This window comes from Bacillus rossius, chromosome 11 (assembly GCF_032445375.1).
Source record: "Bacillus rossius redtenbacheri isolate Brsri chromosome 11, Brsri_v3, whole genome shotgun sequence".
NCBI lineage: Eukaryota > Metazoa > Arthropoda > Insecta > Phasmatodea > Bacillidae > Bacillus > Bacillus rossius.
The window spans coordinates 27975010-28119188 of record NC_086338.1 but is presented as its reverse complement, the minus strand read 5'-3'; the positions used below and the strand labels follow the sequence as shown (position 1 = coordinate 28119188).

Sequence of the window (144179 nt, the reverse complement as noted above, 5' to 3'; positions counted from 1 at the left end):
CAGTGGCGTACCCACAAGGAGGGGCATGTATAATGAGCGGCGCAAGAGTGATCTGCCTGTAGACTGCCGTAGCGAAGTACGGGTACATCTGTTGTACGTTGCGTGCACCATCGGTGCTATTAATTTTCTCTCCGGTATATTATACAGCATTGTAATAAGTTTTCACAAATTTTTTTATTATTTACCATTACTGTAAATGGGAGATGTGGCTTAAATTTTTTCCATTAGTATAGCCGTGCAAAGCCGGGTCGGGCAGCTAGTAACATATAAACTGAATGCTTCAAGAATGCATTGCATTGAGAAACCCCCTCATGTCCAAGACATGTGGGGTTTCTCAAATAACCGATTCATTTATGGAAAATATTTACACTATCCCAAAGAAAACCAACACACAGTAGGTACGAACAAGTCTATTGCTAAAAACACATAAATTCCAAACAAGAGAACAACTGAAGTATTTTATTTAGGTTTCGTTTAAAAATACAAGATGCTTAAAAATTCGCGGTACATATCGTTGCTTAGCTTACAATAGGTACCGCCTAATTATCATTTCTGTGACATTACAGGAGAGTAAAAAAAAAAAAACTTTTTATTTTCGAGTACACATAGTGTGTATTTGATGTAATACTATTTTTATTTTTAAAAAAAATGCGAATGTATAATTTTTTTTAAAGCAAGGGCAACCAAATATAATCCTCCTATCACCTGAGCATGAAGCCTAATGCAGTTAATAAGTCTGCTTCAGTGTATTTATGCGGTTCCGTTTTTGTTATACGGTGGTGCTAACTCTGTGATTTTTGCTGTAAAAATTACATTGATGGATGTGGAACGTCAGCTAGAATGTGTTGGCACCAAAAAGTCAATTTCGTTAAAAAAAAAAAAAAAAAAGTTGTATGTAAAGTCGGTTTATGGACGATAGTTTAACGTGACAACGTCATAACAAAACATTGATGAAATGATTGCATACTTTTATGAATAAAATTGAATCATTTTTATTGAATTATCACTATTTTGTATGGGTATAAAGAAGGAGTGAAATGAAATCTACAATTTAATTAATAAATTTAAATTCATTTGCACTCATTAATTCAAATATGTTTATTACTTTTACGAACAGATTATTTTAACTATAACTTTTATACATGTCTGCTATTTAACTTCTTCCAATCTGTGTTATTCTGTTAAGGATAGGACGATGATAGGAAAAGTAGGAAACGAATGGGAGTGTTTCCAGTTATAATGTGCCTCGAAAAAAGTCAAATCGATGGTTGTTCCAATCGAGTGGAAGAGAGATAGATGCGGCGCAAGCGTACAATGAGCGTAACGGTACAATGTGCGTAACGGGACACTTTTTCGTGCATGCAGCCGGCGGTCATCGATTTATTAGACGTTGTCGCGTCAAAAAAAAAAAATTGCGGCGACATGTCGAGGGGTGAGGGGAACTAGACAAGCACACGTCACCGCGCAACGCACGCTCGGTGCTCGACCGGCAGACTGACACGACCGCGCAGTTCGCAGCGACCGGCGCCCATCCGCGCCGCGGGTCTCCAGCGAGGCGGCTGCGTGCACGGACCAAGAGACGGCCGACGTGCGTCACGTGAAGCCGGCTTGCGGAGGGCAGTGCGAGGGAAGCCCCGAAACCTTCACCGAGAAAGATTTCGCCCGGGAAGGGTTGGGGGGGGGGGGGTGTTTAGGGGAACAATAGCGTGTGAAGCATTTGTCATTTTTGTCGGCCGCAATTTCGAGCCTTTTTTTTTGTAGTTCAAGTTTTTGAATTTTAAAAAAAAAATAATAATTAATCGGTGTCCTGTCGTTCCGTTTATATTTCTGTGTCCATAACACAACACGCACCGTCCTCTAGTTGAGTTGAGAGCACACGTACAATCACTGTATGGTTAGTTGCGCTTGTTCAGTTGTGTTCCAACAACCCCCCTCTCCCTCCCCCCCTTAAGTATGTACCCCGAGCTTCGAAAGCACCGGTGAAGAAGGTTAGAGTGTACGCCAGAGCGGAAGCCGGTGGAAGCCGGTGGAAGCCGGTGGAAGCCGGTGGAAGCCGGTGGAAGCCGCCGGAAGCCACTCACCTCCCACAGGTCGAGGGTGGGCCGCCGGTCCTCGCATGGCGGCCTGTGCTCCATGGCGCCCTCATTCCCCGGCGCGCGACCAGCGACTGGCCGGGTCCCGCCGGCGCGCGGATCAATAACAACCCCCTCCCTCCTCCCTCCCCCTGCCGCTCCTGACCTGCGCCATTCAGGTTGCTGCTCGACCCCGCCGGTTCCTGGGCGGCCGCGGGCACAGCGGGGGTCAGTACCTGAGTACTCATCGGCACTGGCGTGTGGGTTCCCACACGTCGTCTTTGCTGCAGGTGCTGTGACAACTCACCTTCCATCACTCACCCCAAGTAATGTGCCGCCTTCCCAGGACGGATTCACGTTTAACATTCCCGTTTCAAAGGTGCAATTTTCCAAGAGCAAGTGGCCCCCCCTCAGCGGTTTTTTTTTAATTTCAGGGAAGGGGGAGGGGGGCTGAGACTTCTTAGTTGGGGGGGGACGTTGGAGGGAAAGAATATAATCCTCGAAACCCCCCTTGCGGCTGCCACTGATTTTTTTTTTTTGGGTGGTAGGGTTTATGACCAGAGGATTACTAGTGGTATGGGACTCATTCCAGTTAAAGAAGAAAAAATTGTACCAACTTCATATGTTAAGGGCGGCCAGGAGTGTGCTATTTTTGTTATTATTCTCGTGTTTTATGAGGGTTTATGAGGTGCGATCCTGTCAGCTTCAGGAGGCCATGGCGGTCTAGAAGGGCTTCGAGCGACCAACACTTCCCCCCCCCCTCCCCTCACAAAACCACCACCATCAATGACCGCACTGACCAGTGATCACGTCTTACCCATAGTAAGTGGCCAGTTTCTGGGAAAGACCGAGAAAAGCTTGATTAGGGTATTAAACCAACAACCCTTCACACCCTTGCCCTCCCCCCTCCCCCAAAATAAAATTCTCCCTCGCACCTTCAAAGACTTGGTGGTAAAACTTCCGTAAGGACATAGAACCTTCCAGCAAGATCGTGGCAATTTTTTGCCACCTTCTTACTACACTTCCTCTCTCTTCCTCTGAATCAATCACCCCTTCATGGGCTTAATACAAGAGAACTAACCTTTAAAATGACCTTCCAGTTCATCTTGCAAAACTCATCGTGCTTGATATTGTTGTTTAAGTTTAAAAAAAAAATATGTTGCTTGTACATCATCCTTCATCATATTGTTACTCTTCTTCTGATGCAATTTTAATTTTCAAAATCGGTGCTGGCTTCATAAGCCATAATATTGAAGGTCCTAAACATTCAGATTCCATGTAGTTTCACTACAGTTTAAAATTTAATTAGCAGCTTAAGCCGCAATTTAATGCGGCCAAGGAACGAACGACTTGCAGAGGGCCATGTCGTGATAAACCAGAGCATTGCCCTGACAGTTACAAAATCCAGGGCAGCGCACTTGGAGACTGCAAGTCACTGCGAGTGGTCATAGGCGTGCCTACAGGGGGGGCCAGGTGGGCCATGCCCCCCCCCCCTAATGTAATCACTCAGATCGGCATTTTCTCTAATGCGTTCGTTAATATTCGTATATTCCTGCCACTGTGACACTCAAACTGTGTTTCAGTGTTGCAGCATGCTAATTAACAATATTTTTAAACATTTTATCGTTCTGGAAATACAGCCGCCTTAGTTTATTTAAAACATGAGGTCCCTTAAAATGGCCAAGCAAAAAAAAAATATTTTAAGAGGTTTGTTAAAGTTCTGTTGTCTGAATTGCTGTGTTTGCATTCACTAAAACAAAGTTCATTTCAAGGTAGATCTGGACCAAGCTATTGGAAATTCGAGGGGGGGAGATATGTAAGTACACTTTAAACATTGTCTATGGAAAAAAACAACATATTTTTAAGATTGTTAAAATTATACGGATATAGATATTAACTAGTAAACAAATCTCGTTGATACTGCACGAAAATATAAACAAGTCAATGAGTGAATATATTTAGGCTATTTAACATTCTAAATTCGGCTTCTGATTTAAAAATTTAGCAGCCCCCCCCCCCCCCCAATGGAAATGTCTGGGCACACCTATGCGAGTGGTGCGCCCCGCTCGGAGTTCGAAACAAGTGTGACGAGATTCAGTCTCCCGTTTCTGGTCGTTGTGTCTCGCCTCTCGCCACTGCCGCGAGCTGCGGCTTTGTGCCTCGTGAAGGCCCTGGCGCCCCAGAGCGTCGGGTCGCTGTGTGCGTTCATCGCGTCCAAGGTGTCGCTCAAGCTGAACCTACCTGGACGGACACACACCTTCCACAGATGTGGTGTCTCATTTCAATTTTCCCTTACAGAAAGCTATTCTCCTTCCGATCTTAAAACCACTGTGCATACAGCAAAAAAAAAATTGGTTGTCTGTAAAGTCGGTTTACGGACGATAGTTTAACGTGACAAATGATGACGTGATGAAATGACTGCATACTTTTATGAATAAAATTGAATCGTTTTTATTGAATTATAACTATTTTGTATGGATACAAGGAAGGAGTTGAAATGAAATCTATAATTTAATTGATAAATTTACTTTTATTTGCACTTATTAGTTCAAATATGTTTATTACTTTAACGAAGAGATTATTTTAACTATAACTTTTTTATACATGTTTGCTATTTAACTTCTTCCAATCTGTGTTATTCTGTTAAGGATAGGACGATGATAGGAAAAGTAGGAAACGAATGGGAGTGTTTCAAGTTTAATGTGCCTCGAAAAAGTCCAATCGATGGTTGTTCCAATCGAGTGGAAGAGAGATAGATGCGGCGCAAGCTTACAATGAGCGTAACGGGACACAGCGTAACGGGACAATGTGCGTAACGGAACAATGAGTCATCCTTTTTCGTGCGTGCAGCCGGTGTTCATAGATTTATTAGACGTTGTCACGTCAAAATATTTCTCAAATAATTCAAACATTCATTATCATGATCTATACGTCTAACAACCTAGATGATACACTTAACAAACTATGAACAAAAGACATTGTCTGAATCTGCGCGTTTAAGGCTCCTGCATCATCGGAGTTCAATACATGGGTTACATTATCAGTATTTCTAGTCTTTATTTCTGCCCACGAAAATTGTGTCTTCGTTTTATGCTGAACATCTACTACCCTGTTGTTCTGAGGAATTTGTTTCTGAGAATTTTGGGAGTACTGTAATCGTCATATTTCTTAAGTTGGTTGATTTATCTCCAAGATTGTTCCTTTTGCTCCCTTGAAAATAAATGGAATACTAATACAATTTCGTTATAAATGCCTCCTTACAAATACTACAGGTATTTATCAGAACAGTTAGACAAACTAATTTCTATTTTATCACCAGTTTTCGTCTTAGGTAGATGATCATCCACCATTAAATTCACAAGCCAACACTTTCTGAGATTAAAACAAGGTGCAAAACTTCTCTTATTACATATCTCAAGCGAGAATTACATTCAGATTTACACTGTATTCAAGGTCATCAATGGAAAAGGTTCCATGAGTTCTACTCAAATTTCCAACAGGTCACTTTCCAGTCACTTTTGAGGAAAAATTGAGTATATACTGCACACAGGCTAGATATTACAGTACTATATTAAAATAATCTAACTTGGGCAAAAATTTACGATTACCTGTACAAGTAGTGCGATTTAATATTGAACACCAATGTCTCGACCATTCCTGCACAGTGTTATGGCAGTCTTCCTGTGTCTATGCAGGTTTTACCTGGGACCAACTTAACTAGTATTAGTCTAGAGTTTAAGATAGGGGAGTATGTTATGGCGCCAATCGCTGCTATGGCCGGCCAATCCCTTAACAAAACACACGATGCATGCTACCCTTTTGCATAGCTTAAACCCAGCATGATTAAGCGTAAAGGCTTCGGCCTGGGACTCACCTATAGTCTTCCCTAACCCAGACTCCTCCCTAACAACTACACTTTGTTTAAGTTATGCTAGGAAAAATATCTGATACTCTTATGCAGTAGCTTTACGTCTGTAGAATTACCTCATTATTTCTCTCTCCCAGGAATGCTCTGGTGAAGACTTGTAGGACATTTTACATTGTGTTGTAGGAATTTTATCGCATGCTACTGATGAGATCGTATCCTACTGATGAGATCGTATCACACCAAGTTGAATTTTCGTCAAAATATACCTACTTCATTTTAGTCAAATGTGTGTCCTGTGTGTGTGTTCATTGTGTGTACTGTGTGTACATTGCGTGTCCATTGCATGTCCTGTGTGTACTGTGCATTCATTGTGTGTCCTGTGTGTGTACTGTGCATTCATTGTGTGTCCTGTGTGTGTACTGTGCATTCATTGTGTGTCCTGTGTGTATACTGTGCATTCATTGTGTGTCCTGTGTGTCCATTGCGTGTACTGCGTGTCCAATGTGTACCGTGTGTTCATTGTTTGCACTCTGTGTCCATTTTATGTCCAGTGTGTGTACTGTGTGTGTTCTGTATGTTCATTGTGTGTACTTGTGTGCATTGTGTATTGTTTGTTCATTTCGAGTCCTGTGTGTGTACTGTGTGTTCATTGCGGTCCTGTGTGTACCGTGTGTCCAGTGTGTGTACTGTGTGTGTTCTGTGTCTACTGTGTATTGTGTGTTCTTTTTTTAATGTGTGTCGTTTCATTGAATTTTCTTAGTCAAATCTGTAGTATCTCTGAATATTTAATGGTTCAAATCCTCTTGGTCATGATAATACATTTTTCAAGGATTTTTGGTCCTTCAGTAATTGCAAAACATGTTCCGTTGGTATAATTGCTTGCAATTTATTTTATCGATACTTCAGGTCTGGCAGTTCGAAGACTTTTTCTTGACTGCTTGAAATAGGTAATATTATCTATCGACGAAAGTTCTGTGGTCCAAAGATGCTTGGAATATATGTATAGCATTGTACATGAACTGTTTGGAATGTATATCATGCATTGAAAAAAAAAAATTTACTTCCATTGTAGGCATAGCGACAATATTTATTTCGTCGGACAGGTATAGAATCTTTTTTTGTTTTGTTTTTTTCGTAGAGAGAATGATTAATAAACTCCACGAAGTGTAATAGGAAACATAATTTAACTTAATTTAATTTTAAATTTTAGTTACTCTTATCATTGGTCGAGAATCAAATCAAGAATGGATATCAATTGAAACAATCATTATATTAATAAGTGATTCTTTGATGATTTTTTTGATATTTTCCTGAATTTCTAGGTTAATAATTAATTTTTTCCAAGATGGCGGTCATATCGGCTTGTTGGAGACTGGTATATGAATAACTTAAGCCGCTTTTAGGATTTGTAACATGATTTATTAAATAAGTATTTGCTGTCTAAAATATATTTTTTTTTTTTTGCATTATTCAAGTATTGAACCATAAATGGGAATCCATCGATTATCAGTAAATTAATGAGTGATTTTCTCGATGAATTTTGAAATTGTTCCTGATTTTCTATGTTAATTATTTTGACTTTTCAAGATGGCAGCCAATATGTTATCATATGCTTACTGGAGGCTGGTAGATGAAGAATTTAAGCTTCTTTTAGGAATTTCCACCATATTTAATGAAATTATTTTCACTATAAAAATAATTTTTTGCATCGATTAAGTATCGAACAAAGAAAGGACAGGAATTGATCGAATCAATCAGTATCTTAATTGCAGATTATATGATGAATTTTAGAATTTTTCCCGAAGTTTTAGTTCAATAATTACGGATTTCCAAGACAACGTCCAAATGTCAAGATGGCGAGCGCCACAGTAATAATAAATGATTACTGCACTCTAGTGGGTAAAAATTAAATTAACATGGCCATAGCGCACTCTAGCAGACGAAAACAAGATGGTAGACAAGACGACATACTGGCTGGCGATATATATACCATGGCATTAGTGGTGTGAGGTCAGTCTGCCGGTGGCTTCCATGGAGGAAGGATCTGTCGCCATTTTTTTTTATTTTGCCCTCACAAGGTTCAACCAAGGACTCCATGATATGTGCTTTAAAATATTTTTTTTTATTTTAATTTGATTAATTATATTTTATAAATATTACAATTTTTTCAAATATTTGTTTGATAATAATTACTCATTTTTAATATGTATGGCAGCCCAAACAAAAATTGCAACACTGTTTTTTAATAATTTTTTATTAAAATTTGAATAATTAATGTTTAAATTAATTTCTAGCATGATAATTACGGATTTTCGAGATTGTTGTCTAAACGAAAATAGCAACGGTGACATCATAATTCAAGATGGTGGGTGTGATGAAAGAAATGTTTTTTTTTTAATTTTATTTAGAATTTTTAATTTTTTTTACTAATAAATTACATGTTTACTCTCGCCAGGAATATAACCAAGGATCGGATTGAATAAGTTACTGAACATTTGAAGTAGGCAATTTTTTTATATTTCTTTAAATTGTTTCCAGTTTTTTGGTCAAAAATTAAATAATTTGAATTTTATGGCCAAGGTCAAGGTCAACCAAGATGGCTACCAGAGGCTTAGGGGCGGCTTGTCATCGGGGAATTTAAGCCTCTTTGGGGAATTTCGGTTCATTCTAAGACAAAGAAAGTCTTCTGAGGTTTTTCAAAATTTCGAACTTTTGAATTTTTGAGGGATAAAACGTGACATTTTCCTTAAAATGGGAATTTTTCCCTGAAAACGGGATATTTTCCCTCGAAATTGAGATATTTTTATTTTCAAAAATTTTGAGATATTTTGACGGTATTTTTGTTTTTCCAAAAAACTGGATATTTTGGCAGATTTAGCAAATTTTGGGCAAATTTTGAGTAATTTTTGGCAAAATTTGAAGATCAATGGTCAAGGTCATCCAAAATGGAGGCCGTGTCAACACAAACCAAGATGGCGGACACCGACTCCTCACGAGAATCTCTGCGCATGAAGGAACTGTGACAATCGCAATCCACAGATGAAGCCAAGTGCCGCAAATACATTCATATACTACTGTCAACATGATATATTCTTATAATTAAAAAAAATATATACATAAGCTATAGTCTGCTAGAATATGTCACTCTGTTTATTTTTTTACATAAAAATATTCAGCTGTCAAGAGTCTGACTGTCCCTTTTAACACTGTGCCACTGTTGTGTTATTGAATGGTGCGTACTCAAATTTGTTTGCCAACTTTTTTTGTTTGTTTTTGTTAATGGCAACCTGATTAAAAATTTTATTTTTTTTATTTTACTTTAATGGTTAAACATAGTCATTGTGTAACACAATATCTTCACCTATTTGTACCAAATGGTAAATAATTTTTATTACTGTGCTCTAAAGTCTCAATATTATAATGTTCAAGAAGCATGTAAACATCTTCCACCCTGTTATTTAATCATAATAGTCTGTTTTGATTTCCGTTCAAGAATATTAAAAACAAGAGCTGATAAAGTATATACTGGCCGGAAATGGCACAGGGTTCCTAAGGATGATTGTGAGACTTGTGTCCGCCATCTTGAATTATGACGGCGGCCGTTTTGGTGTCAAATTGCATCAAAATTCCTCCAAAAGACTCATAATTCCTATAAATTTCCCAATTTCAAAGGAAAAATTCAGGTTTCGAGGGGAAATTTTCCCATTTAAACCCCAGAAATGCCAGAGGCTTGAAAAACCCCCAATTGAGGCTTAAATTCCCCATTTACAAGCCTTTAATAAGCCTCTGTAGGGAGCTTTGACCTTGACCTCAGCCGCCATCGTTGCACTTTTCGTTACGACCGCCATATTTAAAATCGGTAAATATTATCCTATTTTAATGGGTAAAAAATTAAAATAAAAAATATTAATTTAATTTTAATAAAAAGAATCTCCGCCAATTTGAAATTAGTCTGCTATCTTGAAAATCAAAATTTTAATGCTATAACTTCGGGAAAATTTTTAACATTTAAAAAAATAATAACATACAATTTTAATAAAATTTTAATTAAAAAGCATTTACATCATGGAGTCATCATTACGAACCCGGCGAGGTCATTCGATTAAAAAATGGCGACGTATATTTCCTCCATGGAAGCCACTGACAGACTGACCTTCCACCACTAATTGCCAGTAAGTCAGGACAGTCATCTGGTTTTTATCTGCCAACATTTTGTTTTCGTCTGCTAGAGGGCGCTGCTGCCATATTAGTTCAATTTTTTACACGTTTGAGTGCAAGAATCATTTATTGCCAGGACGCCCGCCATCTTGAAATTTGGTCACCATCTTAAAAATATGTAATTATTTAGCTAGATATTCGGGAAAAATTCCAAAAAACACCAAAAAAAATCATTTGTTTAAATAATGATTGATTCTATCACATCGGTTCGATCCTTGATCAATATATAAATATAATTTAATTAAAATTACCAAACTAAATGACAGGTTGTAAATAAAAAATTAGATCTTTATAAAAAAAATTATATAATGTCTACTCTACTACAGAAAAACTTGTGAAAGTTAGCACTCTAATAAACATTTAGTTATGCGTTGTCTTGAACTGACTGATTCTCAGCTCCAAACAGTTTACTGAAGACCAGCCAGATCCTTTACTGACATAGTCTTCCTCTTCCTGACAGAGTTTCTCGATACCATGTTCAACTGACAGCTTTACATAGTCTGAAGTGTAAATTGTAGCAGCCAATGTCTTGAAAGCGCACTTATTCTCGTGGCCCTCAAACGGATACGGTTTACCATTTACGCAATCCAGCCATGAGTTATATTTTAAAGATCTGTATGTTGCTACTTCATCAGTAAACTGATTGATAATGTTCTGCTTGATATCGTCAAGAAAAGTATAAATGCCTTTCGACTCACTAAACATATTTAATTAATAGTGGTCTTACAAAATTCCACGAAATGCATTTTCCACCGAGTAGAATCCATTATCATTTACCTGTAACGCACCGAGCACAGTCTTGGGTTTAGTTTCATGCCCAGGCGTCATCGCAATCGGTTGCTGCCCATCTGCTTGTGTGCTTGCACGCAAACGAGTCTCCAACCGAAACCGAGGAGTTCAAATGTCTGCAGGCAGTTCCACAGAAGGCGCATGGACTTCGCCTTTACAGTTTTTTGCTTGTCTCAAATTGTCAATACGAGTAAACCAAACATGGCACTTATCGCAGCGAAACTTTATAAGAGATGGATTCTTCTTAAATTTACTTCTCTCGTGTCTTCGTGCATCATGATCAAGTGCAAACGACATATGGCAGAAGCCGCGAGGATGTCTGGTCGATGACGAACCTTTCAGACCCGAACCAGATAGGGGAGACCGGGGCAGGTTGGCACACTTTTAGTAAATGTATTTTTTAAAGATATGATATTAACATACATTAAAGTTTTGTGGCGTTAGCAAAAAGAATAGACCTTAAAGCACATATTGAAATTACTAGATTTAAGTAAATTTCAATATGAAGTTTTCAAAACAATTTTTATTGAAGTAAAGACGAGTGTGCCAATGTGCCCCGCTATTGGGGCAAGTTGGCACAACACACAAATATCAAAAGCTTGTAATAAATAATCTGGAAATATAAAATAACCCATAACAATATATCAATATAAAATAAACACAAAAATAAAATTTAACTAACTTGTTTCTTTTAACAATACACGTCCGTAAACAAGATCACTTTCATAAGTTTTACTCGCATTTGAAACACACACAAAATAGAGTGTTCCCAGAAATGCAGTCTTCTTGTGCCCATTTATGACACTTGGTACACTGCACCCATTCTTGACTGCATTCTGAATTGCTAAATGCACCTAAGCAGCAAATACAAAGGCAGTCCTCATCTTCACCATCACTTTCCAAAGGGGAAGAGCTTTTTGGAATGCAAATTTTCTTGGAAGTGCGATCCAAAGAAAAAAAATTCTTTGGTGGTTTACCGTCCGTACGGCCTTCTTTCTTTTTCTTTGAAGATTCCTGTTCCTCTGCCAAAGCCCTCTTTATTGGAGTGTCTGTCAAATTGCTGATTTCCTTTTCTTTCGGCCTTTGCCAGTTTCTTTTCTTGGTCTTGCTTTGGCAAATGGCCTTACCAACTCTAGGGAAGGATACGAAGTCTGGGCAGTAGGTAATGGGGACGAATCAATATGAGTAGATGTCGATGGTATGTTCTCAAAAGGAATACAAAGGGATGTCAAGATATAAGTAGTTGGAAATAGGGGGTTCAAGCACAGGCGGAGGAGCCAGGAGCCCGCCATCTTGGATGACGTCATCGGCGGCCATCTTGGATGACGTCATCGGCGGCCATCGTGGATGACGTCATCATGACCTTTGACCTTGACCTTTGACCTTGCTAATCTATGCTAATCTATGCTAATCTATGCCAATCTACGCTAATCTATGCCAATCTATGCCAATCTATGCTAATCTATGCCAATCTATGCCAATTCGTATGCCAATCTATGCTAATCCATATGTTAATCCATGCTAATCCATATGCTAATCCATGCTAATCCATCCGCCATTTTATATTTCTAGAAATTTCCACCAACTTCGAATCGTGACGTCACCGTTGCACTTTTCGTCACGGCCGCCATCTTGGATTAGAATTTTTTTTTTCGAACTTTTAAAATTCGATGTAATCATCAGCCGCCATCTTGTTTCGTCTGCTGGTGGCCGCCATCTTGTTTTCGTCTGCTGGTGGCCGCCATCTTGTTTTCGTCTGCTGGAGGCAGCCATCTTGTGACGTCATATAGTTCTGTTGGTCGCTACCAGATAGCAGCAGGGATTATTTTATTTTAACTAAAATATTTTCAGTGCCGAGGCTGGGATTCGATCCATGGGACGTGAAAACGTCCAGGATGTCGTGGTTACGAGGCGGACACCTTGACCACTAGACCACGAGACCAATTGGGATATGGTGGAATAAATAATCTATATATGCTACGTACTGACGGCAAGTTTATGATAAATGGGGGAGGAGGGTGTTTTTGCCTTCCTTAATGCATACCTAAGGCCCCACATTTTAAATTAAAATTATTATACAGCCGCCATCTTTAATTCCAGCACAGACTACCAGATGGCGCTAAATTCAAAAATTAGTTACCAGAGGCGCCGCCATCTTGGTTCTCAAGTTGGCTGGTAGATGTCGCTAGTATCGCGCGCCAAATTCAAAAATTAGTTACCAGAGGCGCCGCCATCTTGGTTCTCAAGTTGGCTGGTACATGTCGCTAGTATCGCGCGCCAAATTCAAAAATTAGTTGCCAGAGACGCCGCCATCTTGGTTCTCAAGTTGGCTGGTAGATGTCGCTAGTATCGCGCGCCAAATTCAAAAATTAGTTGCCAGAGGCGCCGCCATCTTGGTTCTCAAGTTGGCTGGTAGATGTCGCTAGTATCGCGCGCCAAATTCAAAAATTAGTTGCCAGAGGCGCCGCCATCTTGGTTCTCAAGTTGGCTGGTAGATGTCGCCACCGTCGCCATATTTTAGTTCATACAATCGATACCAGATGACGCCACCATCGCCATCTTTAGTTCCTAGTGTTGCTACCAGAGTGTGCCACCGTCGCCATCGTGTGCCACCGTCGCCATCTTTAATTCTTAAAGTTACCGCCGGAGCGCGCCACCGTCGCCATCTTTAATTCTTAAAGTTACCGCCGGAGCGCGCCACCGTCGCCATCTTTAATTCTTAAATTTACTGCCGGATGGCGCCAAGTGTTATGTAGTCAGTCTAGACAAGTCGGGATAAGTTTGGAACCTGTAGCCATATTATTATTAATTAATAATGTATGTTTATTAAATATGATAGAGTATTTATAAAATATTGGTGTTGTGTAGAGACTCTCTCTTCTTCTCGTAGTGGTGGAAGACATCTCGAAGGTAGTGTTAGAATTTATGTATTAAAGCAATCACTCTAGCTGAGGAGACTAATAACTTATAGTTACAATTCAATAATAGCGGCAATTAAATGTTTTTGAAATTAAAGCAAACAACGTAAATGTTAAACACATATTTATTTAAATCTTATTACAAACAGCAAGGGGTAAGAACAATCGATGATTTAAAAGAAGTAAATAACGAGTAATAAAATCACATAATATTCACACACTACACATCATAGTGACAAAGGCAACATTAACTCGAGACCCAATTATACATAGTAGTATGGGTGGTCGAATAGCCAGAATTTAAGTAGCTGAACATTACAATGGGCGCAATGGAATTTGCCATACAGTTTTATACATTTATCCGGCGGTTTCCATAAGTCTTTAAAAGTTTGTTGAAGCTAGGACAGTTTCTTTCATTATGTAAATCAACAATGTTTGCACTGCACAGTTCACTAAAGATACTTTTCTGTTTGTCTCCTAGGACGTATACTACATCTCCTTCTTCAGGGTTGACGATGTCACATAACACTGATGAGATTTGGTCAAAGCTCACTTCACCTTCGTTCCACGAGAGTCCATGCACTTCATAAGTCAGTTTACGATTCTCGCTTTGCGACAGCCTGTCTAGTTCGGACCAGTCACATGGTGGTTTGAATATGTATTCATAGGTCCTCAATACATCACCATCCTCGATGAACATTGCTGCAAGTTGCTTAACCACATACCCCTTTTGTGATGTGAGGCACTGAATGTTGCAGAGAAATAATGACATTTTTTTGCCAGTACTCACGATAACTGATGTGTGAAGCTGTGCTAGCTCTGCAAGGCTGATGCTAGTTCTACAGGTATGACTGCAAGGCTGCAGTGCTGATGTTGTCTCTAGGATGCTGAATGTCAGACTGGTTGTAACAACCTTTGGTGTCGTAGTACACACAAATTTACAATTCGTCTTCATCACTATCCCCCAAGCCACTATCCGTTCCTTCATCCACATCTTCGTTCGCCTCTTGCGCTTCCTTTGTGGCCTCGATGCAGGTCATAACAGCCTGATATAAATAGGTAATAAATTCCTCTTCCTCAGGGAACTCAGCGAGAATGTTGAGGGTGGAGGATGTAAGGTGGTAATGTATATCATTAAAGTCCATACCTATGTAGTGACGTACTACCTCCATTACAAATTCCCGAACATCGTCCATCGTAACACTGTTTAAATTACAATCGCAAGCACTCTCCACGTAAACACTGGTGGAAGCCATGATGATAGGAGCGTGGTTAGAAGCAGACTACCACGTTAGCATGGAGATGTCGTCAGAGCCCCCCACACCACTGGGTGGCAGTTACGGTGACTCCAGAACTCGCTCGAAATATCCTGCACAACACATTCCAAAAACATGACGTAGCCTATGGTTGACGGCACAAACACCCTGAGTGGCTCTGTGTGTTTCCTCCTGCCCGAACACGCGCTGCTGTGAAAGCCTCTTCCCAAGCACAGACGTCACTCCCGCAGCAGACAAAACAGGCGTATGCTACAGGAGCTAGAACAATTGAATAACCAAATATATTTAGACTACCCAACTACATAAATGACATGAGATAATTCCTGTGCGATAATCGTACTTTAAATGTTGTAATGTATGTATAAACATTAATCATTCCGAAGTACTTGAAAAAAAAAAAATGTAAGTGAGGTGTTATTCACCTTTAGCGCTTCTCGATTTCTGTATCCGCTACCCACGAATTAAATTGAGACGGGAAACCCCACCATTTCACAAAAGACCAGCCATTTCTTCGTTTGAGAACTTTCTCCACCAAATATGTGTCCGGATACATCGTAGGCTGGATATCTTCAGCATAGAAGCCACCACGAATAGGCTTGTGGTCCAAGTCTTCGAGGTAGTAGGTCCTTGGTTCCGATTCACGAACATGTGTCACACGGAAAAGTTCAGAACTCCAATTCGTCGTGAAACCTTTCTCAAAGACACCTTTCTGCTTGGAGATTCTCACAATGTCACCAACATTAGCTTTATGCTTGCGTGTATCTTTCTTCTTCGTGTTGGTGAATACAGTCCCAAGCAGACGATCATCCTTTACATCTTTAGGCTTCATTTTCGTGGTAGAATGCACTGTGGAATTATATTCACTTATAAGTTTCGACAAAAGATCCAACCAAAAACACCTCAATGTCTTTTACAAACATAATATTTATTACTCAATTTCTATCCTACTACAGAATCACTTGCGAAAGCCAGCAATCGTATAAACAATTAGCCCTGCATAGACGTGCAACGACTACTTCTTAGCTCCAAATGGCTCCAAATGCTCCAAAACGGCCTTCAAATGCTCCAACAGCTCCTTAACACAGCTCCAAATGGCTCCAAATGCTCCAAATGGCTCCAAATGCTCCAAAACGGCCTTCAAATGTTCCAACAGCTCCTTAACACAGCTCCAAATGGCTCCAAATGATCCAAATGGCTCCAACAGCTCCAAAAGGCTCCAAATGCCTGACAGCTCCAAATGCTCCAAATGGCTCCAAATGCTCCAAATGGCTCCAACAGCTCCAAAAGGCTCCAAATGCTCCAAAAGGCTCCAATTGTTCCAAGAGCTCCATCTTCAGTTGGTTCCAACTGATTCCAATTACTTTTCTTATCGAACTTGGCATGATTACTAACATGTCTTTATTAGTATACATTTTGACTGGCAGTGGTAACGTATTTTGCACCTTTAAGTTATAAGTTTTATTTAGAAATCAGATTTCGATAAATGGTAGATACCATTTGGAAAGAAAATATATTAATATATCTTCAAGTTTATACACATACATTTAATTTAAGCCATTATTGTATGTAGCCAGCTTCCCTCAGTTCTTTGAGTATGAAGGATATTTCTTTAAAGTTCGAATAGTTTCCTGCACAAAGCGATCCATGTAGTAGTCGTAGCCTGTCAACCAATATGTTAGGATCTTCCCATGAGGTATAATCAAACTCTTCTGCTGCGTTCATCATCCTTGCATGTTTATAATAAATATTATCTCTGGTGTCTATCGTTTTAACACCAACCTCAAGGTCACTTTCGTCATCGCGCCAGTGATTATCACAAGCTTGATCAGGATAATTTATTTTATTACGACGTTTCCATCGTTTTGGTCTCAAACCACCATCACAGTCTTCACTCTTGCATGCTTTTGGTGCTTCAGCACAATACTCAATCATGTCAGCCTTAGATGTGTCAGCACAGTCTTCGTTCACGTCAGCTTCTGATGTGTCACCACAGTCTTCAATCATGTCAGCACCACAAACTTGATCAGGATAATTTATTTTATTACGTCGTTTCCATCGTTTTGGTCTCAGACCGCCATCACAGTCTTCGATCTTACCTGCTTGAGGTGCTTCAGTACAGTACTCAATCATGTCAGCCTCAGATGTGTCACCACATTCTTCAATCATGCACGCTTCAGATGATTCACCAAAGTCTTCGACCTTGTAAGCTTCAGATGGTTCTCCATCTTTCTCATTTTCATGGAGACGACTAGATATTGGAGTAAATATATTTTCATTTCTAATGTGGTTACAACTACCTTCGTTTGTTTTAAATTTTAAATTATTATCTTCATCTAGATCAGTAATTTTAGCATTAGCTTTTTCGCCTTCGTTCCTCTTCCGCGATGTTGTAGCCCAGTCTTCGTTATCTTTATTCATCTTAATTGTACAGGTCTTGTAATGTCTATCCAAGTAATATCTTCTACCAAAGGATTTCTGACACTGACTGCAATGAAACGGTTTTTGACAAGGGCCCAAATTACACTCGCTTCTCTCATGTCGTTTAGCATTCTTTCTCAAGGTAAACACCTTGCTACAGTATCTACAGTGATGACGTTTCGATACAGCGTCAGATCCTAAATCGGAATTCATATTAGTTACCGAGACTAATGCCAGATGCAAACTAAGAGTTTTAAATTAGATATATTACTTAAATAGAATTTTTTAATTATTTCATCAGCGAGATTAATCAGAAGCACTCGGAGAAATCCATCAGATGTCTAGTTAGGTATAATCAGAAGCACACGGAGTAAACCGCCATAATATTATCAAGAATAATCGCAAGCTCACGGAGTAAACCGCCATAATATTGTCAAGAATAATCAGGAGCACACGGAGAAAACCACCATAATATTAACAATAATAATCGGAAGCACACGGAGAAAATCATCATAATATTGACAAGAATAATCAGAAGCACACGGAGAAAACCATCACAAGTTTTCTTTGATATCATAAAAATACAGAAAAAATATTTAATAAATAACAAAAAAAATTAATAAAAAATTTTAAATGACAAAATAAAATACAAAAATACATAAAATTCTGGCTTGTACTAGAACTATATCTTTGCTCAACAATGAGAAGTTCACAAGCTAGCAGAATCTGTTTATGTATTTTTGTATTTTATTTTGTCATTTAAAATTTTTTATTAATTTTTTTTGTTATTTATTAAATATTTTTTCTGTATTTTTATGATATCAAAGAAAACTTGTGATGGTTTTCTCCGTGTGCTTCTGATTATTCTTGTCAATATTATGATGATTTTCTCCGTGTGCTTCCGATTATTATTGTTAATATTATGGTGGTTTTCTCCGTGTGCTCCTGATTATTCTTGACAATATTATGGCGGTTTACTCCGTGAGCTTGCGATTATTCTTGATAATATTATGGCGGTTTACTCCGTGTGCTTCTGATTATACCTAACTAGACATCTGATGGATTTCTCCGAGTGCTTCTGATTAATCTCGCTGATGAAATAATTAAAAAATTCTATTTAAGTAATATATCTAATTTAAAACTCTTAGTTTGCATCTGGCATTAGTCTCGGTAACTAATATGAATTCCGATTTAGGATCTGACGCTGTATCGAAACGTCATCACTGTAGATACTGTAGCAAGGTGTTTACCTTGAGAAAGAATGCTAAACGACATGAGAGAAGCGAGTGTAATTTGGGCCCTTGTCAAAAACCGTTTCATTGCAGTCAGTGTCAGAAATCCTTTGGTAGAAGATATTACTTGGATAGACATTACAAGACCTGTACAATTAAGATGAATAAAGATAACGAAGACTGGGCTACAACATCGCGGAAGAGGAACGAAGGCGAAAAAGCTAATGCTAAAATTACTGATCTAGATGAAGATAATAATTTAAAATTTAAAACAAACGAAGGTAGTTGTAACCACATTAGAAATGAAAATATATTTACTCCAATATCTAGTCGTCTCCATGAAAATGAGAAAGATGGAGAACCATCTGAAGCTTACAAGGTCGAAGACTTTGGTGAATCATCTGAAGCGTGCATGATTGAAGAATGTGGTGACACATCTGAGGCTGACATGATTGAGTACTGTACTGAAGCACCTCAAGCAGGTAAGATCGAAGACTGTGATGGCGGTCTGAGACCAAAACGATGGAAACGACGTAATAAAATAAATTATCCTGATCAAGTTTGTGGTGCTGACATGATTGAAGACTGTGGTGACACATCAGAAGCTGACGTGAACGAAGACTGTGCTGACACATCTAAGGCTGACATGATTGAGTATTGTGCTGAAGCACCAAAAGCATGCAAGAGTGAAGACTGTGATGGTGGTTTGAGACCAAAACGATGGAAACGTCGTAATAAAATAAATTATCCTGATCAAGCTTGTGATAATCACTGGCGCGATGACGAAAGTGACCTTGAGGTTGGTGTTAAAACGATAGACACCAGAGATAATATTTATTATAAACATGCAAGGATGATGAACGCAGCAGAAGAGTTTGATTATACCTCATGGGAAGATCCTAACATATTGGTTGACAGGCTACGACTACTACATGGATCGCTTTGTGCAGGAAACTATTCGAACTTTAAAGAAATATCCTTCATACTCAAAGAACTGAGGGAAGCTGGCTACATACAATAATGGCTTAAATTAAATGTATGTGTATAAACTTGAAGATATATTAATATATTTTCTTTCCAAATGGTATCTACCATTTATCGAAATCTGATTTCTAAATAAAACTTATAACTTAAAGGTGCAAAATACGTTACCACTGCCAGTCAAAATGTATACTAATAAAGACATGTTAGTAATCATGCCAAGTTCGATAAGAAAAGTAATTGGAATCAGTTGGAACCAACTGAAGATGGAGCTCTTGGAACAATTGGAGCCTTTTGGAGCATTTGGAGCCTTTTGGAGCTGTTGGAGCCATTTGGAGCATTTGGAGCCATTTGGAGCATTTGGAGCTGTCAGGCATTTGGAGCCTTTTGGAGCTGTTGGAGCCATTTGGAGCATTTGGAGCCATTTGGAGCTGTGTTAAGGAGCTGTTGGAGCATTTGAAGGCCGTTTTGGAGCATTTGGAGCCATTTGGAGCATTTGGAGCCATTTGGAGCTGTGTTAAGGAGCTGTTGGAGCATTTGAAGGCCGTTTTGGAGCATTTGGAGCCATTTGGAGCTAAGAAGTAGTCGTTGCACGTCTATGCAGGGCTAATTGTTTATACGATTGCTGGCTTTCGCAAGTGATTCTGTAGTAGGATAGAAATTGAGTAATAAATATTATGTTTGTAAAAGACATTGAGGTGTTTTTGGTTGGATCTTTTGTCGAAACTTATAAGTGAATATAATTCCACAGTGCATTCTACCACGAAAATGAAGCCTAAAGATGTAAAGGATGATCGTCTGCTTGGGACTGTATTCACCAACACGAAGAAGAAAGATACACGCAAGCATAAAGCTAATGTTGGTGACATTGTGAGAATCTCCAAGCAGAAAGGTGTCTTTGAGAAAGGTTTCACGACGAATTGGAGTTCTGAACTTTTCCGTGTGACACATGTTCGTGAATCGGAACCAAGGACCTACTACCTCGAAGACTTGGACCACAAGCCTATTCGTGGTGGCTTCTATGCTGAAGATATCCAGCCTACGATGTATCCGGACACATATTTGGTGGAGAAAGTTCTCAAACGAAGAAATGGCTGGTCTTTTGTGAAATGGTGGGGTTTCCCGTCTCAATTTAATTCGTGGGTAGCGGATACAGAAATCGAGAAGCGCTAAAGGTGAATAACACCTCACTTACATTTTTTTTTTTTTCAAGTACTTCGGAATGATTAATGTTTATACATACATTACAACATTTAAAGTACGATTATCGCACAGGAATTATCTCATGTCATTTATGTAGTTGGGTAGTCTAAATATATTTGGTTATTCAATTGTTCTAGCTCCTGTAGCATACGCCTGTTTTGTCTGCTGCGGGAGTGACGTCTGTGCTTGGGAAGAGGCTTTCACAGCAGCGCGTGTTCGGGCAGGAGGAAACACGCAGAGCCACTCAGGGTGTTTGTGCCGTCAACCATAGGCTACGTCATGTTTTTGGAATGTGTTGTGCAGGATATTTCGAGCGAGTTCTGGAGTCACCGTAACTGCCACCCAGTGGTGTGGGGGGCTCTGACGACATCTCCATGCTAACGTGGTAGTCTGCTTCTAACCACGCTCCTATCATCATGGCTTCCACCAGTGTTTACGTGGAGAGTGCTTGCGATTGTAATTTAAACAGTGTTACGATGGACGATGTTCGGGAATTTGTAATGGAGGTAGTACGTCACTACATAGGTATGGACTTTAATGATATACATTACCACCTTACATCCTCCACCCTCAACATTCTCGCTGAGTTCCCTGAGGAAGAGGAATTTATTACCTATTTATATCAGGCTGTTATGACCTGCATCGAGGCCACAAAGGAAGCGCAAGAGGCGAACGAAGATGTGGATGAAGGAACGGATAGTGGCTTGGGGGATAGTGATGAAGACGAATTGTAAATTTGTGTGTACTACGACACCAAAGGTTGTTACAACCAGTCTGACATTCAGCATCCTAGAGACAACATCAGCACTGCAGCCTTGCAGTCATACCTGTAGAACTAGCATCAGCCTTGCAGAGCTAGCACAGCTTCACACATCAGTTATCGTGAGTACTGGCAAAAAAATGTCATTATTTCTCTGCAACATTCAGTGCCTCACATCACAAAAGGGGTATGTGGTTAAGCAACTTGCAGCAATGTTCATCGAGGATGGTGATGTATTGAGGACCTATGAATACATATTCAAACCACCATGTGACTGGTCCGAACTAGACAGGCTGTCGCAAAGCGAGAATCGTAAACTGACTTATGAAGTGCATGGACTCTCGTGGAACGAAGGTGAAGTGAGCTTTGACCAAATCTCATCAGTGTTATGTGACATCGTCAACCCTGAAGAAGGAGATGTAGTATACGTCCTAGGAGACAAACAGAAAAGTATCTTTAGTGAACTGTGCAGTGCAAACATTGTTGATTTACATAATGAAAGAAACTGTCCTAGCTTCAACAAACTTTTAAAGACTTATGGAAACCGCCGGATAAATGTATAAAACTGTATGGCAAATTCCATTGCGCCCATTGTAATGTTCAGCTACTTAAATTCTGGCTATTCGACCACCCATACTACTATGTATAATTGGGTCTCGAGTTAATGTTGCCTTTGTCACTATGATGTGTAGTGTGTGAATATTATGTGATTTTATTACTCGTTATTTACTTCTTTTAAATCATCGATTGTTCTTACCCCTTGCTGTTTGTAATAAGATTTAAATAAATATGTGTTTAACATTTACGTTGTTTGCTTTAATTTCAAAAACATTTAATTGCCGCTATTATTGAATTGTAACTATAAGTTATTAGTCTCCTCAGCTAGAGTGATTGCTTTAATACATAAATTCTAACACTACCTTCGAGATGTCTTCCACCACTACGAGAAGAAGAGAGAGTCTCTACACAACACCAATATTTTATAAATACTCTATCATATTTAATAAACATACATTATTAATTAATAATAATATGGCTACAGGTTCCAAACTTATCCCGACTTGTCTAGACTGACTACATAACACTTCGCGCCATCCGGCAGTAAATTTAAGAATTAAAGATGGCGACGGTGGCGCGCTCCGGCGGTAACTTTAAGAATTAAAGATGGCGACGGTGGCGCGCTCCGGGCGGCCATCTTGGATGACGTCATCATGACCTTTGACCTTGACCTTTGACCTTTGACCTTGCTAATCTATGCTAATCTATGCTAATCTATGCCAATCTATGCCAATCTACGCTAATCTATGCCAATCTATGCCAATCTATGCTAATCTATGCCAATCTATGCTAATCCGTATGCTAATCTATGCTAATCTGTATGCTAATCCATGCTAATCTGTATGCCAATCCATGCTAATCCATCAGCCATTTTGTATTTCTAGAAATTTCCACCAACTTCGAATCGTGACGTCACCGTTGCACTTTGTGTCACGGACGCCATCTTGGATTCGAATTTTTTTTTCGACCTTTTGAAATTCGATGTAAACATCAACCACCATCTTGTTTCGTCTGCTGGTGGCCGCCATCTTGTTTTCGTCTGCTGGTGGCTGCCATCTTGTTTTCGTCTGCTGGAGGCAGCCATCTTGTGACGTCATATAGTTCTGTTGGTCGCCACCAGATAGCAGCAGGGATTATTTTATTTTTTTTCTTTAACTAAAATAATTTCAGTGCCGAGGCTGGGATTCGATCCATGGGACGTGAAAACGTCCAGGATGTCGTGGTTACGAGGCGGACACCTTGACCACTAGACCACGAGACCAATTGGGATATGGTGGAATAAATAATCTATATATGCCACGTACTGACGTCAAGTTTTATGATAAAAGGGGGGAGGGTGTCTTTGCCTTCCCAAATGCATGAAATTCAAATTATTATTATACCATCGCCATCTTTAATTCCAGCACAGACTACCAGATGGCGCCAAATTCAAAATATTAGTTAGGGAGTCGGCAGGCAGGTGTCGCATGCCGCCATCTGGGTTCTCAAGTTGGCTGGTAGATGTCGCTAGTATCGCGCGCCAAATTCAAAAATTAGTTGCCAGAGGCGGCGCCATCTACCAGCCAACTTGAGAACCAAGATGGCGGCATGCGACACCTGCCTGCCGACTCCCTAACTAATATTTTGAATTTGGCGCCATCTGGTAGTCTGTGCTGGAATTAAAGATGGCGATGGTATAATAATAATTTGAATTTCATGCATTTGGGAAGGCAAAGACACCCTCCCCCCTTTTATCATAAAACTTGACGTCAGTACGTGGCATATATAGATTATTTATTCCACCATATCCCAATTGGTCTCGTGGTCTAGTGGTCAAGGTGTCCGCCTCGTAACCACGACATCCTGGACGTTTTCACGTCCCATGGATCGAATCCCAGCCTCGGCACTGAAATTATTTTAGTTAAAGAAAAAAAATAAAATAATCCCTGCTGCTATCTGGTGGCGACCAACAGAACTATATGACGTCACAAGATGGCTGCCTCCAGCAGACGAAAACAAGATGGCAGCCACCAGCAGACGAAAACAAGATGGCGGCCACCAGCAGACGAAACAAGATGGTGGTTGATGTTTACATCGAATTTCAAAAGTTCGAAAAAAAAATTCGAATCCAAGATGGCGTCCGTGACACAAAGTGCAACGGTGACGTCACGATTCGAAGTTGGTGGAAATTTCTAGAAATACAAAATGGCGGATGGATTAGCATGGATTGGCATACAGATTAGCATGGATTAGCATACAGATTAGCATAGATTAGCATACGGATTAGCATAGATTAGCATAGATTGGCATAGATTGGCATAGATTAGCGTAGATTGGCATAGATTGGCATAGATTAGCATAGATTAGCATAGATTAGCAAGGTCAAAGGTCAAAGGTCAAGGTCAAAGGTCATGATGACGTCATCCAAGATGGCCATTAGCATAGATTAGCATAGATTAGCAAGGTCAAAGGTCAAGGTCAAAGGTCATGATGACGTCATCCAAGATGGCCGCCGATGACGTCATCCAAGATGGCGGGCTCCTGGCTCCTCCGCCTGTGCTTGAACCCCCTATTTCCAACTACTGATATATTAAATAAATTTAAAAAAAAAACTTTTGTAGGCTTACTTTCCATGGTTTAGCATAGCTAAATTGCACCCAGGTCAAAGATGCAGGAACATTCGCCAGATGCTGTAATGGTTGTGCTGCAATAGGCTGTGTTGGTGCTGCCATAGTCTGTGGTGGTGCTGCCATAGTCTGTGGTGGTGCTGCCATAGTCTGTGGTGGTGCTGCCATAGTCTGTGGTGGTGCTGCCATAGTCTGTGGTGGTGCTGCCATAGTCTGTGTTGGTGCTGCCATAGTCTGTGGTGGTGCTGCCATAGGCTATGGTGGTGCAGCCATAGGCTGTGGTGGTGCTGCCATAGTCTGTGGTGCTGCTGCCATAGGCTATGGTGGTGCTGTCATAGCCTGTGGCGGTGCTGCCATAGCCTGTGGCGGTGCTGCCATAGCCTGTTTTGGTGCTGCTATAGGTTGTGGGAAATCTTGAGCTGCTCCCCTTATTGAACGGTTCGTTATTTTTACAGCAAGTAAAGCTGCTTCCATTGTTTCAATTGACACTTGGCCCCTGGTAGTCTTCTGCTTGTATGTGCGCACCATTGTGAAATTTTAGGAACAAACAAACAGTCATTTTTAGGATTCATACTCAGTTTTTGCAAGCAATATTGAATAGACTGGTTGTAAAATATAGCCAATATATTATAAATAATAAAAAGTATTTTATTTTTATTATTATTAATATTGCATAAACATTATCGGCATATAAAAATGGGCTGTTAATACACTTTTCAGTCATGGGGCACGTTGGCACAGTGAGCCAACCTACCCATTATTCATTGTGCCAATGTGCCCCATTCCTAGATTACTTTTTTACATTACCCTCAATAAATCAACAGAACAAAATTAACTCTTCTTGATAGCTAAAAGCCAGGGGCGTAGGAACCGGGGGGGACAGGGGGGACGTGTCCCCCTGAACTTTTTGGGTGGAGGGGACTGTCCCCCCCAACTTTCTAGACCGTGATATTTTTATTTTATAATATTATTCTGCCCAACTTTATTTGTAATTTCTTCACTCTCAAATTTTATCTTAAGGAAACAATAATAATTTTAACATCGATGTATCCAATGGTTAGATACAAAAACTGCTTAAAAAGCGCTATTTTGCACTTTTAAAATCAAAATTTTCCGGTGGATGACCTCCGGACCCCCCGTCTTAGTAAGAGGGGAATGGGTTTACATGACATCAAAATCATTATTTGTCCCCCCCCCCCCCCCCCAACTTTATGAACACAGCTACGCCAATGCTAAAGATGAATATATTATATACAAAAAATTATGTTATATATACAATGCTATTTAGGATTTTAATTAAAAATGCAATTTTACTTACATGTTCAATAAACACAAAAAGTTCTCTCTTCCGCTGAAAAAGTCACAATTTTCAGAACCGTCAACGGAGGGACAAGACACTCGACTGACGCACCTCGTGTAGTGCTGGTGGCGCTTTACTGCGTCTGTTTCGAGAACTACAGCGACTGTGCCAACGTTCCACTGATGCCAACCTGCCCCGGTCTCCCCTACTGATGTTGCTGCAGTTTTACTAATTCCCGGTGTACTCTGAGGAGCGTCAATGCATCGCTGTTGCAGCGAAACATTTACTTTCCGCCGAACAGCAGGGCCTTCGTAAGTCATAGAGTGTCTTTTCAAATTATCATTTCTTGTAAATTGCTTGCAAAACTTTTAACAGTTAAACATTTTGCGAGAAAGATTATTAGCACATTCTCTCTTCTCGTATCGACGAGCATTACTGTTGTTCGAGAAAATCTTGCCATAGTAACGACATCGATGCTGGGAAGACGCCGATGCACATTCAGCGATCATCGTTGATGCTATTGGTACTACGGTCATTGAAGTCTCCGTCGACTGCGATAGGTACATCATTCATCAAGGGTTTACTCTGTAGTCAGCACTGCAAGCATTAAAGTCTCTTCTGCTGATGTAACCACATCTATTGAAGTCTCATTTAATTGTGTCGATGACGATGGTACAGGTTCCATCGGGTTCTTCGTGGTTGTCGTCGACGATGCCAACAGGATCTGCGTTGATGTCGATGTCGCTGCCATTAGGGTCCCCGATGTCGATGGTACACAATCCGTCAAGGTCTGCGTAGTCATCGTCGTCAGTGCCAACGGGAACAGAATCGCTGTCGTCGCCGCTACCATCAGTTTCTGCTCCTGCGATGGTTAACTATCCATCGAGGTTGACATTGTAACACCAACTAAATATCAGGTAATGTACTAAAATGAGAGCAGATTCGCACTGCACAGTTTTCAAAGGATGACTGAGGGCACTGTATTCTGGCACTCGCTTATATACCCGCATCTGCACGAATATAATGCTAATCACGATGTTAACACGATCCATTTGCTTTAATATGCGAGTCAAAATAACATTCAAAAAAAGGAAGTACATTTCGAAGCTCATTAAAAGAGAAATCACATTAAAATAGCATGCACATTAACGAAAATAATGCACAGTTGGACTAAAATTCGACAAAAAGTTAGCACATTTAACGAAAAGGACGTACATGTGCACGAACATTCAAATCAATGGGGATATGTTCTCGCCATAGAGATACATTTTGGTCAAAGAGATAAGATCTCTTCGCAGGGATACGATCTCATGGATTCGATAATACAGGCTTGACTACGTACCTTTAACCAAACGGTTGTACATTTTCACGAATATTCAATTCATTAGGATGCGATTGCCAATTTACTATAGCCCCAATCCTTCCAAATGTATTGAAGCCAACTAATTGTCTTTGTCTCCAAAAGTCATTGGTTCAAAATGTAATTGGCACCAACAGTCTTTGACTCTGAAAGTCATTGGCTCTAAAAATCACCGGCTCCAGCTGTAGCTATTAGGTCTAACTGCTCCAGAAGCATTTGGCTACAAGGCGACTTGGCTACGAAGATACAAGACTGCGAGCTGCGAGGCAACAGTACTACTACGAGACTACGAGGCTACATGGCAACAGGCTACGAGACTACAGGGCTACAGGCTTCTTACTACGAAGCTAGAAAATACAAGGCTGCAAGGTTACCAGGCTACATGCCAAAAGTGGCTGCGAGACTACGAGGTTCCAACTGGCTACAAGGCTACAGGGCTACGAGGTTGCAAAGCTACGAGGCAATAGCAATATTAAAATACAATGCTGCAACTGGCTTCACAGCTCCATTTCAGCAGCGAGAGTAATAATTTATCTGATGCAAATAACTTGATGCAAGTAGTCCAGATTCTTGTAACAGTTGGCGCCAAATGCTGTGTTGCACAGTAAGTCACTTTTTTTTTTTTGACGTGACGTCTAATAAATCGATGAACGCCGGCTGCACGCACGATAAAGTGTCCAACGCACATTGTCCCACTACGGATGTCCCACTACGGATGTGTCATGTTATGCTCATTGTACGCATGCGTGGCATCTCTCTTCCACTCGATTGGAACAACCATCGATTTGACTTTTCAATCATATTTTCGTCGTTTGAATTATTAATATTATGTAATTTAACGATCGTCCACCGATTTTCAGCACAATCGGTACGGTTATTTAAAAGTAATGTTGAATATTCAAATACGTTTTTAACGAACAATGGTGTTTTACAGTTACACATAATAATTCAAATTACACCCGGGATCTTTTGCACAATGTTATAAAAAATATTGTAACACATTATAAATAAGTTTGGTGTATTTGGGATGCGTATTTGTTATAAAATCGTGTTATATAAACGGGCGGACTACATACGTTTTTAAAACTTCCACAACACAAAACAATTTTATAACATCTAAAACAATTGTTTCTAATATGGCCTCGTGGTCGCGCGGTTAGCATCGCTGACTACCTATTCAAATGTTGACGGATCAAATTCCGGTCGCTGCGAAACCTTCATTTTTGTACTTGTAAAAATAAATACGGCGCGCGCGACACTGCAAAAGTAATAAATATATTTAAATTAATGAATACAAATAAAAGTAAATTTATCGATTAAATTGTAGATTTCATTTCACTCCTTCTTAGTATCCATACAAAATAGTGATAATTTAATAAAATGATTCAATTTTATTCATAAAAGTATGCAATCATTTCATCAATGTTTTGTTATGACGTCACGTTAAACTATCGTCCGTAAACCGACTTTACAGACAACCAATTTTTTTTATGTGGGAAGCGGGATGCTCACTCACGATCGTGAGTAGGAGGGTTCGCTAAAAACCAAGGAGTTGGAAGTTCGTCTTGCATGATAGTGATTCTCCACCATCTTAAGGCATATTATTTGATTAATAATTTTTTTATTGTATTCCACCTCATAAATTATTGTGTTAAGTAACACAAATTCACTAATTAAATATAACTATGAATAAAATTGAATGCCTCATTAAGTAAAAAAATTTTCATGCAGAATTGATTTCTCAGAAATAACCAGAATTACTAGAAAAACATCAGCAGAAATCTTGCCAGGGAGAACCAGGAGCATGTGGAGAAAACCAATAGAAGCGTCATCATTAATGTCCAGAAGAACTTGGAGAAACCAACAAAATATTGACAGGAATAATTAAGACCACATGGAGAATTTCAACAAAATATTGAGATGAATACTCAGGAGCGCACTGAGAATACTAATGCACATTTTCCTAAATTAAAATCACTAAAACTAAAAAAAAAACACACCTTGTAGTAGAACTTTATCTTTGCTGAACAAAGGAGAAGTTTACAAGCTCAAGCAGCTGTTTTTTGTATTATTAAAAAATTTTAAGATTTTTATTTTTTTTTATTTACTGAGCTTGGTTTAGGGAAACGTGCATTAGTAACCCTGTAGTAGCCCTGTAGTCTCGCAGCCTGTTGTCATGTAGATACATAGTCTCGTAGCTATTTGGAGCCTCGTAGAATCATAGTTTTGTTGACTCGTAGTCGAGAAGTCCTGTAGCCTCGTAGTCTTGAAGTCTTGTAGCCAAATGCTGCTGAAGCAGTTAGGCCTAATACAGCTGGAGCCAATAACTTTTGGAGCCAAAACTGTTGGATCCAAATACTTTTGAATACAATGAATTTTAGAGACAGTCTGATCAAAGAAAGTTGGAAGCATTGTAGCATATTGTAAATTGGCAATCACATCCTACTGAGTTCAATTTTGTGAAAATGTACATTCTTTTCGTTAAATGTACGTAGTCAAGTCTGTATTATCGTATCCTACTTTTGAGATCGTATCCCTGCAACGAGATGTATCCCTGTGACCAGATTGTTTCCTGTGACGAGAACATATCCCTGTGGCGAGAATGTATCTCCACTGAATTGAACGTTCATGCAAATGCTACTTCCTTTTCATTAAATGTGCTTCCTTTTTGTCGAATTGTCGACCAAATGTTCATCCTTTTCGTTTAATGTGCTTCCCTTTCGTCAAATTTTAGTCCAAATTTGCGTTCTTTTCTTTTAATGTGCTTCCTTTTTAAATGAGCTTCCAAATGGGCATCCTTTTTTTGAATGTTTTTGACTCGCGTAATAATGTAAATGGATCGCGTTTTGACTAGAATATTACTCGAGTGGATGCGGGTATATAAACAAGTCCCAGAAGTTAAGAGTCCTGAGTTCTCCTCTGACAGCTGTGCAGTGCGAATCGGAAAATACTTTTCTTTACAAAGCAATCCAAAGTCTGTCTCTTAATAGTTCAAACATTCCTAGACAGCATCACCTTCGATGATCTCTTTGACACATTAAAAAATTCAGATAATGTGCATTATAAAGATCTTCTTGTTTGACTCATTTTTTATTATTAGATTTAAAAGAAATACTACCTATTGTAGCTATTAACATTGTGAGACTTTCGGAAAATTTTAATATAGTTTTTCGTTTTATGGTTTATAGCAATAGCAGCGGTTCCCAAATTTTTTTTCGTCCAGGGAACCCCATGATCGACTTTTCTTTTGGCGGAACCCCAACTCCTTCAAAGAAAGTTATTTGACAATAATTGTGCCCGATTTATGACATGGTCCTGACTCACGGAACCCCTGTGACCCTGCCACGGATCTCCAGGGTTCGGAGGAACACCTTTCAGGAACCGCTGGTCATAGACCCCAAAACCATCGTCAACTCAAAAAGTTCGTTTTTGGACACGATAACTATAGCAATTTTTTACAAATAAATTCCAAACTAATACATAAAATTTAATAGTATGAAATCTCGGTAGAGTTCTTTAATGAGCAATATCCGACCACAGGGGTAGAAATGGGGAAAGTAAATTGCTATAGTTGCAATAATATAGAAAATATCACATCCGTTTGAATGTATTATATAACTCCTAGGAGTAATACCAAAATCTTTTCTCTGAAAAATTTTTTGATACGACCAACTATAACTACAAAGGGTTGAAAAACAGGGGCTGGAGTACAAAAAAAAAATCATTACTCCCATCATAGGCACAACATCGAAATTATTCAAATTATGTATTAATTTTATAAATTTAATCTAAAAATGTTGTCTCATTTATCTCGAACATTTATGTAACATACCTACCCCAGGTAAAATAAATTAACTCCTTAAGTAGATTAGATTTAGTTCTTATCTCTCTCTGATCTACTCACTAGCAGCACACTATGAAAGATGAAAAGTCTTATCTACTGAATATATCATTCCGCACCACTTACATCCAATACAGCTGCAAAACTGAATAGATAAGACGGCTCTTTAATACTGCAGATTTGACACTAGTGTCCCTGTTCAATCAATCAGAAGTACATCAAGTTAGATATAGGACTCACCACTGCCGCAGCCTTACCACAACTCTCTTTATTCTCAAACACTGATTTCCATAGGTAATATATTAACTCCTTAAATGAATGAGAGCTAGTACTTCTCTCTCTTATCTACTGCCAGGCAGCACACCATGTTAAAAGAGCTATCTCATCTACTGATTTTATGTCAAAATATGCTACACAACAGGATAGATAAAAGGCTCTTCTAATACTGAAGTAATGGCACTTCTGTCTCTGGACATACAATCGGAATCACATTAATTAGATGATTTTTTTACCACTAAAACCTCAACACAAATCTAGCTGATCTCCAACACTGCTGTACACAAGGTAAGATAGTCAATTCATGTATACCTTTAATAGATTATTTTAACACTTCTCTGATCGCTTTCCATGCAGCACGCCATGTTAGATGAGTAGGGACCCTGAAAAATGGTAAATAAAAACTACCAATAGCGGTGCAAAAAAACTAGTGAAAGCGGTGTAAAAAACCTGGTTAGAGCGGTGTAAAAAAAACAGTAGAAGCGGTGTAAAAAGTCAAAATTTTTAATAAAGCGGTAAATAAAATTTGTTTCACTTAACATGTAGTACATTTATGTAGAGGGGGGGGGAGGGGGGGGGGGGAGAGAATACAGGAAAAGTGAAAATAACTTAACTGTTAAATTTTAACTTTCATTATGAGATAATATTGAAAACATCTTGCTATTTTAAACACTTGAACATTTACACATTTAAAATTGTAATATTAATATAAACCCTTGTTGGGAAGTTGCAAAATTTGCACATCAATATTTTTTTCTTTGCATCAAATACATAAAATTCGTCAGTTGCAAATTGATACAATTTTCGGCATGATTTAAATGCTTTTAACACGTTTAGATATTGCGAATTGCAATTGTATAACTGTTGTTTAAATTACATGCTTCATTCGAGGGCAAAGTACTAGATAAATTACTGTTTCAGATAAATGCATGAATATATAAATTCAAGAATAACACTTAAATCCACTTTCCAATCTAAAAAAATATATAAAAAGTGTGTATTCAACAATAAGCAACATAACAACAAACAAGCCCGGAGTTTCTGAGCCAAAGATAAATGTTTCTCCGAACGTCTCAGAGAAGACGAGATAAAGTGTGTAAGTTTTCTTCACAATACATCAAGGACGTCATTTTGTATGGAAGGACGCCATGTTGGTAAAATTATTTTTTTTTTTTTTGTAAATTACCGTAATTCGGTATTGAATTCAGATATATTGTGAATGTTTTAGAAAATTAAGACTTTTTTCCGTATAAATGGGGTTTGAAAGAAAAAAGTAAAGATTCACAGCGAAAAATTAAAAAATTCAACATGGCGTCGCAATGATAAAGTGATGTACTTTCTTTTCTATGGCTTGTTATGGCCGTTAGGAAACCCGTTGGCCAACGAAAGAAAACAAAACAGTTATGTTATTGTTAGGTTAATAAACGTAATAAACCGTTTCTTGAACCCGAGGGCGTTAAAATATGAAGTAACTTATATTATCAAATTATAAAGTGAAAAAATGATTTGCCTAGGCGTCGTTCTGTAAAATATTTTCGTGTAGTGTGGAGTTTTATCTTTGACTTGTAAACATATTCTTGCGCAAATCTTAAAAATAGTGATTTTAAATGGACTATTTCGTGCGAAATTTCGTGAAATAGAGGAATTTAGCCCTATTTCGCGCAAAACGAGAAAAATGGCAAATTTCGTGAAATTTCGCGGAATTTCGCGACGCATAAACGGTTTGTAACACAATAAAAATAACATAAATTGTTGGTATGTTGACCCTATATGCTTGTATAAAAATTTCGTGAATAAACCATTCGCGAAATAAAAGGGTCCCTATAGATGAGCCTTTCATTTACTGAATACGTATATCACGCAACACCTCTTATGTCAAAATCTGCTGCACTTCAGGATATATATTTGACACTTCTATTACTCCAGATTTAGTGCTACTGGCACTGTCCAATCATCGTGCATCACACCATGTTACATGATAGTCTCGCCACTAAAGAAGAATTGCCACAATGATCGCTGGTCTTGAACTCTACTGTAGTCCAGGTAAAAAAACACACTCCAATATTAAATTAGATTCAGAACTTCTAGCTGTCCTTTTTCCAGGCAGCTCACAATGTAAGATGAAGAGTCTACTGAACATATCATGTCGCACCTCTTAAAGAGAATCTGCTACACAACATAGACGAAAAGGTTCCTCTAACACTGCAGTTTTGGCACTACTAACCCTTATCAAAAACCAGCAACACACCATGTAAATTGGTTGTCTGACCACTGAAGAAGTAAATTTTGCTGATCCTAATCACTGCTGTCCCAGGTCAGATAAATAAACTCCTGTAATAAATTAGAATAAGCACATATCTCCCTGTATTTCACAGGAAGCACATCATTAAATGCCGCACCTCTTATGTCAAAATCTGATGTACAATAGGATGGATATGTTTTTTTAATACTATAAATATGGTGCTACTGTCCCTGACCACAAATTTGTGCTTCTGCCATTGACCATTCAACCAGCAGCACAAAATGTTATATGATCGTCTTACGCTTAAATCATCCTTACCACCACTCTCGCTGATCTCGATCACTGCTGTACCCAAGTTAAGGAAAATTTACTCATTTAATAAATTAGAATTCGCACTTCTTTCTTTAATCTTTTCCCAAGCAGCAGACCATGTTAGATAAGCATTCTTATCTACTGAAAACTACATGCCGTGCATGTTACATTAACATCTGCTGCATAAAAGGATAGAAAAGACAGCTTTTCTAATAATGCAAATTTGGCATTTATATCCCGGACAAATCCACAAGCATCACACCATAATAGATTATAATCTTACCACAAGGAAGCATCTACACATTACTCTCTTATCTCGAACACTGGTGTGACGTCCTAAAATAACGATGCGATGAAACACGGTATTTGTGTCCATGTCCATGGTTTGTTTCTGTCTATTGTATTTTTTATTATTATTATTTCTTATTTGGGGTTATTACTGTTATTCAATGTTGTTACTGTTCTTTGTATCAATTGTGCACACCCTAGCACATAAAAATAATCAAGGTATAAATTAGGGATGGGTTGAGTACACATTTTTATCGATTCCGATACCAGTACCGATTCCTAAATTTCGATTCTCGATTCCGAGTCATTCCAGTTTTCGATTCCTGGTAATTCTGGTCACATAATTAAAACTACTTAAGAATTGAATGCATTACATAATGATAATAACATGTATAAAGGATAATTATAGACTTAGGATTAAATGTTAAAGTTTTTTTTTTTTTCAATTACCAGTGAAGAAGCATTTTCACATAAAGTTTGTTTGCTAGTAAGTACTAGGCTGTGCACAAAGAAGTTCAACATTTAGACAAGGTTCTTTAACAGGCGATAACGCCGATAACATAACATCTTTGTTCAAAATGGGTTCAAAGGTAGCACCACTTTTTTCTGTGGTACCTTTTGACTTAGTTGGTGACAGTGCTGTAAACAAAAGTTTGTTTTTCTTCAAAGACTATTTTTTCTGGTAGTAATGTGTGCCGGGATTTCAAATGCTTCATTAAATTGGTTGTAGATTTATAAGTACCGCTCCGTGAAATTTGCGCACTACCATTATTACAAATTGCATATTTGTCATTTTCACTATTGATGCGAAAATGTTCCCAAACTTTAGACATGTTAATACAATATCAGAACATTCGCATCGTAATTTGAAACGACAGTCGGCGAACATTTTTTTACTAGCAAAACACTTGAAAATAGTTTTAGCAAAACAATATTTGTGCCAAATAAATAGCATAAATGCGAAACAATTCACAGTAACCTCAATAGCACGACGGTGAATTACGGCGTAATTCACCGTCGTGCTATTGAGGTTACTGTGAATTGTTTCGCATTTATGCTATTTATTTGGCACAAATATTGTTTTGCTAAAACTATTTTCAAGTGTTTTTCTAGTAATTATTACGGTTTTCCTTTGCAAGAAATAAACACGAGCCTCTGTTGGCGGTATGGCCAGAGAATTCTTTATTATCGATTGTTGCTTTCATTATACAATTTGTCCCGTACGCAACAAATCGATACGTTTCGACTTGACTTTATATTTTATGGCCACCAGAGATTTTGTGGAGGCCATCAATCCTTGAATGGCTCACAACTAAACTGGTGACGACACGTGATGTGATCTCGTTTCATAACCGTCACTTTCTTCACAAAAAACAATGGACTTTTCTTAACTGCAAATAAAATTAATAACTCTTTTTACAATTTATTTACGTCTAATACATGAGTGAGGAATAATGTTCTTCGATCGTGGAGTTTTAATTAGAGGTTAAACATGCCCGGTAACATTGTTTTTATTTATTTTTATTCGTATAAAATTAATATTTAATAATAATGAGCATTATTAGGAATTTTATGCGCATACGGCAGGTAAGATATATTAAAATAAGTAAGTAAAGTTCAGACGAAAATATATTACTACTGTATTTTCTTAACTTAACCGATTCCTAACCTACCTTGCCCTTTTTTAGTACCCGATACTGAGTACCCAAATTTTTTAATAATCGGTGGTATCGAGGAATCGGAGAATCGAATCGACCCATCCCTAGTATAAATGTAAGAGGAATTCTCATATAATTTATACTTTTGTATCTCTCATACAAAACTTTTAATTAATTTTTTTTAAATTTCCTTAACTTGCATGATTATAAGAAAATTATTATTTTAATAATGTTTCTCAGGTTATGGGTTGATTAACCAAGTTTCAGGACATACCGTGTTTTATCGCTTAATGGTCGCACGCGGCGTAATCGTCGCAACCATATTTTAGGCTGTCAAAATTGGGATAAAAAAAACTTCTCGCATAAACATTGCATGATGTTTTTGGTCCTGCTAGTAGATGCCGAGCGCTTTGTGTAGGTATCTTTTCCGTATAAAACGATGTATTTTAAAGTATAAATCTAATATTTATTTGGTCATTACCACTTACTTAATAAATTAACGGAAAAATACGAAGTTGTTTGACGTGTAAATTTTCTTATAAAGACGTTTTTAAACGTTATTTCCTTTATCTGATCGTCTGCGTCGCCGCGGTGTAGGTATAATCTAACACTTGTTTCGGTCATTACAACTTATTTATTTAATTAACGGAAATACAAAGTTGTCTGACGTGTAAATTTTCTTTTAAAGATGTTTCTAAACTGTATTTACCTTTATTTGATTGCGTTACTGCGGCTTACCGCTTATAAAAATGCAGCCAGCGCATCATTCATGTTTGGTTATATTGCTTCCCGTATAGAGCGCGCGCACGTAGTCGAATATCGATATCTCGCTGATTGGATGCAACGAGCGCCATCTGTCAGGCGCCGAGTTAACTACATTTGATAGCCAGCATTCTTTCGTGGCAAGTGTGTACTACGACAAGTTAGTTCAAGTCACATTCAAGTGGCTTGCCTTCGCGTTAGAGTTTTGGTTTTTCTATTTAAAGTTGAAGAAAGGTTTTTGTTTAAGGAATTATTAATATAGATTATTTGGCGTGCTCTTGTATACTCCACCTTTTTTTACATAAACGTACTTTCCATGAACGGGTTTTGTTTTTATGAATAACTTTACCTAACAAAAATTTTTTTTCCGCATAATGGTCGCACCCCTACTTTTCAAACTTGATTTTAGAATAAAATGTGCGACGATTATATGAGAAAACACGGTACTACAGGCTGAGAAGAAAAGTTACTTTCAATAACTGCTGTCAGTAATCCAAGCACTACTTCTGAAATTGCAAAACTCAAATGACTCCTAAAGTATTGTAGAATGCATAATATTCCTTTAACACAAGTTGTTCAGGAAAAAAAATTTACTAATAAAAATGTAATGATTGGCAGTGAGCTTCACCTGAAATTTAAACTTGGTACTTAACTTGATCCTGTCATAACTGATTGGGATACCTATCAAAGCATTTCTTCAAAGAGAAAATATTGTACGAGTTGTAGTACAGAAATATTGTGTTCACAAAAATTAAGCCTTTCCTACTGAGTGTACTCATGATGACCAATAATCTTCTAGCAGTGACAGCAAATTTTTTGAGAACATAAAAACTAGACATCTTCTGCCAATAAATTTTGATTTAGGCACTAATTTTCAAACTAAAGATTGTAGTATTCTGTTCCCTTCCTACAGTGATCAGCATGTTTTTAAAAATACAATACACATTTGCTAGCCAGCATGGCTCTTGAAAGGTTGTTTGTGTACAACCAAATCATAGCTGGGCAAATGACAAAAATTTTGAGATGCAGCTTTTGCTATACCACAATAAGTAGAAAGCTCTTCTTATGATGATGTAATGAAGATGATGAAAAATATTATATTTAATAATGCCCATATTATATTAATTAATTTGTAAATATTTGGAAGTATGGAATTTTGTCTTAAAAAGTAATCTTATTTGTAATTGCTAATTGTATGTAATTTATTACGGTACTTTCAAAGCGGTGTAATTTGAGGGAATATTTGTTACTTTTTAAGTTAAATAACAGTAATTAAAACAAGTTACATCCGTACAAGTAACGGCCCAGTCCCGAGTCAATACGTGAACACGATCATAAATAATGGTATTACCAAGAGGAATCACAGTAAAATAAAAACCCACGCAACTATGAGACAGATATTTTTTTTTATTGTGTCTATTAAAAACAAATTCAAGGTCACATGACGCCTACCTCTCTCTCCTCCCTTCTGTCATTGCACATGGAACACGCTGTCCCGTCGCGCCCCCCTCCACACTACAAATTGTTATAATAATAATAGTAAAACCATGATATAAGAAAATAATAAGCTTTGTTCAGTTAGTGTTCTCTGTGTTATTGTGTTTGGAATGCCCAGGAGGTGCGGCCGCGGCGAGCGGCGAGCGGCTCAGGGGGGCGGGCGGCTGGGCCCGCTCAGGTCGCCGTTCACGGGGCTGCTGGGACCCTCGCGGTGCAGCGGGTAGAAGGCCGACCCCAGGCTGGGCTTCAAGGTCACGCAAGGCTTCTTGGGGCAGTACTCCAGCTTGCTCAGGTCCACCATCGGTCTCCTGCACAGCCACGAGTCCCGGCGCCTCCCTCAACCACCCACGTTTGAGAACATCATTATCTTTCTTATAAACATATCTGCATACCAAATAAATAAATAAATAAATTACACTCCAGCAGGGGCGCAACAACAGGGGGGGCAAGGGTATTTTGCCCCCCCTCCTAAACCTTGAAGTGGGAGCAAACGGGGGCAAAGAAAGTGCTGTGTAATCAATTTTTTAGTGGTGCACCGATGTGGATACCGATGAATCGTAATCGGCGATTATGGGTACTTACCGATTAATCGTAATCGGCGATTATCTTAACGATTACTTTGCCGATTATTTACGTCCCGGCGTAATTAACTAGGTTTTTACCGTGTAATATTTTGTTACAGATTTTAGGACGAAATACCGTAATATTTGTATATATTACAAAATTCATCTAACTCCGTCATATCATAATTACATATATTTCGTTAAGTTTAATAAAGCTCATTGCCTCAAACAATAAAAAATACATTTTTCCTACACGTTTATTTACGTTTCGTCTTTTGTTTATTTAGTGGCCTTGTCCATTACCTATAGCCAGAGACGTAAAATAGATGTCACGCAATCGAAATACCACAAACAGTTGCAGTGGATTCTATGACAATCAATCTTTTCGAGTCGTAGTAGCGGTTCAAAATCGTGGTCCCGATACCTTGTAGAGTTTATCACTGCCTTTTACCAACTCGTTATGGGCGTCTTTGGTAACATTATCCGTTGTTGTGTTATTTATATGTGACGTGAAAAGTGAAAAAGTATTTATAATTTTATATATTCAGTCAACATAAATAAAATAACATGTGCTAGAATTGGTTTTTAGTCATTTTTATATAATTGTAGTGAGATGGCGAGTAGGGAGAAAAAAAGTGAAGTGTGGAAACATTTTTCTTTAAACTCAAGTGAACAAAATAAAGCAGCATGTTTACATTGCTAAACGGTAATTTCTTGATGCAACCTTATGTGATAGTCGATAATAATGTAGGGATGTGCGAAAGTGACTTTATCCACACAAAATGAAAGTGAAAGAAAATTTATCAAGTTTCGCGAAAGTGAAACGAAAATGAATTTTTTTATGAGATAAATATATTCTTAACGAAAGTTAAGCGAAATTTTTTAATTAACAAAGAAAAAAAGTGCCCCAAAATTTGCTCTTCAGTAATAAATTCTATTACATAAATCATTTTTGTACCTTTTGATGTACATATAAATATTACTATTTAATATAGTCAACATCCGCCCTAGACCACACAACACAGCCCCATGTCACTCGTAAATTTCAAGAATCAATCCAGATCTTTCAGCGCACAGACTATTTCCTTTACAGTCGTAATGTCGCAGTCTATGATAATATATTTATCACGTGCATGGTACTGATGAAAAAACACGTGACTACTGCGGAACGGCCGTCATCTTGCACCACTGTCACACATGGCTAGCTCAGGAAGCTGTAGACCAGGCAAGGGACATGGTCAAAACAAAACATAACAAATGGTTGCTGCCAAGTGACTTGTTGACCTTTTTGTCTAATTGGCTGTATATTATGAGGATTTTATATGCCAGTCAGAGTATGTAAATTTTAAATAAAGCAGACGAAAATGTTTTTGTTTGGCTGTGCGCGAATAAAAGTAGGTACGTTCTTTGTTTATGTGTATACGGTAAATACTAAATAGTGTACTAACAGTTCTGGAATGTATGTTTTACGAATATAGTACCTACACTACTGTTTGAAAGCAAATGAATCAGGTAATTTTTCAAATATTGCATGATTTTGTTTTGATACCTAGGCCTACTGTAATCACGGTTGAATTTTGTTTACTTTATCTGCCATGTTTGTTCAAATTATGATTTTACCGTATTTTCATTAACGTGAGTTTTTTTCATCACCACGTAAATTAATCTTAATGAAATCTTTTTTCTAATTAATGTCTTTATATGATTTGCATATGTTATTACATTATTAGTAATAACAAGCAAATCATATAAAGACATTACAGTAGAATCCCAGTGCTAAGTACTTACAGGTACCTCAAGTTTTTGTACTTAGTACTGAAACATGCATACATATCTTTACAAAGAGAAAAAAATATATATAAAAAAATAGCTACAGGAGAGCCGCAATGCCATATGTATTCGCAACTGCGACTTGCTTTTTTCCCCTTGTCTAGTTCTCTGAGTATATCCACTTTTTCCTTAAGCGTGAATTGCTTTCGTTTCTTTTTATCTCCAGGATCATTCATATTGTAGCACAAATATAATGCGGTGTCTAAATAACGTAACCTGAAAATAAACTCAACAATAACAATAAACAATCCCAGCACAGACATCAAACAGTATTTTTAGCGTAGCGTAACACTTTTGTCTAAATAATTAATACTTCTCTCAAACCTCCGTCTTTCGATGTATCGAATGGTGTTGTGTTGCTCACGTCGCATACTACGTACGGTATAATCTATGGTTGTGCGCGCAACTGTTTGTTAACTTTGTTTTGAGAATTTAGAGGTTAGAAAATACGTTGCGGTGGTATTTGTGTATCTTTGTTATACTACATTAATCATTTAGCTGGAAATTTATTTACCAGTTTAAGTAAATTTTGGTGTAGTAATGCCACGCTACTAGTAGAATTTTTACGTTATAGTGAAAATATGATACTTTAAACTGAAACCGTTTTGCATGGCGAAGATACGATTTTTGGCGGGCACTTAAAAAAAATTCGTTAAGTGAAATATACTTTATAATAAGGTACGTTATTGTACCGGTATTCTACTGTACATTTTTATTAAATTACGATTTCTTTTTCAACTAGAACAAACAAACTTCGGTAAGCTATTGAACTTTCGTTTGGCTCGAAATATTTCGCTAAAAACGAACTTCGACAGATGAAATTCTTACCGAAATCGAAAATGAAAGTAGCAAAATTTCGATTTCGGTATCGGTATACCGAACATTCGCACAACCCTATAATAATGCTAGTTTTCCGCAACAAAAACTTACCCATTGTAAATTACAATTATTAGACTGTAGTTCAAGTTGTTTACAATAACAAATATTTAAATAGAAGTTAATTTAATTTACACTTTGCAATGACTTAATCGTGTATTTTATATATTTTTATACTGTTATTATAACTGTGTTCTCAATTTTACCTAATCTTGTTATTAAATTCACATGGGAATAAAAATTTTTGTGTGCATTATTACACTTAAAAAAAAATTTCTTCATTATAATCGGTAACTGAATCGGTATCTGCCGATTATTGCTCTCATAATCGGTAATCGAATCAGTAATCGGTAAAGTCGTATCGGTGCACCACTACAATTTTTATATAATAAAACTGCTTAAATAGCACCATTTTCCACCTTGAAATACAAATGTTCCCGGGGGAGGACTCGAGGACCCCGAGGACCCCCGGACCTCCCCCCCCCCCCCCCCGCTTCAATAGGAGGGATTGATGATTCTTTATAAAAAAAGGTATATTGCCCCCCCCTTTGGAAATTTAGTTGTTACGCTCCTGATCTCCAGTATTTAATAGGTAAACATCTGTAGTTGAAATAATACAATAACGATACAATAATTATTAAAACTATGACAAGAGTATTAAAAAAAATCAAAGTTAAGGTTATATTTTTTTTCAATATCTCCGAAAACTTTTTTTTCCTACATGTTTAGAGTTGGGAATGGTGATACTTTGGCCTTTAATGCACACATATCCCAATTTTGTAATTCAAAGTCACTAGAAAGGTACTACTTAGAATTGGGTAATTTCGGAAAATGTAGTTTGCCGTCAATTGTATGACTCACCACAAAATATGTGCTTGTTAATATACCTAAGAATCTGTGGTTCAAGGTTAGCAAGGCTAGCAGGATAGAAGTTCTACCGAACACACCTCGTGTCCTCCACAAACTTGAGGTTGACCTTCTCGCAGCCGTCTGGGGGTTCCCGCGCCAGGAACTTGTTGATGTGAGGTGACGTCCCCAGCTTGCCGGCTTCCTGCTCGGGGGACGAGTCCCTGCTGCCTTCTGGAACAACACCTACACGTCAGCTCCCCCGGGACGCGGCCAGACGCGGCACACCACCGGGTTAACCACCCAACACCAGTTACAGCTCCGACATCTCATCCACATCGAGGTCCTTAGAGATGGTGAGGGATGGCGGGATGAGAATGGAGTACTGACGGAATAAATGGGTGGGGGAACGGGCAGCATGGGCGCACCGCCAGCCTACTAAGAACCACTGGCCTATAATCTCAAAAAGTACCTTATAGCTAGACTTGAAAAATTTTTGGTAGCAATAAACTCAAAAATAACATGACTTTTAATGCTTTGAAGTTAAAACATGATTTTCTATTTTTTTTTTCCCCATCTTTTATACAAATTACTACAAAATATAGGCTCTCATCTTACGAATGTTATATTTTCAAGACTTTATCATGTAAAATATCTCAAAAATGGAGGTTTGTACAGAAAAAATGCATAGAAAAAAAATTATTGCAAAATTTTATTATGAACAAAAAAATGTTACCACTAAATTTTTTTTCTTATCTTTAACCATTTTGATTTTATTGGCGAATCTCTCCCCATATTCCCTGCTGTGCGGCTGTTATGTACTTCTTCCGCCGTAATTCGACGCTCTTCTAACTGCTGTCAGCTACAAAAGAGCTTAAAACTACATGCTCTGCCTGCAAATTGTGTCACTTAAGGGGCCCGCCTCGTCAAGGGTGTAAGTGTGTTAGTGAGGCGGGATGATATGCGCGACGATCGTTGGTGCTTCTAGCGCGGTGTCGCCTCTAAGCGCAAGGCTCCGAACTGCCACGCAGTTGTCTTGGCGTCACAGAATAACTGTGAAATTTGAGCGGTGACCGTAACATTAAATGGCCGAGAAATTATGATAAAGGCGTAATACAAGTCCCTTATAAGTGCTTTCAAGAATCTGTACTGGTTGTTTTACGCCTAAAAATCGCTCTGAAAACATGCGTTTTAGACATTTTAACTCTTCTGAAACTACAGTTTAAAAACTTAATCCGAAATCAAACGTACTTTTCGGCCCTCAGTGAACTCTAAAATGCTTTTCGTAAGCAGACCCCACTCGGATGTGTTGAGTAGTTTTCAAATCGCATTGTTTTTCCTGAAGCTCTGCGCACCGTGTGCGTGTGCCCGGGCAGGCGGGGCCCTTGAGTGACATCTGACTGGCTGAGCGGGGGCGCTACGCACCCTGCGGGTCGCTGGGGGGCCGGGAGACCCCGGCGGCGGCGGGTGGCGGCGGGGACCCGGACTCCCGGGAGGACGGGCCGGAGCAGGCCAGCTCCCCCGGGCGGGCGGGAGTCTGGGTGTTCACGGAGCGCGTGGAGGAGCGCAGCAGGTCCGCCAGGGGCGCGCGGTGGCCCTCCGGGGTCGGCTGCCCGCCCCCGAACTGCTGCGCATCGCGACACTGCGCCCGTCAGCGGGGGAGCACGCACGCTCAGCGCCGCGCGTGCAACATTACGTGGCGAACAGCGACACAACCAGGATAACAATACACCGCGAAAAACCCAGAACTCCAAAACCGCTTAACTCAGAACCACATAACTCCGAAATGCAAAATTAAGATAAATTTACCTTGATCACCTCATTTTATCTATTAAAATATAGGCTAAAGTTCATTTTTTTCTTTAGTATATGCTTTTCACTGCATATTGAATTTTTTTTTTTATTCACGTTAACCAGGTTAGCAAAAAGTAAAATTATAAATTTGAAAAATACGTTAGCACTGGAAACATAAACAACACATTGACCAAATATTTTTTTTTTTTCCATTACTTTAAACGTTATGTAGTAGGTTTAGTGGATCCAACAACACCATTCTTGTTTCGCTATCTGAGTTATTATATACATATTATTGCACAATACATTAAAAATTTAATGTGGCAACAATAAAACATGTCAAATTATAATACCATAAAATCTTAACTAAGACATTGCATAAAATATATTTTTTTTATTTATATCTTTTTCATGACCCAAAGAACATTACAACAGAATACTGAAATTTTTTAGTTGCAGTTTTTTGTTTAACTTACTCTCACCAATATTACACGAATAATTGTTTTATGTACATATTTTAAGTTAGGTACATATGTGAAGCAGTTTATATGTTTGGTATGTACATATTACATAAGTTTCAAATTTTTGATCATGATAAAGAAGAAATCTGATAGTGTGTTTTTTATAACACCATAAAATCTTGGCTCTTTCAATCATGGAATGAATGAAGGAATAAATCAAGGAATGAATCAATTAATGTAAGACAATGATTAAATGATTCATGAATAAATAAATAATTGTATCATTGAATTAATCAATGAATAAATGAGCTGAACGTCCCATCAAATATGCGATCAACAGTGAAAATGAGGGAAAATGAAATGATAATGAAGCACTGCTCACAGCAACACATGCCGGAAATTCCCGGTTCGCAGTTGAGAGATATGCGTTCTGAACTACTTGTTAAAAATAAAACCCCATTCTCAATGTGTAAGTGTGCTGAATTAACAAGAGGAAAGTTAATGCTTTCCCAGTAAATACAATTTGTCCAGCCCTGAATTGCTGGCCAAAGTTTCTGTGCTTAATAGAATTATCCTGTACTCATTTTTGTTACCATTGTTTTACCCATACTACATTTAAAAAAAAAATACACACACATACACGCACGCGTGCGTGCACATGCACAATAATAATAATAAATTGTAACTTGGTATTAAGAACTGTAAGGGTTTCTGAATTGTTGTCAGTTCCTCAAACACTGGTTCATGACCATAACGGTAATTCCATGGCTTCTCGTCACCACAACACCCTGACCATACCCCAGTCTGTCTTTTTACCAACATCACTGTTGGTAAATCTGATCTAGTAGCATTCACCGTTCATAATTATTAATCAAACTCTTTCCTTTCATCTTCAAGATCTACTCTGGTTGGCAGACTAATAATTTGAGTTCCCGGCTGATCATTTGAAACCAACCTACAAGATTTAGCTTCCAGGCCAGGTTATGTGGTGTCCTGGTCCGCTCATACACCAATAGATAGTATTGCCGCTGGCATTTTTCATAGTATCATTGCGAGAAACACGTGTTACCCAACATGTACACGATTGTGTTAGTAAAACCCGTCTTACCTTCACCCGCGGGGTAATCTGTTCGTGCACCCACGTGTTATGCCTATACAAGGACCCGGGCATGTGGGACCGCCTCGGGAGCCCACTAAGGGACTAGCACACAACATCTTAACAGCATGTCCGCTCAGGGTGGTCCAGGTCAGTGGGGTTTGAGGACGGGGTAGAAGGGCGTTCGAGTCTCAGCCACACACGAGCGACGTCCCTGCCGGGTCCGTACGCCCGGCAAACATACGGTGGGCGCCCGGTTACTTTCCATCAACGTGTACAATCAGAACGCGAAAGGCCCTACAACATCGATGTCAACAGAAATCAGACGTGGGGTTACTAAAAACCACACAAATTTTGGGATTAAAAATAAAAAACCAGTTTCAAGACATCATCATACTACACAATATGAAGAACTTCTCGATGCTGTTTCGTACTAATGTTTGATCCATTTCACCTAAGCCTTCCAGGGTATTTCAGGAACACCTCTCCAGGTATTCCCAGAGTGTTCCCCGTGTTCCGCTGTGACTTTGGTCACGTGGGCGAGACACGAGACACGGCGGTGCGGCCGGGCAGATACCTTGCTGTCCGTGCGCTCCGCCTCGCTCAGGACCAGCCGCTCTATCTCCTGGTTGAGCGCCTCCACCGAGCTCCTCATGGGCCGCGACGCGCTGCCTTTCGACGGCGTGGACGCTGCTTTGGGCTGCGACGCTGCAACCACACGGCATCAGTGCCCGGCTGGACTCCCACACCTGTGCGTCTAGCCGTCTGTGTGTACGGGCAAGATTCATTGGTTTCATTTTAAACACAATCTCATATTTTTTTTAAAAAAACAGGAGATTTTGATGTTATTGTTTTGATTTTTTTATGAATTCTTGTTCATTCATAAAGATAGCATATTATTGAACACATATGACTCATTAATATTTTATAATAATACTTATTTCAGCCAAAACAGTGTCATTCTGCCTGATAAAAGACACACTCTGAATAATAAAAAATAAATTTGCAAGTACTTTTTTTCAAAAATGTACCGACGTCGTAACGTAAAAATAACTTACTAATAATAGTGGTGAGAAAAAAAAGAGAGTAAAATAAAATTCTTCCAATCTACTAAGTGCATACTTTTTTAAAAAAAAAAAAAAAAATATTTCATGATAAATACATTGCATTCATTGAATTTAATTATTATGTTTTTGTGACATAAGTTAAGTTTTTTTAAAACTGGTGATTAATTTCATGTTAATAATAGTATTTCGATGCTATGTGGTGTATTAACTTACATTTTGGTGTTATATGGTTTATTGACATGATTTTCGGTGTTATTTCGGTTTTATTGCAATTCACCATATAATCTTGTCCCTATTTATGAAACAGTCTTATCTCTGTATCATGTACACCCGAAAATAATGTGACTCTGATAATAATGTGGCCCCAAACTTCTTGATTATAAGTATGGAAAAGGCTTTATGGAGTGTAAATCGCAATTCACGGTCATAGAACCTAAAATAATTTAAATTAGAACATTAATTCCATATTTACTAGACATTTTATGGCACCACTTTCAACATTGAGTGATTTACAAAGCCTCTTCTGAAACATCAATCCTTACTTGGAAGAAAAAAAATACATAGTGTTTTATGATTGCAGTTCAAAAGCGGTGGGTCGAAAAGCAAAGAAGTGTTCACCTGGGAGGGAGAAAGAGGAGGGTAAGACAAGCAGAAGGAAGTGGAAGGAACCCTGGACTGCACCCTCCCCCTCATCACTACATCTCATCTGTCGTCATGTGCAGAGGTTCAGGAATAAGTAACGTAGCTAAGAGGCAGTGTGTGTAGTTATTCAACTAAGATGTTCCCCACGGCAAGACACAAGTTTCAGATTGCAGTAAATCTCTGTTAAGAAGTGTCTCAAGGTGTTTACTAATATGTATATACTTATTAAGAGAAATTTTATTAAATGAGTAAATTTTATTGTATTTATAGGTTCAATATTTTTTTTTTTTTTAACTATTATGCAGGGAATTTTCATAAGTGTTTTTTTTAAAAGGCTTTTACTGTATAATGCACTTCCCACATTTGGTTTAAGCAGTTTTGGTAAAAATCATTGCATTATTTTCAGGTAAAAAAAAAGTACTTCCATTTCACTGTGGAATTTTAAACCATAATACTATGTAATTATACAATATTGGTCTAATATAAAAACCACTTTCTTTCACATTTGGTAGTCTCATTACAAAAAATACTTATATATATATATATATTAGAAATTTATCTTAATTAACTCTTGATTGTTCGCAGATAATAAACTTTGTGTGCGCATTGATAAAACTTATGTTCCACTCTGTACCAAAAACCAAACATTTTTGTGATGACAAGAGGTAGAATATTCCTGCATGCAAGTTTCAAATAACAGATAACAAATAAATGACAATAAATAAATTCAAATAATAATGCCTACAATTTTAATGCAGAAAATTGATTGACAATATAGAAAACAACCACAAACTCATAAAAAAAATTCTTGCTAGCAACTTCCCTCAGTACTTAGCAAGTCTCACCTGTTGGCAGTGGTTGCTGTAATATCAGCCCGAATGCTGATGCGCGCTCACGACAGCTAGTGCTGCCATCTTTTGCTGGTCTCTGTAACCTGACAACACAAAACAAACATCATGACCCTGCAAGCCAACTGATAACTATGCACTATAGGTGTGTGAATAGTGCATCTGACGGTGTGGAGATTAACGAATAAAATACTTTAGTTTGGAATCAAATAAAAAATTATAACCAAAAAATATATATAAATTTACTTTTAGGAAAAATTTAACTTTTGAAGTAAAAATTAAATTGTGTGCTGTTAGTCACAATGAATTACAAGTTACTATATTCAGAAAATATCAAGTTGTAGGGGTGTTCGAAGCTTCGAAAGAGTCTAAGTTGAATCGAAGCTAGCCGACTTCAAATCGAAGTTAACACCAACTATTTTCTTCGAAGGAATCATCAATTACATGTTATAGTATTGTGGCTTCGTTCAAAACTGATGTAACAATGACTGATGTAAATAATGATCACTTTATTTATACAGTAAAATAGAGTTCAGAAATGTATTATTTTTAGCATCAAAAGGAAAAATAATTTAAATAAAAACAAACATTTACGGTGATTGTTGGCAGCTGCAATCTTATGATCACAACTTCACAAAGGTTAGCCAAAATAACATGATTTACAAGAAAAAAATAAGCACATTTGCATCATGAACTGAGAAAACTATAAGTATTAAGAGAAAGATTTGTTTCATCCCACACACATAAAACCAATGCAACGATTACCTATAGTACATATCAAAAGATGATACGTATTTGTGAATTGTCTAAATATTTTTAACAATTATACGTCTAAAGAATTTCTAATAACAGCGGTTGGCATAGATAAAGCTACCTGTTGTGAATTTCAAATTTCGTTCAGAGATTTGGTGTGTTCCAAATGTCAGAATTGCTTGGAGAAACAGTAACATGCGCAGTTTTTTTTTTAATTATATACTTGCGAGTCGAGGTTTGAATTGCCAAAGTAGTTTCACTTCTACCGCGTGTACTGAGTTTTGTTATCAAGGCTGACAGCATCAACCTGGCAACAGTGGTCACTATTTATACTCTGTGCTGAAAGCCAAGCGTGAGACAGACCATACCTGTGCCTCAGAAGCTTCTCTTGTTTTTCCTCGGAAATGTCAGGTCCGTGCCTGTGGTTCGGTCTCCTCTGCTCATTGGACAAGTCCTCCGTCTGCACAACCACAGTCACATGCTCAGATTACGTGCAACATCTCGACACATCATCTTCCAATCAGTCGCGGTCCTATGGAAGGGGTGATGTGCCATCAACACTTAACCTCTTAACAAAAAATAATATTAAAAAAAAAACCTTTTCAGGACATAATTCATTCATTAAAATAGCCAAAAAGCTATAACTTTTCTAAATTTCTGACCCCCTATTTAACTAGGAGTTATACCACCCTTACCACCCGAAATTATCTGGTCATCCGTTCCCATGTTGCCCCTCCCAAAATTCGAAGCCGGATCCACCACTGGTTCTAAATATGATAAATAAAATTCCAAAAATTTAAACAAGCTACAATAATCAAATACAGAAAGTTACATGGAACATAACTTGAATGCATCCTAACCTCAGTATCTTGGTGTGTGAATCTGCTCCACACTATTATTAAAAAAACACTTCAGATGAATGTGAACGAGTCTTCCAGTACTTGCCACAGATGTGTATCATCTAAACTCGGTAATGAGTAAATTCACATGTTCTCACACTGCAAACACACTTTTTAATACAAAACTGGGACACAAAATTTAACAAATAATTCTTTAAAATAGTGCCAAGCAAAAACATACAAAAAGGGTTTTCAAAAACATTTCTTTTAACACGATGCTCACGTAGTTTTGGCACCCGCCAATAGAATTCCCTGCTGTAGCAGCTACGTAGACTAATGAATCATTAGATTTTCAGAGCAAAAGGTTAAAATATATAATCAAACGGCTCCAATGAAAGCTAAAAAGATTTGTAAAAATACTAAACCCCGGCTTTGGGCCTGGGTTTTGACAATATATTTTATTAAATTACTGCCCATCTTGTTAAAATTCATTTAACAGTTAATACTATAAAGTTTTCCTTTGACTTTGTGAACTTTGGTTAACGCATCTGCCACATATGGGAGCACCGAGGTGACACATTTCCATTCCATGACTCCTGTCGTATTCACGACATTACTCCTAGTAAATGCCATATACCAAGAGCTAAGATATCACAATCAAAATTCCCCCGCGTTTAAAATGTTCCACCTCCTACAATACATGGTTAGTGCTCTTTCACCTCCACTATTTGTTTTTAGGAAAGAGCACCGTTATTATTGCGGACAAAAGGTTGGTTTACAAAGGCTTTCCACGTTTTGAAACATCCTTTTCTATTCCCCGAGTTTTTCCAATTTTCCTGATTTCACATGTCAGCAGGAACTCTGTGTACAACCACCATACTGGGTGGCTAGCACACCTGTGATAAACAGTTCCCTGCCTTAACTAGATTTGGAAAAACATTTGCCTGACCATTGATATTAGTCAGTCACCAAAAACTACCAAAAATTCTAAATTCAAAAATACAACCCGTACTCATTTCACAGTTTACTATTGCAATAAGCAACTATCAATCATTTCATCGCACTACTGTCAAATGCACTAAAGTCCACGCAACGTGGCCATAGTGCTGGAACACTTACGACCAAAACAAAGTGGGAGAAAACCTTTTTGTAATACTTAGGTACAGAGTGGAAAGGGGGAAGAAAGGATGTGTTTGTGGAACCAGTAAAAATCAAAATAAATCTCTGCTAGAATTATTTTTTCAAAAACGTCATTAAAAAAAATTCCCTGACTATATCCGGGTGTCCACACAAATATATAAAAACAATTTCATAACTTTTCCTCGACTTCCCATGACCAAAATTACAAATTCCCTCACAAATGTTTTTAAAATAACTTTTTCAACAATTTTGTGAAAGAAAAAAACAATCCAGCCTCCACCACCCCCACAGCTACACTAGTTCAAACAGAACCTTGCATAAACCCATTCTACAGTGTGTATGACTAGGCACTAAAACTAGATAAAAATCCGGGGGAAAAAAATGTGTCTAAAGTCTGGATGATGACAATAGGAAACATGAAATCTCCCCTCAAATTACTATCACCACCGTATTTCCATGACTTTTTCAGGTTTTAAAGTATAAATTCCCTCACATACCCTGAACCAATTTTTACTTCCCTGACTTTCTATAACGCGGAGATCCAGTACCTAAGAAATTCTCAGAATTTTCCCTGTTTATAGCCGCCATGTTAACAGGCCACTCATTGGCGTCGCAACCGGGGGGGACGGGGGGGGGGGGGGGGGGACACGTCCCCCCCAATAATAAAAGTCTTCAATTTCGTCCCCTCCAATAACATATTTAGTTTCGTAGTTATATTATTAATATTATTTCTGTGATACAACCCATATGTTGCGCATGGTGCATTTAGTCCAATCGTGGTAATGTGAGCACTGTTTTTTTACAAATTTGTTCTCTGAAAATATTTTTTTATAAAAAATAAATTATATATCGCAACCAACTATAATTAGAATATTTAGGAAAGAAAAATGCCTAAAATCCAACCTTTTTGCACCTTCAAAACCCCAAATTTTCCCGGGGGAGGACCCCCGGACCCGCCCGCTTTTTTTCCCAGGGGATGGATATTCCTCGACAACTAAATCAATTGCAATCCCCCCCCCCCCCCCCAAAAAAATATATCCACGCGACGCCCATGGGCCACTTGTACAAATGGCAGGTGTTCCCGAGACGTGGGAACAAGCTGCCAGGGAACAGCACCTGTGTGGCCTTGTCGACCAGCAGCTGGCCGCAGTACATGTAGAAGGACTCGGTGGGCCACTGGCCCTGCAGGTACAAGGTGTCCAGGGAGGCGGTGCGACGCATCACCGGGCCGCCGCCCTCCTGGCCGGTGCCCATCGCCAGCGTCCGCGACTTCCCTGCAACAGCCACTCCCGCATCAACCTGACCGTAAACTAACCCAGCAACGTTCAATATGTGCACCTTTAGCTGTACGGCACACGTCCGACCTTAAGCCGAATTCTTCCCACACCTTGGTTAACATGTCCGGAATAACGGAAGCAACAGTCTCTCCAATTCTGCGTCTCAACTCCGGCAAATCATTAGGTAGACACTATCTTCTATAAAGCCCCAAAAGGGAATTTAAAAATTACATGGCGTTACATGTCAGGTGAACGTGGAGGCTAGCAAAAAAAAAAAGAGCTCTGTCGTATCGACCATCACGACCAGATCAACGGTCAGGGACTTTTTTGACGTTCAACTGCTCTCGTACAGACTGAACGCACGTTGAACAGAAATTACAGATTCACTCTTAGCAAATTGCACAACTCATAACACTTTATGGTCAGGAGTCACCATTTTGCGTAGGTGGCGGCTGCAAGCGAGAAAACAACAAAGCAGTGCTCGTGAATATACTTATCTAAAACTGTTTGAGTTACACTTTAATTGTGACCTTGAACCAAAACTCTAAAATGCTTATAGTTTGTACTATCAAAATTTACAACTGGGACATTCTTGCATGGACATACTGTATGTGAGCACGCAACTGACATGCTTTCAATGGAAAAAAGCTTATTTTGAAAATCAAATTATGAAGAAAAAAAATCAGTAGAAATAAAATAAACAGGAAGAGATCCAAACCAAACATGCAATTTATTTATGGGTCTTCAAATTCACATTTATTTGACCAATAATGTGTCAATATGATGGCACAGATGATAACAGAAAGACTGGTTCAAGATCTTAAAGCAAATAAGGCGTCAACAATGCAGTAGCCATAAATCCTGTGAGAAGTTTCGACTAAGCTAATAAAATTGAAGCTCGTTTTAATATTTGATTTGACTTCACCAGAAATATGCTATTCATTTCATTTGAAGCTTCAAATGTCATGCAAAGCTTCACAGTTGACTTATGGCTACTTCATTGTTGACGCCTCAATCACTTTTAAATACTGGTAGCCTAAAAAAGAAAGATGCTTCTCAGCTACAAGCCCAAATTTTTTTTTCATTTTGAAATTGTGCTTTTTAATTTCACAAGTGCAGATGATCGTATCTAAAGAAAACTTTTTTTAGGTTGGTATGATCAGCCACATAAATAAAAAGAAACTTATTTACATTAATGATTTTTATATTTACCATCAATTCGAGGTATGTGGCCAATTTAATAATGTGCTGTAAATAACAAGAAAGTTTTTCATCTGACATTTTTTCATATTTTAGTATTTAATTTAATAATGCGGCAGCTTTTTGTTTATTACAAATGTTAATACAAATTGTATAACATATTTATGATAATATTTCACATGACTTTGGAACTGTGTAAGTAGGCCTATTGTTAGTTTTGAAAAAAGCAAAATCTTTCTTAATCACATATTTTTTATGGTATGAAAATACTTATTTTTTATGTTATATATATTTGCATAAGTATAGTCAGTTACTTTAAAAAAAATTAAAAGGTGGCACTAGGTCTACTTTTATCAATGCACAAAATTGGTTTTACAATTTTTACAAATATTAATTTTTTTTTTTACTTAATTCAGGTACTTTATAAAAAAAACGGGTAATGTGATTTTGACTTTAAAAATATTTTACACATTCGATTTTATATTCTCTTTGCATCAAAAAACTGGTATTGCATTGGATATCATCCAAAAAACCTTACTGAAAATCATTTTAAAAAATTCAATTTGAATAAAAACCAATATAAATTTTGAAAAATCTCTTCACCATGCCTAGACAACACTATTTCAAGCAGTACGGCGGACTATGAACTCTTGAGTACTGACTCTGTGCTCGTAACTTAATGTGAGCAATGCCAGAGTCCTGCTAATAACCACCACCACCACTTGCCTAAACACATAAACACAACATCTCTGAGATCAGGGGACCCCCAGAGATCTCATACCACAATACATACATAGGCCTATTCATTTGTTTATGGTTCCCATAAAGCAAATTCTTTTGATTTTTTTTTTGTGTTCATCCCATAATTCATGGTTAAATAAACAATTTTGAAATCACATCCATTCAGACCAAAGTTGGTGTCACGTATAACTTGTTTCAAGTTTGAAAAGTTTAAAACTAGTGTCAGCGGTGCACATTAGGGCAATTTACACGACACACACTATAACCAGGATTCAAACATGAATTGGCTTGGAGAGATGTGTGTTCTGATCACTGTATCATTAGGGTAGTGATTAAGTTTTCCTATTGGTGTCACTGTTTCCTCACCCCTCCTCCTTCACCTGCTCTTCAATCATCCCCCATCTTGTCTCTTTTTGTGCATTCTAGAGTGGCCTGTGCCAACAAGTCTGTCAAAATGGTAGTCACTTGATATAAGATTCACATTATGCACCAGCCATGTTGACCTGGCTATTCACTGAAAATAAATCCGGATGTTTTTTTCCCATTTTTTCTCCTTTGCGTCTGATAATCATGTGTCTGGCCAACAAAAAGTGGTTGAATTTGCAGAAGGACTTTCAAATTAACACTGTGTCTAAAAGTACCTGAGGAATAAATTTCCGGACTTTCTAAGATCCAATAAGAAATATATATTCTTACAACTTTAGTATGTCACATGGTCTTTTTATAAATATAAGAAGCAACTTGACATAACTTTTTGCTCTACTAATTACAGGAACATGTCAAATTTATGTTATAAAGCTAAAACCTCTTCAGAGATAATTTCCACATGATTTAAATGGACGGTATTTAGATTTAATGGATGAATATTAACTGAAGTGAGGTGTTAAAAAAAAAAAACCAAAAGCAAGCTAGCAAAAGGCTGCTATAAATTAAATTTTTGTAACCATTACTATTTATTCCGTGACTCTTTTGTGACATGTAGTCAGCTTGATTAATAATATGGCTTTCATGATTATCACTGCATTGCAAACCAGCATTTTGCCAATTGCATTTCATGAAGCGCTTAAAATTTTTTACCTATCTGGTGCGAACAACCTATTTTTTTTTTACAAAAAAAAGAAAATCTTCAGATTATGCAGGATGCCAACTTAGAAGACATTTGGCATACATTCATTCAACAAAACTTACAACTGAATATCTATGAAACCACAGCTTTGCTAAACTTATTCAAGAATATAGGCTCCCCATTTAAAAATCACACAGGTTCGCACAGCGAGACGAAATACACTGCACTCACTGCCTTGCTCGTAGAGGCGACTGAGCACTTGATGCATGTGTCATGTTGCCCTATGCACATACTTGCATTTCTCTAGGTAAGTGGATTCTTAAAGTACAGTACGTCCATAAAAGAATGTTCCAGTTATAAATTTTAAAAGTATCAACTGTAAATGTGGTAGTGTGTTGGTTCAAGGTCATAATTAAAGAGTAACTCCAACAGCTTTAGATAAGCACATGCGTAAGTATTGCTTTGTTTTCTCGCTTGCAGTGCCACCTATGCAAAATGGTGACTTCAGAGCATAAAGCATTTGCAATTTGCTAAGAGAGAATCTGTAATTTCAGTTACACTTGCATTCCCCATTGGAATCTCTTTGTAAGAAAGTGGTTGAACATCGAAGTCCCAAACCGTTGGATTGGTTGCAATGGTTGAGACAACGAAGCTCTTTTTCGCTGGCCTCCACGTTCACTTGACATAACGCCATGTTATTTTTTTTTTACTTTAGGACTTTATAAAAGATCATGTCTACGTTCTGCCGCTACCTAATGATTTGCCAGAGTTGAGACACAAAATTGACTCTGGACGTGTTAACCAAAGTGTGGGAAGAATTGGACTTTAGGTTGTATGTGTGCCATATAAAGGTGCATATATTGAACATTTGTAAGAACAACTAGGTTAGTTTACTTTCTATTTGATGTCTAAATTGAACTGTTATAACCATTGAAACCGGGACATTGTTTTATAGACAGCCTATACTATGCTTGGTTAAGTCCTGGAGGTGACCCCCATCATTCTCCATCAAGACGACTTCAAACTGCAGCACAAATCACACACATTATGTAAGAATGAGTATGTTAATTTCTGTTTGCTGCTGTAAAATTATTCTAAGGAAAATGGACTGACTCGCGTCTGGTGTTTTTACCGAGTACAATATCCATTGGAAGTACAACGATGTGAAATAAAGGCCAGCCTGCAGAGATGCTTATCTACGAGTCACCACGGGTGCCATAACCAGGAGAGGGGCGACATCCCCCCCCCCCCACTAAATAATTAGATGTTTCATTTTGTCCCCCTTTCCCCTTCCCACCACAAATCCCCCCAAAAAAGGATTTTACTTTACTGCACCTATAATTGAGTAATAGTAAATGACCCTAAGGTGTGTTGTAAATGATGATGCATGTGCAACCGTGTAACTTTAAACCTTCAGGTCAATAAGTAAGAGGTGAAGTCTAGAGGTAGAAGAGCCAGCCATGCCACTGTTAAGTGAAGGAGGGAGGTATAAGTCAGCACAGAAATTCTAGCCGGCTGCACAGCAGTAAAAGCGACTTAAATGTGTACTTACCAAGTTTCGAAGCTTTTAAATGGAATGATGTTTTAGGTAGCACAGTTAAGATATGCACAGGCAGTTTTTATTTTATCATTGTGGGTTGCAAACTATGTCTGATACCGAATCAGAGTTCATAATCTGAGTTATGGCTCGTCACATAAGCATGACGCCTCAACAATCACGGCTACCAAAGACCAATTCAGTTCCATGTACGCTCAGTACTAAAGTCTGTTAAATAAGGCATTTGACAGAAAGTGTTGAGTTACTGATCGTAGAAACTAATCAAAAACACTGTGTTTTTTTTAATTTTAATTGAATATTCAAGTAGGCCTATGTATGCATACTCTATATATATATAAAATTGTGTTTGGCTGTGCCCATGGCCATATGGTGCGTGAAGTTGCTGGATTTGTTGGTGTTTCACAGTGGACTGTTCAACATGTCTACAAGCAGTGGAGTACTACACGTGGCTACGAAACACATCAGAATTGTGTTCGGAAAAAAGATCCTGACTGAGAGGGACCTGAAATTCATTTCACGGCTTGTGAATCAAAATCGCTTCCAAACCCGACAGGAATTGCTGCAGTCAGTGAATGAATGTCCGTCCCAACCTGTTAGTGAGAGAACATTACATGAACTACATGAAATGAACTTTTGGAGTCAGTCACCTCGCAAGAGGCCATTGCTCACACAGGCACATAAAGCTGAGCTTCTTCAATGGGTGGAGTTACACTGTCTTAAATGATGCTTGTAATGATTTCTCCAGGGGTGATGTTAATTTTGTCTGGTGAGCTTATATCTATATATATAGTGTACTAGCTGACCCGGCAGACTTCGTACTGCCTAATAAAATTTGTAATGTGACATTTTTTTGTTCCTACATATTTTATAGTCGGGGTGAAAAATTCTCCTGAACAGAACCGTCACCCTGGTGATAGGGTGTTGTGAATAAGAAATATAATTAAATAAAACATATAAATAAAAAGATAAATAAAAAAAATAAGTAATCTCTTTATTGTTAATCATGTGAAACATAATAATTTTTATTTTCATTGTAGTGCATGATTAGATCGGTAATTAGCTTGGTTTGTAGCATTTCAGGTTCTTCTACCTAAATTGATTCGTTTAATAGGAGGCATATCTATATTATAGATTATTTTGTCACATGCAATAATTAGCGATCATAGGTAAATAAACACTGCACAAAACACTATATAGGTAAGAATTTGTTTCGTGTATAAGTTGACAAAAGCAAACTCATTAGGGTAGGTAACCTAAAATCCAAGAAAAAAAAACACTGACATTGACAGTTTGTTGTTGTTTCAACTTTTTTTTAATTTGATATGACTTGGAGTCAAATCCTTCAAGCCATATTTAAAATAGGGAAAATAAATAATAAAAACTTAAACTTATGAAATACTTTTGGTAACGCTGGTTTTGTTTGACTGATGTAATGACTTGAAAACTGATGCATTTTAAAGTAAAACAAATGAAATAATATCGCGAAGCCGACCAAATTGAACTATTCAATTTCGGTTTATTTATTTTTTTTGTTTATCTGTGCTCCAACGCACACTGTTTTGATAGATATGATTGAACTTTGTACAGAGGTAATAAAGTGCAAATTGACTCTTTGACGTTAGGAACATACCTACATTGTTTAAACAACAATGAGTGCTCGTTTTAGTTAGAAAACGTTTGTATGGGAAAAAGAAAAGGGCTGGTTTTAGGGTTTTTCCGGCAATTATTCGAATTTTTCTCGCCGTAAAAACCATCTTTGAAATTCAACGAACATTTAAAAAAAAAAATTGGCCAAATTGGTCCAGGCGTTGTTGAGTTATGCGCTTACCAACACATTTTGCGATTCATTTTTATATTATAGATGATGTGTGTATATATAGTTAATCCTTGTTTCGATAAAATTAAAATTCAAAAAATTTACAAAAGCTAAAAAATATTGCGTAAAGTTGCTTCAGTAAACTCGGGTACCCGTGTTAATAAACCCATACTGATTCAGTAGACGTTGAGAATGCAGCATGCCAGTTTATCTCAAGAATATTTCTTGGGCGTACAAAGAAAAACCTCCAAGCCCAGGTTTTTATTTTGGCAGATTTGTTTCTTTGGAAGTTTGGTAAAAAAAGTGTCAATAATTTTATGTGTACATTCGTAACAGTGTTACACATTACATCAAACAAGTATATTTACCATACATGTTCCAATATTTTACACAAACAGATACACACAGAATTTTTCTCATAACTTTGTTTTATGGTTTCCTTTGTATGCTCAATATTTAGAAGTGGTAGTCTAGTAAAGGTAGTTTCAGTCCGATGAAATAAAATTATTTTCTTAGATTTTAACTTGCTAATAATTTCTATTTGTTCTATTTCATAATATTTTGCTATAGATTTTGCACATACAAAATTGGGGTCTTCTATCCTTACACTATCAGTGATATAGAACTATACAGATAGCATGTCTAGCAATACTTACTGTTATTAAAAATAAAATATATGCATTGTAACGGTCGACCCCTAATTTTTTGCAAATGGGAAACGCGGATGACATTGCAGTGGGTGTAGACCTCGATTTCAGTTAGCCAGCGCTCTGGGCAGACAATCTTTAGCCGCCGCCCCCCCCCCCCCCTTTTTTTTCTTTTCCATTTCCTCCAAAATATCATACAATTTTACAAATGTAAGCTTATTTATTATAAGCTTTGAAACAGCACCTTATGCAAAAAAAAAAAGTTTTTCAAAGAGGCTGTTCTAGGGTAACAAATTAAATTTTTTACAAAAAAAGAAACAACAAAATGGAAAATAATTGCCAAAAAACTACTTTGTTTTATGCAAAGGTTTACAAAAACAAAGACATCAAAGTTTTTTGATTGAAAAAGGTACAAGTTTTGTAGGTAAAAAAAATATATATAAAACAATGCAAAAGTTAATACATAGTAACCAATCCCTCACTTAGCAAGTCTTCATATTGCACGAACTCATTTAGCACGATGTTAATTTTACTGCCCCAGTCTTGAATAGCAAGTCTGTAAATTTCAGTTAGCAAAAAATAGCCACAGGAAAAAAAATGTTGGGCATGATGCCACAAAGTCAGTTTCAACTCAGTAAACAACAGATGTATCGTGGCACACAGTTATTAGTCATACGAGGGAGGAATAGATGGGCACGCAGGTCTGACTATGCTATCTGCTGTTGTACAATCATCAGCTATGGCAAGTTAAGTTGTGGCTATGGAGTGTAAAGGACCAAATGTTTTTACGTACGCACATATGCCACCGTGCCGTACCATTGTCGCCCGACCACAGACCGGGCTGTAATGAATTCAGTCTAGCCAGTGGCAGAGAACTCGTACAAACACAAGCAACATCTGCCCATTGGTCTGCCAATAACAGTACGTGCATAAGCACCTGCAGTTGGAACCATAGTGGAATCATGGTTTCCAAGTGAGAGCAAAATGCATTGTGTTAAAAGTATTTGAGACAAAACTACAAGTATTACAGCGTGCAGAATGTAATGAAAAACACACTTATGTTGGTCGCACTTTAGTATGAAACAAGTCAACTGTGCGCACAATCGTACGAAATAAGGACTATTACCACAAGTTTATATAAGTCTGATGCTGTTGGCTGTACTAGCAGAAATATATTTGACATTAGATACCGGAACAGAATTGAACAGATGATTCACATGGAAAAGGTTGTTAAATGAATGGTGCAACGAAAAAAAATCATGGGCCTGACAGGATTGATATGTAATAAGCGGTGATACACGAATAAGAACTTTATTTTTTGAAAAATTAAAATGTAAATATCCAGACAGTAATGTTGGTTTCACCGCCAGTACAGGATGGTTTAGAAAGTTTGCGGAAAGGTACGCAATGTGAGTTGATCACGCGCCAGCGGGCACATCAACCAGCCGATTGGCATTAACTATCTCCCGTTACGCGGTGTTGTATATGTTATACAAACTATTTGATGGTAGACTTATAAAGAAAAATAGTGTGACATATTAATAATTGAGTGTTATTCTACACACACACACACACACACACACACACACACACACACACACACACACACACACACACACACACACACACACACACACACACACACACACACACACACACACACACACACACACACACACACACACACACACACACACACACACACACACACACACACACACACACACACACACACACACACACACACACACACACACACACACACACACACACACACACACACACACACACACACACACACACACACTAACACACACACACACACACACAGATATATAATGTAAAAAATATTTACCTAAAAAATTTCGAATAAATTAAGTAAATTAGCCTTGCTATTTATTGAGACAAGAGCTTCAGAAATGTGATTTTGGATAACACAAACATTTTTAGGAAAGCATTAGTCGTGCTAATTGAGGGATTGGTGTGACACTAAAATATTAAAAAAAGTATTCTAATGGTTTTCAAAAAAATGTGGAGAAAAAAGTTATATTTTAACCGCAAATACTGCAAGTAACATAGGAATGTTGATTTAAATCTAATTTGGGATGTCAATATTTATAAATAGTTGTTTGCAAAATCCTCCAATTTATTACAGAAAATATTTTAGGACCAGTTAAGTGCCTAGAAAACATTTTTGGAAATCTCAACATATAGCAGCAATTCTTTACATTACAAAAAAGATTTTTTTTCCTTGATTTTTTCTTAGCAAAATCATTGACAATGTCTATAAAGTTAATTTTTAAAGTTACATCTTTTTCAGTGCACATTACAACTAAAGAACTTAACTTATCATTCAGAAGGATTGCCCCCTAAGCATTTTTGACTATGCTCAAAACTGAAAAATTTCTTTCTGCAGTACTGTTCGTTATTGGTAAGATCAAAAACATTCTAATTGCAATTTCAAGATTGGGAAAAGTGCTTGATAAGTTGTTTTCTTTAGGTAAGTCTTTCAATATACATTTTAAAATAGCCACACTCATTTACAAAGTCTGAACTAATATCTTCAGAGTTCAGTGACAGAAGATTCAAAGCAGCGTTCGTGACTTCTGATGGTTGGGATGAGCAAACAACAAAAAAGGTTAACACTTGAAATCTTGAAGCTACAACTTCATATGTTCCTTTCCTTCTTACCAAATTTTCTAGAAGTCCATTATTTTAAAGAACACATTATTTTTTAATTTGTTATTTTATCTAGGTCTCATTCAATCCCACATGTTTCACCTTCATCTGCAAAAATGTTTTGCTTCCTTACTCTTGAGAAATCCTTCCCAAGTTTTCAAGCTGTTTGCTTCCTACTTCAAGAGTACGACTTTCACACTGCAAGCTGTTAGTACATTTCTCTGCTCTTTCCAAAATGTCATTCCACATAAATAAATAAAAAATGGTCTCAAAATTCTGAAACTTTGTCTCGAGGTTTTGTGCTTCAAGTCTACATGCCGGTTTCACATTGGGGTCTTCAGATAGCTGCCTCAATGATTCTTGTATTTCCTCGTAACCCTTTTCTAAAGCCAAAACAGTGTCTTGTCTGGCAGACCATCTTGTTTCTGGCAAGGATTGTACCTAGGTGTATGGTCTTTTGCCAAGTACCATTTCAAAATATTCCACCTAAGTTGACATGGAGAAGTAGTTATACAATTCCTGGACAAAACAAAAGAATAGTACAGTAGCAATGCAGCATTCTGCGGCAGCTGAGTCAACAAGGTTTAATGAGTGTGCAGCACACGGTATGTATACAGCAAGGAAACTGTGCTTCTTTATTCGGGCCAGAAGACCTGAGTAGGGTCCTAACATGTTGGAGGCATTATCATAACTTTGGCACCTAGAATTTTTAATACTGATATCAAAACTTTCAAGACATCTAACTATAGCTTTTTCTATGCTGAAGATGTGAGTGATATTACAGGCAGAAGCTTAATAAGTCGTTCTACAGGTTTTGGTTCTGTTTGAGCTGTTTAATCAGGTGTCGAGTCTACTATGAGAGAGTGGTATCTACCTTCTTTCAGTTTCTCAAATATGGTTTTTAGCACGCAGCTATCCATAATTTCAATAAATTCATTACATGTTTGAGAAGACAGGTATGAGGTGTGCCCTTGACCCTTATTACTGTACTTCCCCAAGTGCTGGGCGAGGAATGGATCATATTCACTCATTTATTTAAAGGAATCCAAGAAATAAACCATTTGAAGTTGAGTCAAAATTTTCATTATCTCCTTGTAATGGTAAACCTCTAATTGCCAAAAATCTGACAAGAGAAACTATCCTTCATAGTACACTTTGCAGTAGTAACCATCTTCTTCATACTGTGTAAACAGAATTTGATCAACTTACATTAATTGTTTTTGTCTCGTGATGTACGAAAGAATATTACGCCTATAGTCATGTGACTATTCATGGTGTTTAAGTAGTTTGCAGCTGTGATTCCAGTCATTAAAACCGGTGGAAAAATATGTTTTTGCATTGACTGGTTGAAATAAACAATGAGTACAGAACACTTTAGCAATTGTCTGCAAGTATAACAACATATCTCTTAAAACTACGTCCCCATTAGGAAGAGTGCTTAAAGATATAGCTTGAAACAAGTTCTTTTGGCATCATTGTAAGTCCACAGAGAGTTCAAAAAAATCCACCATTAAGTTTTGTTTTAGACATTTTTTTTTGAGAAAAATATCAACGAATAAGTTTGACTTCACATTACAAGTAGCGGGATCATCTATAGAAAATGAAATGGTAAGTCTACCTCTGCTCTGCATGTGAGTTGGTTCCATACTGCTGTTGTTGGACAACTTCAGGCTCACAATCAAGGTTAACACTAATGCAAGATTGGTCAGCTGTGTCTCTAGCAGGTCTTCTTGTGCAAAGTTCACTGGGGTCGGTGATGAAATTGATGGTCTCGGTGAGTCATCCTGACAAGAGGATGGGGCTGAACGAGTCGTACTCGAAGTAAAAAATGTTCAGATTTTTTGGCACTTTTTTATGCAGTTCAAGTTTGTCAACCTGCTTTTTAGCAGTGCATTTTTTTTATATTCAGTACCACTTAATTTTTTACTCATTATAACAAAATCAAAATCACTAAAACTTGTAACGAAAATACAAAAAAATTAAGCACACACGTGAAATGCATTTCAACTAGAACTGAGCAATAGAATTCAAAGAAGAGAAACTGAGACATGGTGGGAACGAGATAGAAACGTTTGTGTTCCCCCCTCCACTGCAACATTCTCACCATGCTGCCCACCCTGCCATTCCCCTCCTTAAGACACTCGCCTGGCATACCCGGCCACCCTACCCCCTCCACCCCAACTCACCAAACCAATCAGATCACTACCTGTAACAGGTTATGTGTTCTCCTACGTCAAGAGCGATATATTAAACTGTTGTGCTTTAAATTGTAATATTTTACTTTTTTTTCCCCCGTTACACTCATTGTACGCTTGCGCCGGATCTATCTATCTTCCACTCGACTGTTTATAAAGTGAAGTGAAATGTTAATGTGGTTTTCATTTCTTATTACAAAAAAAATTTTGGCAATAAAGGTTAATTATTCTTGCATTTTAAAAATCTGATTACTAGTATAATTTCAAGTATTTATTCTTTTATTATTAAAATAAAAATGATTCAATTTTATTCATAAAGTATGCAATCATTTCATCAATGTTTTGTTATGACGTCACGTTAAACTATCGTCCGTAAACCGACTTTACAGACAACCAATTTTTTTTTTAGGAAATATACTACCATATGTTAAAAAACCTATTTTTCCTGTTTTTTTTTTGTACTATTTTTTCAGACCTCAAATTCTCCCGCCCCTCAAATGATGACCAGTTTGCCCAAATGTAAATTGGGGCCTGAGTGGCCGGTAGGGTTCCTCAGTTCTCCCATCAATACGTTCTGTCACTGCTTCATCCACATTGCTCCACTCCTCATTGTCTCTAATAACCTCGATGTCCATGAGACATTATGCTTCAGTGACTTAAATTTTCTGTACACTGTAAACTCCCTCCTATCCATGCTAAAGGATTCCTTCCCTCTGAACTAAAAATTGAGCTGAACCAAAAGCTAATCTTTGAATTTGTTAGTCAAGAGTCATGTACAATGTGTGATTAACTCTTTCTTATTGTAATGCTTACTTTCAACTGGAAACCAAACAAATCACACTCAAATTAAGCTTGCTCCGAAATAGTCAAAAATTTTGCCACTAAAACTTTCAGTGGCAAAAATATCATTATTTTTTTTTTTTTTAAGTTCAGGTAAGATAAGCAATTATTAAGTAAATTGTGTTTTTCTGAATAATCCTCATATTATTTCAGTAGATATGAGTTAAATGCTAGGAGAGCAAAATATTCTTGTATTACAAAATACATATCTATATGCACAAATAACATGAAATCCACTGTCAGTGCAATATTTCATCAGGTCTTTAGAACAGTGATTGGTAACTTAAGAAATAGAAAAACTGAAATCATTTTTAACCAGTTTGTAAATTTTTCATTACTAAACTGCAATTTTTTTTTACTTCAAATTCACCATTTTGTAAATAATTTTTTTTTTTTCAGTAACATTTAAGTTTCCAAGAAAAGTCGGTACAGCTTAACTGAAAAAAATATATATCTTGAAATCTCAAATCAGATTAAAATTTTAATTTTGTTTTCAAATTGGAGGAAAACAAAATTTTGGATATTCTGCTTTTGTTAAGGTCATTAAGCAGCATCAAAAGAAAACATTTACTAACGATTTTTTTTAATAAATTAATCAATTTAAATAGTTTATGCCCTCTGAACAAATTGATAACTTCATTTACTAACTTATTCTCATTATCAAAAGATACAAAAAGACAGCGTAGATTTGAACTTTTAGTGAGTGGGAAGCACAAAGACTATTTTCAATGGTTTGCTGTGAGAAAATGAATTATTTTGTAGTTTCTATACTAACTTATTTCGTAATTCAAATGTTCTATAAACAAACAAACTGATAGCACAGAAGGGCGAGTTCAATGTCTTGTTGTTGCCAAATAAACTTAAATCACTGAATGACATGAAATATATGTGCATGAAGTTCGCCTTGGGTAGCTTCTTATGAAAAAGTTAATATACTTTTTATTTAGTTGTGAATTTATAACAGATGATAGAAGTCAATTGAATAAAATGTTACCATATGTGTGCCTAAATGTTTGCTTGTTATGACTTATAGAAACATAAACTACGAATGGCCCAGATTTAGCAAGCTGCTAGCATTAAGTCTACTTTAAGAAACATATTGGTGAGTTAATGGAACAAAATAAGATGTTTTACTGTTACAATATTACATAATTTCACTATTTAAATGTTTTCTGAACAAAACATCACCACAGCCTGTTATTTACAAAGCCTAGTGTTTGCCAAAATAAAGTAGGTAAAAGCAATTATGTAGTTACATATAATACAAAAGGCTTCTTATGAGAAACTTTGGATTATATTTAATGCAATGGTAGTTAATTTTTGTAGATAGATATCTCAGGAATAATATCATACTGTTACAAGTGAGAAAACAGGTCTGTAAAGGATAACCCAATTAATTAACTAAAACTTTATTTAACAGCAAATATTTACACCATTAGTTCACTTACATAAATTTAGATGTCCGTTCCACACATCAATCGCACTTTTGTATGTCCAAAAATTTACTCTCCACCAGAAGATCAGCTGAACAGTGGCTCTCTCTACTGCTGGTCTCTCACTGCGCTCCTCAGTATCAATACTACTCACTTGTCCACTGCACATTCAACACCCGGGTGCTTCAGTCCCTGACGCACTGATCTTCACACACCAAGTCCGCTGCTCACCAAGAGGTGTCTCACCCTCTTCACTTCACTTCACTGCTGTCATCGCTCTGAAGATTCACTGGTATCGCCAACAGCCTCGGTCACTCTCATGCCACTCACTGCAGACCGGCCTCCGTCGTAAACACCTGTCCAGTCCCGACCTGGAAAGGTCTCGTAACCCTCCGAAGTGTCGCGTCATCAGAATACCCGACTGGACACTCGAAGCTGCGAGAACAATGGTATCTCGGTTATGCCACCTCACGCAGATGGGGCTCTGGGAACGTGCCGAACACTGAAGAGAAAAGGAGACAGGCGCCGCTCCTAACCAGAGCATTGCAGAGGGACGGAAGCCACCTGTAAGGGAGGTGGAGCCTCCCATGGACCCCCTCGCTAAGCTGGCCGACACACCGGGCAGTCGGGCTTGCTTCGTTGCCTCGCCTCTAGTATCCTCGCCAACAATACCATAAAACAGCCAATACGACCGCACTACGTGTAAAACAAAAATGTAAGCACTGAGTTGCACGCGACCCATCATAGCAAATAAAATTAGTGCCAAATGGGCAGGATACGCATCTCAGTCTGTAAATTGAGAAAGTGTGTGTATTCTTGAATATTACCAGTAAATCTAACTATAACTGTGGAAAAATTATTTATAATTCTTTATTTGTATGAATTAAGAGTGTAAAATACAATAGTTTAGAATTTAAGTTATTATTTATATTAATGATATTACATTACTTATTTATGTAGTATTACTTAAGGGTCATTCCATATGAAATCAACCAGAGGCTTTAACCTCTACACCTTAGATTTTCACGTTATTTTGTATATTGGTAATATCAACTAAATACATTATAAAACTATTTTTTCTAAAAAAAAATTTTGAGTAGTTTTTTTGTATAAATTTTTTAAAATTGCAAAAATAGCCAATTTTAGCAATGTTTTGGATCACTCAAATACTTGTAGGTTTCCAACTAATGGTGCTAGAAGGCTGTTTGACAGCTCATTTTAAGGCTAAGATCCTTAGTTTTGCAGCCTCCAAGAAAATTATTTCTCCCATGAATATCGTAGTAGATAAAAAATACATACTAGACAGAATTGTAAATAAAACTTTTAATTTTGTAAATATGACGATAAAATTTTTTTCAAAAAATGCTTTCTTATTTAATTTTAATTTTGAAATTTTCAAAACTAAATATTAGGTATATATTTTAACGGTACACGGCTGTTACTTTGCACACAACTTAAAGGAGGTACAATGAACAATTCTGTCTAGTAATTTTTTTAATACAACGTACAGAATTTAAATAATCTGAGTATTAAATACTGTGATTTAACTGTCACTTGCCGCTGATGAAAGGAACGAGTTCAACAGTTTGCCGCTAGAGCTCTGATTAGTTCCGAGTTTACTCACTAGATGGCTCTAATATCGCAGGAGTTCAGGCGGGAATATTATCGCTTCGAAACGGTCAAAACACAACACTAGTATCAGCAATAGTAATCAATGAATTGAAAACCGTCTCACGTTGTCAACAATTTCTATAGATATATTTGTCAGCTTTTCAGTGATGTAAATTATTATTAATATGCTTCACTTGTCGTGACATATTTATTCATAGAATATTTTTTATTTAAAATCATCTAACTACAATTACTGAATTGTTTTAGTAGATAGAGATTTATTATAATAGTTGGGCGTCTTAAAAAAAAACTTATTTTGGAAATACTAAAGTGCTAAATATGATTATAATATCTAACCTATTTCGTTTACGGGCATCTACGTGAACGTCGCACATTACATTTTATTACAACATTATTTCACATATTATCTTAGTGACTTCATTATGTATTTTGATATGACTCTTTACCTTAACACATGAATGAATCCTGCAATCACGGTGTATTACAATAATAGCAAAATGGTTTCATATAATAATATAACTTCCAAAATCAATTTAAATTATTAAATTATTATTTATACTTCTATTGTAGAATCGTACATTCAAGACAAATAAATAATGTTTAAGATTTTATTAGAATATTTCAATTATTGTAAAAAAAAATTATTTGCAAAATGACAATGATTTTCTATAAATTTATTTAATTATATTTCTTTAGTTATATTTATTTAATTGTGTTTCTTTAATTATATTTGTACCTCGACTTAAGCTCTGGTAGAATGGGCTATAACTCTGGGTGTAATGTTACATACATGAGTTATGATCAAAATATTAATAGTTACTATTGCAACTCTATAGAGATGTTTAAAAAAAAATAGTAACTGAAGGACCAGCCGCCTATGGCAACTTCCTCCCGTAATGATTTAGTTATGTTTATAACGATACAAAAATAAGGGCCAATCTCTCGATGCTGTCGTTGAACAATGGTTAACTAAAAGTCGTTTAAAATTACCTTTGGTTTTTAACAATAGATTTTTCACTACCCAAGCATTTATTGTATCACTAACCTTGAGCAGTTAAACATTTTCGTTAGTTACACAAGTTCGTTAGAAACACAATTACAAAGCAGTGGCGATTCTTTTTTTTTAATTTTTCTTCTGGGGTCATGTAAAATTATGTTTGTAAACAAATATTGGCCAGAAAGAATCATATATTTTTCAATTTAACTTCCGCTACATTATTTGCAACTATAAATGATCAAAGAAACATAAGTTCCAAGTGCGCGCATACACGCACGCATATGTATACATGTAAATACTTTTGAACAAGTGAAATGAGGAGTTTTAGCAAATAAACATTCAGGTAATTTTCCAAAATACAATTTTAAAGACCTTTATATTGTGTTCTTACATTTTCAGTAAGATTTATTTAAATTATTTGGCAAATATTACAATCTAAAAACTTTTGTAAGTATGTCCAGTAATTTTTTTAGGTAATTTTATTTGTGTTACAAGAAACCGAAGACCTTGCTGAAGTAAAATTATTATGTATATAAAATGTGTTTAAATTGGTGTGTTATACTTAGATGAAATTGATCTAGAATTATATGAAATAAAATTCTATTGTTTTACCAGCCTTTGAGCTTTCTAGCTTACGTGAAATTGTTATAATTAAACTTTATTGCCTAAGTTTTGAATTGCTCGAATATGCAAAAAGTAATTCACTCGCTCACACACTGGCCTATAAAAATTCCAACCCACTACAGAGAACCACCAAATATATTGCGTAAGTGTTTCTGAAATGGAGTTAAACTTTAAAATTGCCTTTATTATTTCAAAAAAATAATTGAAAACTCCAAGCAAATGTAAGAACACGTCTTCTAGATATAATGGAAGATTATAATGCCGTGTCCGAATTCGCCTGAAGAATATACTTGTAGATACTTTGGAAGTGACTTCGCAAGGCTGTCAGAAATGGACGTGAAGTATGCTATTCAATACGCAAGTAAATGAATCTGTGTAATTCTTGCGTACTTCCAGTTGAAAATACGTCTTCATTTGAAAAAAATTTGGTCATATTTTATATATCATTTAAATAATTTAAGAGGTCGTAAAATAAATATCATTTATTTTGTTTTTTACTGGTATCAAGAAAAAAATTGACAAAATTAATTTATGGATGTTTAAAACGAAGTTTCAACAAACACATGTATATATTTAGCCTACCGATCGTTACTACAAAACAAAAGTACAATAATAATGTAAGATGCCTTAAATTCACGTGACAGCGATGAAGTGTTAAAAGAAAGGACTAATTTCACATGTGTTTAAAAATAAAATCCAAACATCCTTTTCGGCTGGCTAAACATTGAACATATCTGGATTCGTCAAAGGCAAGTGAAGTACGCAAGGTTGTAAACATGTAACTGCATTACTTTCTGATTAATTTTAATAAAATTATGCATAGGTACCTCCAAAAAATGTTCAGTTAAAATTAGTATTGTATTGGTGTTTGTATTAAAATATAATGTATACCGGGTATATTTTTATTGTGTTTTAAGGTTTGTTGACTTTTGTACCTCATGTATTTTTGGTGAAAAGTGAAAATGTAATTATGTAGGTATTATTTATTATCAGGGCCCAAAGCATAACTTTATGTTCGTTGGCCGAAAATGAATTGAAGTTATACTTGTATATCTAAGAAAAATATTTGTATTTTGTATTAATGTAAGTATTTTATTATGTAAATTTTTATTACTTACAAATATTTTGTACTCATAATATCTAGTTTCTATTTGTCTTAAGACATAATCAAATTATACACTCAGCAAAAAATATTTATTGTTTCGCAATTTTTCATTGTTACAATATTTTAAAATGTAAATTTGCTATTCAGAAATATCAAATTATAAAACGTGAGTAAAAATTATCATTAAATTATATCAATAGCATATTTATTGGATTAGTATTCCTTGCTCCTAATCACTTACTCTGGTTGATTACCTTCTGTATAACCTCAGTCAGTGATCGTAATTTATGTACACCTTTTCCCCACTAAGACGATTCTGGAGCAGTGTTTTTTTATGTACGGATGTGTCAATAAATCCGTCAGTTTGTGGAAGGTGTTGGGGGGGGGGGGGGGGGGGGTGAATTACTACTCTTAAAATATCACTTTATCTGTATGCTTGATAAAATATCCTTTGGTTAGCTCCCTCCGAAATATTCTTATACAACCTATGACGTGTAGCCTACTCCTTAGATATTTTACTTCCAACACGTTTGATTGCGTAGAGAAGGCGATTCTTCGAGTATGTGGCCCTTTCAGAATTAAATTATTATTATTAGTTACAACTGATGTTTATTTCGAGCCTCTTTGACTTCCAGCTCATACATAAAAGACGAACTACCAGTGATGCTTGACGTCACCAGTAGGGATAGCGTGAAGGAGCTCCTCATTTCGCCAGATGCGACTGGCATACACACGTATTTATATTGCAATAATAAATTACTAAATGATAGCTTATTTTTCGAAAATATGATTATGTTTTTTTACAAGAAGTACGAATGCCAGGACATTTACAAATAACATCGTTTTTAAACATCACATATAAAAAAAGGAAGTGTAATCAAAAGCCATAAGCTGCAGGTCAGCTAAAAACGGAAACCAAACATTTTTCTAGCTCTAGCCTCATGTATACATGCTTAAAAACATAATACATTTAAAACACTAAAATTAATGCAATAACCTGCAATATTTTGAAGACAGATATTCAGCTACAAAATATTCTCCGATAGTATAAAAAGTTCACCTGTATATATAGTTGCAAAAATACAGTCCTAATGAGATATCAAATATAGCAAATAATACCGCTTTGCAACATAACGTCATGCTATTAGATGGTCAACGTTCAACTGTTTGTGTAATACACATACGCACACACCTGTGACAAAATGTGTAAAGAAATAAAATTTATAGGAGCGCAAAACCTTTGTAGTACACAGTTAAAAATTATTATTATATTTTTTACGGGGGCAGGAAAACTACATTACTGGCCAACTTATTTGAATGTAGCGGTTAGCTGTGAACGAGCGTTCTTGGAAAAGAGACCAAATCTTGATAGTTTTGGCCACATAATCACCGCAGTAAAACATACAATTTGTATATCGTATATGTGTAGTGCACCAAATTAATATTTATTATAATTACCTTGGGTTGCACTCGGTTACGTACGGGTTTCTAACTGAAATGTACCAAAAATAGTAATATTTATTCTCTTGCGCTTTGTTGAGGATCGAGTAGTCTTGGATGGGTGTATGGGAAAGGGACAGATAGGCAAAGGGATTGGAAATCTAATGCTAGCCGAGGAAGAGTACACCCTTCCCCACCCCCCTATCCCAGACTGGTCGTAAACATGACACCCCGCTGGGCGATAAGAATTCTGAGAACAGCGTCCTCTTGCCCACCCCCTTCCTTTTTCCGCGCGTCGCTACATCGTTCAACAGTACTGCTAATGCGCTCTGTTGAGGACAAAGATAACTACGCGTGTTTTTGCCCGCTCGCGAGAAACTCAGGATCTTAGCCTTAAAGGTCATTGAATGGGCTTCAATTTGATATGTAACATGACCAACTTCAGAGAAAAAAAATAATTTTTATTTGTTTTCAAAATTTTTAATATTGAATTTCTAAAAAACACCATTTTCTATTTTTTTTAAAAAGTATGTTATTCCTAAATATATTGGTTAGATTTGTGCCAAATTTCAAGGTGGAGAATCAATGGGATCATGAGTAAATAAAAATGAGAAGTTTAGTAGATGCTTAAGGGGGCATGGTAGATAAATAAATGCTTTAAGCGTCAGTTGGACGTTATAGGTTTTTGGAAGACAACATTGAAAAACTGCAAAACAACAATCCTACATAATGTTATTTGCCAACTTTATTAGCAGACGTCCCAAAAAGACAATTCTCGAGCGTTGTTTCTTCCGCAGCAATTAAATGTTCGAAATTACCAAGGCAGAAGTTTTGTTCAAGTAACCTTCAGTTTTTAATTAATTCATTTAGCTCTGGTTTAGATACCATGCTGCCTTAAGAAATAGTTGCAGCAAGGAAGAGTAGCATAATTTTACATCAAATTTTGACTTAGTAAAGTATTCAAATTTTATTGTTATAGACTAAAAATTTTTTACAAATTATAAAACACGGATAACAAATCTTACCTTACTTTTATCCAGTGTTCTTTGATTAAACATTTGATCAATATGATAATGAAAAAACTCATAATGTTCTTAAAATGATACTTGCAATGAGGAATTTTGATTTAATAGAATTCTTTAGACATATGTAATTGTAATTTTACACTGTTTTTCATAGAAAAACTTCAAGATACATACAAAAAATGAAAATATAAACACAGAGAACAAGACTAAATCAGCACATGTCAATCTTAAAATATCAGAGAGCAGAAAATATTCAGAAGAAGGTATTTAGTTGTGAAAAAATAACAGCACCAACAAACACAATTGAGCGGGGCTGTCGCCCTGCGCAGTGTGACATCTCACTCATGTCCACAAGAAATCGCCCACATCGGTTGCAGATAGCCCAAGGAAAAGAAGTGACTTCTATCTTTATTCATCACAATGCCCACAGCAGGATATGGGTTCGAGTCCCTACCGCGATCCTGCTAGAGAAACAAATTTTAACACCGCCTTATAAGTAACCCAGTATCATCCTTTCGACAGACATCCACACATGAACTCTACTTCACAACAAGAGGTAGTGGGCGGCACTCCGCAGCCTGGAACTCTTCGCGGGCCCTTGGTTCGATGCTGGGTTCTGGCATCCGTACCACGAGGCCCGCAGTAGCTATGATGACAATACAGTTTGCGGCACACTGTGTCGCAGTGTTGTCTGATTAAGCAAACAGTCTGAGCAACCAACAAACACAGTGGACTAACAATGATGAGACAGCTTCCGCAAAAACAGTAAAAACTGACAAGACAACCACCTTGGACAACACTATGAACTGACGAAGAAAAAATTAATTTACCACAAAACCTCTTGCAAACCAATAACCCTTGCGACAAGACACAAGCCAATAACATCAGCCATTAGGTGTGCAGCCAATCAGAGGAACCCTCGTCTGTCATTCGCTGTGCCAGGAGAAGGGGGTAAAACATGTAATATACCCCTGTTTTCCAGTGTCCAATATCAGTCTGTCTGTGTACGATGACTGGAACAGATGGTCAGTTCCCAAAACGTTTGTTCACTGTGTTGTCCAAGGTTCTTGTCTGCCTGCATTAAATGTTTTTGTTGAAACTGTCTTATCATTGTTAGCCCACTGGTTTTGTCTGTGCTGTTACTTTTTCAGGACTAAATTCCTTCCTCGGAATATATTGTTCTATCTGATATTTTAAGAATAACATCAGCTGATTTAGTCTTATTCTCTGTGTGTTTATGTTTTCATTTTTATTTTACATTCTTGAAATTTTTCCATGACAAACAGTGCAAAACTTGGAAGTTTTTCCATGACATGACTGAAATGACATGTTTAAAGAATAATATCAAATCAGAACCATAATAACTTTTCATATGTTATTACCTTAATATAGTGAAAGTAACTCTTCATGTATACATCATACTTTTAACAAAAATGTCTAAGAATAATTATGGATTTCAAATATTGAGAAAAAAACTTTAGTGTCCCTCCCCCCACCAAAGAAAGTCCTTGCAGTACCCATAGTGTCACAACCCATGGCACCACATGGGGAGTGGGGAGGAGGGGGGGGGGGGTAGGACATTGATTGATTTTACTTGCAATTGGGCTTTCATCCGGTGGCAAGGAGTCCTCTCCATTCTCACTCTCCCTCCCCCTTTAATCTTGCATCTCTCACCCCCAGCATTCCTTCCTCCAGCCCATTTCACTCTACTGGTCCTCACTAGGAAGACGTGCCTCCCTATTTCAGTCCGCCTCCATCCCCTCCGGAGCTTCCACCCGTGGTCTCTCCGCCCTCTATACCCACCTCTGTGTACCCTAGTTCCCAGCTACCCCTCTCTCCCTTTATCACCTTATACAGTCTGACTAACCTTTCCAACCTTCTCCTCTCTTGTAATGCTTCCCACCCCAACTCTCTAATCATTTCAGGTGGACTATGCATTTCCCCTTTTGACCTTCCCTTCTCCACCACATACCCATCACCCACCTCGCTGCTCTATACTGCACCTTCTCCTGCTCCCTTACCTCAGTCACCAGGTAGGGGTCTCAGATCATCATTGGCCTGACCAACGGAGAGTATGCCCTTTTTCCTTATGCTCCTTCCTATTCCCTGTAGGGTCCTGCCAAGCAACCCCAGAAACATGATGATGCTCAACACCCAATCTATGGCCCAATAGTAATGCTAGGAAGCTTAGCACGTCCAACACCTTTTACTGAGTAAAAAGATATAGGAAAGTTTCAAACCATATATTTCTGGAAAAACAAAGTGGAAGAAACCAAATTTTTAGAATAATTTTAAAAGATTTAAGTGACTTGGACTTGAGTAAGGTTTTCTTTCAGTCAGGGTGTTCTAAAGTGTTTACTCCATCAATACGCTCTGACCAGTTGCTAATTCAGATAACACTACAACAGTGCACAAGACCAACTCTATTATCACAGCAGCTGCGGACAGAGGCCGGGCATCAAACCGCGGGGCCACGGAATGTTTCTGAAGTCGGAATGACTCCAATTACCTAAATTTACTATGGAAGAGAGTTTAGTTCATAGTTGCCGTAAAAAGGAAAATGACTTTACGAGGAGTTGTTATTGAGTTCAGTTTGATTTGGCAGGATAGCACTTGGGGCTCAAATGCGCAACTCCATTACATATGCATTAATTTTTTTTAACAGAACATAAGATTTTAAGGCTATAGCCCTAGCTTGCCCTGCTGTCTCTACCGTAAACGATGTACAAAATATCAGCTAAAAATGTGTATGTGCAGTGTGTTACAGCCCAAGCAGTGAAGCACACATTCTTCCTCCTTTGTTGTTAGATGTACAATAAAATATACCCCTTAAACCTGTGGTAGCTCTAATTTAATTTTGCTTTTTTGTTATCTTTACATTTAAAAAAAAAAATACTTTATTCAAACTGTATCCAGCATGAATTTTTTAATAAGTATCTACCAGAAATGTTATTTGTTCTCCTCCCAAAAAAAAATTTTTTTGAATTTTTTACTGTAGGCCTACTAACCATATATATATATATATATATATATATATATATATATATATATATATATATATATATATATATATATATATATATATAATTTTTTTATTTATAATTTGCATGCAAGAAATTTTTTAACAATTACTAAACTGGAATATCTACAAATTATGGCCCTACAATTTTAATTTTTCTGCCTTCAACAGGATATTGTATTTTTTATAATATTAATACATTATAGTTCTTGAGCTTTTTATTAAAAAAAAAATTCAGTTTATTCATTTACTCCATTACAGAATAATATCAACAAAAACTGATAGCCTACTCTTCACAAAAATCTGTTAGTTTCAACCACTTCTTTTGGGAAAGTGGGTTGAGCGCAACTTCTAAGACCCGGGGCCTAGTCATTTGTGCACCGTGGTTCAAACATGACTGACTCCAGTTCACAAAACACCTGCATTCATTGTCATCCTGGTTATAGACCAGTCTTGTTAATGAGGTGTTAATTAGGTACTTTAAATAAATTGGTTTACGAGTCTTGGTTTAATAAGTACCGATGTTTTGAAGACCAGCCAAACAACATAAGATTTCCAAGACTGAATAATTCAGAATTTCATCTAAGACTTATAATGCCACATTTCCCTTAGTTCTTAGAGATAAATAGGTTGTGAAAAATAAAATGACATTAAGTACATCAAAACAAAAAAAAAATATTAAGTACACTATTAAAAAATGACTGTCAAACATGAAAAATTTAAGTTTTCACAGATAAAAAATTAATCTGCTAAAGTAAATCTTGCAAGGTATGACTTAGCCCACCCGACAATTCATGATGCAATGGAAGTCATAATTCCTCAAGTACATCTGACATGTTGTGACTGACGCTCTCCAAACACGTGCATCAAGTACACATTACAAATACTATACTATTGTGAGAATGGTCAGTTAGTTTAGGTTAAATACATAAAAAATAGTCTAATATAGTTTGAAAAATTGATTAGAAATGACCAACATTAACTATAGTTAACTTAACCTAACCAACCATCCTTAGTATTTTTAATGAAATTTACCAACTATTCACACAATATAAAAGTGAATGTGTGTTTGTATATATAATGTAGGTAACCTAACCTTTCACTCAATTTTAAAATAGCCTATTTTTAATGCCACTACTCTAACCTAACCAACCATCCACACCATTCTCACGATTAAACGATATTTTTAATGTACCTAACCTGACATAACCACTGTATAAAATGGTCAATTACTGGTAAAGTACTTGAGTATCACAACACCTTCTTAGATAATTAATGGAAAACATGTCAGGAAGTAAAAGAGATCATTTTGAAATTTTTATTACAATTTTTACAGAAAAGTGGCTCCCCTTCACAATTACCGAAGTCACCAACAAGGATTGGGACCGTCCTCCTCCCTTCCTCGTAATTTTTTGCATAAAACTGATAAAAACAAAGCAAGTGCAACGTCTACTATCACATGATTTGAACAAGCGCCTTTTGTAACAACTGCTGTGGTTACATATACTTTAAAAAGGCCTACTTGGTTAATCCAGCAATAAGATTGAAGCAAGCAAACTAAGTGTACACTAGGAAGCTTAATTATCGCTTCAAGTTAAATAGCATTTTGAAATCTAAATTGTTTTCAAATTAATTTAAATTGAATGGAAATAATTAAAAAAAATTTTGATATAGAACAAAGAGGATTTTAACCAAAAACATATCTATATAGACTATTTCTTGTTAATCTCTGTACAGTATGTCTGAGTCTATTTTCAAGTGAACTGTTTTCTGCTTGTATCGCCTGCAATCAGAAAATATTCTGCATTGAAAAAAGTCAATGTTTACACAAGCCGTATGATTTAGTATTACAGAAATCAACGGGCTGACACGAATAAGGTTGATTTTATTTAGTACAATATACACGTCACCATGCAAACGGACCTAATAATTAACATATAACGATGACCACATAAAAGTTCACGTACGATGATAAATAGCCTAAAAGTGAACAAAGAACTTGACATTTTGACAAGTACCTTTGTAACTTAGCGATCCAGGACTTCGCTGGCCAGTAGAAGGAGTATCTGGAGAGATTCTAGTTTTCCAACTAGACGTTGGCGATAACGTAGGACTATTACTTTTGCTTTTTTTTAAATTACTGCTTTGTCTCAATAATGAAGACATTGGCAGTGTGGCCCGCATCGGACCCTGCTTACTAGAACTAGGCGACGATTTACGAACTCGTTGAGGCTGTGACATATTAACATTTATTTCGCGTACAGTTGCTGATATGTTGCTTTCAGTGCATCAGTAAAACATTTAAAAATTACATTTATTTACTAAATAACAGAATGGCACATCACTTTTCCTCTCATCAAGGTACTTTCGCTAGTGGCTACTTGTCACGAAATTCAACATTCGGCTGTCATCTCAGATGTCACGTGAACACAAGCTGAAATACCATTGGTTGAAAAGCGCGCTAATATAAGACCACCAGCCAGAACATAGAAAGCATTCAAAACTTTATAAACCACTTATTATATAAATTATAAAACAGCAGTAATTAATTAAAAAATATTCTAATTGTTTTTTATGGCGTATACATTTTATATCAAAGTTTATATATAATTCTTATACGCAAAAATTAATATATTCAGATACCTAAATGTACAGTTTCGCAACACATCCACATTCAACTGCTTACTTTATTTTTAAATATTTTTAAAAAATACTGTTGAATAGATTTCACTAACACATTCAACTGCTTGCTTTAATCAAAATTGAACGTTACATAACAATTAATCATATTCGTTATATGGAAGAATTGCCGCCGGGAATGTCTCTCACAGATTTGATAGGTACCTATGTATTTTTAAAACCAAATATATTTTTGTGATTATATAGCTTTGCATCATAAACAGATCCAATTCCTTTCTTTATTTTGATATTTTATACTAATATACTGCTGGATAAGCAATAAGGATAAATTATAAATATCATAAATAGGAAAAATCAAATTTTGCAAATATAAAAAACATATAAACTACCTATTACACAACATTTATGATCAGGAAATTAATTTTCAGAAAGAGCGTTAAATAGATATATGTGTAAAGAAAACTAATAAGGAATCATCTATAACAAACTATTTTAAAAAATTATTCCTTATATAATTTCTGTCAGTAACATAAATTGCAGTGCCACTGCTTTCGTTGATGAGGATGTGGGTAAGTATTATCTTTGAATATATATTATATTATACTGTATAGAAGTCGCCAGCCCAGGTTAAAATTTCTAATACGGTTTTGAGGTAGTTGGTTAATTCATCGCCACAATCGCCACCATCTCTAGGGCATCGTCTTGTAGTGGTCCCTAGCGGAAAAGAGTCGAACTCTTCAAACACCCCTTCCCCCTCTCATAGAACGACCTTGAGCTGCAGTGAATGATTTATGGAGGGTGCGGGGAATGACAGCGGGCGACAGTGCTGCGCTCTAACGTGTAAATAACAACTAAGACGATACAGAGTGTTAAGGTGGGTTTACGATTTGAAAATTAAGAATTAAGACTTAAGATTTAGTCGTGTACTTACCATATGACTCTATGTAAACTAGTGGAATGGTTTATGTTTGTCGTGTGTGAATTTTGACGGGTTGTGTGCAAACCATATGATGACTTAAGACTTAACAGAAATGGTTATATTTTATATTTTTCGTTAAGACTTAAGGAAAGCGACCAATCACAACAAACCGGAACCTTTCAACCGGAAGTTTATGTCTTATTATTGGACCGAGCGAGGCAGTATTTTGGGTTAGAATTCGTATATTTGTCATTTGTAATCATCATCCATTTCGAAAAATAGATATTCCATTTGTCAATAACCTATTTCATACCTGCTTCTCCGTTTCGAACAATGGCCGACCATGTGTTTTGTGCTGTGATTGGTTAGAATTAACGACTTCTATGTCAATCATAAACTGGAAAATGTAGTCTTGACTTAATCGTGTGCTCGATGTTAAGTTATAATTCTTAAGGAAATCAATCGTAAACCCAGCTTTACTGCAGCGCACTGCAGCAGTGAAGTTCCCAAGCTGCTCATCATACGCTTCTGAAAAACGTAGAGTAAATCCTATCCACTCGCGACTTCTATACAGTATATATATTCAAAGGTATTATAGAAGGTCATTATAAGAAACTCAGACTTGTTAACATGACGAACGCTAGTGGCATCCACCTGTAGCAATCCTAGTGGCAAAGTCTGAATAACGTCCACGAAATTCAAACTCCAATCTACTACGATGGGCAATCTCAGTAATAATTTTCACTCATCGTTGGAAACTTGTATAAAAATGAATTTACGCTTCCTAGAACTGAAACGAGATCTCGCCATTAACAAAAATATAAATCCTCTATGATCTTGAAAATTGACCTAACTTTAAACATGGCAACTAAAGGAAATGGGTCATACACCTTTAAACATTCAAACATACTTGATTTAAAACCTGAAATATGTAAGTCATTTAATTCGTAAATACTCCGAAAAACATGATAAAATAGATAATTTTCAAGAAAAGGTGCGCAACCGAACAAAAAAAATCAGATTCCGAAACTGGTATTGTTGAGTATTTGTGTCCCATTAATACTAATGAGTATTTTTAATATCGCTAACTGAAACTGACTAACCATTTATAACAATTTACAGAATTTTAAAATTGGAAAACTTAACCAACTGTTCAAAACAGTGCACTACTCATAAACTACAAGCAATATCGCAATGTTATTCAGCATTCATCAAATAGAAAGAGAGGAAATCAAAAATTATTATCAGAATATTATTTTAATTAAGAGCACTTGCTCTATAACATTACAAAAAAATATTTTCGAGCGTATTAAAAAACGAATACACATTTAAACGCATTTAATGTTGAAGTTTTGTGACTTTGACGCCAACCGCCGGTGCTCCCTCTGGTCCGCAAAGGTCGTTATGCCACAACAACACTTGCCCCTAAGTGCATCGAACACGCCCGAGCGTGAGTGTGTGAAAGTGCGCCGCGACGAACACCTAAGCGACGTCAGCACCCGGCCGGGTGTGGCAATGCGCCTAACTAATTATATATAATTATTTGTCAAATTGAAACAACTAAATTAATAACAATTTAAAAGAGGATTCATGTAAGGGAAATTATGTCTAATTGTTTTATAAGCATATATTTTGTAACTTGTCTTTAAGTCCAAAACTGGCCGGGTCGGTTTTCCCGCATTTCACGTGGTTAGGCGCGAGGCCGCAGGGCGGTCTCGCGCTCAGTTACCGTCTGGAGCTCGAAGGGGTTGGGCGCTCCGCGAACGTTGGGTCATCAACTTTAGCATCTCTTCAACATTTCAGCAATAGTGTAAGTTTCGTAAATCTTTTAATCAACTCGGCGCCGACCCCAACCCAGTCGCACGTTATTTCGTGCGACTCTTAATTTATTAAATTCTTCCCATCGGGGAACTTTATTTTCATACGTAATTCCATGTCCAGTTTAAGGACCGCGTAGTAGTGGTACGCAGTTTTCGGCTAATTAGCCAATTAATCGTTATCGTCGTAGATCCTCCGTAATAAGTGTTGAGAATAGCACTGACTAACTTTCGTCTTGTAACTTTCTCCGTTTTTATAGTGCAAAGTGTAACGTGTATTTTAAGTGTCTAACTTTCATTTGCAAGGGACTTTTACGTGTACGTCTCCAGTTGGCGTGTCCATGTAATTTCTGAAACGTTAATATTTCGCAGTAGGTTAGACTGCAAACCTTCCTGAACATAGGAACTTTTCTACGTATTTATCAGCCCGCCTAAGTTGGGGCAATACCAGTTTCATTTTCATGCTAAACCTTTCACAGGGACGAGAACCCACTGTTTCAGTTTGTCGATATAACTTTGCAATCCATCTTGGTCGCGCAAACCGTCACGTATAGAGATACGCGTGTCATAGCGGTCCGACAACGGACGAATGAGTGTATCAATACTGAATAAAGTGCAGTGTCCTGTAACTCGTTTACTATTCATTTATAAGGCGTCCTGGGTGGCCTGAACAGCCCAGGTAATTTTCGAAACGAGACGCGCTCCTGCCTGCAGCCACGAGGCCGAACCCCCGTTAAAACCCCTGAGATATTTTACAACGCTAATAATTAATTAAAAACTAAAACAGGCAGCGGGAGTGGCGTCAACTTCTTTATTTGTTTTCATAAAGGTTGAAGCGACAGACAGTGATCGTTTTTACACTTCTTTTTTTTTTCACAATTAGGGAGGGGAGGATGGAATTGAAAATGCAGAATGGGGCCACTAAAAATATTTGTGGTTATGAAAAGCCAACATCAAAAATATATTTTAAATACCGTATATCAAAAAAATTCTTAATCTTAAACATAATTATTTAAATATAAAATAATTTTACAGACATTATTAATACAGAATTTATTACAGAATTAAAGTAGTGGTATATTGAGTATAATTGCAAACTATTATATTTTGAAGGGGGGGGGGGGGAATTGACAATGTTTAATTATCTTGGTAGCAATGAAATAAACATGTCTGCCATGAGCACATGTGCATGTGTGCAGGGGGTGGTCATGTCTGCATGATTACATACTAAGTGAAGCCTTTTTTTTTCCTTCGGCTAATTGTAGCGCCATATTGGATAAACGGCCAAAACATTTTCAAAAGTGTTGTGTTTGCTGTGTGTAAACAGTTTTAAGTGACTTTTTTTTTTAATGAATGTGGCTGTTTTTAAAGATAGAGATTCTAATTCTGTCGTAGCCCCGGATATCACCCCCGTGATGCGGGTTGCGTAGTATTCTCAGTGAGGGTTCAGGCCTCATGGCGGGGGAAATTAACACTATCCGAGCTACAATGATGTTTCGACAGTTTGACCACAATAATTTATTGAGCCCTTCGCGTAATCTAGGTACATGGGCAATCTGCGGCACAACACCCGTCCCTCCGCGGAGTGAGGCTCGGCTGCACGTGTTTGGGGTTGGGCAGGCACCAAGTGCGGACTGCACCCCCTGGTTCTTTATGCGAACGATGAACTGTCTCTGCCCCTTCCCTATAATAGTGAGAAACCAATTAAGTTGGAACACCGTCGCCAGCGACGTGAAGTCCGTCCGGTTGCGGCACGCACGCGTCCGCCGATGCGCGCAATGTCCCGCCTCAACAAAACCAAGAAAATACTTAATTACAATTAAATTTGTTACGATGGCGACCGATAGCGTAATGCCCGTAAACGTGAAAGTCCCGATCGCCCGGATCCAGTCTCACCAGTTCTGGCTCACGTCTCGCTGCCGCACTCGTCTTGCCGTGCGACCGCCTTCCTCGGCCGCCAGATGACTACTCCGTCGTTGCCCTGCGACTCTCGTCCCAGGACACGTCTGTCCTCTCCGGCCGCCAGACTCCGACTCCCTCTCCTGCCACGCGTCTCACTCCCCGCCCGACCTCCACCCACCACCGCGACACATGCAGCGCTCGGAGAGATTCCGGGTGTTGGCCTCGGCTTCGTCGCCCGGTGACAGCAATTAAAATAATACTTTAGAAAGACATAACAGTAATAAAATTACAAAAATTACTGAAAAATAATACTAAAAAACAATACATGACCCCTTATTAAAATAAAAAGTATGTTCTTCATATATACAAATTAAAATGTCACACTGCACGGGCAGGGGAGGATCAGGGGTTGGCGCAGCATAACAGACTTTATGATCAGGGGAGACACTTGGGTCGACATCAATTCATACTTACTAACCATCATCACATTTTTGGGCATATGCGATATGATGACAACGAGGTTAAAAAGTGACTTCACCAACATCTCAGCATGCAGTCATCTGGCAATTTCTTACTCCATGCATGTATGTGCTTGTGAGTTTGTTTTTTTTTTTCTTTGGAAACTAAACTTATGATTTTCAACATGTATACTTTGCAGCTATGGAGATTTAAAGTTTTGAAGGGGGAAAAATATAGAACAATATAATGTAGTGTTTTGGTTGTTCCATATTTAAAAATAGATAATATGAACCATTCATGGTGAATATTCTCAGCATCAAACGACCAAATAAAAATCAAACCAACAATTTGTTCAAAAAGTAAACGAATTTTAGTTTGTTAAGTTGCCGATAAATACAGCACAATTCGTTTATTTACAAAGAAAATAAGAGTGTTAGTTTGACACCAACTGTTGGTGCTCCTCTGGTCCGCACAGACCACCATGACACATCGCTCCCTCGTCAGAGTATGTGAGGCCCGAACACGCTCCAGTGCAGAAAAGGGTAGACAAATGCAGCGCTGTGGATGCCAACCGTCCCAACATATCGATTACTGTCCATGCTGCATTCGACTAGTGCATTTACTGTTACTTTGTTACTCATTAATACTTTTAAAAATTAAACTAAGCGACAAGTAGACAATAATAGTAGTCCAGTTGATGCCACCGTCGGTGCTCCCTCTGAGAGCACAGGACGTTATGTATCCTCATCACCTGAATTAGGGCCGGTGCTACGAACACGCCCGCGCGTGCAGAATAGAGTAGGGAGGGCAGTGCATCGAACGGCGTGACGTAAGTCATGGCTGGCTATGTTGTACGAAGCGCCCGGCCGGGTGTGGCAATGCGCAGCTGAGTCATAGTGCACATGCATTTATAATTAAAAGAATTAACTAAAACTTTTGATGTATCTAACATTCTTTAATAATTAATTAATGTAAATGCTTTTGGTTCACAAAACTGGCCGGCATAATCTTCCCGCGCTCCGTCACTTTCCGCGGGAATTCGAGTCCTCCCTGGCCGGGATGTTAGGGAGAGTCGGGAGTCACCATCCAGCACTCACCAGGGCCGGCAGCTCCGCGCACGGGGAGCCTGCAATCTTCGCTCCAAAACCAGCATGTAGCTTCAATAGGTAACTTTCTAAATCGTTTTTCATCCGCTCCCCGGCTGGCCCTAAATTAACAGTACGACATGTCACGCGGTTCTTAATTAAATGTGTGTGACTCGACTACGAGTCGTTTGAGTACTACGTAATTTCTATAGTTTAAATGTTAGTATTAGTTCCAGCCATCATCCATGTGTAGTGTATAATTTCAGTGTTACATCTAAGGCATTTATAAAGTGATTAGCTAATTATTCTCCCGTTTCACCATCTGGACTTTCACTTTCCGTGGTCGCTAGGTACGCCACGCGCCTTCATCGCCACCACTAGCCATCTCAGGATAGCCTGCTACCCTCGGTGGGGTATCTCTAAGGAATTCCGCTAACCGTGATTCAGTACCACCATTCGAGGGCCGTGTGTGCGGAGATGAGAAGGTTGACGATGATACGGCCAGTTACGTGAAGATGTACTGTACCAGGTGAAGTACTGTATCGTGTAACATGTCAATAAAACTAGTTATGTTTATGTGTGCTTTTATTAGTTTCGGCATCCTGGGTGGCATAAACAGCCCGGGGAGTCCTTTGTCGACGCGTCCCTGCCTGCAGCCTCGAGGCAAAGAGCCCCGCCCTCGAGTCAAAATCCTTGTTCACGTAATTTAAATTCAGCACTTTAGGACAGGCAGCAGGGATGGCATCACAGTAAACATGAAAAAAATAATGACCTCTATCTGTCTTAGCACGACTAGGCTAAAAGCATTACCTGCATTACTCTTTTGCACACAGCATGTTTCTGTGGGAACCGAGCTGGGGAAACACATTGTGTTCACAGCCTCGGCAGTTAGTCATCACTCTTGAGGCAGACCAGTAGCGTATCGCCCCATTTAACTGCATTCATCACAGCAATAATGTAAGGTCCAAATCCGTCTGCATCTGGCCCCGCAGACAGTCTGTACGTCCGTCCTAAACCCACCAGCTGCTTAACTTAAACATGAGTGCTCTTTTGAGGGACTTTTGCAGTCTACGCAATTTTATATTTCGTCTAGGCGCGTGTTGTGACTTGAATGCTTAGTATTACATCACAGAGACATTCACAGTTTCGCCCGCACAGGGCCGTTGGTTAGGCGAAACGCAACAAAGAACTCTTTTTAGTTAATATGACCCAAGGACTTTTGGGATCCGCAATTAAACCCACCTACGTGGCATTAGTATTTAGTTGTTAATATTTGCTCGACCAGTTGACATCCTAAATCTTGTAGAAATGCAGACAGACATTAAATAGGCACAAATTCCTGCAAAAATAGTAATTATCGGGAAAGAGAATGGATATCGAAAACTCACCAAAACAGGGTGTTGCTCCTTGAAATCAGCAGGTTTTTTGCCGATGTACCCACGAAACTCAGCGCGAAACTAGCGTGGTGGATGTGGATTTTAAAAAAATTAACAAACTATGAACTATTAACACTGACTGATTACAAAAGGCAACTTAAAACGAGATTTGGAAAAACGTCCCTTGACGAGGCGACTACATCTTATTTGAAATAGTGAAGTCGAATCTAGCTGAGGGATGGCCGAGAACGATGCAGTCAGTCGGAAGTCGCGCCAAGAAGTCCCTGGTATGGCACCTGTGATGTTTAATTAAATTCGGTGCTTTGCTTTGAAAGAAGGAGGGGATTCATTGGCTTAAGGGCTGAAAAGTTTCGAAAATGTCCGAGGAAGGGTTCGAGAAATACAGGATTTGAGATCTCGGCACTGTTGTCGGCACCTGATCGCACCATGATTTACTGTGGAGTGGCCGAAGGAGATGCGAAGTCGATTCGCACATCTCAAACTAAGATAACTTCAAAAGCAAGGGGGCTTATGGAGGAGACTGGTGGAGCGCTCTGGTGGCTCAGAAAATAATGATAGGAGAACATTTGTTGTGTGGGTCACTAGAGAACAGTAGCATTTAGTAAGAACTCGAACACCCAGGGGAAGTAACTTACGATTCTGCCACTAGAGGTCAGGTATGGTACATTCGAACACCAGTGGCCAGTCCTTGAGAAAGACTGTCGCTCACCGGGGCTAATCACCGGTCAATGTTCTGGGTGGTGATTCGTGGAATAGAGGGACGCTGTCTGCTGGCTCGTGAGAAATGTCCTACCCGGGGTGCCGATATGTGCCTGACAGCCCTGGAACATTAGAATGGGGCATGACTGGAGCTGCCATCCTAAGCTGAGCTCTAGGAAGTGAGCAGTCCTGGGAGGATGCTGAGAAAAGTGGTCCCTGCCACAAAGTCGGACACAGTTACTGGTCGTGTTCGTGGCCCGAGGTGGGAAAAAAAGGGATAGCTAATACTAGCATAGGTGAAATCACATCAGGACATAGGTTGAAACATTGGGAAAGAGTCGCGGGACTCTGGTAGGAAAGATATTTATCAGGATATACAATGGTCTAACAAAGTTTATGTTAAAGAATTTAGGTTAAAAATAAGTTTGTGCCAAATATTTCAAATTTTTGGTACAGGGAATGGACAATAGTATATTAAGAGCAATGCTGAACCAATACTTCTGATGTCCCCATAACTAGCACATTTTGTATGAAAACATGCCTAAAAACAATAACTCTAATCACAAAATATCTATTAACTGCAGATGTGTAATGAATGGGAGCTGCCCAACGGTTATTATCACCATAATTGCAGAGAGAGAAAAAATCATAGAGAAAAACAATGTATTTGGTTGCATGAATTGTTGACGATGTCATTAAAGACTAACAAAAACCATTTCAAGTCAAGGGAAATCTGCGAAGAATGGAAGACATGGATACTTCTTGGGAACAATGCCAGCATAGGCTTGGAGTAATTTCAGGAAACCAAAATTAGGATGTATGCATCTGGGTTCAAATCCATGTCTTCCAAAATGTAGGATTAATCTTTTACTGTTGAATCACCTGACCTCATAAAACTAAATGCATTATTTTGCATTATTATTAAATGTATTATTTGTAACTCATAACATTACATTCAAAGGCTATGTCTTACCTGCTGTGGCTCTACTACTGCTGCTTCGGACGGTACATATGTGGCCTAGCCTTTTTAAAATATAAGAGCCGTGATACTATATTTGACTATCAACAAACCCAGAAATGGTCGTCTTTTCTTCATTTATTACACAGTTCTGCAATAGCTTCTTTATTTATGTTGACATATTAACTGGTGTCTTATTTCACCCACTTTATAAAGTACCCTTATCCTTATATACTCCTTGAAAGTACTTTTGTTACTGTTTACATCCTTACTATCTAATTCATACACGCCTTATTTCAAACCACACATTTTTTTTAATAACTAAAAAAAAAAATACGAGTGTACTCGAAGTTGTACGAAGGACAGCGAAGCTGAGTAGGTCGTGTGCATAGGATATGAACGCCATGTTTCCTAACCTAACGATTCACAATAGCAGAAAGTTGGTCATGTGCATGGGAGCGAGGTCGTGCGCATAGGAGTGAAATTAATATATTTTATTTCGGTCGCGTACGCATGGCACAACAGCCAATGCGAGAAGAGCAGGGTGCTCTTTTGGCGGGACTAGAAATATGTTTATATTTATTAATCATATTGTGGTAAGAAAATGTCGAGATAATAAAAGTATTATCGTTATTTTGAAAGTTAATATGTTTATTTACTAACACTGAACAGATGTCGCATAGTTCGCGAAATTTCATTGGCTGAAATTAACAGTAAGAATTCAATTGTGAACCGATTTCGCAGTTCGCACAGGTCGTGTGCATGACTTGCTATGCACTCGCTTAATTTTTTTAATTGTGAACCCAGCCTTAGGCTGGGTTCACAATTGAAAAAATAACAGTAACAGTAACAGTATGTCGTGTGCATAGGATATGAACGCCATGTTTACTTATCTAACGATTCACAATAGCAGAAAGTTGGTCGTGTGCATGGGAGCGAGGTCGTGCGCATAGGAGTGAAATGAATATATTTTATTTCGGTCGCGTACGCATGGCACAACAGCCAATGGGAGAAGAGCAGGGTACTTTTTTGGCGGGACTAGAAATATGTTTATATTTATTAACCATATTGTGGTAAGAAAATTTAGAGATAATAATAGTATTATCGTTATTTTGAAAGTTAATATGTTTATTTACTAACACTGCTAACAGATGTCGCATATTTCGCGAAATTTAATTGGCTGAAATTAACAGTAAGAATTCAATTGTGAACCGATTTCGCAGTTCGCACAGGTCGTGTGCACAGGTCGTGTGCATGGCTTGCTATGCACTCGCTTAATTTTTTTAATTGTGAAGCCAGCATTTTACTGTATTTGTGATTAGGGATGCAACATCGCTCTTAAAAACATCGATATCATGAACATCGATGTTCAAACGAAAAAGCATCGATGTCAAAAAAAAATTGGTTGTCTGTAAAGTCGGTTTACGGACGATAGTTTAACGTAGAGGTGGGTTGTTACAGCAATTTTCAGTATCTGTTCCAACCTGATACTGATACAGTAATGGACCTAGTTACAACTATCTGATACTTTTGTATCAGAGCAGTAGCGGTCCCAGGAAGCGACAAGGTATCAGCATTATCGTTACAGGGTAAACATCCTCCGTGCCATCATCACCAGTGTAAAAAGGTATCGGTGTCTCTGATACATTATTTATCACGCCCGGTAATTCTCTACCTCTATTACTCTCATGCCCGCCTGATACAGCCAGTATCAATCAGTTTAACATTCACTGCAGTTCGTCCTGGCCGTGTATTAATTACCACCATGTACATTGTTGCGGGCTGTCATGCTTTGTAGTTAGTATCTTTATAGTGAAATAAGGAATGGAAAAGTGCAGGAAAAAGACTTCATTTGTGTAGAATTTTTTTACAGAAAATAATGAGTTTGCTAATTGTAATTTGTGTAAACAAAAACTGAGTTATAAATCATCATCGACTAATCTGAAGAAACATTTGAAACGTAAACATTGATATAGTATGCTCACTAATGTACGTATCTGTTTTTTTTTATTTTTAATTTTTGATAAAATCGTAATCTTTTAATGTATGAAAACACTAGTTACTAATTGTTTTCGGGGAAAAAAAAGTCCATATGTTCATTACATCTGTTATTAGTGTCAACTGAGAATTTATTTGCATTTTCATAGCTGTTAGGAGCACAAATATAAATATTATATCTTGTATTAATGTACTTTTTAATATTAAAATTTCATTAGTTTTATTTTTGAACGAGACTGTGCACGCACTGCGCACTGAGCGTACTTTGATGTGGGAAAATAACCAAAATACTCGTAACAATTTCGCTTTGCGCCTCTCCTTCAACACCTTCCCCTGCGCTTCCTCCCCTACATTATTCCCATTCTTTATCCCTTATTCGTCGTTCCTGCTCCCTCCCCTTTCACAAGCTCCGCCCAAGTGACCGTCATCTGCGATCGGGTTCTGCGCACATTGGCCGTGGTGTTGTTCCAGGCGAATTCTGAACTGATACTAAAGTACTTGATACTTTTCAAGTGTACTCGTATGCCGTTCCTGATACAGGAGCGTATCAGTGACAAAGTAACAGGTCGATACTTTTCGACCCACCTCTAGTTTAACGTGACATCATAACAAAACATTGATGAAATGATTGATCCAGAAGAAAATTAAATATCATATTCGGCCTGAGACTGAGCTGCAATAGGTTTTTGCAACCAAATCATTTAGGCATTAAAAATATTATATTCTTTGAGGAAGAAATTTTTTTAAATTTTTCTATATTTTGTATGATAAAATCTACCTCTGCATACTTTAATGAATAAAATCGAATCATTTTTATTGAACTATCACTATTTTGTATGTATACAAAGGAGTGAAATGAAATCTACAATTTAATTAATAAATTTACTTTTATTTGCATTCATTAATTCAAATATATTTATTATTTTTGAAGTGTCGTGCACACCGTATTTATTTTTACAAGTACAAAAACAAATAGCGGCCGCGATTTGACCCGTTATGTAACTTATCGATTGGTAGTCAGCGTTTCTAACCGCACAGCCACGAGGCCATATTGGAAACAATTGTTTCAGATGTTATAAATTAATAATATTCCACGCACAATATTTGTTTGAATTTCTTTTAACTAGTATATTCTCTGTTGGACTCGAAATATTTACACGCTCGTACGCTCATAACTATAATACGGTGTGTAATTTAGTTGATCAAATAATAATTCATGACAAATAATTACCAATGTCAAACTAAAGCGTGAAAAGTATCATACCAGCAGTAAATATTTTGTTACATGGCTAAAACAATACTCATACAACACTGTTTAAATATACTGATTTACACTAGTAATTAAAATAATATGTACTTATAAGAACGCCATTTCCTTGCGAATATAGTCCCGTGGCGCGGTGCACAACAATAACCTCGAACCCCGGCCGAGTTCTTTGTACAGTCCGCAACATACCAGAGAGATTCCACGCATGCGTAAACAGGACATCCGTAGTGGGACATCCGTAGTGGGACAATTTTTAGTGCGTGCAGCCAGCGTTCATCGATTTATTAGACGTTATCACGTCAAAAACCTCGTTCTGAAAACCGATACATCGATGTTTTAACCGATGTTTTTAAATATTAGGAAAAACATGCCAAAATAATTTAAATTATAGTATGTAGCCAAAAACCATACCTATTACAGGTGCCTGACCACAATATTCACAAGATAGGTAGCTGTGAAAGTTGAGCGGTGACTGTAACATTATATAGCGGAGAAATAAAGATAAAGGTGTACTGCACTGCCCTTAAGTGGTTTCAAGATTCTGTATAGGTTGTTTTATGCCTAAAAATTACTCCGAAAACACGCCTTTTAGCTATTTTCACTCTACTAAAAACACAGTTTAAAAACTTAATCCGAATTCAAAATTACCTTTCAGCATTCAGCGAACACTTAAATGCTTTTCGTAAACAGAACCCACTCGGATATCTTGAGTAATTTTTAAATCACGTAGTTTTTCCTGAAGCTCTGCGCACCGCATGTGTGCCCGGGCAGACTGCAGCCTTAAGACACAGGCTTACTTAAAATAAAGTTACCCTTGTTTTTTTTTGATGAGACGTCTAATAAATAGATGAACGCCGGCTGCACGCACGAAAAAGTGTCCCACTACGGATGTGTCCTTTTTGTTCATTGTACGCATGCGTGGCATCTCTCTTCCACTCGATTGGAACAACCATCGATTTGACTTTTCAATCATATTTTCGTCGTTTGAATTATTAATATTAGGTAATTTAACGATCGTCCACCGATTTTCAGCACAATCGGTATGGTTATTTAAAAGTAATGTTGAAAATTAAAATACATTTTGAACCAACAATGGTGTTTTACAGTTACACATAATAAATCAAATTACACCCGGGATCTTTTGCACAATGTTTTAAAAAATATTGTAACACATTATAAATAAGTTTGGTGTATTTGGGATGCGTATTTGTTATAAAATCGTATTAATATTATTCCCCTACCATGAACAAAATTTTTATAAATATATATACAACATCTGAAACTACATTACTTTAGTATGGTCTCGTGGGCGTGTGGTTAGCTTACCTAACTCTTCAACTAAAGGATGTTGGTTCGAAACCCGGCTGCTGCGAATTTTTTTGTACTTGTAAAAATTAATAAGGCGCACACAACATTTCTAAAGTAACAAATATATTTGAATTAATGAATAAGAATTAAAGTAAATTTATTAATTCAATTGCACATTTCATTTCACTCCTTTGTATCCATACAAAATAGTGATAATTCAATAAAAATGATTCAATTTTATTCATAAAAGTATGCAGAGGTAGATTTTATCATGCAAAAGATAGAAAAATTTAAAAAAATATATTTTCCTCAAAGAATATAATATTTTTAATGCCTAAATGGTTTGGTTGCAAAAACCTATTAAGGCTCAGTCTCAGGCCGAATATGATATTTCCTTTTATTCTGGATCAATCATTTCATCAATGTTTTGTTAAGACGTCACGTTAAACTATCGTCCGTAAACCGACTCTACAGACAACCAATTTTTTTTTATGTTTTTAGTTATCATTTCGTGAATATATTGTAAATAGTACAGATAATGAGAGATATATCTATATAAAAACCATTGCAGAGACACTTAGTTTTCAAGATTTTCGATACTTATAAAACTTACATTTTTAAGTATAAATAAATGTTGAAAATGCTAAACCATTTTGATGGTACCTTATCATTTTTCCCCAGTATTTTAAGAAGTCTAAAATCATTTAAAAAATAACTATTTTTTACACAATTTATTTCTAATTTTAAAAAATAGGGAAAAAGCATGAAGTGTATGTGCAGGTTTAAAATGTAACATTAATTTTCTCGATAGAGCTAGCGAGACTGTATCGGTACCAACCAATAGTTTGTGTGTACAACAAGCTATGAAATTGTCCATAAAGTCTCACTGCTTTTTCCTTATATTTTTCAAAATTTAAAAGAATATTCTTATGTAAACAAATTTTTCAACAGTATTTATTTTTCCAAATGATTTTACACATTTTTTTTATAAAATGGGGTCCACCCCGCCAAAAAATTCACTCATTTTTATTTACAATGAGAGGTACAAAAATATATACACATGGAGGAGAAAATTTGATTACATTAAACAAGAAAAAGAAATTTACAGTATATTACATAACACGGCACTGGGCCCCTCCCAGCAATAGAGTCCTTGGGGGCTGATGATTGGTGAGTGGTGAGGTTTTATCTTTACATGTGAAGTTGATGATGAAGTGGTGGTGTGGCCAGGCCCGTTTGGCTCGGGTCTGGCCTGAAGATCGGTGGCCGGGTCTTATGGTCAGCAGTACTTGTGGGGGTGGGCGGTGGTGTTGGTTTTTTGTCCTGCAGTGCTACTGTAGATGTGCTGGCCACCGATGTTATCCGCCAGCCCCTCCAGCGTCTTTGGCCACGTCTTCGTCGGCGGCATCGCCCAGGAGGAGGTGGGCAGTGGTGAAGAGAGGGCGCTGGGGATGTGGAGTTACAGGGGGAGGTTCTGCTAGAAGTCGGATGAGAGGGTTGAGGTTGGTGGAACATTTGTGGATGAATTTTTGTGAGATGTGGGAGATGGTGTGGTGGGGGTAAGGGAGGCCCGTTTGATCGAGGAGGTGTTGGCGGAGGGTGGCGCATGGGTGGCCTAGGATGAGGCGTGTGCCAAGGAAGAATGAGCGAGTGATCGGGCGGAGGTTGAAAAGGGAAGAGTGTGCCCAGGTCGGGCAGGCATATGTGAGGTGAGAAACAACGTGGGAGCGGTAGACTGTGATGCGGTTGGGGAGTGAGGTGCCAGACATGGGATGGAGGACGTGTGCCAGTTGCCCCATGAAAGCGCGGGTTTATGTACGGATGGAGTCTAGGTGAGGTAGGAAGGTGAAGTCGGAGTCGAGGATTACCCCGAGGTAGCGGGTGGTGGGGGTCCAGGGTATGACGTGGTTGCGGATTCTGGGTGGGTGGTCGTGGGTTGGGTGGTATCGGGAGAAGAGGATGGAGGAGGAGGTTTTGGTGGGGTTAAGTGCGATGCCGTGCACGAGGAATTGGGTCTGGAGGGAGTTTAGGCCGCGGCTCAGACGGTCACCGAGCATCCGCTCTGAGTCGGAGGAGGCCAGTATGCAGGTGTCATCTGCATACTGGACCAGGTAGGTGCCTAGGGGAGGGGTGAGGTCGGCGAAGGGTGAAAAGGAGGGGGCTGAGGATGGCTCATTGGGGGACACCGGCGTGGATTGGTCGTGGTTGGGAGAGTTGGCCCTCTACTCGGACTTGGAAGGAGCGGTCCTCCAGGAAGGAGCAGAGGAGTTGGGTCAGGTGGGGAGGGATGTTGGTGGCGAAGAGTTTGTGGATCAGCTGGGCATGCCGGACCGAGTCGAAGGCTTTGGCGAGGTCCAGGAGCACCATGCTCGTGTGTTGCCGTCTGGAGAATCCTTGGACCACCAGGAGCTTCACCTGGGCGATGGCATGGGAGGTGGAGTGGTGTGGACGGAAGCCCAACTGGTGGTTTGGGAGGAGGTGGTGGTCATTGATGATGGGGAGGAGGCGTTGTAGGATGGCCTTCTCTGCCACTTTGGAGAGGATTGGTAGGAGCAAGATGGGTTGGTAGGAGGAGGGGAGGGTTGGTGGTTTTTCTGGTTTGGGGATGGGGCAGATAATGGCATTCTTCCATGAGGATAGGAAGTGGCAGAGGAGGAATATGGCATTGGTGATTTTGGTGAGAACTAGGGCTTTGTGAGGTAGGTAGCGCAGGAGTAGAGTCGGAATGGAGTTGGAGCCCGGGGCTGCATTGAGTCGGAATTGGGAGATGATGGACTGCCGCTCCTTTGGGGTGACCAGGGGGAATGGTGGAGTCTCTGGTAGGATGGGGAGTGTGGTGTGGTGGGATAGGTGGGGAGCCTCATCGTCTGAAGAGTCAGAGGACAGAGAGGTGTTGATGGCGGGTGTGAAGGTAGTTTGGAGGTAGGCGGCCACTGCCTCGGATCTCTCCTGGGCAGTTTCCGCCACTCCTGTTGGAGTGGTGATGGGTGGGATGGTGGTGGGGTGGCTTTCGGTTTTCTGAGGTAGGCCCAAAGAGAGCCTGTGGAGGAGGAGAGGGCTATGAGGCGCTTTGTCTCCTGTTGAGCCCTCCACCTCGCCGCCAACCGACGGCACCAGCCCCGCAGCAGGATGTAGATTCTCCTGCTGTTCGGGGACCTGGCGGCCTGCCAGCGTTCATGGAAGCGGTTCCTCAGGGACATGGCCTCTCGTATCTGTGGGGGAAGGGGATGATGCGGGATCTGGGGGGAGCCAAGGGGACGTGGGCGTGGGCAGATGCCGATATGGCCTGGGTAAGAGTAGTGGTGTGGGCGTCAATATCGGCAGGGGAGTTGAAGGAGACTGTTAGGTCGAGAGAGTGGGAGAGGGTGGTGCGAAAGGCTCGCCAGTCAGCCTTTGGGAAGTCGATTACGGGGAGGTGGGGGTCAGTGTGGGGGAGGTAGCGAAAAGAGAGCCGATGACTGGGATGTGATCTGAGGTGCCGGAGGTGATGGTGCGGAGATCGGTGATGATGGGGAGGTGTGACGAGAGGGCAAAGTCAATAATGCTTGGGTGCCGGTTCCGTTGGGCTGGGTAAAGGGTGGGAGTGGGCGGGGCGTGGAGGGAGAGGTGGGAGGTCCGGAGGAATTGACGGAGGGAGCTGCTCCGCCGGTTGGCGGTCACGCAGCCCCAGAAAGGATGGGTGGCATTGAAGTCCCCGGCCAGCACGATGTGGGCGTCGAGCCGGCCGAGGGCAATCACGTTGGCAGTGGGGAAAGGGTGTTGTGGGGGTAGGTAGAGGGAGATGAGGGTGAGGGCATAGGGACCACCGTGCAGCCTCACAGTCACCGCCTCAGTTGTGGGGGAGGTGTGGATGTGTCGGCGGTGGTGGGTAATGCAGGAGTGGAGCAGGAGTGCCACTCCACCGCCCCTCCCATCACGGTCGGCGTGGTGGACGGTGTACCCTGGTATGTGGAGCTGGTCTGTGGGGGTGAGCCAGGTTTCGGAGAGGAACACGGCATCTGGGGAGTGGGTTTGGATCAGGAAGAGAAGGTCAGGGAGCTTGGGAAGGAGGGAGGAGTTCCAAAGAAGGAATTTAAGGGGAGGGTGTTGAGTCATCAAAGAGGGACAGGACAGCTTGTGTTATGATTTCAATTGTCAGCTGGGGTGCGGGGGCGGGAGAGGGCTGTCATGGTGCGGCGGATGATGGGTAGGAAGGTGGGGAAAAGGTTGAGGATGTCTCGGACGGTGTCACCGAGAGAGGTGGTGTCAGGGTCGGTTATGGGTGGTGAGCGGGGTGTGGGGTTTTGTGGGGCATTGGATGTGGTGTTGGGTGGGGCACTGAGTTGGGTGGTGTGGAGTGGCCTTGCCCACGCATGTCCCTTCATGGCAGGGAAGGTGCGCTGGGAGGTGGTGTCAGGTGGCAGAGCAGTGGTGGCGGTAGGGTTGTTGTTGGGTATTCGTGGGGGGTGGCGGCATTGGAAGGCGATAAGGTTTGGGCAGTCAGGAGAGGTGGCGATGTGGGGGCCGTCGCAGAGGCAGCACTTCTTCGCATTGGGGCCGGCGGTGCAGTCGCGCGACCGATGCTCCCCCGCGCACTTGAAGCAGCGTAGGGCATAATCAAATCTGGCGGAGTTGTGGCCGGGCAGCTTGCATCGGTAGCACTGCGGGACTCTGCCAGACCCGCGGTACCGCTCGACCTTCACGACCCAGCTGCCAAGGTTCCTGATGGTGAGGAGCTGGTTAGCCTCTCCCTGGTGGTTGGTAGCAACCAGGAAGAGCTTTGTGTCTGCATCAGGGGGCATCCGCTGGGGGAACACGGATTACATAGGGTACCCGTCGTCCTGCAGCTGCTGGAGGAGCTCTTCAGGGGTGGTGGAGAGGGGTAGTCTTTTGATGACTACCCTGTCCTGTCGTTCGTCGGGGTGGAGGGAGGTGAAGGGTTGGTAGCCAGCTGCAGCCAGCTTTTTTAAAGGTAGTCATGGTCGCGCGGGTTGGTGGTGTAAAATGACATCCTGTCGCGGATGGTGGAGATGGAAAGGGGGCCGGTCAGTTCTTTCTGCAGCTTGGCTGCAGTCAGAAATAGTTGGCTGGTGGTGGATACAATGCAGGAGATGTGGGGCATTTTGGTAGTGGTCTGGTTGGGGGGGGGGCCGAGGTGCAGTGGGGGCTCGGGAGGTGGATGGTTGTTGGTGATCAAGGGGTAGGTGGGTCCATTTCGTCTTAGGTTTTGGTGCTGGTTTTGTCGGTGGTGGAGTGGCATTGTCGCCCATGTCGTCCAGGCTGAAGGTAGAGGCGAACCTGTTGCTGGTGGAGAGACGTTCGATGCAGTGGAGTTGGCTCGGTGGCGCTTGAAGGTCTTCCTGGGTATTTTTAATCCCGTCGGGGCCATGTCGATGTCGTGTGTGGATGTGGAGGGTGGTGGCGATAAGGGGAGGTCCATCAGTGAGGGTGGTGGTGATGGTGGGTGTACGGTGGCTGTGGTAGTGATGGATGCAGTGCTGAAAATGGGGCCACTGTTCAGGCTGGAAGTGGTGATAGTGGTTGTTGTCATAGTCGCTGGGAAGGATGAGGCCGGGATCAGCCCGTCCATTTTCCTCAGGTCGGAGATTTTCACGCAGGCAGACTGCTGCCTGTGGCTTGCCTCGCTGGGTATGGAAGAGCAATGGTGGTTATCCCTTTGATTATCACTTTCGGGAGCGATTGTGACAATTGGCTACTCTGTTTCGCTGGTCTGTGATATTTTGTCATTTTCAAGTGTTTGTTTTACTTTGCCGTATGTTCTTTTCGGAGGCGTGCAAGTCAGTGTTGTTAATGACAGGAAGTCCTCCCAGTCATCACCGCGCTTTTCCATGTTGGAAATCAATTATATATTTAGTCTACTAATAGTAACATTGTGCGCACTAAAAACAGTTAAATGAAGCAAATATAAAACTTATTTAACAATTAATTATTAATTATTAGCTGATTATTAATTATTGTCATTTGAAATCATTGAGCAATATTAAAATACAATAAAACAATCACTTTTGTCGAGGTTGTCCTGAATTTAAGTTAAAACTATTAAGATCTTATTTAATTATTGTCAGAATACTGTAAAACAAAATTAAATACGTGAATTATCACTTGAAGAATGATAAAGATAAATATTTTAGTATGAAAAAGTTCGCGAACACAAGTCACAGGAAAGTTGTTTTCGTTAGAATAATAAGTTCAAAAATACACTGAAACAAACATGGCGGGCAATTCCAATTGTCCTCTCTACTCAGCTGCACTACATATTTGTTTATATTATTTCAAGGCGCGAAAAATGTTTATACTAAAAAGTGTTTTATAAGTTATTTAGATGAAGAAAAGACTCACATTTATTTGTGCCACTGTCGGAGTACTCCAGGATTCAACTTGCGCACGAATCACACCTTAGAACGAAATAAAAACTCCGAAAACATTGATTCACTCGCGAGCCGATTCCATAGAAACAATCTTTAGTAAAAGGCGAAAGATTTTAAAATACTGGAAAAAAAAATTGACACTGAAATCAACCAAATGGTATTATTGTTTTTAATAAAAACAAATTAATTTATATAAAAATGCTAATATTCATAAGTATTTTACGCGAATTAATATAGATTTTCATCTGCAAAGGGTTCATAAGAAAAAAAACTTTACAGTCAGTTAGAAATATTATTTGTATTAGATTATTTATTAAGTTACCATCAGCTATAAAAAATATGGACCAATATAATTTATTAAAAAAAGAATTATTTCTTGATTAACACATAAGGCTTTTTATAATATAGATGATTATGAACAGGAGGTAGCTTCGTAAAGCCGCGTACACACTTGCGCGCCACGGCTGCAATGCAACACGAAACGCGCGCCACCCGCGCGGCGCGGAGCGACACAGCGCGCCGCGAGCGCGCGCCGCGCACCCGGCGAACCACCTGAGACTGACGAACACCGCAGTTCAGCCGGTCATGTACGACGAGGAAGACGAAATTCTTCTCGTTAGCAGTGCTGTGGTTGTAATAGCTGCTTACCATTGTATGCAACGAAAACATAAGCGTCGATCTCGACGATGGTGGTGCTCAAATCTTTTTAAAGATCGTGTATCTAACCAGATGTTAGGAGTCCTGAAAGCTCAGGAAATAAGTGGCCAATACAAAAATTTCACACGAATGAGCCCGACTACTTTTGAAGATTTATTGATTAAAATTGGACCAAAAATCTGTAAGAAGGAAACACACTTGCGAGAACCGATCACTATTCAAGATCGGTAAGTAGCCTATGAATTGTTTACAATTTGTACTAATGCCTGACAGCAATTTCCCTGTCAGCATTATTAAAAGTGTTAATGTTCAATATGTTTAAGTACACAGGTTTTCAATTTTAATGTTCCAGGTTAGCCGTGACATTGCGGTTTCTAGCGACAGGAGACTCGTACTCAAGTCTGCAATATCTGTTCAGAATTTCAAAGCAGGCTATAGGAGGAATAGTAACAGAAGTCTGCTCAGCGTTAATTGAAGTGTTGAAAGAAAATATCAAGGTAAGTTGAACGTTAGAACAAATAAATGTTCTTATTGCTTAAGTTTTTATTTATAAAACGATATTTTCAAAAATACAGTACTCAAATGATCTAAGAAAGAAAAATTAAATAAATGAACTCATTAAATTCAAATTAAATCAGAGTAGTTCACATAAACAAATAAATAAATTAACACAAAAATTGTGATGCAATTTACACACAGTCATTAAAATCATCAGAACACTGAGATGAATGCGATAAAGGACTTTGCATTGACGCCAGCGGTGAAATGGTGTGACTTGAATTTGTTTGTATATTTGTAGCCGAGGCACTAGGTAGCATAGTAACTTGTGCATGTGGAGTCATTTGTGTCGGGGACCGACCAGCTGGAGAAGACTGCGACAGATTTGGCTCAAAGGGTTGTTGTTGTTGTTGTTGTTGTTGAGCAGGAAGATAAACTGATGAAGTTGATGAGTGGGAAGCTGGCTGTTGCATATACATGCGAGTAGAATAGTTTTCAGGTGCATTGGAATGAAATAGTTGACCTTGACCATAGTTGTATGTAGGTATTTCAAACAAACCTCGATCTGCTTTCATCAAAATGTCATAAACAGCGTGCTGAACCCCCAATCTTGTAGCTGAAGAAAATGTCGCCATTTTGGAAGATAAATATGCGCAAAATGTTTTAATCTCGCTCTGTTCAGGAGACATGTTGAATTTTCCAGCAGTAGCTTGTAGAATGCTAACAGCATCCGCTAGCAGTGCAGTTCCATCACCCTGTTGCCTTCCTTTTGCTCGCTTAGGTGCACTTGGAGAAAGAAATTCTTGGTCTTCATTTTGCACATTCAGTTCTTGATGGACGTGGTTTCCTTCAATGATCACCGGCTCCTTAAACATAATAATTAATAAACATAAATATACTTGCGATAAAAGTATTTATTACATAATCCCTCTACATTAAAAATTCTTAGCTTTGTCAGTACAGAAAGTTTCAATATTTGAAAACAAAGGGCAATACTTGTGAGGGAATGTAAATTTTCATCGAAAACAAATGTGGATATTTTCATATTAAATACTTTCTCTTAACAGTGCACAAAAATACGATTTAAATAGTTCCCAAAAGAATCTGTTTTCCTAGGTAAATTTCAAATGAAAATGAAGTAACCTGATTTTCATGTGAGAGGTCATACAGAAATATTATGTCTGTGACCACTATTGTCTTATCATGTATGTATCTATCCTTTCAGCTCCCCAAAAATCCCGCGGAGTGGATGGAAGTTGTGAAGGTGTTTGAAGATCTTTGGAATCTGCCTCATTGTGTGGGAGCTATCGACGGCAAGCATGTCATTATACAGTCTCCAATGAACTCTGGCAGCGAGTTTTACAACTACAAATCACAATTTAGTATTGTATTGTTTGCTTTGGTAGATGGAAATTACAACTTTTTATTTGCTGATGTGGGATGCCAAGGAAGAATTTCGGATGGGGGAGTTTTTAACAACAGTAAACTGTATGACATGATGACGAAGAGAACTTTGGCGTTGCCATCTCCAACAGAACTTCCTGGACGACAGATGAAAGTGCCGTATTTTTTTGCAGCTGATAATGCTTTCGCCCTTGGAGAAAATATATTGAAACCTTACTCTGGAGATTTAGAGAAGGGTTCTTGTAAAAGAATATTTAATTATCGGCTAAGCAGAGCCCATAGAGTGGTAGAGAATGCCTTCGGAATAGCAAGTTCAGTATTCAGGGTTTTAAGAAAACCAATCCTCCTGGAACCTGAGAAAGTTCAATTAATCGTTACTGCGATTATACATCTGCACAATCATTTAAGACGGCATTCAACAAACCTATACACACCGCAAGAATTAATGGACTACGAGGAAGGTGGTGTCTTGACGGAAGGTTCCTGGAGAAAGGATGAAAATATGACATCCCTGGTTCCATTAAGAAGTATTCCTAGAAGATCCTCTGCCCATTTTCAAAAAATAAGGGATGAACTAGCAGACTACTGCGTTAAAGAAGGTGCGATATCGTGGCAGAAGTCATATGCTTGAAACTAACGTGTGTGCCTAATTCGAGAGGTTTACAATGGTGTTGGCAGACACATAAGTGTATTTGATGGTATTATATCCACTTTTTTACTATCTTCCATTTTAAGGCTAAATAATTTAAAACATAAGGCCAAGATACATCTCTCGCCATTTAATCATACTTATAAAAACTATCAACATGTACTGTTAAAATGTTGAGCTTACCGTGTTCATTGTTGGCCGTGGCTTATCTCTGCCTTCCAGAAATTTTAACGACTCGTAGGCGAACCATCGGCTGGTATACACTTCGGAAGTACCTGCAAAAACATGCGCCAGGATTACATAATTTTTTGTTAAAAATATGTCAATAATTATTTTATATTCAGGTGTGTCAATTAATTAAAAAGTATTAAAAATTAGGATATAATTTGTCATGTTATATAAACACATTGATTGTTCTATGTTCAGCAGTTTCATTCAATTAAAGGTAGTGTAAACTATTAAACATATACAATATGCAATACATTTAATGTACATTTAATGTACTGATAACAACAATTTCTATTATATATAAGAGCTACGTATTAACTACTAAATGTGGTATTCAACGACGGTACAGCAAAATACTGTGAAACCTAAAATTAACATTAATTTACTTGCAATGAGAAGTATAATAAAATCTTACCTTTACCAGTCCCTATTGTGTTTTTTTCTTTTGACTTCTCCCTTCTGTACGACGACAGCAAACTAATCATTTTTTTCCTGCATTCATCTTCTAACTGCCCGACTGTAACAGCTATGTCTCTCCACGCATCCATTTTTTTAGCTTTTTTGTAGTAGTCTCTATTACTTGGGTCCCAAAGCACAGGATGTGTTCTATACACTTCAATCAAGCCCAACATATCTTCTTCGCTCCACTCCATGTTCGCTGCGTGTGCGCTGCGAGCTGCAAACACGTCCACACTGGCGCGCCGAATCCCTTTGTGTTCGTCGAAAAAACCGACAGCTGGCGGTTCGCGGCGCGCGGTTCGTGGCGTGCGCGGCGCACGCTCGGCGCGTGTTCGAGGGCCCGTACACACCTGGCGAATCCTGTTCGTGGCGTGTTGCATTGCAGCCGCGGCGCGCAAGTGTGTACGCGGCTTAACATTTTTACTGTTCTATATATGATTATGATGAACTGTACTATGTGATACAGGTTAGATTGTGTTCTAATTGTTGATATCTATATTTAATTTTGTTTTCTGTAATTATGTATTTCTTTTATATATAATATTATCTAAATAGGTAGTTATTCATGGAAGTGCAGCGGTTATATTATTTTTTTTGTTTGTTTTTTATACTGTTCTTGTACCTGTTTATGTGTTTGTATTTATGTTTATTTGTATTTTTTTATGACATATTCTATACCATTATGTATGGTCTATTGAATGCAATAAAAAATCAAATCAAATCAGTTCAGTATTTACAATATTTTTGATACCGTCTTAAAAATGTAGTTTTTTATAGTAAGTATAAATAGTTAAAAAAAAATTGTATCTTAGAAAATAAATGTCGTATTGTATTTTTTTTTATGTATAGTCAATAATTATTCATGAAATGATAGCCAAAATATTATAAAAAAAACTAGGGTAATTTTAATCATGAACGATGTCGATGTTTTTGGACCTTTTCGTCGATGCATCGGCGATGTATCGATGTTTCAAGAACGATACATCGATGTTTTGAAAACATCGATGTATCGTTTGCATCCCTATTTGTGATTGTAAACAAGAAGAAAAATGAGGAGGGAAATGATAATTAGGACTAATTGGGTTACAGTTTGATGAGAGTGATATCGCGATGGAACGTTTGAATTTTTCGGCTGAAAAGATGAGAATAATTGTAGTTTTCATTTTCTTGTTGATATTCTTAAGTAAGTACTGAAACAATATTATATTGACTAAAACTAGTATAGTTGTATTTGTCTGTTGCATTTAATTGGCGTGAGTTTTCGGTATACTGAACCACTATTTAAATTACAAGCTGGGCGCATATACACTCACATATCAGCTTTTTTTTTGTACTTCGATTAAACTTAACCTATCTTGTAGCAGCTGAGGACAACCCTAGATTCATGTCCATACGCATACCATATTTGTAGTTTCTCGCAAAAAAACAGTTTTACAACGTAGCTAAGCTTCAGTGCAAAAACAACATAAACTTAAATTGTGCCATGAATAAATAAGATTGCTAACAGTTATTCTAAATAAACAAAAGGGGTCTAAAACCCTTTCTAAAGAGCTAAAAAAAAAAAAAAAATTCAGATTCATTAATATTTATGTTTGTTTAACAATCCTCTGAGATGGGCAATTTTGCACTTCCAGCTATTGAAAAGAAAGATAGGTAAAACTGAAGAAGTCATGGAAAAGTTGTGCCGTTCAACTTATGAACAAGGGGGACTATGCAACTGTTTTAAGATTCAAGTGTTTCTATAATTAAAGTGAAGATAATTGGCAAATCATTATTCAGTACTTCAATTCATTAGCTAGTGTCAGTGATGAGAACTTATATTTGTTGGGGCTAATAAATGTGTATAATGTTCAACGCAAAAGCAACAGAAAAACAAAAGGTGAAGATAGTTCTCATACTGCTGTATACAGATATAAAATGAGAGTTAAAAATGAAGAAATGAAAGATGTGCCTGTATGTTTCAAACCATTCATTTCAATATATGGCATTACCAAGGAAAAGGTTAAATATCTACAAAAAAAATGTTTGAACAACTGGAGAAACTCCTATAGATCAAAGAGGAAGGCATGAAAACCACAAAAAAATTGCACCAGAGGTGAAAGAAAAAGTTTTCAATCATATTAATTTGTACAAAGGTAGACTGACTGAGTCACTACAGTTTAATTGATAGTAGGAAAATGTACTTACCAGAACACTTATCAATAAAGTAGATGTACAATATTTTTTAGAAGACAATGATAATGAAAGACTTATTTCATATTTGAGTCTTACAGACATATATTCAACACATAGTTTAATATTGCGTTTAGTTATCCAAGGATGGAAACTTGAGTACCTGTGATATATATTTGGCTAAACTAAAGTACTTGAAGAAAAGAAACTACATGAATTAAGTCAGCTAACAATTTCAATTAAACTTCATCTGACAAAAGACATGTGTTTTATGACAGAATGAGGACAGCTAAAATAAAAAAATAAAACATAGCAATACTCAAAAATATTTTCTGGCAATAGCTATGTATTTTCAAAAAAAACTGATTTAATAAAAACTAATAGGTAGTCTTAAATAAAAAATACCACATTCTTTGATCTCAATAAAAAAAAATATAACTTCTAAACTTTCAATTGCATTTTTCTCATAATCCACTCATTAGGACATTCCTTATTCTTTTTGTGTACCCTTCATATGTTATAGGACAAATCAGGTACACAAGTTTTGAGATTAAAGTATTGTGTCTTTTATTTACTCTGCTTCAATGAAATTTGACGATATTGAAATAACAATGACCATTTCCAAGGCAGTGATAGTTGAATATCTTTTATTGAGTTGTGTTCATTACGATCATGCTATACAATTGGCAGTAATAATTGTCAGCGTCTAGTAGCGTATCAAGCTGACACTCTGAAATTTTTAGTGGAATATCTTGTGCTTAACCAATCACGATCCTTTTCAAAACCAGAGATAATCTGAACAGCATGATTCTTCTTGTAAAGTACATTAAACATTAGTTGACTAATGTAAGGGTTTTTACTAGGGATGGGCCAATCAAATCCTCACACATAAAATCCTTAGTATTTGAAGTATTTAATATTCAAGGGGAAAGATTTGAAGAAAACTGTAACCCCGGCCTCCAGCAATCTCAAAAACCTTGATCGCTACCGGGGTCTACAAAAAACCTTCCACACACACCGCCACAGGGAAGCAAAGGAAAATAATAAAAAAATCTTATATGTACCCTTCCCCTGTCTTGTGTGTATGGGATTCGAAAAAGATTCTATAAGCAACAAATTGAAGTGGGATCTATGGGACGTCACATATAAAGCAAACAGACGTACGGAGTATGAATTTAATGTAATACTGTAACTGCGAGTGATGACGCCGCACAATAATAATAATATACATTTAGCACTGACATGAAAAATTAATAAGTGATACAGGGAATATAATCGTAACAACACCATGCGCATGGATTTACTAAAAAAAGGAATATTATTATGAACTATTATTATGAAAGTTCAAAAAACGTTTGTATGGCCATTTTTACCGAACAGTATTTTCCACATTGTTTTTGTAGCAACATATCGAGCTACATCGAGCACGCTTCAGAAGTAATTATAAGTTCTTGAGGGTATTAATCACATTAGCGCCAGGCGTTAAACGCAGTCACGATCGTTTTACGTAGCATTAAGTCAAATTGCAATTTTCTTTTTCCACCTTCTGTGCAGGTGAACCATCACCAGAAAATAAATAAGGGTCTCTAGTCTTACTTTCAGAGTCGCAGCAAGTCCGCCGCTGCCGCGGCACTTGACCACCCCGGGGCACCAGCGATGTCCATCGCCTCGCGTCTCTCCAACGCGGCCCGGCCGTCGAAACCTCCACGCTCGTTCAGCGTAGGCACTCGTCCCTTGCGGTCCGCCCACTCCGGCGTCACCTCGAGCAGTCCCTCGTGGTCTTCACACGGAGTATTCCACTCGGAAATCTTCGGCTCGGCCCGAACATTACCGAAAGCGTGCAGTATAGTGTACCAACTTAACTCTCGCTAGCTCGACAGTGCAAATTCATAAAAGTTCAAGTAATTAATTTTACCAATTAAATTACCAAAAAGTAAATAAAAGTAATTAAATATAACAAGAAATTGAATAAATATAAAACAATTAAATATAGTGACCAGCAAATAATCACACACGGTCAAGGCAGTTACCAACATGGTAACAAAACTATTAAATTAAATAAAGGTAATTAAAAAATTCAACACTAATAATATTTTAAGTTTACTAGGTCAACTTTTTTCTTCATACCTAACCTGTTTGTTACCATCCTCCAAGATTTTTACGTTTAACATATATTATAATTACATACATAAATAATATTACAATATGTATTGATTATTAAAACTTAGTACATGAACAAAACATTTACAGGGTTAAATTTTTCACCATCATAGTTAATATTTTCATTTCTTGTACATTATTTTATTTTGGACCCTTGAGACCTATATTCAGATTCGAGGGGTCTTTTCGAAGTATGTACTCTTTCAGGATTCAAAATCAAGATTCGGATTAGAGAAAATGGGTATTCGACCCAGCATTTGTTTTTACAAATACAACATGTTGCTGCATGTAGTGTGAAATTAAATAAACACGAGAAAATGCCATACACTTACAAAAAATTTTAAAACTTTAAAAATAAAAAAAAATATTGAAAATTGCTTTCAAAACTATCGTTGGGAAAAGAAAGTATGGTTTGGATCCTGCTCAAAACATCCTGCTCAAAACATTGATTTTAGCATTTAGCATTTATCAAGGCATTCTTTGTATTGTTTGGGATAGTGTTATGGTATTGTTATTTATATTCTGATGGAGGTTTACACTGATGCTGGACTCTCATTGTAGAGGACCCGGCTCTGAAACCAGGTTTGGCCATCATAGTTCCATTTTCTCCTGGTTACTGAAGTGTCTCCAGGCAAAAACTATGACAATCCTTACTATATGCCAAAGCTGATTGTTTCCCAATACCTCTGGTCCTGTAGTCTCATGTTGCCATCACAGAGGACCTCATTGACTTAAATAAAAATAATTTCAAAAAGTTTTGACTGCTGCACAGACTTCATAGTAGTATAATTACTTCTTTTAAACATCTCAGTGTTTTGTATCCACTAACAACTAAGAAAAATTGCTAGATACACACTTAAGTTTTCACATTTAAAATGCCAGCATGATTTTGTTAGGCACAAAGGCTAGTAAATATTATTTAGAGGTTTGTGTGATCAATTGCATTTCCTTAGTTTCCAACACTAAATAAAGATGAACTGTACAGACAAAAATGTTGAAAATGATAGGCACAAAAAAAATTCATAAAGCATAACTTGATCCCCAGATTTACTGGATCCGGATTGATTATGAATCATCTCCAGCCAAGCTAACCTCTGAAAGAGTGTACTCAGGAGTGTCTGGAAGAGTGTACTCAGGAGTGTCTGGAAGAGTGTACTCAGGAGTGTCTAGAAGAGTGTACTCAGGAGTGTCTGGAAGAGTGTACTCAGGAGTGTCTGGAAGAGTGTACTCAGGAGTGTCTGGAAGAGTGTACTCAGGAGTGTCTGGAAGAGTGTACTCAGGAGTGTCTGGAAGAGTGTACTCAGGAGTGTCTGGAAGAGTGTACTCAGGAGTGTCTGGAAGAGTGTACTCAGGAGTGTCTGGAAGAGTGTACTCAGGAGTGTCTGGAAGAGTGAACCTAAGAGTGTCTGGAAGAGTGAACCTAGGAGTGTCTGGAAGAGTGAACCTAGGAGTGTCTGGAAGAGTGAACCTAGAAGTGTCTGCAAGAGTAAACTCAGGAGTGTCTGCAAGAGTAAACTCAGGAGAATCTGGAAGAGAGTTCTCAGAAATGTGTGAAAGAGTTATTTTGAGTGTGCGTATTGGAAACCGGGTTTCTGGCTTGGGATGCAAGAAGTTGGCTTCTTATCTAGTTCATGTTGCCGGAACACGGGGAGTGATAACCCATAAGTGTCATGCCCTCTGCCTCTGTGCAGAAGTACTAGCTATTTGTAGAAGCTATAAAGTGTGCAGAACTAGTTTGCTTAATTTTTGTATTTTTTTTTTTTAGTTTCATTAACTGATATGTCAAGGATGACATTAGTTCAGAATCCAAACTTGTAAGAGATGGTCATTTTAATTATTGTACTTAATACTCGTGGTAGTTTTATATGGGATATTCAAATTATAACAAGATCAATTTAAGCTTATTATTGTTTTTTTTTTTACTATTTTGTTAATGTTATATTCATTTGATTTGAAGTAGGTACCTAAATACTATCACTATTTGGTTTTTATGAATTTTTACTTATCATAGTTCATAAGTAGAAATCCATTTTTCAAAATTACTACACACATTTTTTTTTATTTCTTACTTTTAAAAGCATTATTTTTTATGGTCTCTGGTGAATTTTAACTAATGTTTGTGTTTCAAAATCTGAAATTAATGATTTATAATGCTAGAACAATGCACAGTATTGAAAGCCTTCTGAAATAGAGTTATGTCGTAGTTGTTAGTTCTTGACCGGGACTAGTAAAATAAAGCCTAGAATCCTGGGATTGAACCATGTTAGAATGCATTGTTGGGGAACACATTTTAAAACAGGGACGTATCATTATACTGGATTTTGGTGGCAAAGTCTGGCATTGAAAGTTATTGCACAGCAATTTGAACACGCTGTCCCTAAACCACGCACTATAAGTAGGAAATGCTTATCAGAAACTGATCAAGGCATTTTTTAAAAGTGGTTTGAACATTTTCATTGTTGCGTGAGCAGCATGAAGCAGTTTTATTATTGTATTAGTTGATAGCATTACGTAACCTAAACGTGAAATGTCCGAGTTCCAGTAAGAATATTATTAATCTGTGGTCATGACTGTAGCACAGACCAAATTTTCGCACACAGTTTGTCAAATTTTTTAAATCATGGTTTGAAAAAAACCCAAGTTAAAAAAAAGAAACAAGTATTTTTGGTTAAAACCAGCATTTTTATTACCTAGTTTGTTTGGTTCTCAGCATCTTAAAATTAAAGCCATTCAAAATCCCGCTTTCTGCCACTCATGCTGAACCAGAAAAGTTTTAACATGAGAGAACTGAAGTCCAGCACATCTGCACATCTGACTGGGACTTCACCACTGAAAGGGTATTTCCTCACAGGAGGAGGATTCTCCATAGAATTAGTGTTTCCCACAGAATGGGGATTTACAGTACAGTCTGGGATTTCTCACAGAATAGGTATTAACTATTTAATATTTTTTAATTTTAGAGGAGGTTTTAGCTGATTTAAATGATAAGATCTTGATTAGTATGTAATTTTTTGTTCCTGTAAATCACAAACATTAAAGACCAAGCTACTGCTGTTATTAGAGTGGAATAAGATCTTTCATTAAAAAAAAAAAGTATTTTTAAAAATACATTATTTAAAAAAAAATGTAGTTTTCTAATAATAACCACTTGGTCTAAACCATGGTTTAAACTTGTCGTTTGAATCAGCCAAACTTTGTTTCTACCAAGTTATACAATATCACAGCTGTTGTATCATAAACTATACTGTTTCCTATTGCCGCTTTGTCACTTCCACCCCTGAGACGATGCCCTAACTCTGTTGTGGTCTTGTAACGGGCCTCGGGGACTGTGTGGCCAGCTCCCCTCACTCTGCTCCCTTCGTCTACCAGCAGCAGCTGAAGTCGCCCTCCGTGCTATTTCATGTTGCGCTCATGATGCAAACATGCTGCACGGTGCTGTACTGTCCCGGTTGCGCTGCGCACCAAGTCATCATTGCCGTGCAATTTGCCAACAGAACCATCTGGTTTAAACATTGGCATGTGGATTTGTTTACAAATGGTATGCGAACACACACATGTTTTAGTTAAAAAAAATTTATAATGTTTAGTAATTAGACACAGGCCATATATAGTAAAGTCTTGACGAACAGAGTCATTGTTGAGAGCGGAAACCTCGGATAAGCAAAATCTCTGATAACAATGATATGACGAGAAAATCGTCTTGGTTTTTTACTTATCTCAGAGGTGTAATTTTTCAGAGTGATGTTTTCCCAGCTCTTCTTCAGTGTAGATTCTTTCACGTCATTCCGTGATTTCCCCCGAAAAGTAAAATGTTATCTTTGAGGTTAATTTTCTTCAGGCTTTCGACAACTGTTTGATCGCTTCTAAGTCCTCGAGCAAATGTTTCAACAGACTTTGCCTTTAATGGCGCTTTAGGTTGACTTGGATAAAATGGAAACTCAATTAAAGATCGTTTAATTAAGACTACTGCATTTTGACTCTGACATACCATCATGCCACTATTTTTTGAAAGTTCAGTTAATAAAATGCCATTCTGTGTTTGGCTAAAAAATTTTCTGCACCTTTGCAGCTTCCACGCCCAATCTTTATATTTTTGTTGAAGATAAAGTGTTCCTTTTCTGACAGTTGTGTCAGCGAACATGCTGACTTGGACAGTCTGGTACTGTAATGTAATAAACTCTACAAACAGATTCATTTTCAGTAATAAAGTCCTCTGTGGTAGTGATCGCTAGCACACCCCATTCATGTGATGAGGTTTGTGATTGGGAGCCTTCTTTAGTCTCGGAGGCCCCACATGTTTCTCTGCAGGACATTGCGATGAAAAAAATCAATCACATTAATCATTATTATTATTATTTTTACAATGTTCAACTGTGGAAGTGTGAATTTTGCTGAAGCACCTGTCTTGAATAGAGTTTATCCATACTTGCAGGGTTGCCACCAAACCAGGAAACCATTGAAAACCAGGACTATGTTAGGGATTTGAAAGGGCCCAGGAAAAACCTGGCAACTGTCTGGTATTTACTTGTTTCCTAGGAAAATGCTGGGATGTGCACAATACATATTTATATTACACATTGCAGCATCTGAAAATAATCAGGCATAGGCAAAAAATACCTACCTACATAGTTTTGTGTTGGCAGCGACTGGAGAGAAAATCTTAAAACATAGACAAAGAAATGCGGGAAAACCAAATAATAAAAATATATTATGTGGAAATATGTTTGTTGTACACTGTCACCACTTTTTCTGTTTGGTGATGATCACATTTTGTGAAATTTTGTTTTATATTTAATTATTAGGGACCGGAAAAATTCGCGGGTTCAATGACCTGTAGGATGAACTCCATAGTTCTACGTACACTCTGTCAAATGCCACCCACTCATTGGCTGTTGTCTTGTGAGACGTTCCAGCGTAGCATCCGGTGATTCAATAAAGCTTTGGTTGGGTGTTTCTAATTGGCCCAGAGTCATCCAGGTGAGTTGTGAACCAATAACAGAGGCAGCACTGAGGTATAACAATTGGTATTTTAGCGTATCGCGAAATGAATTGCGAATTTTTCCGGTCTCTATTAATTATCCATTTCCTATGTGTTCACATTTGTGCTTTGTATCATCAATCATATATTATTTTAAAAAAAAATTGTTTGTCTGTAAAGTCGGTTTACGGACGATAGTTTAACGTGACGTCATAACAAAACATTGATGAAATGATTGATCCAGAGGAAAAGGAAATATATTCGACCTGAGACTGAGCCGTAATAGGTTTTTGCAACTAAACCAGTTAGGCATTAAAAAATTATATTCTTTGAGGAAGAAATTTTTTTCAAATTTTTCTATCTTTTGTATGAAAAAATCTACCTCTGCATACTTTTATGAATTAAATTGAATCACTTTTATTGAATTATCATTATTTTGTATAGATACAAAGGAATTAAATGAAATGTACAATTTAATTAATAAATTTACTTTTATTTGCATTCATTAATTCAAATATATTTATTACTTTTGAAATGTTGCGTGCGCCGTATTTATTTTTACAAGTACAAAAAAAAAAATTTGCAATGGCCGAGATTCGAACCGACAACCTTTGACTTGGAAATTAGCGACGCTGACCGCGCGGCCACGAGGCCATGCTTGAAAAGTAATATTTTTAGATGTTATATACATATTTATAAAATATTTGTTCACGGTAGGGGAATAATATTATTTCGTTTTTATAACACAATTTTATTACAAATACGCATCCCAAATACACCAAACTTATTTATAATGTGTTACAATATTTTTTAAAACATTGTGCAAAAGATCCCGGGTGTAATTTGAATTATTATGTGTAACTGTCAAACACCATTGTTGGTTCAAAACGTATTTGAATATTCATCATTACTTTTAAATAACCGTACCGATTGTGCTGAAAATCGGTGGACGATCGTTAAATTACATAATATTAATAATTCAAACGACGAAAATATGATTGAAAAGTCAAATAGATGGTTGTTTCAATCGAGTTGGTAGAGAGATGCCACGCATGCGTACAATGAGCATGAAGAGAGATGCCACGCATGCGTACAATGAGCATGAAGAGAGATGCCACGCATGCGTACAATGAGCATGAAGAGAGATGCCAGTGCATGCGTACAATGAGCAAACAGGACACATCCGTAGTGGGACACTTTTTCGTGCGTGCAGCCGGCATTCATCGATTTATTAGGCGTCACGTCAAAATTTTTTGTTTTGTTTTACTCTTTTATTGCAAACAGCTGTTGAACCAGGAGTTGTGCATCTGTGACGGAGTGGCCGCCCGGTACTTGCAGGTGAGGCGGCGAGACAGGCGCGGGTGACGGACCACGACCTGCAGCTGTGGAGCGAGGAGCTGCTGGACAAGGACGTGAACAACGCAGCGTGCTTCGTGCACGTCAACTACCAGGCCAGGACGCGGTCCGGCAGCACGGCCGACCAGGCCCCCCAGCCGTGAGTCCGCTGCTGCCGTCTGCGAGCCCGGGCGCCACGGGGGGAGTGTTGTGGTCGGCAGGGCAGGGATAAGGTGGGAGCAAGCCACGCCTTCTTCAGCACAACAGAAATCTTTTTGACAGCGGTGAAAAGTTTCTTTTTTTTTTGTGGCGCTCAGGCTCGCAGTTATGTGGAGCGTAATATACATACTACTGATCGTATTCCTTTCTGCCGTTCACATCCGCACACAGCTTGCACACGTGCACCAAAGACATTGGAACCTCCAAGTCGCCAGGCACCCGTCACACGTGAAGAAAATCATTCCCGGTGCCTACTACACTCTATTCGCTGGACAAATAAATTTTCTCCCGTTTAGTGCAAAGGAGTCTCTTTGGTCCATTGTTCACTACTGTGATGCGGTGTATGCCATTATATAAAAGAAAATCTGGTGTCAAAGCTACAAAAGAATCCAGAATACATGTCGTGGAATAATATTTTAACTTGAAGTCTCGCTATGCTTGTCTGCGTATTATGACCGGCTTAGTTGGTGAACTCTTCACAAGAGGCAACTTTTAAATAGCTTAACTTTGTGAAATTTAAAAAAATTTCACCCCTGTATATTCGTTTAACCAACTCGTGTCATTAAGTGATAGTTGCAGATTCAATCCACGCTCAAGATTAGACTGTAATTTTGTGTTCCCCGCTCACAAAACACGGTACTGTTCTAACTCTTTCACTGTACCTTTGACACGTTGTGATAGGCTCCCTGAGAGTTGTGGGGCCCAGAAACACACTCACAGTTTGAATGTGAGATTGTAAACTACATTGTTCAGTGTCCCCAATGATTTAACAACCACACTGGGTTAATTTATAGGCAGGCATTTATGTAGATATATGTTCAATGTGTATATATAACTTTCTGTTCCATATTTTATTACATTTATTATTATTTTTTATGTTAATTACCTATTTTACTTTATGTTCTTTATACTTTTATAAGTTATAAACTTTGGTTTTTAAGTTATTAGGATAGAATTAAGTTAAGTTCAGTACTGTTGTAAGATTATGTAATGTGATTTTGTGTAGTTGGCTAGATGGTTTAAGTGTAAAAGAAGGCTGAAAGCTCTAACTTCACCTTAAATTCGTAAATAAATAAATAATAAATTTAATTAATAAATAACTGCATAGCATTTATTTTTGAAGTTATACTTGAGGGTGAAATTTTAGGCATCAGAAATCCAATGACCACAGTGGTCAGAACTTTAACTTCATGAAGTCTAATGTGCATGTGTATTTATTCTATACCCCCAAACTAAAGTCGTCTAGACAGCTGACTGTGTGTGGTGGCATTAACCTGTATATATTAGCTTTCCTGGATTTCCGGGGATGTACCAAGCATATAAGTGCATCAAATCTTTGTGATAGCAAAACTGTCCTAGAATACATTTTATGAACTTTAATAGTCATAAAAAGAAATAATAGTAACTTAAAAATTACGTTATAAACCTGGATTTCTACATTGATAACCTTATATTATCCACAATTTTTTACTGCGTATCTTTAGCTCAGTGGTTGAATGTGTGGTGTCAAATTACAATTGTACTGAACAATTCTAATACAAGTTACTATTGAATGTTAAACAAAAATTAAATAAATTTATATTATTACTAGTTACCTACTTGTTTACCAATTGTTGCAATAACTTTTAATGCATAGATTGTTATATCTTTATTATATGACGTTGTAGTCACTGTTACAAAATACATCAATATGACACCATCTTACATCATGCACTTTCTAACTGTCATGGGTGCCAACTACCACACCCATAACACCTCCCCCTTTTTCATCACCTCAGGTTTCCTTATACATGTTACATGTTACCCTTCATACATTTGTTTCACTTTGACCCTCCTACCACTCCTGGTCACGTAATGGTCTTTGCTTCTGCTGTCTGGCAAGTCCCTACCGTTGTTTATTCCTGGATCATCACTTGTTACCCTCTCACTGTCATTATTAAATCCCTTAAAACCTTCTATGTCTGTATCAGTACTTCTTCTTCCACCCTGCACTGTAGGACTTGTTTGACCTCCTTCATCAATTTCTTGGTATGGCACCCAATCTATCTGTCTGTTTCCTCTGAACCGTGAAGGGCGCAAATGACACGTGTTTCTTCGGACCACTCTGCCACTCCTGTCTTTCCTGATGAGGTATGACCGTGGTTCACGGCTTCGTGAGATAACTACAGCTGGCTCCCAGACACTGTCACTTTCTATCTTCGTGACTACCCGCTCGCCTTCCTGAAATTTGACGTCTTTCTTCTGAGCTGACCTGTTGTAGTACTGCTTGAACTTAGCCTGCCTGGCTTGCAAGGCTTCATAGATCCCCTCTTGAACAACTGGTTGCAACATGGCTGTGGTTATGGGCATGGTGGTTCTAACACATCTACTGAATAAGATTTGTGCTGGAGATGCCTGCAGCCCAGTGATAGGGGTGTTATTATACTCACGCAGGAGGTCCCTGTGGTCAGTACCTTCTGATTTGCTCTTGCGTAGGATCTGTTTTTTTTGTAATACTGCTGGCACTCATAAGATTTGAAGGGTACATTATCTGAAATGAGGACTCTGGGAAACCCATGAACATTAAAGACATCTTGCATTGCATTTATGGTGCATGCAGAAGATTTTGCAGCCAATGGTCGAATATCAATCCAGTGGGAATAGTAATCAATCAGTATCAGGAAAGCCTTCCCGGCTACTTCAAGGATATCTGTACCGACTTGGAAATATGGCAGTTTAGGAACTTCATGTGGTATAAGAGGTTCCCTGCACTTAGCCCTCTTAAATTTTTCACATATCCCGCACCTTGACACATGTTCCTCTATATCTTTCGCCATTCGGGGCCAATAGAATAATTGCCGTGCTCTAGCCTTAGTTTTCTCAACTGCCGAATGCCCTTCATGCACCAGGTGCAGGACATATTGCCGCAATGTATGGGGTACCACAATTTTGTGTCCAAGGAATATTATTCCATCTTCTATGTGTAGGTTATCTTGAACCTTGTAGTATTCACCATATTTCCCTAGCATCTTACTGGTATGGGGCCAGCCCTCCTGGTGCATTTTGGCCACCTTACAAAGGATGGAATCCTGCTTAGTTTCTCTTTGAAACGTCACTTTCCTACTGTCACTCATTGGTAAATGTGCACTCAACGAATGTACCACCTCCAACATTTCAGTATCATGTTCAGTCTCCAGGAGTGGCATTCTCGACATTGTATCAGCCAAGTGCAGATCTTTTCCCGGTACATAGTACACCTTCAGTGAGTACTTAAGGAGTTTGAGCCTGAGGCGCTGTAGTCTAGGGGAACCTATCTTCCCTATGTTTTTGTTCATAACTGCCACCAATGGCTTGTGGTCTGTTTGAACATTTACCGTCCGACCATAAACAAAGTCATGAAACTTTGTTGCTGCAAAGTATATGGCTAGAAGTTCCTTTTCTGATTGAGAGTAGTTCTTTTCACTGTCTGATAGGCTTCTTGAAGCAGTTGTGACAAGCTGAAGGTTACCGGAACTGGATTGTTGCAACAAACAGCACCCTAGCCCATACTGTGATGCATCACACTGTAAGGTGATTTCTTTCTCTGGGTCAAATAATGCAAGGACAGGTGCATCAGCGACTTTCTGCTTCAGCTCATCAAATACTTTCTGATGTAAGGGTAGCCACTGCCAATCGACTCCCCCTTTCAGTAGTTCGTATAGGGGTGCTGTAAGTGTTGCCATTTGCGGTAAGAAACTACGAACGTAATTGAACATCCCCAGTATTTGTTGCAATTCCTTTTTGTTTGAGGGTGTTCTTAAATTAATTAGTGTCCTCGCTCTCTCTGGATCTACTTTCATACCTGCTGCAGAGAAAACATGGCCAATGTACTTAACTTCCATAGCTTTGTACTGAAGTTTATCCACATTAAATTTTATATTTCGAGCCCTAGCCCTTTCCACCACTCGTTGAACAGCTTCATCATGTTCTACCTCGGTGTTTCCCATACAGAGTAGATCATCAAAGTATATTACTGTGTTAGGTATGTCTGCAAAATTACTTTCAACCAGATGTTGAAAAAGTTCTGGTGCACTGGCTATTCCATAAGGTAGTCGCAGATATCGGTAGATCCCAAATGGGCTGGAAAAGCAACATTTCAGTGATGCCTCCTCCCCTAATTCAATTTGATGAAAACCTTCCCTTAGATCAAATACGGAGAAGTATTTTTTCCCTGCCAGCTGCTCACTGATGTCACTGAGTTTGGGAACCATGTGATAATGTCGTTTGATTTGTTTATTTAGGTCCGTTGGATCAAGGCACACTCTAAGCTTACCATTGGGTTTTTCAGTGACAACTAGGTTGCTTACCCATGCCCTGGCATCAACCTCATCAACCTTTTGAATAACCCCCTTTGTCTCTAGTCTATCAAGTTCAGCTTTGAGTGCCCCTCTCAAGGCCTGAGGTACTCGTCTAGGAGGGCAACATACAGGATCAGCTCCTACTTTAGTAATGATTTTACCTTCTTGAGGAAAGCAACCCAGGCCATGAAACACATCTTCATTTTGTCGCACAAAACTGTCTTTCGCCGTCCTGTTGTCAACAGAGTGCACCCGCTGCACTAAGTTCAGTTGTATGCATCCTGGTAACCCGAGCAATGGCACAACATCCAAGTCCACTACCATAAAGTCTATATAAGCTTCAGCTCTCGTAGCTTGGCAGTTCAAGGTTACTTTACCCACAGGTGTGATAACACCATCCAAAGTCTTTAATTTCACGTTCGTAGGCTCAACCCTAAACTGCTTGTCCACTTTTTTAAAAACCTGAAGTGGAAGTACACTAACCTGTGCGCCGGTGTCTAGCTTCACCATCATTTTTACGCCTTCAATGCTTACTTTTTCTTGCCACTCATTGGGGTAGGAAGCACTACTGCTGTCTCTGTGGCTTTTTATGCGACCCCTAATATCAACAGGACATACACTGACACTATCACAATAAAGACTCTCTTGCGAGCTGGATAATTCAATTCGCTCCACAACTTGTACCTTACGAACTCTACATGACCTTGCAAAGTGATTCAGGACTCCGCATTTAGCACATTTCTTTCCATATGCTGGGCATGCTTTGGGTCCGTGCACTGACTGGCATCGCCTGCACTGAAATTCTCCCTTTGTTTCCCCATCTTTCACCGGCCTCTGACGCTGTTCACTTGAGCTTTTACTAACCGCACTAATTAAAACAGTGTCAGACTCACTATCACCATTCTTGCTGTGTATTAGATGTGCTTGTTGCTTGCTCTGCTCACACGCTCTGCAATGTGCTGCCGCTTTTTCCAATGTGAGGTTATCAACTCGTAGTAAAGCTTCTTGGACGGCCTTGTCTAGTACACCATGAACTATACGATCCCGCAGCATCTTGTTTTCCGCACTCTCACCGGTGGTGTTATTATAATTACAGTGCTTCACGAGATGTCGTAGGGCAGTGAAAAAATGCTCAAAGCTTTCCCCTTCTTCTTGGCACCTCTGAGCAAACACATATCGTTCAAAGACCTCATTGATCCTGGGTCGGACGTACCTTTCTATGGCCTGCTTCCACTTAACATAACTTTTCTTATCCTCTTCCACCATGTCAACAGTTTGCAAAATGCGAGAGGAATCACTGCCCATGATGTTTCGCAAAAGTGAAATTTTAACCTTGTCTGGGGCATTGTCTTGTCCAGTACTCACAAGGTAGTCTTCAAATTCTGACTCCCAAAACTTCCAGTCCGCGTATGCATTTTTGCTATGTAAGTCCAAATCAGGTGGCAACTTAACTCCGCCACCCACGGCCATTGTTTACATACGAATATTTTACTTAGCACCTACTTTCACTGTGGTTACTGGCCCGGTCTTGTTACTTAGTATAATCATTTAAGGTAAACACAAAATCCTGTCGACTGCGCCATGTTATATCTTTATTATATGACGTTGTAGTCACTGTTACAAAATACATCAATATGACACCATCTTACATCATGCACTTTCTAACTGTCATGGGTGCCAACTACCACACCCATAACATAGATCAGTCCTTTGGTCTGGTTATTTTATACTAGGTAGATTATGAATATATTAGTTTATTTAACAGAAACAAGTCTATTTCTTATGTGTCTCATGTGTGCATATAATGCATGTAGATGAATGCCTACACCTCTATGCCCAAGATGATATCTTTTTATTAAATTCAAGATGGCGGGTGTGCAGGGAATTTTAAAGCTTTCCTTGTACACTATGTGTGCAGTTAAAGGAACGTATCCTTAGGCACATCCAAGATAGCACTTTTTTTTTTTTCATTTAAAGATTGCAGAGGATGCAGCGTATTAATAACTTTCCTTATACACTTTGTCCATCTAAGGCAATGCGTCCACGAAGATGAAAAGCCAATCCAAGATGGCTCCTCCTAGCGGACGACTCTTGCATTAAAGATGGGCAGTGCAAGTGCTCTCTGGCAACTGATTTTTTAAGTCTAAATGTGGTGAACCTAGCAGATGACATGACCATTAAAGATGGCCGACTATGTTGCCCTCCGGGAAACTAATTTTTTAATTTTAAATATGATGCTTCCTACCAGAAAGCACTAGAACTAGCCACATAACATAAATTTTAAAGCATATGTTTCTTATTAATTTCTTTATTCTCCAACTGACCTAGTGCTTCACACCTCAACATGGATGCATCCCTAGGGTCAATCTCAACCCACCACAGTATTTTTGTATAAATAAATATCACTGTGGGCGTATGCCTCTAAACTTCGCAACCACGATGGCAGCTTCTAGCAGACGACAATGGCTGCTGACTGCAAATGATTAACTTATTTCTGTTATGGTGTGCCATTACAACTAGGTGTATCATAGGACTAGGATACGAGGTGTATTATAATTTGTAGGATATTTCTTACTTAGTTACATTAGGGTTACCTAATTTGTACCATAATTACCAGTGTACCACAGAAATGGTTTTGGACCAGCCTGTTCTCTCTACTTCCCATCCTCCTTACCTTGTATCAGTAGTTTTAGTTTCTGAATTAAAAAAATTAAATTTTTTATTACTCTCAAAAAAATTCTCTTTGCACTGCGTAAAGCCCGTGAAATGCCAGGTACATCAGTTTATATGTATATATAAATATAATTAATAAAACTATATTATCCATTGTGTTGCAAAATATTTTTCTGTGCCAAAAGTTATGTAGCCAATAAAATTTAGATTATTTGTAACTATTAATCTGGAAATATTTAATAATTCATTAATTCTGAGTTCACAGGTACTTGTGCCATGTTTTTTTAATTAACTGTTTAATGAAATATTAAATACAATAAAACACTATCTTAATATATATATTTTAATTTAGCCCTTTATATAAATTATAGAGTAATGGACTCAGAATTTTAAGCCTATTATAAAATGTTTTTTTTAAAAACATTTTTATTAACTTATTTATTTGTAACTGTTAAGAACAAATTTTTTAAAATAATTTTATAAAGACAGGTTTATAGGATTGACTCGCTTATCATTAAATACTTTTAACATCCTTTAATTTCCTCTGCTTTTTTTTGTTATTATTGTCACACAGAATACAATTAGTTCCAGGACATTTTTTACAATGGTGTGATTTGCCGGAGTGATATTGTTACAGTAATTTGTAAAGGTTATGAGTTTGCCTGAGCGTTTCAGAGAATGCTACACATGCATAGGGAAATTCTCGCAATGAATTGAAGCAGATCAAAAGCAGGGGTTCTTAAAATGTTAACTTAAACCAAAACCATCTCTAGACAGTGCAGTTCACACAAGAGCTGAACGTCGCAGCCACTACATGAGGAACAAATGTAAACTGAAATGTCAAACAGGGGTTATCGCATGGATCAAGCGTGAGTCTAAAATGCAACACACAACCGTGCCTTACCCAATAATTGAACCCGAGGTTAGGTTGATAACCAGTCATCATTATCTTCTCACTGAAAAGGGTAAGCTATTACATTTGGATCACGGATTGTATTCAAACTTTGTACACTTTTGGTAGTCCATTAGGACAACATAATGTACAAGTAGTAAGGCGTACTGCTTGGGCGTTATCGAGAAATTTGCAAGAGAGGTTTTACTTGTTGAATATGTTCCGGTGCATTGTGACCTTGAGAGTGAGATTGTGGTGGGGGAGTGGTTAGTGTTAAAGCTCCGTAATCGCTGGATCTCTGGATTGAGTCCTAATCATGGTTTTTTTTAAATTCTTTTTTTTTTTACACTGGTCATATTCTATCATACATATTATGATTCAAATGTAATATAATGAAAAAATAAATACATGTATGTATTTTCATGAACTTTTATTGTTTTCCAATTTTTTTTGTCTGTTCACTAATGTTTATTATTACAACACATTTATAATAATTATTGACAAATAAAAGACTAACATGAATACACAAAGTGTATGCCTGTTGTAATTTGCAACATTCCTTATACCTGCGACCTGCGATGAGGTAAGGTACTCGGAACTGCTTTACACACATGTGAAAGGACAAGGGGGATAAATAGTCTTGCACCTGGATTCCATTCACATAGGGCCAGTGCAATCTTAACGGGCCCCAATCGGCAGTTAACTCGCGTAGCTGTGAATACGGTAGTGTACATGCAAATTCATTTGGCCATCGCAAAATTCACGTTTTAACTGTGAGCGTAGAGGTGACTGCGGTCGTGGATGTGTGCAGGCTGCTGACGGTGGACCGGCGGGCCCTGCAGCTGCCCACGGTGGCCAAGGTGCTGCGGCTGTTCGACAACTACGTGGCGGACGCGGGCGTGAACGAGCAGGTGACGGCCGCCGAGCTGCGGGAGGAGGCCGATCTGCTCGACGCGTTCGTCGCCACGCCCGTCATGCGGCACGCCAGGCAGTTCCTGCTGGAGAAAGGTGCTCACTTCTCACTTGCTAACTACTAACTAGAACTAGATACACACTGGTATATTTTGCCACGTCTGTGGTTAATGGCATTTAGTTCCAGAAGATCGTTTTAATTCCAGAAAATTTTCAAAATTTCCGAGCACTCGAAGCAGGGACGTAGCCAGAATTTTATTTTGGGGGGGGATTAAACATTTGGCTATTCACCCACCCCCCTTTATGAAGCGGGGGAGTCCGGGGGTCCTCCCCCGGAAAAAATTTGGATTTTTACGTGCAAAATGGGGCTATTTTAGCAGTTTTCATAATATAACATTGAATTGTTCTGCTGTAAACATTATTGATTATGAATATTAAAATAACACAAATTACAAACTCAACTCAGGTAAAAAAAACCTTCCACACATTTCAGGGGGGGATGGATCCCTATGATCCCCCCCATTCCCTACGCCCCTGACTCGAAGCAATGTTCTGATCGGCCGGCTGTGGCCCAAGCTAACGGATGCCAAACGTGATGAGTTAATTCAAACATAACGTAAATGAACGCAAACAAATTGTAAATAAATGTTAAATTTAAAAACAAAATGTATGGAGTAAATGATATACTTAAATAAATGTTCATGTTAGTAATAACAAATCTCAATGCCGTCGGGAGGGGTTGTCCAACTTCATCTCTAGTTTTGAAAAGAGTAGCATGGTCCATAGAGATGTACTGTGTAAAAGTTTGTAACCAACAAGAATAAAATGATGACAAACGTAAGATTATTAATATGTAAATAAACAGTTTTGAATTGACTGTTGTGACTTGTTTCATAACATTATTAATTCACACAAAAGTTGTATTTTCCAGAACAATTTAAAAACTAAAGTCTGTGGTAGCAGTCACACTAAAATCAAGATAATTATGTCAACAGCCTGAATTTTAAATACTAACATTATCAAAACATCATTCAAGAAAAAACTTAATTTAATACTAATAACTGTAGGGATGATGTTATGTGTTTTTGGAGAGCTAAAGTATTTCTTCTCTGAAAACATGATGACCATCAAAAACACTCGAAATAGTTAGTGCAAAAAAGCAGAAAAGTGCACCAAAGAAACTAACTTTATGAGCACCCAATATGTACCATAGTATAAAAAAAACTAGTTACTGCTATGTTTCAACAGATGCATCACACAAGGGAAATTCATAGAAAAGCAGCATCATTGCAACAAGGGAAAAAAAAATATCAATTAGAGCTATTGTTGCACTAAGGTTGAAATTCAATCTATAAAACACTACTGGCCATTACAGAAAAATAAATACAAGCTAGAATACTTGGCTCTCCAAACCCATCCTTTGTTGATTCTCTCCCTCAATGCTCTCTCTCCTGTGTCAGCATCCTGACTCTGACTGTAATCTGCCTATTCCCCTTACATCCTCTCCCCCTTCCCCCCCCTAAAGCCCCTTATTCCCCCTGGAAATCCACCACGTCCAAGATACTCTGGAAACCCTGGTCATTCCTCATTAGTAGAGACATGCAGTTTTGGGGTTTATTTTATAGCAAAATTCGTTGTTATTTACCCTTAAAAGTGGTGTTATCATACATCAAAAGCGGTGTTATTTTTTAAATAGTTTTAGCACTATAAATTAAAAAAATTAAGCTAAGCATACCTTGAAATTTTGGACACATTCTTGCATTGTACAGTTGCACTAGCAGCAGTAATTTACAATCGAATTTACACATCACTTTTTACATACAGTAATTGAAAATATTTTAGTACCTAAACCAGCAAGAATAAATATGAAGTCTCTAAAATAGTGACATAAACACATGGAACAAAATCCTCAAACTTTAGCTCTCGAAAGCAAAAGTAGCCATGATACACAAATTAGCCTCACTTAAATTTGTCCTGCGGTCTGTTAAGACTGTGTTATATGAGGACAAAAATCGTTCACAGTCAACGTTTGCAGAAGGCATCCAGATGGCTTCAAGGCAGCTGGAAGCAAACAATGGCTGTGACAGCTTTACTACATTCAATGACTTCACTACGTCCACTGAATTGTCTGTTTCCATTTGTTTTGTAACAATGTCCTGAAGCTGACCAAAACCAGCTGTTAATTCTTCAGTGCTTATGGAGTAGAGACTATGGACAGTTTTCAGTTTCTGCACCATTTCTGGGTTTAATTTAGCAAGCAACAAACTTTCCTGACTAAAAATTTGAATTGCTTCAAATCTCTTTCTACTTGGGTCAGTTGTCATGAGAGAGTTCAGTTTGGAAAGGGCTTGTGTTGCTGTTCTTGTGATGGACACTTTAGCTTCAGCAGCTTTAGCGGGGGGCATGTTAGACAAAGCTCTACTGGTTGCCTCAAAATAAATGCCACGAGTGATGTTTTCAAATTTTTTTTTTATACCTTGCAAGTCCCCATATAGTGAATGGGCAGTTGGATACAAAGAACCTTCAAGTTTCTGTATTAGCTCTACAAGGCTCTTGGCATGCTCTTTCACAAAGACAGCTTGACAAAGAATGAGAGAAATGTCATTTTCTGTGAGTGAACACAGAAACTCAACCCCTGAATTTTGTGTTGCCTTTAGTTCATCTGTTTTGCAGAAATCAACAATGTCATGTATGTAGTCTGCTACATAAAAAACGCTGTTGAACCAGGAATTCCATCTAGTAACAACAGGAAGTGGGAACAATGGACGTTTCTCTCCATGCTTTTCTTCAAGAAAGCTAGCATACAGGTGCCTTCTTTTCCTGGTGTTGTTGAACACATTTTTTATTTTGCTCATAGCATTGTTCAACTCAGGCAACTCTTTCACCCAGACATTGCCAACTAGATTTAACTTATGTGCCCAGCACTGGACATGCGTTAACTGGTCTCCAAGGATTACTTCGAGAGTACTAACAGCCTTGGTCATATAACGAGCAGCATCGGTTACTACTGAGAGCACATCACCATACTGTACATTGTACATTTTGAGTGAATCTAAAATTGCCCTCACACAGTTTGTGGCATTAGCAGCTTCAAGAAAGTGAACTCCTGCAACAAATATTTCTGGTTTATCCTGTTGAAGATTCAGAATTCTAAATAAAACAACAAATACACACCTACCCATTTTATCTGTTGTTTCGTCGCACAGTATGTCAATTTTTTTGTCCTTTAATGCAGTTTTGGCATCTTCAATTCTGCATTTGGCTATGTCCCCTACATATTTCTCACGGACTGTTCTCGCAAGTGGCATGTCTCCAGCACCTTCGATGTATTTGTTCAGCCATGCCCTGATATTAGGATCATCAAGCTTTTCAAGGGGTATATTTGCCTTTATAAAGGTCTCTGCTGTTTCCTTTATAAATTCCAACTTTTTGTCTTTTTGGACATTATTTTTTGCTGTCTGAAACGCTGAAGATATTGACGACTGGCGTTCAGACGCACTAGATGAGCCTTGCAATGAAGAGAGACGCTTCTTGTGTTTTTCACTGCCTACATGTTTTTCACATGAGTCTTTCCTATCCCAAGAGACGGTGACATTACAGTGACGACAAAAAAGTGTGGTTGAATCACTAGCATAAAGTCCGTGTTGAGAAAATTCAGAGGCTCGCTGTTTTGCAGTTACCGGCACTTTAGGCATTTTAATAGGCCTAATGTTTTAGCCGACCTTTAAATTGTACACCTTTAATTTATTTCACAGACGTTGAAAACTATCTGTAACAAAATTCGACCCGTTAAACTTTAACTTGCGCACAACAGAATGTTACGAATCGTCACCGTGTTTGCATTTTAAATTTGGTATTTGGTTAATAAAAATGGACGCAATGGACAAACAACGCTAAAGACTATATAAGAGAACAACGCTTCGAGAAACAACCTGCTGTAAACACCGTGATAATCGACTGTCCAGGCGAGCCGAATATCAAAATACAGCAAAACCCCTTATTTGCACTTTTCATGGGGACAAAGTAAAAAAGTGTAAAAAGCGGGAAAGTGTAAATAAAGGGAAAAGTAAGAAATACGTTAAAGTTAATTAAAATACAGTCGCATCCTGCCGCGTTCAGAACGGGCTACATTACACAGTAAAAATAAATAAAAAAGGGGCGCAAATTGATGAAAATTTACCGTCAATTGCGCGCCTTGCGCGGAGAAAGGTCATTGTACTCGATCATCTGTTGTTACAGTGCGGCCCAGTGCGGCGTCTGTTCTCTGAGCTGCGCATGCGCAGTATAACTCATTCAATGCTCCGCCCAGACTCGTGACCTTCCATCAGCAGCCAGCCAATAGAAGCGAGCCTAGCGGAAAAAAATATAAGCTCCACCTCCCGTGTACCAGTTTTGTCCAGTTCTAATACCAGTTTATTGGTATACGCACCCGCTTACTCGCTGCCGTGACATGTTCAAGTTTACGTTCATCTTGATGTCTTGATACCAATAATTAATAATTTACGATCCCCACAAATAAATGGTTAGTTTAAAAAATATGCGTCAACAGTATAATACTTCCGAAATTATATAATACGTATAAAACAGTTACCAAGATTCCACTCATTTTATCTTGTGAAGTTCATGTCTCGTACCAGTATTTCGGCTAAGTTGTGACATAAATACAGTATCAGCACTTACAATGTTACGATCAGCCACGTAATATTTCCGACATTTCCGTTACGTTTCTATATTCGTGAGTTTACGTTTTTCCCTAGTACATTTTAGATTGTCTCCTGCTGTAATTACTCGGACTTTTACACGCCTAGGCTTAAATTGTTACATGTTTAGAAATAAAAGCAACTTTTCATGTTATAAAATACACTGTGTGGGTAGTTATCTTTGGTTTTTTGTTGTTTCACGTTTGTTACTGTATTTACAAATTGAATTGCCGTGTTCGAATGAGGAAAATGTTCTGACTGTTCGCCGAAAATTCAAGGATTTCGCGTTATTATCCAAAATGTGAGAAATTCGCGTTATTCTTAAAAATGTACTCAAATTCGCGTAAAAATTCGTTTTATCGCAATCGCGAAATATGCATGTCTCTACTCATTAGTCTGAAATACACTGGCAACAATCAATCTGTGTAAGACTTCTGCTTTTTATTCTTCTTCTCAATTCTAGACCTTTTGGGTTGGGTCACCAGAGTCTTTCCTAGCGACGAAATCAAGAGCGCTCATTACACCCATCTACCCAGTTGTTACTCTCAAAGTTTACAGTTTCTACTGCACACAACAGTTGCCATAACTATTGTTGATGATCTTTTTGATCATTGCAAACATGTCTCTTTTTTTTACCGTGCTATTTACAAGTAAGGTTGATGATACTTATTTATCACAACCCTAACCATGTTTTTAGTTGGGAACCACACTTCCCATTCACATAACAAATAAAAAAAATTTAACAGAATTTTGGTTTATAAAGTTATTATATGTAATAAATACCGTTTTCACTCGCAGATGGGTAGAACATTTTTTACCAATTTTTTTGTTTAGTAACATGTACTGCGATCTTTATGCAAGTATTTTATTTTGGGTGGATAAAAATTAACTTTGCTCTGTTGTAGTTGACTATGTGCTTAAATAACTAGCCTGGGTTGGTTTTTAATAAATATGTCACAAGTAAATAAAAAAAAAGTTTAATTAAAATATCTCGGCAGTGCATGTAAAGTATCGCAAACTGCGCCATTAGGCTACGTTTGCCGCGTATCCTCATCCTCGTAACTTGTAATTTTCCGTGAACTGGCACCGAACACAATCATCACGTTTATATATTGACAGGTTTTTGTGACTCAACTGTGTCCAAACATTGTTTTTGCACCATATTTTCCACACTTTCTACTGCAATATTTCATTCATGACAAAACTGCTGTAAATGGCATTCTTATTTTTACTGAAGGAACTTACAAAAAAAATAGTAATCTTTTCCTTCGTATATTTTGTTGTATAGTGTGGGCGGGGGTAAGGAAGTACCATAAAGGATGGAGAGGGGAGATAGGAAGGACAGAGGTTTGACATCAATGCCGTGTTTTTTACGCGGAAATAAGCAGGTGACCCAACCCAATAGGTTGAGAATTGAGAAGAAGAATAAAAAGCAGAAGTCTTACACAGATTGATTGTTGCCAGTGTATTTCAGACTAATGAGGAATGTTCAGGGTTTCCAGAGTATCTTGGACGTGGTGGATTTCCAGGGGGAATAAGGGGCATTAGGGGGGGAAGGGGGAGAGGATGTAAGGTAAATACAGTATGTCCGTCCGCCTGCCCGCCACAGAGTCTTGGCCTCTTATGTTCAGGTTTCGTAACAGAGTTTGTTTTTTCACTCCCTCCCCCCCTCCCCCCTAACCATCCCTGTTAGCCCTGCTGTCCAGACTTCCACTGAGCTCGGTTGCTCGATCTGACTCGTTCTATATGTGAGCCAGATGTCTACCAGACACTAGGGTTCTGCGAATATTCGAAATTTCCGAATTCAAGTTCGAATTTTTTGATATTCGATTCGTAAATTTGAATCGAATTCATTTTACAATAATTCGACTTGCAAAATCTGGCCTGGGTACACTAATATAAGACATCCCCCTCCCCATTTTTAAAAGAAATGTAAATGGACGATTACATCTTCCACTTACAAAAAATTATACATCGAAACCCCTTATTTACGTTACCGTTATTTACGTTTTCACGTTATTTGAACCATTTTATTTCTGTCCCGTTTTAACGACACCGCACGGCGGCGAGGTGGAAACAGTAGGAAAGGCTAGTTAGTCCCTCGTGGAGGTGAGAGATGCCCGGCGAACAGAGCGCGCACACAGTGGAATACCGCAGGCCCGGAACGCAGGGTGCTTGCCGCAGGGCTGGTGTCGACGCGGCCCGACGCCTTCAAGACGTTGCTGCGCGACCTGTGGTTCACGGTGTTCTCGCGCGGCCAGCGCCGGACGGGCAGCAGCGCGTTCGAGCACGTGTTCCTGGGCGAGCTGAAGAGGGGGGAGGTGTCGGGCCTGCACAGCTGGATCTTCTTCGGCCACGAGGAGTCCCGCCGGCAGGCCAACTACCTCGGCTGGATTCGGAAGCTGGACCTGGGCTCCGTGAGTGCTCCTTCCGTCTCCTCTACTGTACCCGACAGAGGTTCAGGATCATCACGAAATTCCTACAAAATGTTTCTTGATTGGTGCAATCTTTTGTAATACATACTGTTGTTTACAGCAAAGCGTGTTTTTTTATAAATTTAAATTATTGAATTTAATTCATTAATTTACATTAAATATGTCAGGCTTTTTGAAAAAGGAGAATTATGGCGCATTTTATAATGTGGAAAAATGTAGTCGTCTTTAAATTTTCTGGTATTTTTGTTATGTATTTCATCCAAATGTGGATGATCTGGCATTGAATGCCCCTTCTCAGAGTTGGCTTCCAGATTATTAATAAATTACTTCCCCCTGGGTATTCCTGTTAGTGGGGTCTGGTACAGCGCTGTGTGGCCAAACTGGTGGGATCTCGCGTCAAGAATTTTGGGTTGTTATATCTCTTCTGGCAAATAGTGTGCACAGAGCAATAGCTCTAACTCTGTTACATACTACAATATTCTTTGCTATTGTGTGCAAAGATTTAACACACTCGAGTTTACTGTAACAAAACTCTTTCTGAAAATAAAATACTAAATTTTGGTAATGACATTATAGGGAAGGGTTTGACGTACAATGACAGACATGAATGGTAATAGAAATGGAAAAAATTTATTATTAAATAAAAGAAAATATTTTTGTAGGCAATAGATCATTCCAACACTATTCCGAACGTAAATAAAATTTTGAAGAAAAAAATTTTTTTTTAAAGATACCGGATATGTTGGACACAACCTTTACAAAAGTCAATGTGGTTTTCAATAATATCATCAAAGTTTATTAAATTCTTAAATTTTTATTTCTCAGAGTATATTTAAAATTTAATTCAGAGCAATAAAGCAATATATGTAATTCAATTGCTCAAGACCTCTGACCTTGATTGTCTCGGTTTGACTGTTTCTGCTTGTGTTATTTAAAATTAGGCAGTTTAAAATAATGTAAATGTTTGTAATTAAATGGGTTCAAGTCTAGGCCACACAACAAACAAGACTGTGAAAAGGGCCTGAAAACTGCAAGGCAGCATCAGTACAATTGTATGCAGGATAACTGGACCATACACCCTGCCACACGCAATCTTTTTGAAATTTGCGGATCACTCAAAAATTTTCCATGCACAATGTCTAATGCACCGTCCCGCTCCGACACAGATGTTGATTATGCCCGCACACGCAAAATTTACCGTGTTTCAAGTGCTTCCGTCAGAAAGCAATAATTTCACAAGCCAGACCGAAACGTCCCATTTCCCACCATCCCTGGCGCCACACACTCGGTTCAAGGCGCCGCCAAAGCCTCGGCCAATCACAGGACGTGCCGTCCAGGAAGCCGAAGAAAACGAGATTTAACAATCTCTGAATTATAAATGAATAGTTATTTAAACTAACTGTACTTGGCAAGGTGTTTAATATGCCTTTAAATAGTGTTTGAAACCCGAAACAGTTCAGTAAAAATTGTTTTTGTACCTGTAAAGAAAACAGACATCCACGTCAGGTATCGTAGCAGCGGCAATCAAAAACTTGAACACATGTTTGAGTGTGTAGTTTGAGCGGCCTGTGTCAAGGGGGGGGCGCTCGCCTGTCCGCAGAAGGGGTCGGTGCTGAAGCTGGCGTACACCTGGCTGGGCGTGCGCAAGCCCGTGGGGTCCATGTTCGTGGGGACGAGCCCCGAGCTGGAGATGGCCGTGTACACGGTGTGCTTCCTGACGCGCGCCAACGAGCGCTGCCGCGTCAGCCTGGGCGGCGTCGTGCTGCACGTCAAGACCTACAGCTTCAGCGTGCGCGGCCGGTCCGTCATCAGCAGCGCCTACCCCGACATCTGACGCCGCGACGCTCTCGGGCTCTTGTCTGTTGGGTTTAACATTGGGGAAAACATCTCACATTAGAGGCCGTGCCGTCTGTTGCGGTGGCCGCCTGGCCGTGCCACTGAACAAATGGCGCACAGAACTCCGCATGTCAACAACGCACCACTTAAGATCTATCAAAGGTGTCTCAGTCAGTGGCGTAGCCAGGGTTTGTGTATGGGGAGCTGTTAAGAAGCATGCTCTTCCCCCCCCTCCCGTCCCAATATTAAAGCGGGGTGTCCGGGGGTCCTTCCCCCGGGAAAATTTGGATTTTAAGGTGTAAAATAGTGCTATTTTAGCAGTTTTCGGTTCTTAAATTTAAATATTGTAATGGTAAAAATTTTAATAATTTTAATTTGAAATTTGTTTGAGTGATGAATAAGAAATTAATTAAAGATTTTGGTGCTAAAGGGCGGGGGGGGGGGGGGTGGTTGAACCCCCCCCCCCCCCCCCCCCCCCGGCTACGCCGCTGGTCTCAGTATGAATAACATTTAAAAAAACATTAAACTTGCCTATGCAAGTTTAGTTTAGTGGTTTCGTTTTGAAATTTTTTTTTTGTACAGTGAAAGAGTTAGTAAGCAACATGGTAAGTTGTACGTAGATATGCAAGGAGCCTCTGTCATCAATATTCCACCATAAAATTATTATAGAGTCGCTCCTTAGCCTCGAAGAGGCACATTACTAGAGGTCTGCAAGTATGTTCCAAGAATATATGATAGTCTATTCAACATTTCAAATCAAATTTTTTTTAAAAAAATTACATTGCATTATATAAACGAAGTGGGACTTGTTAACAAAATAATTTAAATGAAAAGACAAATATTCTGTGATTAAGATTGAAAATTATTAAAAACTCGGTTTCTATATACATAAACGGTTGAATCAACGTAATTATAAAATTAAAATGTTACTTGTTTAAGAAAATGCCTTTACAGGTTTTTTATCTTCTTGCATTTTACACCATTCTGTTATGATTATATTAATATATATTAATTACTCTCTTATTCATTTCATTGTACGTAGTTTGCATCATTTTTTTATAGAAGTTTGAAAAAAAGTTTCATTTAAATTTGATTGAAACAATATTTGAAATTCATGAATTATTTGATATTTGATTAGAGTAAAAAAATGGATTGCAGAAGCCTACAGCTACCGACGAGATGACTGCATGTTGGTTCACTGCCTGGCTCGTAGAGGCTATCAGGTGTGTAGAACACCAGCCAGTGTGGCTCTTAGCGCCCCCTTGCTCTCAGAGCTCGTGCACCTAGCCAGGTTGGACCCCGTAAGTGAACAGCCTTGCAAACTGGTACTTTCAAGCACAAATTGGTTTCTGTTTAATTAATGCTATAGTATTTTAGCTTTTACATTTTCGTTTGTCATGAGTGTTACCATGTTTTATCGCATAATCGTCGCACATTTTATGCTAAAATCAAGTTTCGAAAGAAGGTGTGCAATTTTTATGTGAGAAAAGCATTTTTGTTGAGGTAAAGTTAATCATAAAAACAAAACCTATCCATGGAGAGTATGCTTATTTAAAAAGTAAGAGTATACAAAAGCACGCCAAACACTTTATAAGTCGTGCAACAAAAATAGAAAAATGAAAATCGTGACCCAAATGTGCAGCCGGAACTAACGCATAACTATCGTCGTAGTACACACTTACCACAAAAGTGCGGGCTATCAAATGTAGTTCATTCAGCTCTAGACAGACTGTGTGCATTGCATGCAATCAGTGAGCTATCAATTTTGATATTCGACTACGTGCGCACACTTTATACGGGCATCAATGTAACCAAACATGAATGAGGCCAACTATCTCTGGCTACAGTTTTATATGTGATACACACCGGTGACGAAGATGAACAGATAAAAGTTATAACATCTTTAAAAGAAAAAAAAATTACATATCGGACAACTTCATATTTTGTAATATCCAAACGAATAAGATTCATCATTTTGTACAGGAAAAGAAATTTATGGGAAACATCATCTTACATGGAAAAAAATAATTTATATCTTATTGAGAAAATGGCAAAACAGAAATATTTCACCATATTTGACTGGAAATCGTACTGCCCGGATACATCTTAAACAAGTTTTACTGTAATTGTAACTACTGTATGTTCCCATTATAACTACAAAACTGCTATTGCATGGTACTTTATCCTGTCATGTTTACTACCTGCACAAAGTGCTCGGAATCTAACAGCGGAACCAAAAACATCATGCAACACCTATGCAAGAATTTTTATTTTTATTTTGACGCCCTAAAATAATGGTGTGACGTTTATGATGTAAAGCACAATATTGTTTGTGGGATCTGCCCATAGTAAAACACCAGGGTTGTAATGTGACCAGGAATATCAGTAGGGAATATCTGGGGGAAAATAAAGAGGAAGGAATCTTGACTTGAAAAAAAAATCTGAGAACTCTATATATTTTGGAAAGCCATGAAGTGTCCGTTTGTATTGTTTAAAGTGGCTATCAAGTTGGAAACAAATTGTTTAGTTACCTACATTCCCTGGCTCCAATCTGCACATCTAATGGCATTTTTTACCCGTTTTCTTCTACACCCTCCGCACCAGACATGACCGATAGAATTGCTGATAACTGATGTTTTAACACGTGCCTGCCACAGGGTTCTACCTCGTGTGCTTCCTTTTTAATGATTCTATCACCCTTGGTAAACTACTCTAGGCACAACACATTAACTCCATTATTGATGAACTGCACTGTTAATTAAATGATTATTTTTGTTCTTTTTGGAAATTGGTCTCGGAAATCTGCTTATAGTCAGTCGTTCCTTTTAGTCAAATGTTGATCAAAGTAGAAGCAGTATTTTTATATAGTTTTCTTGTAGAGAAAAGTAATCCTTACCATTTGTCAGGTGGCTTAGTGGAAGATTGCTTGAAACTAGTTTTAAAAACAGCTGTGTAGAAGTAAGGACGCTGATCTCTATACCATTTACATTTAAGTGAAGAAAAGCGACACCTGGAACTGAAATCTGAAATCAGAGTAAAGTTAAGTTGGAGTATGTACTTTGATATAAACCATGGTTGGCTTTTGTTAAAATATTCTTTTAACTGTTTTCATGACCTGCAAATTTTCTAAATGATGTTTATTAGAAATCTTTTTTTCTTTAATTAATTGTAAATATATAGTAGGTATAATTTATTTAATGGAATAAGGTACTACCATATATTATTTCTGAACATACAGTGTGATTTTTCCTATGGCATTTATTACTTTATTAGAGATTACTTTTAAGCCAGCATCCAACTGCCTGATCACAGAAGCCATAGCTTGATTCTTTGAGCTATGACTTGACTAGGAGAATGCATTTATCACATTTGCAATGATTTTAATTTTTATGTGCATTTCACCTTTTTTTGGGAGAAAACATTAAATTTTCACTTTTTTTTTTTATAAAATTTTGAGAATACACCTCTAACCACTCTGAATTCTGGGAAACTGATTAAAAATGAATGAACATTGATTTAGTTATAATTTTGGTCCAGAAATTGCAAGAAATGAAATATCTGTATACATTATTTAACAAACTATTGAATGGTTTTAACATATATTGTTTAAAAACACTGCACCGTCACCAAATTTAATATGCTGCAATACTAAACTACATGAATGCAAGCAGCCAGATGCTGAACGCTTACAGTCAATTGGTTTTATTATTATTATTATTATTAATTTCCCTATGCTGTTTTTTGTGTTCGTGTTGTTCCTTACGTGTTTAAGATTTTTGTTACGTTTATAAATAATTGCAATTAAAGTACATACCTATTGTTCCTGGCCTATGTTAGAGAAAGCAACCTGTGCTGTATTTACTAAATACACTTTTTTTTATCTTGATTGAATTATCAGAATGTCTTTAACAAAAAAGTATTTTAAGTTATTTTACTCTTCTAAATCAGAGTTAGTATATTTTTAGAAAAAACTTTCATTTTTGACTGTATCAAATAATGTTTCTATTTTTCTAGATACGTATAAAACTTTAATGTGAAATTTTTTAAATATCTTAAGAAAATGTGCCAAATTTAATAGGTGCTGATAATGTGTGATTTTTTGTACAAGTTTTTATTATATATGAGCATCACATGAGACCAAATAAAAGTGATGTAAAAATACATGATTGTATATAATTAGATGTATAAAAAGAAGTTCTACTGTTCTTATGTTTATAGTTTATTAAAGTGGCATATTCCATCTAAATTTCAATTATGTACGTTTTTCATGAGATCCCTTACCCATCATGTTGTCTTACTAAAAAAATTAATTATATCAACAAATCAAGCTAAAACATCTTTGAACAGTTTGTTTTACATTACCTAATTTTGTATGTGGCAATAGGGATACATACTGTATTTATTCACAGAAGGGTTGCCCCTGCGTATGGGTCACAGTTATAATTTTGGGCAAAAAATCGTAACATTTTCACTGTAAGGGTCGCCCTCAAATATGGGTCTCACCAATTAGTTGTCTCCAGGAGAATAATGGCTGGTGTCTCCACTTATTTCTGCATAATAAACATTGCACCGATTCTTTGTCTCTCCCCTTTTCATCCTTTGTGGCCCAAGATTACTTCTAGTCTGTGGTCTTTTTTTTTGTTCAGATTCCATTTCCTCTTTATTTTGTACTAATCAGATCTGAATTAGAATATGGTTCTATTGTCTGGAATGACATTTTGTTATCTGATAGTATTTAACTTGAAAGTATTCAAAATAAAATTACATATTGAACTTACTAATACAAAAAATTTCACACATCCAACATTGATGCTCTTTTTGTACTGAATTGTTATGATAAAATAAAATGTAGGGGTGTGCGGGAATAGGTTTTTTAACTGTGGGAAATTTTCGGGAAAATAAATTTTTCCCGTGGGAAAAGGGACGGGATCGGGAAAATTTTTATCAAAATAATAATAAAAAAAGAGCACATTTTTTACTCTGATATTGAACCCTAGTGTCAAAGGAATCATTTCAAATTAAACTTAATTACTTTAAATTCTTTGTAAATCTAAATGCTATAGTTAATATTATTATATCTTAAAAAAGTTTTTCACTTCAAAGTTATTTTCTGTTTTGGTGAAGAAAAATCAGTTCTTCGACGTGGTCTGTAGTAAGTTTCTCCCTATGTGCTGTAACAATATTTCCGGCACATGAAAATACTCTCTCACTAGAGGCTTCGGTAGCTGGAATGCCCAGGTACTGTCTAGCCAAAGCAGCTAGTTTTGGAAACACTAGCTGTCCTGTTTCTTTCCACCAGGTGAGTGCACAACTTGATCGTGAATGAGTTGGGCATCTTAGATACCCCTCTACTTCCTGGTTGACAGCAGGGTGTTGTGATGAAGCCAAATTGTCCAATTCTGCCCAAAATGATGAACTGGATGGCTGAGATTCCGAAGCATGCTCTGGGGAGAAAATAGAATAGATAGATCACTAAATTTCTACATTTTGGGTTGTGTGCAACTGAAATTAAGTTTTGTGTTGAACATATTTCCAAAATTATTGGATTGATAAGAATAACATTTTTAACTAAGAACATGATCCACATTTTAAAACTGGAAGGTGGGTAGTTTTAAAAACATGCAAATAAAAACCCACAACTCACCCATTTTGTGTGTATCGTCATTGTCGGGGAATTTTTGATTTCAAGTGCTCCATTGCAAGACGCTTTTCTTCTTGTGGTACAATAACACTTTAAAACCGTGGATCCAGCAACATGGCAGAATAGTATGGTTCTTTCCGATCATACAGAAGAAATCTAGTTTTACTTAATAAACTGTAAGAGCAATTTTGCAAATGAAAAAACACTCGAGTGTGGCATTTTAGTGTTTGTAGAAATATATCGTTCAAGTGATGATTTCAGCAAAAACAAAACTGGTATGACCATTGATATTGTTGGTGTTTTATCACCACATAACTCAGTGGTAGCCTGGTGCATGGGCTGCAGAATTTCAACATATCCCTCAACTAATTTTCACTCAGAAACGGTTAAATTGTCAATTTGGTTTTGGGCACAGATATGCTGTCACAGAATCTTTACATGCTAGCAATCGTTCAAGCATCAGGAATTCTGAATTCCATCGTGTTTCACAGTCTTGAATTAGTTGGACAGGAGGTTGACCTAAAGATTCCTGTATTACATGCAACTCTCCAGTAGATTTCGCACTGTGCTTATAATGTCCAACAATTGAACAAACTTTTTTAAGCATTGAAGCCATACTATTTGCACTCTTCTAACACATTACTAATCTTGTCAGCAATTGCCACTCCAGTGTGGCCACCAGGAAAGTGATATCCCCCCAAACAATATATTTTCATATTATATGAATATAGTCAATAAAATGGCAAGTGGTTGACATATAAGCAGCATTGCTGCCTGATGTCCACAAATCAAAAGTAAAAGCCATTGATTTAACAGAGTCACTTTTGGCAAGTGTCTGAGCTATTTCCTCACTTATTTTACATTTAGTGTCAACATACATTTTTGGAATTACTGTTCGTGAGAAAGTAACTCTTGAAGGTACTTTGTACAGTAGCTGTGCAACTGCCATAACCTTATGAAATTTATCATTGTCAACTATACCGTACGGCAAGAAGCTGCTCGCGATCCATTCTCCAATTTTTTCCAGCGGCGACTTCATTTTTTTTAGCATCCTCGAATTCTTTTTTTATAGAGGGATGTTGATTGAGATGTCTCAGTAATCCAGACGTGCTACCATGCTCGCATCTCAAAAATTTTCCACGCGAGACACACTTTGCCGGGGATTTACTGTCTGTCAGACGTTCAAAATACCTACTTCCAAACACCTTTAAGTTTACAAGTAACAGGCTGATCGGTTGCGACCTCCATTATTTGTAGGCTGCTAGTTTATTTGTTTTAATACACAACAGTATCGAAAATGAGGAACAGATACTTTGCACAAGCCTTAAAAATGTAACGTTAGCCTCCCTTTTCTATGGACAAAGCCCGCAAAACTAAACAACTAGAGCTGTAGCAAACCGTATGTATTCGGTACTAAGTACTAAGTAGAGCTGTAGCAAACCGTATGTATTCGTTACTGAGTAACGGGTGCGGCATCTAGTAACGAGTAACGAAACGTTACACACGAATGCATTTCGTTACTCGCATCTTTCGTATGTTTTACGCATGCGCGCGCTTATTCGTTACAAAGAACGATGTTTGTTTATTAAGAAAAGTATAATTTAGAAATTCGTCGTCCAAGTTGTTTTACTGTTTATTAAAGGTATTGTGTGTGTAGACAAAGTTTTAGATTGGAACAGAAACAACGTAAGAAAGTATTTTTTACAAATTATAAATATGTATGTTTTTGTTTTTTATTATCGCGTATTTTCACGTTTTTTGTTCTTATCTTAAAAGAGATATTATAAAAAAGCCGCTCTAATGAGATTTAATTGTTTCTTGGTTTACAAAAGCTGTTAATTATCAAATATTTTTAATTGTTTATATTCGATTTATTATTATTTACGCGACGTCATACTGTAAGCGTACGAAATACGACTCGATTCGTTGCTGTTACATAACATAGTATGTTATGCGGTATCAGAAGTAACGAGTAACGATACGAAAGTAACGAGTACTAATTGATATAGTAACGAATACATACGGGTACACTTTTTTTCGTTACTTTTACACCTCTAGTACTAAGCCATCTAGTGACGAGTAACGAAACGTTACGCACGGCTGCATCTCGTTACTCACATTTTTCGTATGTTTTACGCATGCGTGCGCATATTCGATGAATTTCCGTTACAAAGAACGATGTTTGTTTATTAGTAAAATTTGGAAATTCGTCGTCCAAGTTTTTTTACTGTTTATTAAAGGTATTGTGTGTGTAGACAAAGTTTGAGATTGGAACAGAAACAAGGTATGAAAGTATTTTTACTAATTAGAAATACTTATGGTTTTGTTTATTATTAGCATGTATTTTACGTTTTTTTTGTTCTTATCTTAAAAGAGATAATATAATAAAGCCGCCTCTAATGAGATTTTATCGTTTCTTGGTTAACAAAAACTGTAAATTATCAAATATTGTTAATTGTTTATATTATATTTATTATTATTTACGGGACGTCATACTGTACGCGTAAAAGGCCTCTTCACAATAGCGCGGCGTGGCGCGATGCGATGCGTAGCGATGTGACATCATTCGATACCAACCAATCAGAGTTAACATCGCTCGCGGCGAGCGATAGCTCGCGACGTGAGCACAAGCGACACGACTGCCTTGCCGCGCCGGGCGACATCGCTGATGACGTAAGAGTAAACAGCCAATCGCAAGCAATAATTCGGAGAATTATAAGAATATCAGTTGTTAGTAAACAATCGATTGAAATAGAAGGCAATAGGTGTCTGGAAAGTTATATTGATGTAAAATAATTTCCTGATGCAAGGTACCTTAAAAAAAAAAATCAGCCAAATTCAAAACAATTACAAGAAGTGTCTGTACTTACAAAATCACAATATCTGCACTAGACACGCAAGTTAGCAAGTTATACCTTAGTGTCATCGACAGTCTTTCTGCTGGGCTCAATGGTAGGCGGTGAGAATTTTTGGTAAATATGTATTGTACGGATTAGCGCCAAAAAAAATCGTACAAATATGAAATAACTTTCATTATATGCTATCTTACGTCCTCTTTTCAGAACCGCCTGCGGAGATAAAAAATTCCAAATACTTTTGGAGATATGGCCGTTCTTATTTTGCTATACCAGACGTGTGTAATAATTTGACCGTCGCCATTTTATATTTTGCCGTGTGCGCGTGAATGTCTAAATAACAGAAATTTTCCATTAGGTAAGGTTAGTTACATTATAAATACTTCAAAATAAACCGAAATTAAAAATAATATCAATTTATTTTACATGTTGTATAGTTTTAAGTATTTATAATGTAACTGACCTGACCTAACAAAATGGGACAAAGGTAGATTAGGTCAGGTCAGCTACATTATAAATACTTTGAAACTGAACAGACATTAAAAATAATAAAATTAATTTTATTGGTTGTTTAGTTTTAAAGTATTTATAATGTAGCTGACCTGACCTAACAAACCGGGAAAAAGGATGAACAGAATAAACTCACGTAAGTTTCTTTTTACATGATGTATTCGTTCGCGTGAGAGTCCTAAGATCCACATAAAGTTCTGCCATTCCCGATTACACCCGAATATTTACCTTCGGCCAACCTCGGGATTTATTTATTTTTGCGCAGGAAAAATGAATTGAAATATTAAAAGTGGTCGGATAGGTTAGCTACATTAAAAAAAAAAACTTTAAAACCATTTGGATGGTTAGTTAGGTTAGTATAGCTACATTAAAATAAACAGAGAATTTTTTTTTTTTTTTTTTTCCTAACCTAACTAAAACTAAGTGTATTTTGGAGGAGTCCGGGTTAGGGAGGGACCTAGGTGCGTCTCAGGCCGAAGCCTATACGCCTAGTCATGCTGGGATTAGCCATGCAAGGAGAGGGTCGCATGCATCATGTGCTAGGAGGGGATTGGCCAGCCATGGCAGCGATTGGCGCCATGACTAACTCCCCTCACTCTTAAATCTAGACTATAACTAGAGATAGGTTGGGCCCAGGTAAAACCTGCATAGACACAGGGAAAACCCTGGGCACATTCATGCGGGATGCAAATTGGCATGCATTACGTGTAGGAGTTTACAGGAGACAGAGGATGGTCTGGATGAAGTGTTGGACAGAGTAGAAAAGAGTCTACCATGCGGGGGTTGGGAACTTGGACTCGTAGTCCGCTTTGCTTTTTATCCAGGACTGGATTTAGTGACCAGGGACGCAAGCGCCCCTGGTGGTGAGTGGTTGCACTGACCACTCACTCCGCCGCCAGTCAGCACCTAAAAAACTAAGAAACTAAAACAGAAAAAAGATAAATGACTTACAAACTAGGCATTTCGTTACGAAATATGCAAACACCCAACTCAGGGATGGACGTGCAGTGCTTAAGATAAAACTAAAATAAGAACTAAAAATATATATAATTTTTTTTATTTATTTATTTATTTATTTTTTAGATTTTTTATTAAATTCGATATCTCCAAAAGTATTTGGAATTTCTTATCTCAGCCGGGTTTAATGAAAAGAGGAAGTTTAAGAGCACAGAATAAAGGTATTTTCGGATTTTTAAATTTTTTTTTAAAAAAAAAATCGCCAAAAAATGAAGATTAAAAAATTCGATATCTCCTAAAGTAATTGGAATTTTTTATCTCCGCAGGCGGTTCTGAAGAGAGGACGTAAGATAGCATATAATGAAAGTTATTTCATATTTGTACGATTTTTTTTGGCGCTAATCCGTACAATACATATTTACCGAATTTTTTTGTAACATTGGACCAACAATATGCAGCAACGCATCAAATTCATTAGGAGACATCCTCATGAATACGAAATAATTGTCACTGTCTCCTAATTGCATTTCTGAGATAAGATTATGGTAGTCCCCTTGACCCAATCTATTTGCATTTGTGGGCCTTGTGTGCCATCTTCTGTTATTATTATTATTATTATTATTATTATTATTATTATTATTATTATTATTATCATTATTATCAAATAATAATAATAATAAACACAACAACACTCTCCGCCTGTGAACATTAACTGCATGGCGATTTCTATTCATGTCTCTTTTCACCGATGCTTAGTTACAGTATACTTGCATATGCAATTCCAGACCAAAAAGAGAAAATTTTAAAATACATCCACAAAGTTTGTTTATATTTACTTATATGTTATCAGATGTCGCCGGCAGATAGCAGGCTGTTTCAAAAAAATGTTTCGCCAGTCGTATAGCGTCGCGTCGCGCTATTGTGAAGTGTACAGCCAGCGACTTCGCGTTAGATCGCGAGCTATCGCTTCATCGCGTCGCCGGATCGCGCCGCGCCGCGCCATTGTGAAGAGCGCTTATGCAATACGACTCGATTCGTTGCTGCAACATAACATAGCATGTTATGCGGTATCAGAAGTAACGAGTAACGTAATGATACGATAGTTACGAAGACATACGGGTACGCTTTTTTTCGTTACTTTTACACCTCTATTAATTTTGCTTTGGATTGATATTGGTTTGAATTATTTGATATAATGTTTACAATATATATAGATGTCTTTAAAAAAAAACGTTTTAGCAGTGTTTGACGGGGTGAAATTAAAAAAAAGTATTTATTATATTCTTTAAAACGCGAATAATTTTATTAAACCAAAGTTTTTACAATTTTTACGCCACGGCTGTGTGGAAATTGACTGTCGATACTTTTCAATCTTATTACCACACAAAGTTAAATATCAAAAATGTCACATATAATCGTCATCTTCGATACTGCAGTACCGACATGTACGCTACGAACGACAACTAACTGCGCTATCTAGCAAGCTAGATTCCTACTAGGACGGAGGTTGGAAAGAAAATGGAAACGGTGATAGAGCGCACTGGTGTCACATTACTTTTATAAAAGTGTTTTTTAGGCGAGCAATGTGAGAGGTGTAACATTATGCGTATTTTCACTGTTTTTTTTTTTTAAATATTCATACATAAAGATTTGCCGGAATGCAATTTCTTTATGATAGTGAATCATGAAAACAATGTTATGCTTTTATTTTTTTTTATTAATAGTTTACAGTGGCGTAGCGTGCCATCTTGGCGCCTGGGGCGGGAGACCCATTTTGCCGCCCCCATTCTATAGGTGCTTAATTAAAATTAAATTTCACATGCAATGAGGTACCTTTTATTGAAGTTAAAATAGGATGAGCGGTTTTACAAGCGGATTCTACGGGCCTTATGAGCAGCGAAGTCAGAAATAACTTTGTCAAAATCAATATTAGCAGTCAATTCTTGTTCAATCGACAATATAGCCAAGTTTGATAGTCTAGCGGAGCTCATAGTAGATCTGAGGTGATTTTTTATTAGCTTCAACTTCGAAAATCTTCTCTCGCAACTTGCAACACTAATCGCCAAAGTCAAATATATACGAATCAAGATGACTATATTTGGAACCGAAATTCCGAGATTCAGTTTTTGAATGAACTGGAGGAGCACCAGTGGTCCTTTACCACTTATATCTTCCTCTGATTCAGAACAGGCAACAACAACAAACTACTGAAGACGCTTCCGCTCCATCTGAAACTCGTCCTTGTCGATGTCTTCTAATACATGGGAAAGATCACACTCGAACTTGTTGTCCAAAAGTTTCGCTGGCATCAAAAATCCGAACTGTCCGATATTTCTTGAATTTGCTGGAATCGAGTCGTCATTTCTTGAATGATCTTGTCGAATGATGCGA

The 144179-nt window shown here is 38.0% G+C and overlaps 3 protein-coding genes and 2 long non-coding RNA genes across 10 annotated transcripts in view; 3 read left to right on the top strand and 2 right to left on the bottom strand.

Annotated features, from left to right (window-relative positions):
* Window positions 1–2163, bottom strand: part of LOC134536737 (sodium- and chloride-dependent glycine transporter 1) — a 180054-nt gene extending 177891 nt beyond the window's left edge. Inside the window, exon 1 of the mRNA XM_063376629.1 lies at window positions 2082–2163. Coding sequence (XP_063232699.1) covers window positions 2082–2135 — 54 coding nt within the window. The 5' untranslated portion in view covers window positions 2136–2163. The remainder of the gene's footprint in view (window positions 1–2081) is intronic.
* A 30092-nt stretch (window positions 2164–32255) lies between these two features.
* Window positions 32256–47874, top strand: LOC134536736 (uncharacterized). 3 transcript variants are annotated; one of them, XR_010075857.1, is made up of 4 exons: window positions 32256–33398; window positions 33604–33720; window positions 38555–46673; window positions 47550–47874. It is a non-coding gene; the product is annotated as an uncharacterized LOC134536736 (long non-coding RNA). The 3 variants fall into 3 exon arrangements; XR_010075858.1 differs by lacking the exon at window positions 33604–33720; XR_010075856.1 differs by lacking the exon at window positions 32256–33398 and having other exon boundaries at window positions 33405–33720.
* LOC134536735 (protein FAM117B-like) lies at window positions 38327–78885 on the bottom strand. Of its 3 annotated transcripts, none has more exons than XM_063376625.1 (8): window positions 78504–78885; window positions 52308–52465; window positions 49581–49672; window positions 48457–48545; window positions 46480–46610; window positions 43977–44193; window positions 42653–42785; window positions 38327–38744 (listed from the first exon to the last, which is right to left on the bottom strand). In XM_063376625.1, exons 1-8 carry the CDS (start codon window positions 78724–78726, stop codon window positions 38585–38587), a joined length of 1203 nt encoding a protein of 400 aa, XP_063232695.1. In that variant the 5' UTR covers window positions 78727–78885; the 3' UTR covers window positions 38327–38584. The 3 variants fall into 3 exon arrangements, with proteins under 3 accessions (XP_063232695.1, XP_063232697.1, XP_063232698.1); XM_063376627.1 differs by having other exon boundaries at window positions 42653–42782; XM_063376628.1 differs by having other exon boundaries at window positions 43977–44178.
* A 20927-nt stretch (window positions 78886–99812) lies between these two features.
* Window positions 99813–101968, top strand: LOC134536734 (uncharacterized). The gene is made up of 3 exons (XR_010075855.1): window positions 99813–100186; window positions 100312–100456; window positions 101683–101968. It is a non-coding gene; the product is annotated as an uncharacterized LOC134536734 (long non-coding RNA).
* A 2247-nt stretch (window positions 101969–104215) lies between these two features.
* LOC134536733 (endoribonuclease CG2145-like) lies at window positions 104216–135268 on the top strand. 2 transcript variants are annotated; one of them, XM_063376624.1, is made up of 5 exons: window positions 104216–104380; window positions 113846–114002; window positions 122754–122950; window positions 129739–129971; window positions 131590–135268. In XM_063376624.1, the coding sequence occupies exons 1-5, from the start codon at window positions 104308–104310 to the stop codon at window positions 131821–131823; spliced, it is 894 nt and encodes a 297-aa protein (XP_063232694.1). In that variant the 5' UTR covers window positions 104216–104307; the 3' UTR covers window positions 131824–135268. The 2 variants fall into 2 exon arrangements, with proteins under 2 accessions (XP_063232694.1, XP_063232693.1); XM_063376623.1 differs by having other exon boundaries at window positions 104222–104380; window positions 131593–132283.
* Window positions 135269–144179: the final 8911 nt, after the last annotated feature.

Coding starts and splice junctions, on each gene's coding strand:
- LOC134536733 (XM_063376624.1), top strand. CDS start 104,308: ATGGAACGTTTGAATTTTTCGGCTGAAAAGATGAGAATAATTGTAGTT. Junction 104,381..113,845: donor TTTCTTGTTGATATTCTTAA/GTAAGTACTGAA, acceptor CGGTACTTGCAG/GTGAGGCGGCGAGACAGGCG. Junction 122,951..129,738: donor GCAGTTCCTGCTGGAGAAAG/GTGCTCACTTCT, acceptor TGCTTGCCGCAG/GGCTGGTGTCGACGCGGCCC.
- LOC134536735 (XM_063376625.1), bottom strand. CDS start 78,726: ATGTCACAGCCTCAACGAGTTCGTAAATCGTCGCCTAGTTCTAGTAAG. Junction 44,194..46,479: donor CGGAGCGCACGGACAGCAAG/GTATCTGCCCGG, acceptor TGACGGGCGCAG/TGTCGCGATGCGCAGCAGTT. Junction 42,786..43,976: donor GCCCCCCAGCGACCCGCAGG/GTGCGTAGCGCC, acceptor GTGTTGTTCCAG/AAGGCAGCAGGGACTCGTCC.